This window comes from Prosopis cineraria, unplaced genomic scaffold (assembly GCF_029017545.1).
Source record: "Prosopis cineraria cultivar Desert tree isolate PC_DT_omini unplaced genomic scaffold, ASM2901754v1 PC7, whole genome shotgun sequence".
NCBI lineage: Eukaryota > Viridiplantae > Streptophyta > Magnoliopsida > Fabales > Fabaceae > Prosopis > Prosopis cineraria.
In genome coordinates, this window is record NW_026555338.1 from 37,413,315 (window position 1) to 37,538,651 (window position 125,337).

At 33.6% G+C, this 125,337-nt stretch overlaps 10 protein-coding genes, 3 long non-coding RNA genes and 1 other non-coding gene across 22 annotated transcripts; 4 read left to right on the top strand and 10 right to left on the bottom strand.

Moving 5' to 3' along the window:
* Positions 1-2,944: 2,944 nt before the first annotated feature.
* On the bottom strand, positions 2,945-4,237 carry LOC129315045 (uncharacterized). Its single transcript, XR_008594365.1, has 2 exons — positions 3,805-4,237; positions 2,945-3,476 (listed from the first exon to the last, which is right to left on the bottom strand). It is a non-coding gene; the product is annotated as an uncharacterized LOC129315045 (long non-coding RNA).
* A 14,430-nt stretch (positions 4,238-18,667) lies between these two features.
* Positions 18,668-24,694, top strand: LOC129315683 (ABC transporter F family member 1). 2 transcript variants are annotated; one of them, XM_054959589.1, is made up of 6 exons: positions 18,668-18,951; positions 19,046-19,289; positions 20,353-20,426; positions 20,520-20,730; positions 20,866-21,100; positions 23,282-24,694. In XM_054959589.1, the coding sequence occupies exons 2-6, from the start codon at positions 19,071-19,073 to the stop codon at positions 24,337-24,339; spliced, it is 1,797 nt and encodes a 598-aa protein (XP_054815564.1). In that variant the 5' UTR covers positions 18,668-18,951; positions 19,046-19,070; the 3' UTR covers positions 24,340-24,694. The 2 variants fall into 2 exon arrangements, with proteins under 2 accessions (XP_054815564.1, XP_054815563.1); XM_054959588.1 differs by having other exon boundaries at positions 18,669-18,951; positions 19,064-19,289.
* A 747-nt stretch (positions 24,695-25,441) lies between these two features.
* Positions 25,442-26,628, bottom strand: LOC129314885 (protein SMALL AUXIN UP-REGULATED RNA 16-like). Its single transcript, XM_054958370.1, has one exon. It carries the CDS (start codon positions 26,391-26,393, stop codon positions 25,992-25,994), a length of 402 nt encoding a protein of 133 aa, XP_054814345.1. The 5' UTR covers positions 26,394-26,628; the 3' UTR covers positions 25,442-25,991.
* TRNAG-GCC (transfer RNA glycine (anticodon GCC)) lies at positions 25,475-25,545 on the top strand. The gene has a single exon. It is a non-coding gene; the product is annotated as a tRNA-Gly (tRNA).
* Positions 26,629-29,818: 3,190 nt separating the features above from the next.
* LOC129315684 (ABC transporter G family member 3-like) lies at positions 29,819-37,169 on the bottom strand. 4 transcript variants are annotated; one of them, XM_054959594.1, is made up of 12 exons: positions 36,984-37,169; positions 35,476-36,121; positions 35,294-35,373; positions 34,234-34,520; positions 33,383-33,554; positions 33,096-33,209; positions 32,698-32,826; positions 31,593-31,784; positions 31,371-31,457; positions 30,516-30,788; positions 30,248-30,355; positions 29,819-30,134 (listed from the first exon to the last, which is right to left on the bottom strand). In XM_054959594.1, exons 2-12 carry the CDS (start codon positions 35,945-35,947, stop codon positions 29,877-29,879), a joined length of 2,172 nt encoding a protein of 723 aa, XP_054815569.1. In that variant the 5' UTR covers positions 35,948-36,121; positions 36,984-37,169; the 3' UTR covers positions 29,819-29,876. The 4 variants fall into 4 exon arrangements, with proteins under 4 accessions (XP_054815569.1, XP_054815568.1, XP_054815567.1 ...); XM_054959593.1 differs by having other exon boundaries at positions 36,887-37,037; XM_054959592.1 differs by lacking the exon at positions 36,984-37,169 and adding an exon at positions 36,833-36,970.
* Positions 37,170-40,428: 3,259 nt separating this feature from the next.
* On the bottom strand, positions 40,429-48,017 carry LOC129316138 (uncharacterized). The gene is made up of 3 exons (XR_008594693.1): positions 47,813-48,017; positions 47,668-47,715; positions 40,429-41,983 (listed from the first exon to the last, which is right to left on the bottom strand). It is a non-coding gene; the product is annotated as an uncharacterized LOC129316138 (long non-coding RNA).
* A 1,065-nt stretch (positions 48,018-49,082) lies between these two features.
* LOC129315382 (high affinity nitrate transporter 2.4-like) lies at positions 49,083-51,439 on the bottom strand. Its single transcript, XM_054959025.1, has 3 exons — positions 50,567-51,439; positions 50,114-50,229; positions 49,083-50,019 (listed from the first exon to the last, which is right to left on the bottom strand). Exons 1-3 carry the CDS (start codon positions 51,374-51,376, stop codon positions 49,350-49,352), a joined length of 1,596 nt encoding a protein of 531 aa, XP_054815000.1. The 5' UTR covers positions 51,377-51,439; the 3' UTR covers positions 49,083-49,349.
* A 4,544-nt stretch (positions 51,440-55,983) lies between these two features.
* Positions 55,984-58,958, bottom strand: LOC129315009 (SNF1-related protein kinase regulatory subunit beta-3-like). Of its 2 annotated transcripts, XM_054958499.1 has the most exons (4): positions 58,805-58,919; positions 58,629-58,693; positions 56,737-56,832; positions 55,984-56,664 (listed from the first exon to the last, which is right to left on the bottom strand). In XM_054958499.1, the coding sequence occupies exons 3-4, from the start codon at positions 56,761-56,763 to the stop codon at positions 56,338-56,340; spliced, it is 354 nt and encodes a 117-aa protein (XP_054814474.1). In that variant the 5' UTR covers positions 56,764-56,832; positions 58,629-58,693; positions 58,805-58,919; the 3' UTR covers positions 55,984-56,337. The 2 variants fall into 2 exon arrangements, with proteins under 2 accessions (XP_054814474.1, XP_054814473.1); XM_054958498.1 differs by lacking the exon at positions 58,629-58,693 and having other exon boundaries at positions 58,805-58,958.
* Positions 58,959-71,347: 12,389 nt separating this feature from the next.
* LOC129316266 (uncharacterized) lies at positions 71,348-76,069 on the top strand. 2 transcript variants are annotated; one of them, XR_008594716.1, is made up of 5 exons: positions 71,348-72,400; positions 72,509-72,623; positions 72,710-72,790; positions 75,203-75,326; positions 75,412-76,069. It is a non-coding gene; the product is annotated as an uncharacterized LOC129316266 (long non-coding RNA). The 2 variants fall into 2 exon arrangements; XR_008594715.1 differs by having other exon boundaries at positions 72,509-72,790.
* A 1,054-nt stretch (positions 76,070-77,123) lies between these two features.
* LOC129315347 (P-loop NTPase domain-containing protein LPA1 homolog 1) lies at positions 77,124-82,371 on the bottom strand. Of its 3 annotated transcripts, none has more exons than XM_054958983.1 (8): positions 81,947-82,371; positions 81,581-81,729; positions 80,380-80,711; positions 79,484-79,565; positions 78,923-79,348; positions 78,049-78,786; positions 77,786-77,896; positions 77,124-77,671 (listed from the first exon to the last, which is right to left on the bottom strand). In XM_054958983.1, the coding sequence occupies exons 2-8, from the start codon at positions 81,725-81,727 to the stop codon at positions 77,261-77,263; spliced, it is 2,247 nt and encodes a 748-aa protein (XP_054814958.1). In that variant the 5' UTR covers positions 81,728-81,729; positions 81,947-82,371; the 3' UTR covers positions 77,124-77,260. The 3 variants fall into 3 exon arrangements, with proteins under 3 accessions (XP_054814958.1, XP_054814959.1, XP_054814957.1); XM_054958984.1 differs by lacking the exon at positions 81,947-82,371 and adding an exon at positions 81,831-81,884 and having other exon boundaries at positions 77,124-77,629; XM_054958982.1 differs by lacking the exon at positions 81,947-82,371 and adding an exon at positions 81,831-81,884.
* A 7,080-nt stretch (positions 82,372-89,451) lies between these two features.
* LOC129315916 (ruBisCO large subunit-binding protein subunit alpha) lies at positions 89,452-93,382 on the bottom strand. The gene is made up of 8 exons (XM_054960072.1): positions 93,218-93,382; positions 92,616-92,799; positions 92,187-92,308; positions 91,844-92,051; positions 91,605-91,750; positions 91,190-91,496; positions 90,247-90,698; positions 89,452-89,935 (listed from the first exon to the last, which is right to left on the bottom strand). Exons 1-8 carry the CDS (start codon positions 93,269-93,271, stop codon positions 89,648-89,650), a joined length of 1,761 nt encoding a protein of 586 aa, XP_054816047.1. The 5' UTR covers positions 93,272-93,382; the 3' UTR covers positions 89,452-89,647.
* A 2,704-nt stretch (positions 93,383-96,086) lies between these two features.
* Positions 96,087-96,578, top strand: LOC129316812 (transcription factor TCP21-like). The gene has a single exon (XM_054961182.1). It carries the CDS (start codon positions 96,087-96,089, stop codon positions 96,576-96,578), a length of 492 nt encoding a protein of 163 aa, XP_054817157.1.
* A 6,653-nt stretch (positions 96,579-103,231) lies between these two features.
* On the bottom strand, positions 103,232-106,639 carry LOC129316813 (OVARIAN TUMOR DOMAIN-containing deubiquitinating enzyme 9-like). Its single transcript, XM_054961183.1, has 9 exons — positions 106,621-106,639; positions 106,390-106,526; positions 105,843-105,938; positions 105,669-105,752; positions 105,117-105,178; positions 104,973-105,027; positions 104,356-104,452; positions 103,898-103,962; positions 103,232-103,309 (listed from the first exon to the last, which is right to left on the bottom strand). The coding sequence occupies exons 1-9, from the start codon at positions 106,637-106,639 to the stop codon at positions 103,232-103,234; spliced, it is 693 nt and encodes a 230-aa protein (XP_054817158.1).
* A 4,986-nt stretch (positions 106,640-111,625) lies between these two features.
* Positions 111,626-116,621, bottom strand: LOC129315918 (ATPase GET3B-like). The gene is made up of 11 exons (XM_054960074.1): positions 116,422-116,621; positions 115,530-115,741; positions 115,357-115,419; positions 115,139-115,249; positions 114,531-114,605; positions 114,384-114,452; positions 114,244-114,309; positions 114,073-114,138; positions 113,901-113,999; positions 112,890-113,021; positions 111,626-112,314 (listed from the first exon to the last, which is right to left on the bottom strand). The coding sequence occupies exons 1-11, from the start codon at positions 116,537-116,539 to the stop codon at positions 112,177-112,179; spliced, it is 1,149 nt and encodes a 382-aa protein (XP_054816049.1). The 5' UTR covers positions 116,540-116,621; the 3' UTR covers positions 111,626-112,176.
* Between the last annotated feature and the right edge of the window lie 8,716 nt (positions 116,622-125,337).

Consider the following 125,337-nt stretch of genomic DNA (forward strand, 5'->3'; position numbering starts at 1 on the left):
TCAAAATCAATTATATTAATCAATTATTTTTATAATCAATTGTACCTAATTGAAATTCAAACATGCTCTTAGTTGAGCTCCACCCTGATTGTTTAAAATAGGGTATCTCTAATGCATGCTGCTTTTCAAGTATCTGTTATCACTTGAAGTTCTCATAATGCATTTAGAGGTCCTAATATCAGGTATCATATCCTCCATGTCAAAAAGATGCTCGCACCATAGGGTCCATGGCTCCCAACAAACACAACCAAAAATGTTCAACCATGGAACCTTATTGCAGCAAAATTTCACAGGAGAAGTTTTAAAATTCCATCTCAACCAACCAATACTCAGAAAGCTCAAAGCAAAGCACTTCCTGAATGAGATAAAAATGGATTTGGTAGATGTGAGAGTGGAGAGGATTTGAGTTTTGGGCATTTATTCTTTTATTTTAAAAATATTGTTAATTCACTGAAAAAATAATTATCATTTAAATAATAATAATTAGTTATCTTAATTTTTAGTATTAATGGATATTGAACTATTCGTATAATTTTTGTTTGATATGTCGAATTTTATATTGCATATTTGTATCACACATCAAATTTTATGTTATTTAAAATTTTTGTTATATAATTGTTAATCATTTCTAATATATATTACATTTGTATAATAAAAATTAAAAAATAAATATCAATATTCTTGTTTTGACAACAATACATTCAAAAGAACTAACTTTTAATTATATGAATGAAATCTAAATAACTTTTAATTTACTAAATTAATTTTTTAAAAAAAACTGAATACAAATTTTATTGCAATAACTAGCTTTTACTAAATTGATTAATAAAAAATCAGTCGGTCCCTAAATTCACAAGATGCACAAACTTGAATTTGAGAGCAACGAGCGAAAATTTTTAAAGCAAACTTATGTGTGTGGGTGTTATTTTATATATATAATTTAATAATATTAATCAGGCAAAAAATTTCATTATTTAATATAATAAAATAAATTTTTTTTTGCAAATATAGTTCATGTTATAGAATCAAATTAAATAAGCAGCTTAATATTTATTATATTTTATATTGTGACCTATTTGTTATATTTATCAATAATATATCATTGTATATTAATAATAAATTTTCTGTATATTAATGTGAATTGGCTATATTTTTAAATTTTTAAAAATTTAGTTTATATTTTTTGGGTATAATTTTTTTTTTTGCAAGTGAGCCAATTTATCCTAAAATAAAATTATGTTGTTACCTCGCATCCTACAGTATATTTCACAACTTTCATTTTGGTATTTTGATGTTTAACAAACGTCATCTCAGTTTTAATCTGAAGATATAAGAGGGGGCAAATTTTACGTGCTTTACTGGTAATTTTAGTTAAAACTTTGCAAGTTAAGCATTTCTAGATGAGAAAGTAACATAGTTGATTTAAGTAAAAACGTAAAATACAGAAAATTGAGTGCGGGGATCAGGCCTCTATCAGCTGTAAGTCGTTTAGTTTGCCGAAACTTGAACAAAATCAGAATCCAAAACAAAATATCATGATAAGGAGCAAATTAAAGGGGAGAAAATACATGGTACATATATTCTGCTTAAACTCTCGCTCCACATGCAATTGAAACTCCGATTTTTTTTTTTTTTCTCGCCTTTGTATATTAAGCTAATTTGCAATAGAACACTTCTGCTGAGTTTTTTTCAAAATATACAGCAAAAACATAATTTTTAATCTTTATACTTTACCCATATTTTACTATAAGTCCCTATATTTTTTTTCCGTGTTCTAAGTTTCTACACTTTTATTTTTTTTATATTTTAAATTCTTACACTTTGTTCATTTAAGAACTTAAAATACCAAAAAATGAAAGCATATAAACTTAGAATACACAAAAAAAAATGCAAGGACTTATAATAAAACACGAACAAAATACAGAGATCAAAACTATGCTTTTTCAAATATTTATTTTAATTTTTTTCATTTATTATTTTAAAGACAAGAAAACCGAACAGTGTTAGATTGTTTCTGATCCTATTTTTCATTTTGGAGGAAAAAAGAAAAGAAAAAAAGTATATTCATTAATGGCAAGAGTCATAATTTTGGTGACAAGGGCAAGGTGAAGCGTAAGATGAAAATGTTTCTCTAAAATTGTTTTTGAATTGGTAATACTAATCATGTTTCTTCATTTATTATAAAAATAATTATGAAAGCTAAATTACAGGATAACATTTAAAAATAAAAAATGATAACAAAATCAAACATGCTAACATTATATTTTTTTTTAATTTATTGACTTTCTAGAAAATAATTGACCAACGTACTCTAAATAGGGATCGATAATAATCCCTCAATTTAAAATATAAGCATTTCTCTCAGCTCATTTTAGTTCAAAATAAAAACAATTTAGTACATGAAATTTTTCTATTTTAGTCATTGTACGATTTATTAACATAGATATTTATATAAAGTTATCATTTACTTATTATGAAGTGCATTAGTAGTTGGGACAAAAGGTTAAAAAAAAAGAGATAACAATATGTATTTTTATGAGAATGAGAACTATTATTAATAAGTAAATTTAAAAAAAAAAACTGTTTATATTTCAGATTAGATGGAATATATACACACACATATATATATATATATTATAACTTACGAAAAAACCTCAGCAGTCAAATATCTCTCCCTGGCAGCCATGTCATTTTCATTTTTTATTCATGATGAAGTTAAGAGTAAAGTAGGGCGAAGAATCGGCTTCTAAATTTTTCTAAAATAAGCTGAGTGGATGAGGTCTTGATCAGATATGCATATATTTTTCATCTACTCACGTATTGTATTCATGAGACGCTGTCATTTATCCAACGTGATTTGCAAAAGTCCCAAAACCCAATGCTGCGATTAATGTCGTCTCTCGTTGTTTTGGAACTTGAAATCATTTTCAGTGTTCAAAGTCAATGAACCTTAAGGATACTGTATTTCTTTGCCTGCAAAGACTGACCCTCTGTGTGTGTGTTATTATCATAGTAGTGTTAGCATTGATTCCTTCTTCCTTTATGGGGGATCGAAAAGAAGAAAGATGCAGATTCAAAAGCCGCCTCAGAGAAAAGACACTACTCGATCTTCTGGATTGCCAGCAATCCGTTACCACTAGCCAGCTAGCTTGGAAAACAAAACAACTGGAAGAGGAATCCCATGGTTTCATTTCCATCTCTATTTTTTTTATGAAAATACATACGAGCTAGGGATGCTGCCACTTTTCATAAAACATTCTCCAATAGAGGACCATCTAGTTGCTAAAACATGGTACTCAGCGTCGCTTCATGAGTATGCCACAGATCGCAACTCGAAAGGAAGACAACTCAATCAATTTGCAGCACTATGAATTTCGGACACGATGGCTCCATCTCTGGGATCAGGTCGTAGTAATCTCATCTTGCCGAGGGCCTGAAACCCATCAGATATCCCAACGATCACAATTCACAATCTTCTGCAGGCATAAATTTCCTCAGAATCTACCCTTCGCCCTTGTTCAGAGAGAAGTACACTAGCAGTTATATGCTTCATCAAAACTTCAGACAAATATATAACACAAACTTCTCCAGATCCATATTTGGATCTGGATCTGCATTTACACATCGTGATCTATAGAAATAGCAAAGAATACAGATCATTTTACCCGTGGCCGAAGGGACGTGAATGTTAACTCACGAGTTCGAATCGCTAGTCACAGGCAGAAAACAAACAACGTAACCGCATATACAATATAAATTGCAGTAAGCAGAAATAAATGAGAGGAAGAGTGAGAACTTAAGAACCTGAAGGGGGCAATCAGCTGGAAGCAAGTGAATTATCCGAATGAAGAGGGCCGTACGTGTCTGGAGTTTCCGGCCTCGGCCAACAATTTAAAGAAAGAAAAGAAAAGCATCCACGGTTTATTTTTATATATGAGTTCGTAGCGGAGCTGGAGAGAGAAAAGTGATGTATAGAAGAAGCCAAGATGGCATTCACCTGCAGATGCACCTGCACCTCGCGCTCTGGTCTCTCCCAAAGTCCTACCTTTGGTCACGCAAGGGAAAGGTCAGAATTGCAGATGGAAAGAGAACCAGAAGTGATGAAGTGCAGGTGCAAATGCAGACAAAGGCAGCATGTCGGCAGAGGAATCCAGTGCTTACGGGAGGCGGACAAAGGCAGTATCGGCAGGCAAGCATGGTTGCTGATAGGAAGAACCTTGGGAGCTGAGATCCAAGAGAGGAGGGGGCTGTGTTTGAGAAGGCAGGAGCAATAGATATAAGAGTTATTTATAGGGTAGGTGCACGAGTTTTTCCCAGCTCTCACTCGAATTCGAAGAGAGTCTGGACCACTTCATGTGTATAGGCACCTTTTATCTTTCTTTTTTTTTTACCAATTAGGTACGTTTTATCTTAAAAGCATATTATGTGTTGGGACATTCCTAGTAATTATGGAGCATATAGGGTTGAGAATTGGATGGGAGAGGCCAGTATTGCTAAACATTGGAGTGGGAGCGGATAAGGATTTCCAGATCTCCGTGATTTTTTTTTTTTTTTAAATTTCCTTTCCCCTTTTCTCATGTCAAAAGCCAGAAAGAGCTAAGTATCCTCATGTCTGCCACACGAATCAGCTGGTCTAAGGCCACGTGACAGAACCCTGCCAAGCACGTGGGATTAGATGTTCCCGCTAATGGAAGGCCGCCACGTGGCCCGTGAATTGAATCTTCACTTGAAAAGACAACGCAACGCTGTCCGTGTGGTTTTCTGGTAATCGAGGGAAATTAAGGGAGGGCCCGTGTACGTATGATTTAGTCGCCGTCGACGAGAGAGGTGACAAAGATACGTATATAAAAGCTGGCCTGTCGATGGGCCTCCCCAATCCTCCACTTCCTTCACTCCTAACCCCAGCTCAAGCCACAGCCTCATGCACGAGCTCCTGTTTAAGCCATCAACTCAACTTGCGGTGTGATATTGTTTCGATGGTAACCGGTCAAGCTCGATAAATTTACGACGCCAATCACATAAAGTTGCCTGTAATAATCGAACTCGTAACATGGCTTCTCTAAGTCTTATCAATAATAGTTGAGTCAATATCAACTCTCAAGCATCATCAATTATTAATTTTCTTATCCCAAGTATATGGTTGAGCCTATTATATATGTGTGCGCGCATTATATTGTGACGAGATCATTTATTTTCAACGTACGAAATTCTTGATGTATAGAGCATCTAGCTCTGGATAAATGAACAGGGGAACATTATTGTTAATCATCACTTAATTGGTTCCGACAAACAGAGGCTGAGTGCCTGGTGGGGGATAAACGAAATGCACAATTGACAGAGACGGTGCTGATGGCATTGAATTTGTTCTCATTTACCTTTCCTGCTTTGATCACTTCTTACAAATAAAATTAAAGTCAAGCACCCTTTTGGCCTTTTCGTATCAAATGACGATAAAAGGAACGCAAAGGGCGAAGTGAGCATGGTTAAGATTTAGCGTGTGTTTAGATTAACAAAGTTGCTTTTGAGGTTAAGATTTAACTAAGATTAACAAATTAAAATTAAAATTATGTAAAAAGTCTGTGACTATAATATAATTTATATTTAGATATATTTTCCTTAAAAATCAGTTGAATGAACTAAAAATTATTTAAATGATTTAATTCAACAGTCAATTAAGGTGTATGATGGCAAAAATGGACATGAATTTTACTGTCTATAATTTTATGATTAATTTGGTATTTTTAGGGGGGGAAACCATAAATTTTTAATTACATTTTTCAAAAAAGGCAGACTTAAAAATATCTAAAATAAATTAATTGTTTAAAAATCATAATTTTTAAAAAGAGTACGAGTGAAATGATAAATTATAGTTTATATATAATTGAAATTTAAGAAATAGTCTAATTTGATCTTCTAAAAAATATTAAACTTTAAATTAAAATTTTCATAAAAATAGTATATATAAAATTAAGTATTATTTATAAATTATAAAAATTTTAAATGAATTAATAAGTTGTAAAAATATTAAATTAATAAATGTTAAGCATGTTTCTGATTTAAGGAGGATTTGGAGCTGACCGAAGGATAGCTATGCAAATGGCGTACGTGGCTCGAGCATGGCTCAAAGAAGAAATAAGGTTATTGTTATGGATAATCACACAAGAAGATTGGTCTTCATTTTTAGGAGCTGTGGCTGGATTGTTGTTGCTTTCTTACGTTGCGAGAAAAATGGAAGCAACTAAGAAGAAAGACCTGGCAAGAAAATAGACCGCGACCAGTGAAGAGGACAACAGAAGGAAGATTCGGTGAGCACTGGCTCACTCCCGGTCGTTAAGACTCAGGATAACAGGAAAGCGCCTTTGTACTGGTTCACTCACAGTGGTTCATTGGACTGTAGCCACCGCACCCACAGTCCCACACCATTCGATTAGTTCTCCTACTCCACAGATGGCAACGGCTTGCAACTTCCTCGACATAGAGGCTAGATGAGTGTTGAGTGGGCTAGGAAGAAGAGAGAAACTTTCTCAACACAGCTAGTGAAAGATTAGGTGGTGACAATGATGTCAAGTGTAATGTCCTTCCCGACATTACCAAATATATAGAACACAAGACACAAGACATTATTATGATAATCAGAATTAAATTAAATTTTTTATATAAGGTTATCATAATATAAGGGTTTAGATAAAAGTTAAGAATTGGAATTCCAAAAAAAATCATTTTTGAAAAGCCGTTTGAATTTAGACTATAGTTCAAAACAAATTATACAAAATAATGTAAGCCTAAAAATCCATAACAACCAGAAGAAAAGCTAATGGAATAGTCTAGAAAAATTCCATATTTTTGCTTCTTTCACCACCACACAAGTCTCACCTGCCACAACGGATGGCACAAAGGGACTACGTCCCTCTCTGTACATTATGCCACAGCGTGCCTACCATGTGTTGCAGCACGCGCCTACTACCATGATAACAAATAACAAATACCTGTCATGACAGCACTCTTGGACTAATTTTTAAAGGTCATCGTTTCATCATTCGACATCAGATTTGAGCAATTCAAGTATTTACATGTAGCTTTTAGAGTCACTAGCTATTGGCACTAGTCTCACACCCAGATACTAAACCAATTGAAAGTTAAACACCCAAATATAAAATGATCTATTTTCTTTTTAAAGCAACAATTAAGGTGTCCAAACTCACATACTAAGTTCTAATAACCATAAAACTACTTAAACAAATTCAAATAAATCACAAACAATCTTATTAAACAATTAAACTACAGTAATAACACTCTAGACACAAGTTGGCCATCTAAACCTTAAATTTAGCATAATACAAGAGAGTACAACAATTTAACATATACAGCTTATTGGCCATTCAAATACCGACCTCTCACAACCATCACATCACAATTACAACATTTCAGGTCAAGATACCCACCGTTTATAATAGAATTTATGCAAGTGACAATATAATGGCTTTATGATCTAAGTTGCTATAAAAATAATTAATTCATTGCAAAACTAAAAGAAAGAGAGGAAACTCTATAATTATAGATCCCTCAATGCTTAATAACACCTTCCTTCCACCTATTAGAGTCTTCTCCAATAAAATGTAATCATAGGATGAGTTGAGAACTAAATAGTTAAATAATCTAAACAAATTACTCATGTGTAGAACAGTTAGTGAGCATGTGAAGTGACATTGAAATATATCAATATATTATAGAAATCTATTCCCCAAGTGAATCCTTATGAACAGTAACTCAGGGTAATATTGGCATTTTAAAGACATGCAAAATATGGCTCCTTCACGTGTCTTGAAGAATATAAAGGAGGTTAGGGGCTTTTTTGGTTTTTCATAGTTTAATGCTAGTGGACAAAAAGTTATTTCATAATCCTTAGAAAGGAGCACCCCTTTATCTGATGGTTACTCATAATTACCCCCTGGACAAAGGAAGAATCATTATTAAAGCTGTTTCCTACTTTTTGACTAAATGACCATGCTTTTGCTTCCTTCCTTCAAAAAAAAATTACATTTATCGATTTCCAAGACTGGTGACAATTAAAGCTGTCAACACCGCTTATTCAATCGAAGCAAAATGTCCCTTTCTCTCAAAAACCCTACCGAGATGGAATGGACTCCATTGTCTGTGCCTTACATCGTCGTTCACTCATATTCTTTAGAAATAGCTCTCGGTAAATTTCCCACTTTCCTTCCATGCTAGCACGCTATTCTCTTCAAACCCACCGGTTATACTCCAAATTGTTTATCTTAGAAGCCAGTCTGTCTGCTTCTCCTGGATCTTTACCTTCATTCGCCCATATCATCTCCACCGTCAGGTTTTTCAACCATCTTTGTAGTTTTTTTATTCCATAGTATGGCTTCATCTAACCCCATGGATTCAGACGCACACCATTATGATATGCTCAATAGTCTTGATCTCACCAAGATCAGTTGGCATATACTTGTGAAGGTAGACCATATTTATCCTTGCGTTGGTGATGAAGTTTATGAGCTTGATCTCGGTTACCCTAAGCATGCACGGTCCATCAACCTTATGGTATTCGATGCATAGGTATTTTTACTTTAACCGTTTATATTTTTATTCTCATAGATCCATTATACATTTAACTTTTCTTTCTTTCCTTAAAATATCTTAAGGGTATTCGAATAGAAGTATTGATTAAGGGCCCTGAGATGTTGGCTTGGTTTAGGAACCGGTTTAAAGTTGATAAAACTTATAACATCACAAACCTATAAGTGAACAGGGGAGGTCAACCTGTTCATAGGAAGTATCACATTTCATTCATACCCTAATCAAAAACTTTAAATCATTACACAATCCATAAACTTAGATTTATAAACTTAATTTAACTCCCTAAGAACTTAATTGAGGTATTAAGTTCAATCACAACCCAAGAAAAACAAAAATCAAATGCCACCTTGCCCCAAACATTTAGAAATTCACATCAAGGGGAAAGGAGAGGTATAGGAAGCTTATTCAAAGATAAATCTTACTCCAAATACTTTCAAATTGCTCCTAATATCAAGCCTTAGCACGCACCAGTCCTTCCTCCATCGCTTCTCTTATTTTCTTTCTTTTCTTTCCTCTAAAATCAAATGCAATCTCATGTTTGATAAAACTAGATTTTTGTCTATCCACCACGACGCACAACGTGTCTGCTATAGTTGATGCCATAAATTAGCCTAGCATAATTTTTAGCCCCTTTCTATGCCTCGGTTTGCTTGAACTTCAGCTTAGCCATCTTCTAAGGCTATCTAATGATCTAAAAACTATATTAGTCATCTAAAATATCATTAATTCATAATTCTCTTATTTTGACAAATTTAACCTTCTAAATACTTAAAATTTCAAAATTTAAAATTTAGGATGTTACATCGAGCACAATCTTTGGTCATATTTGCAGTGAGGGATCAAACAACATCAACATGGTAGGTGAGCACATTTATAAAGGCAGAGACTTTGAAGGCAAAAGAGGAGAGATCAACTTCTCATAAATAAAGAGACATTATAACAGAAAAGGCTTTTTACAGCTGTTAAAAAATACTTTTTACATTAGTTTATATAGGAATGTTATTCTAAGGGGTGTCTACATTGGTTGTAAAACTGATGTAGAAAAGTATTTTCCTTACTTGGTTGTCAAAAAGGCTAGGCAGACAATAACCTAGAGTCACTAATATAAATTTCAAACATAAATGTAATGTATGTCCTTGAGTTAGAAATAAGTTATATTCTACCACATAAAAATAGAAAGAGGCTACACAAGATACAATCTAGTGCTAAGCCTTTGGATGAGATAAACATCTCAATAACTAAAAAATCATAATTTTTAACATATACATGCATAAGCATCAAGAGCATGTAATGAAGGTAAATTATAACATTAAATCATAATAAAAAATTTAAGTATGCGTGATAAACTGATTTCCCACGTTATCTTCTCCTCATTCCTTCTAACTGAGTCCATAGGCTATAATTCATAATAGCACAAATTCGTGTGACCAGATTAGCCCAAGTTCTCTAGTGTTAAAGGGGTAACCCAGCCAAAGGTCTGCTTTTTAACTTAGATCATGAACTCCCTTACTAAACTAATTTCCCACAGGGTGTCATAATTATTATCAGTAACACATACCCACTCCCAGAGTGAGTATTATTAGATATGCCAGAATCACACTAAACTCCCATCAGAGCTAGAATCGGTAATTCAGGCAGGCCGGCTTAGGAATAAAAGTAGATAATTAAATTCACATGGTAAGAATTCCATTAGAGCTTGATAGTTTGCTTAGGTTTATTATATTTATTGTCCTACTGGTTTAAAAAGGAACTCGAACATAGCTAGTTATTAACTTGTTCAATGAGAAGGCTAGTTTAAGGAGAATGACACCCCATAGCGTGAGAGATGGGAGAAACCATGACCTATTAGTGAGTTGATAAACCTTAGTCGAGTAGCCTCCCATGTATGTTTTGGCTTGGGTAGTCTCAATTTATCAATGGTCTTATTATGTTATAGCCTACAATTTCATGATAAAGGCATAAAAAAGATATAAGAAAGGTGTGATCATGCATATAGTGATAAAAGGGCACATGGTTATATATATTGTATGAAAATTATGAGATTAGTCTTATATCCATATGAAAATGTGTTAATAAGTCATTATCTTCTGAATACATGCCAATGTGAATGAGAATTGTGATTTAGTATTTTCTTGATCATGCTAAATGAATTGAGAATAATATCCTTACTAATTACATTTAAATTGATTAACATGTAGTAGTATGAGTTAGAGGGACCTTAGTAATTAAGTGATTGTACCCATCCCACTATCTTTAATACAACAGGAACTACCTCAAGGGGACAAGACAAAGTAAAACAGCCTGAGGCATAGGATTAATATCCTATTAGTAGGCCTCCTTTTCTTTTTGAGTATTAATGTGTATACTTCAACATGAAAATTTCAGCTAGGGATAATTCATGTTGTGACTTACTTGCACTATATATTTTGTTAAACTATATAGTGTATTTTGGCCTCTAGAGTGTATATGTATTGATTGTGAGATCTAGAGCAAAGTAAAATACTAGTCCAAGTAAGGGTTTAGTAAGATACTTGATTGATGATGATTAATTGTTGAAATGTTAGATTAGAGCTCCCATTCTGTTTTTGAGATTAAGGGGTTGAACAATGAAATGTATTTCATAAGTATTGTTAGTGATGTGATGTATTGCACAGGTCCATCTTAGTCCATTAAATATGGTTTAGGTGGTGTTTGTAGCTTTTGATTTATGGTAAGAGTGTTAACCTTTAAAATTTCATATTATTTTATCATATTTTCCTTAGATTTGAATCCATTTTAGCTCAATTGTATATATTTTTATTGATCAAATTAGGAAAATATGTATTTTGCTTTAGGTTTGCATTCTTAGCTTTAATTTTAATATTTTTTGCCTAACTTTGTGTTATTTTGGTTTAATATTTGATTAGATACATTTTTAGAGCTTTATTGATATTTAAAGAAGGCTTTTGGATGAAGAAATTAAGCGTAAAAAAGATAAATTTAATTAAGTGCAAAAATAGTTTAAAACTTCCAAAATTGTCATAAAGTCGCAACTTTAATTTGCAAATTTCACCACTGTCAGAAAAATGCTACGTTTTATTTATCAGAAATTTGTTAGCTAGGACATATATATGCTGAGAGCTCAATCCAGAAACATTTTTCAAACTTTGAACAACCATTTGGAGCTTTATGTGTTAGGGTTTAGGCATTGAAGGAGTTGGGTCCAAGAGAATGGAGGTTTGAATACATTTGAAGCTCGTTTTCTTCAGTTTTTCTATTTCTCTTCTCTTTCCTCTCTTATATTCTAATATAGACCCAAATATTTCATGTATTTATATCTTTTGGATGATTATAGGTAGCTAAACACTTTGTTCTAGAGTTATTTAGAACCCTTGTATTGAATTAACACTATGTTCCTCCTCTCTTTTTGTGATTAATGATATATATATATATATTTATTTATTTTACTCTTTCCTTGATGATTTTAAGTGATTGACCACTATTTAGATATTGGGTTTACTTAATTGATACTTGAGAGGGTTAGTTTGAGTATAGAATTTGGGTAAAATAGTGTAAGAACTTGATAATTGCATGTTGAATGGATGGTTTTGCTAGTAAGATAGAGATATACTTGCTAGTCTTGCATAGCCACATTAGAATTAGAGCTAAAAATTGAGTTTTATTAATTGTAACAAGAGATTGCACAATTAATTTAACTAAAAACTTATTCATAACTTGAGAGAGCTTGTTTAAATATTTTTAAAACCTGAGGTTAGTACTTATTTTTTATTAAAAGCATTTATCGAAAGAGGTAATTTTGGTGTTATGAGATACAAGGAGGATAAATAATCCTATATCCAAATTTGTGCTTGAAGTATGTGAATCAATTTATTTTCTTTATTTTCTAGTATTAATTTAGTTTGCAAAATCATGTTCACCTAATTATATTTGGCTCAACTTAGTTGAACTCACTTAGTCTTTTACTTGATTGTCATTTTTAAACAAATTCTTGAGAGAATGATACTTTATTCATCTTATATTACTTATTACGATCCGTGCATTTGCGGTGAGCAAGAAAGAGTTTTAGGCACTTAAGGCTTGTGTAATTGTGAAAAAAGTAAATTTTAAAATGAGCATTTAACTTTTGACTGAAAAATAATTTGAGTGTGAAACCAAAGTCATTAGCTAGAGCTAGAAGAAATCTCTCTATAAATATCTAGATCGCTTCAATCAAATGTCAAATGAAGAAATGTGATGCATTTAAAGTTCACCCAGTTGTTGTCAAATGACAACAACATTTGTTGTAAAAAACTGTGCAATATGCCATGGTACATGGCATAGAGGCTCACAAGTCACGGCATAGATGTGACAAGCCATGGCGCATGCCTCATTTTCTGCACTAATTCACTGTTTTTTAATTCCACGCAAATGCATCAATTCTTTTAAGATCCCATACTTCTGCATATAAATTTAACTCTACTTTTCAATTGTAAAGATCTTTTGGGATATTTTAAATATTAAAAACCTGGGATCCCATTTGTGAAATTTAATAAATTGATAATTACCATGATGTTTAGAACTTGGGAAGAATTAGTAAAGGTGACTTTACTCGTCTAATTTGGAGATTTTACATGTATGATTCTCACGAGCATATATGCTTACCCTTATGGAGAAAAGAAAGTTGCTCACACTCATGTGGGGAAAATTCACTCATTAATAAAGATTAAACTCTTCGAGTCTTGAATTTGCTTACTCATATAGAGAAAATCAAGCTGTTCACACTGCCTTGAGTCATTTGGAGCTCCATTTTACTTTGTTTGGATTGTTGTGATTGAAGCTTCATCTCTTCTTAGAAAACTCCCAAATAGCTGGCGGACATCTTCTTTAAAAGTGAACAAGTCAGGTCATTAAAAAGGAAGCAGAGACCATCTGAGTCATTTGTCTCATCAAAATTTGCTATGTTATCAGTGTTAAGAACTTCCATGCCACACTTCCTTTGCCAATACAAACCTAATTCTTTCAGATCAGACAACAGTAAATATTAAATACAATTGTCTAGAAAGTTTTGTGTTAAGCTCTTAAACTAACATATTACTTGTGTGTCAAATGGAGTAAGTTTTATGTCAAACAAAGAAATTCAATCTATCTAATAAACTTTATTGATAAAAAAAATACCTAATAAACTTTGGTGTCCCTTAAAAATTTTCTTGCATTTTATATTAAATTAAAGATGTAATCAAATAAATCTTTCATATGTCTAATATAGCAACTTCATTATTATTATTCAAGGTCTTGAATATATCTTTATTTAAAATTCATCATGCAATTATTTTTCTAAATTTTAGTTTAATATCAAATTTTAAAAAATTCCGCTCACATTTGTATGTTTTCAAAATTGTGCAACACATGACATTCAAACTAGATAGTGTTATTGACATTTTTCAAATGTACTCATTTAGTAAGTTTTATTAATAAAATTTGTCTAATACTCTCTCCGTTAAAAAATATAAGACATTTTTAATAAAATTTTACCTTCAATAAAATAGTTATCTACTTTCAAATTAACTCTATCTTTCTATATTCATCTCTTTCAAACACCTTATAATAAATACAAAATCATTATTAATAGGGTTATTTTTTTTTAAAAAAAAGGCAATGATTATATCTCGAAAGATTAAAAATACTTTATATTTTTGAACAAAGAGAGTATATGACAACACTTAAAATTAAATTAAAGAAATTTATTCCACAACTTTACATATTTTAAGTTATAAATGAATAAAATATGAAATTGATACAATTGCATATATATCTACAAAATATTAAAAGACAGGCTAACACTCTTCTTGACCAACATTCATGTTGAGATCATTCTTTCCATTATAAATTCATTGTTCAATTGTTATAATAAAATTACACTTAAAATAAGTTAATTAATTTAAAAAAGTAAAACAATTTTGTAAATTTTCTTGAATAGTACTTAGGTCATCGTTTTGTGAATACATATCATAATGTTGTTTGTGAATAATGTTGTAACTCGTTTATATTTTTAAAAGATCATTTCAAATAAATTAACCTTCTTCAATAAGTTGTTAAGATATTTATTTGTTTAATTTTTTCAATTACAAGTTCGTGCAACGCACGGGATTTAATTTAATTAAAAAATGAGCATTCAGTTTCATTGATCATCACCTTGATGAACATTATGGTGCTTATTGAGGGTAATGAGATTTAAACTATTTAGATTTAAAATTTTGTTTTATATTTTTATTGTATATTTATTAAAATAAAAATTTATATTAATTATGAAAATTTTAATAATTCTATTTTATATTTGGATAGTCTAGTTTAATATGGATAATTCAAGTTTAATATTAATATTTTTATAATTTTCATAAATTGATGTGCAAATTTATTCTTTGTTTATTCCGTTACTTGGTATCTTGAAAAACTTGATAGTATTATTAACTCCCACCTAGATTAATCTAAACTCTCGCTGTGTAGGATCGTTATTACTAATGGTGATCTCATGAGCGTCTTGAGAATTTTGTTAACATATTTATTTAATACAATTGCTCATTCTAGGACTCATACTTGAGACCATATGATAAGTTGATTTAACTTCTTTGACTAGGTGAACCAATCGCCCCTCGATATATACAAATTTATTTTAAACAATCTAGATTTTAAAAGTTTAGCTTGCAATTAAAAAAAAAATTCTTTAAGCACCAGTTTGGAGATTATCTTTATTTGTAATATTCTGTTCACCAAATAAAAATGTACAAATGTTATAAAATTGTTAATATTAAATATGGATTATATCAGTCAAAAAAAGGATTATTGATAATATATCTGGATAGTCAATTAATTAATAAAATTCTTTAATCTTAAACTGGATTAAATCTGCTCTGTCTAATGTTTAGATTAACGATGATGAACGAATTTACCAAATTATTTTATTAATTTTTATTTAAATAAATATAAAATAAGACTTTAAATTTAGATAGTCCAAATCTTATCATCCTAATAAGTATCATGATATAGCGATTAAAGCTATCAATAAGGGCCGAGCTTATCGGGCCAATCCTTTTAAATTTGAAAATAGCTAGGGCTTAGTTGCTACTTTAGGGTGGAAATTAAAATGGTAGTTTAGGTTTAAAAGGACCAATTCTTTTAAGCCATTTTATTATTTTTAAAAAATTCAATATGAAAAAAAAATAAAAGACTAAGTATGTAACTAAAAGAAATGAAAACTCTAGACTCATTCTTCTCTTCCTCATTCATTTATCAAGATTTAGTTGATGATACTTGTAAAATCTAATTTTTATTGGTGTTGATTTTGGTATTACTATTTGCTATTAAATTTGAATGTTTAAGTTTTACATATTTATTGTGGCATGAAATGATTTAAATTTATTTTCCTAAATTTAATTTGATGTGTAATAACTTTTTTAAGATTAAAAATTTTTTTAAGTTTTTATATTAAAAGAAGGAGGGTTGAAGCCCACAAGACTGAGTTAAGATTGGGCGTTAGAAAATGAAGCCCTTAAATATAATTGGACTCTTTAGATCTTTAGGACTGGCCTTTGGTCCTTAGCTGCTCTATTGGTGATGGGCACTCAGAATTGAACGCCCTTGAATATTTTGAGATGAAAAATTGAATGCTTGCTCCATTTTGTGAATTTTATTAGCTAAGAGGTTTAAAAGTGACAGGATCCTAATTGAGGGCATAACATAATGAGAGATGGTAAATGAGGAGAAAACATCATCTAATTTGTCCAACATACCCAGCTGGTAAGGTCAAGTTCGAGCAGTGCCTAAGGGAGTTTAAACCCGCGTGAATCATAGCAGCCAAAAAAAGGGCTTGTAGACCAGCCTGCTGTTTATTTTATTTCATTGAGGTCATTTCACTAATTTGCTTTTTCCTGATCCTCTCCATCTTCATGTGTCTAAATGCATCATCATTTCCGATGAATCCCTACTCGTAAGACTCTACTAAGGTTACTAATGATACCTGGTACCTATGACGAGTTTCAGTTTTTTTTGTTCTTTTTAATTATTCTCTCTCTTTTTATTTATTATTTGAAATTTTAAACATGCCAGCCTATAGGTTTGCCAAGTTCGAGCCTATTTGAGTCTAGAAACGACACATTTAGCTTGGCAAAGTAAATTACAAGTAGAGCCGAGAAGACGAGCTAAGCCCATCGGGTTAGCCCATTTAAGCCCGTATAATAGTAGGGCTGGGCTTGCAAATATGGCTCCGAAATGATAAATTGAGCTTAAACGGGCTGGCCCTGCAGGGCTGAGGACTAGCCTGTTTAAATCCGTATGTATATATTTGTTTTAATTAATTCTCATGGCTTTCACTCTTTTTAGACTTAAAAAAAAATAAACTAAATCTTACTCCACATCACACGTCAGCCCGTATCTATTAATGATGGAAGGCAAACAAAAAAGGAAAAATAGTAATGAAGAATCACTGATCAAAACTTATATTAGTCAAGGATCACTTGTTGTTAAAATTTGAATAAATACTTGTGGATTTGGGTTAGCTTTTATCAATAAATATTCATTTAGATTTTAATAATAACTCATTTTAAATTAACAACAATTCATTATAGCTTGTTTTCTATTAAAGTTTTGACAACAACTGGTCCTTAATTGATATAAATTTCATATAAAAATCCTTAGTTGCCATTTTCCAAAAAAAAACATACAACCTTAAATCCCTTAATTCATCTAGATTTATGATAATGATTCATTTAGTTCAACATTTATTCTTCTTTCTTCAATATGCTTCTCGCCTTTTTGCCACTGCAAGTTGTTCTTACTCTTCAGCAAGTCATTGCATCGCCATCCCCGTCCCTGTCATTGCAACTCACAAGTTATCCTTGCTTCTGTTTTTGCTCACTCTTCAGTTGTCCTTATTGCTCACTCCGATAGTGCTCCCTCCCAAGAGCCAAGTCTCAACAATGCTCGACTAGTTAACGCTCGTTGTCATTGATATCCTAAAGTCCTCTCGTCAGTTATCATGCTTGTGCATTCGTGTCTTATGAGCTAAGCTCTATTTGAGGCACATATTATGCTCGTGCTCTTTGTTTTTCTCAGTCTCCTAGTCCTATATCTCAGTCCCTCAATCTCATCTAATCTTGATTGGGTGTTTGTTAGCTTAGCCGATCCATTACTTATTGCTTTATTATCATTTCATTTGTGTTTTTCGTTTATTTAAATGTTATTTAGTTAGTTTTTTTTGGTAGCTTTCTTGATAAGATATTATATTAGAATGAATTAATTTTTTGTTTGATTAAACAATTTAAAAAAACAATAAAAATAACTAAAGGGCCTAGAGCCAGCAGGGCTAGCCTTGAACCCATTATGTCTAGGGTCGGGCTTTGCATATTATAGTCTTATGGGAAACTTGAGTTTAAATGAGCTGGTTCTTTTAAACCTAAACCCGTTAAGGGTTGGCCTTATAAGGTCAGGCTGGTTCTTTTTTTTAACTCTAATTACAAGAAATGAATTGATCTATAACTAGGTTTGTACTCCCAAGTGCTGCCCGAGGTGACTATTAAAGCTTGGATTGCAGCCGTATGTGGGTGGGATGAAGTTATTTGCCACGTCACTCAAATATTTGTTCCATTCCGTTTACCCCTTTTCTATTTTAATTTTGGGGTGAGGAAGGTAAATCACGATAATGAGTTAAAAGCTAATTAATTAAAGATCGAACCAGAGGATTCTGCCTCTTGAAAATGATGTCAAGGGTCAAGGGAGCACCCTTTGTGCCCTTTTTTTTTTGTTGGCAAAAAGAAAAAAAGAAAAAAGAAATCACGTGCAGGAGTTTTTTGTTCATGATGTACATTCACCAAAAAAAAAAAAGAAGACTATTTTTAAAAGATCATATTTTTGGTCTGTACTATCTGAGGCGGTTTAATTGGGTTGTTAACCTTCTTTTGTGTGGACCTATTTGTTTGGGCCTAAACCCATTTGGAAAGGAACGACGTCGTCGCTTGCAATGATTACGAAGCTCTTGTTGCCATTGCGGTGGCTGGTGCATGATATTAGGTCTGATTTTTTAGCCACCCCCCTCTTGAGTCTTGTTCTATCGGAGAGAGATTCACTCGCCTGGCCTGAGACCGAGAGTCGCAGTTTCACTCGGATACGCAATCATAGTTTCCCAAATCGGACTTCGCTAGCGCCGGGACACGTGTAACCCCTCCCCTCTATATATTTTTATCTTCCGGGCCTCCATCTTACGAGGTCCTTCTTCTCCATTCCGAGCTTACAGACCCGCTGCCTCCAAACCCTAGATCTAACTTTATTTTGTTTCTCATCTAGTCACCGATCTCATCTTTCGCTCCTCGCTTTTCTAAGGTGCCTGATTTTAAACCGACTGATTTTGTTTTTGTTTTTATAATTATAATTATAACTACAACTACAATTATTTTTTGCTGTATGGTTCACGGAGTGGGTCTGCTACTCACAGGTTAAGGATGGTGTCGGACGCGAGTAAGAAGAAGGCAGCGCAAAAGAAGGCTGCCGCTGCTGCTAAGAGAGGAGGGAAGGCCGCCGCCGCCGCCTCATCAAAAGGGGCGGCATCGGAGGCTCAGAAGGCTGCCGATAAGCTTGCCAATGGAGTTGGTGAAATCCAGATATCCGATCGTACGTGCACGGGCGTCCTCTGTTCTCATCCTCTTTCGAGGGATATTCGGGTGAGTTGTTTTTTGTTATTATCGAGAATGATTTAATAGAAGATGCTGCTTCACGCTTTGTGTCCTTCCAGATGAGTTCTTTAGTTATATAGAGAAGGACGTTTGATTGAGTGATTGGTTAGCGGGCATGTCACCCTAAGGGCAAGATTATGAACCTTTATGCATGTTGAGGAAAGAAAAACTACTGCGATTGTTAATGTTTGCTAGTAACGCAAGATATATTCTTTTGAATTGATTAATTAATAAGATGGATTATATACCTGGTGAAAGAGCAAAGCGGGGCACAATTTAAAGCGCTGAGAAAGTAAATAAACACATTAAAGTGAAGGAAGATAAACTTACTCAGTCAATCCAATAATGGAAGATATAGGGGCCATATTTTGCAATATTAATATCATGATTCATCTTTGGTCGAAAAAGAAAAAATATTATGATTCGTCCGTGACATTTGATTTCCTTGTCCATGCTGGTGAGTTGTAAGTATAACTGGGAAGGAAGCGTCCATTTAGGTTCCACAATTTCTTCATCTTGATAGTGCAGGCTTTCTGAATTGTTCTTCACATTCCCAATCTAGCAACTCTTATTTTTTTAGCTTATTTTTTCTAGCTTGGGTGCACCTAGCTGAGCTTCTGGGTCTGTAGCCTGGTCATTCTACCATGTTGCAATCTAAGAGGCACTGAGACGGTACGGCATGTGTTTATATATATATATATATATGTATCTACATATATTATATGAACAAATTAGCACCTGAAAATTTAAACAACATAAAGGAAAGTAGTGTCTTATGCAGACATTTCTAATGTAAAATCCAATGTCGATAACAGATTATAATGAAAACATTAAACAAATCAAAACTAGGGTTTCAATTGAAATTGAAAGTCAGTTGTCATCTTTATTCTCAATTGCTTGCCTTTTTCCCCTGCAATGGAGGTAGGTGTTAGGTGTGAGATTAAAGAAATGATCTGTACCCTGCTGCATTAATCATAGCTAATTGTTTTCAATTGTTAATGCTGTAATGATTGGCCTCATATTGATGCACTTGTATGTTTCATACTGACAGATAGAGTCTCTATCGGTTACTTTTCATGGACATGATCTCATAGTTGATTCTGAATTGGAGCTAAATTATGGAAGGTTTGTCCTTGTCACTGATCTATCTTGAATCAGAATGTTATCATCTATGCATGTAATTGTTATTGATGATCATGATTTGTTATAACTTTTCAGACGCTATGGTCTACTTGGATTGAATGGTTGTGGAAAATCTACTCTCCTTACAGCATTAGGTTGCCGGGAGCTTCCAATTCCTGATCACATGGATATTTATCACCTTACTAGAGAAATTGAAGCTTCTGACATGTCTGCATTGGCAGCTGTTATAAGCTGTGATGAGGAAAGGTTGAGATTGGAGAAAGAAGCTGAAGTTTTGGCAGCACAGGTGGGTGGCTGGCAGAAAGCTGTGATAAACTTCTAAATTTCCAACCTCTTTGCATGCTTCTTTCCTTGTTAATTTTTTTTTTGGGGGCTTTGGATTCATGCCAACTTATTAATGATTTTTTTTTTAATTCTCTAGGAAGATGGAGGTGGTGAAAGTCTTGAACGTGTTTATGAACGGTTGGAAGCTATTGATGCATCAACTGCAGAAAAGCGTGCTGCTGAAATTTTACATGGCCTTGGTTTTAACAAGCAGATGCAAGCAAAGAAGACACGTGATTTTTCTGGTGGTTGGAGAATGAGGATTGCTTTAGCACGAGCTCTATTTATGAACCCAACCATTCTTTTACTTGATGAACCAACTAATCATCTAGGTATGCTTGTGCTCCATTTATTTTTAACTAATTGGGTGTTGTTAACGTGGGATGTGCGATGCATCAATTGAGCATGTGATGCTTATCTATGTTGACATTGTTTGTTTTAAATTAAACATTCTTTGGGTTAAATGGCATTTTTACCTCTATACTTTCCTTTGAGGAGTGTTGGGCACCCTGTACTAATAAGTGTGGCATTTTGTCCCCAAACCATTTTTCGGAGGAGCAAAAATCTCTTTCTGTCAATGGATCACTAATTGAGAGGGATTCTTGCTCTTTTAAAAAATGGTTTAGGGGGGAAAATGCCTCATTTATTAGTTTAGGGTGCCTAGTACTCTTTGAAGGAAAATATGGGGATAAAAATGCACTTTAACCCACATTCTTTTCATGCTTTAGTAGAGTCAATTATGTCTCTATCAAATGAAAGGCATTATCATTATTGGTTGGATGGGTATAGTTTCTCTTTACATGTATGGTGTAAATATATCAGTTCTCTGAATGCCGTTGAGGCCATTATTTTGTATTTTGAATTTCTTTATGAACTTGTACTATCTTCTGGGTTTTATCATCTGACTGCGAGTTGTTCTTTCAATCATTGTCTTGATATGTATGTCGTGTTCATTTCTTTCTATGCACCTGAAATGAAACAGCTAATTATACTGAAACTTGGGTAATTAGGCCGGCTACTTGCTGTGCTTTTGAATTGAAACTTTATACTTGTTTGTCTTGCTGTATATTGAATTTATTTCGTTTAACGCACCTGAAAAGAAATAACTAATTATACTGCAACTTGGTTAATTTGGCCTTCTGGTTGCTTTATTTTCAAATTGATTGTGTTTAGTTTTTAATTTATCAAAAGTCCATTTGTTGAAAATTTATTTGGCAAAAGTTAGTTTAGTGGAAGTCAATTGTTGTAACAAAATTTATGTTGGGATTTATTTTTTCAAAAGTTAATTTGATAAATTGAAAGTTGTTTGAGTTATGATAATAAAATGTACTTTTAAATATGCAATTACTAAAAAAGACATTAATTTATCATAATTTATAATTGTTGTTATACAAATGTATTATATTTGAAATGTGATAAAAATTTTAAATAACATAAACTTGGATAGGGTTAATGGGCATCCTATATCCTAAAATATTGCGCTAATAACATCTTGGACCTTGAACTCTAAAAATGTGCAAAAGCTCCCCTTAACTTTCAAATTTTGAGCGCTTAAAGCCTTGCTGTTAAGTTGGAGACAATGACTGTTATTTTTGTAGTTGTGGCGTCTAGTTGTACATTGATGCAGCATTTATTTTGACTCTTAAAAATAGCGGCAGCTTTTTTCAACTTAATGGCGGGGTTTCAAGTGCTCAAGATTTAGAAATTGAGGGGAGTTTTTGCACCCCCTCAAGAGTTTAGGAACTAGGATGCTATTTGAACAATAGTTTAAGGTTTAGGATTTAGGATGCTCATTAATCCAATTTGATATTTTAAATAATAAAAATAAAAAAAATATAAAGTTTGACATTTTGAAAAAATTATATAATAGATAGTTCAACATATATTAATATTTAAAATTAACATTATTTAAAAGATATATATGATAATTTTTTTTATTTAAAAAATGTTTAACCAATTGGACAAACCTTTGTTGGTTAATAACAAAATTTGATATATTAATTAATAACAATACAAAATATAAAATTTGATGTATTAGACAAAAATTAGATAAATAGTTGAATGTAGATCAACACTGAAAATTAACTAAGATTAATTATTTAATCTATAATGCTAAAAACTTGATCTCTAATAATAGTTATTATTGTTTAAATGATAATTATATTTTTAATAAATTAACAATAGTTTTTAATGGAAGAATAATAGATTAAAGGGGTAGCCCGGTCAAACAATATCCCACTTTTCAAATCTTTTCTCAAGTTACTTTTTCAAATCCACATCCAAATCACTTTAGGAAGTACTTTTCAAAAACACATTTATCTGCGCATCTAGTGCTCAAATAACATGCCCCATGTCAGATGCTAGGAATTGCTTCCTGGATGTGAAATGTGGTGTGCCCAAACATGCCCTGAATCTTTATATTTGTTCAGTATGTTTCTAGCTGGTATCAATATTTCTGTCATTTTTTGTGCCTTTGTCTCAGGAATGACTTTGTAGTTATGATTTGTTTGCAGATCTGGAAGCATGTGTATGGCTGGAGGAAAATTTGAAGAAGTTTGATCGCATCCTGGTGGTTGTTTCACACTCTCAAGATTTTCTCAATGGCGTCTGCACAAACATCATCCACATGCAAAACAGAAAGCTGAAGCTCTACACTGGTAACTATGATCAATATGTTCAGACACGTGCTGAATTGGAAGAAAACCAGATGAAGCAGTACAAGTGGGAACAGGAGCAGATTGCTTCAATGAAGGAATATATTGCTCGATTTGGGCATGGATCTGCCAAGCTAGCTCGCCAAGCACAGAGTAAAGAGAAAACGCTGGCAAAAATGGAACGAGGTGGACTTACTGAGAAGGTTGTCAAAGACAAAGTTTTGGTATTCCGCTTTGCTGATGTGGGAAAGCTTCCCCCACCTGTGCTTCAGTTTGTCGAGGTGACTTTTGGTTACACCCCAGATAATCTCATCTACAAAAATCTTGACTTTGGGGTGGACTTAGACTCTAGGATTGCGCTTGTTGGGCCCAATGGAGCTGGGAAGAGTACACTGCTGAAGCTAATGACTGGGGATCTGGCTCCTATTGATGGCATGGTTCGACGACATAACCATCTTCGCATAGCACAATTTCACCAGCACTTGGCTGAAAAGCTAGACATGGAACTGTCTGCTCTCCAGTTTATGATCAAAGAGTACCCTGGAAATGAGGAAGAGAAAATGAGGGCAGCTATTGGGAAGTTTGGACTGTCAGGTAAAGCTCAGGTGATGCCTATGAAGAATTTATCAGACGGCCAGAGGAGCAGGGTAATTTTTGCTTGGTTAGCTTGGAGGCAGCCTCACTTGCTGCTTCTGGATGAACCGACTAACCATTTGGATATTGAGACAATTGACTCTTTGGCTGAGGCATTGAATGAATGGGATGGTGGGATGGTGCTTGTTAGCCATGATTTTAGGCTCATAAATCAGGTGGCCCATGAGATATGGGTGTGTGCAGATCAAGCTGTGACCAGATGGGAGGGTGACATTATGGACTTCAAGGAGCATCTAAGGTCAAAGGCAGGTCTATCTGATTGAAGCAGATACTGGGACTCCAGATCGGTAGCGGATATATTGGTTTCAGTGCTTATATCACTAATAGTGGATGTTGCCGCTTGAGTTGGATTTTTGTCGGGTGATGAAAGTCGAGTTAAATGGCAGAATTGGTTCATACGTCTTGGTCATTCTTAAAAACCGGGATGGATGCCCTCACCCGCGAATTAGATTGGTGCTATTTTCATTTTTCAGTTCTGGTTGTTCTTAATTAAATAGCTTTGGTTATTGACCAAATTTATGGATCACGGGGTTGTCATTCATTATGATAATTAATATGCCTGTCTGAATCTTGTACGCGGCTTAGAATATTAGTTAAATAAATGTTTTGCCGAGAGTATAGAGGTATTAGTTATTGCTCTTTCTTGATGTGTAGGTCATGAACACCTCAGTTCATGACGGTATGTCCGGTGAAAGGAACAATTATCAACAGTACTTGCTCATGTGGCAGCTCGTGTGTGGACCTAAAATAACCTGGAGCTGTCTCTGGCGATGACAATAAGCTCTAGAATGTACGCATGAATTAATGTGCCGAAGTTCTGCGTTGTGGAAGGGAGGTTGGTTTTATATTAGGATGTGCTTTGAGTGGATTTAGTTCTCGCAATATCCTAGAGAAACATTTATTTAATTACTATTGGTTTTACGTTAGTCACTATAATAAAATTATACAAGTTCAGTGCGCACGCTTTAGAATGATCGGTGCGAAGCACAACTAAGTTATATATTACGAGATATTCTTGCATTTGTATAATTTCTAATAAGATTGTGTTATCTTAAATTCATTTAATTTCATTCGTTATTTTTTATCTATGTCATTTTAAATTATTTTTTTCTCTCCTTTCATTAATGATAAGGATGAAGAGAGAAAAGTTAAAGAAATTAAAAATACATTTATTCCAAAAAAAATTATTAAAAGTAATAGTATATAAGATTTTATTTGATTAAATTAAAATAATTTTACTAGACAGGGTATGAGGCTGGTCGATGCAAGAATTATGGCTTTCTGTCGTAAAATCGTAGCTGGTAGAGTGAAAGATTGGATTGTATCGAAGGTGGGAGTTTAAGGGTGGAGGCCTTGATATCAAGCTCAATAATTTACAAGATAATCAATGGTACCGCAGCACCAGTGGTCTAGTGGTAGAATAGTACCCTGCCACGGTACAGACCCGGGTTCGATTCCCGGCTGGTGCAGGCCTTTTCCCTTTTATTACAGAATACAAGGTTATACCCTATCCAGACAAAATACTTCCCGCTAGTCGGTGAACGTTTATGCCGTGATACGACGGGAGACGTCAAAGAATATACAGCATTCTCAAGTTAAAACAATACTTTACTGCAATGAAGGTTCATTTTTGTTCATAAAAACAGTAAAGTCATTTTTTCACCAACTTCTCGGCACATTATAAGTACGTTGTGAGTGCAAAAGAAAACAAAGGACGTGTTTATGACAAATTGCACTTGCACCTGGTTTGGCAAAGGACGGGGTGATTTTTTTTCCCAATAACGGCGAGTCTGCAGGGTAATCAGAGAGCTGAAACAAAGGTACTGTGATGTTAAGTACATATTTAGCAACAGAAAGTAGATTAGATTAAATTGGAAGGACATAACATGATCAGGAGTGGGTTTGAACCATGTGTTTACAGGAATTTCCAGCTAACTGCATCACTTTCAGTGTGTCCCTCCAATATCCTCTCAAGCTCTTTCGGACTGCAAGGAATGGTTAGCGCACCTTCTTGACCAAACCCGTACTCTTCCGCCGCTTCCTGCAATAGCCTCAAGAAAGATGGGTGCGTTAAACAGCTCAGTGGCACCACGAATCTCCTCGGCTGCTCTCCGTCCTCCGCAATCACAGCAAAATGTCCTTCTTTCACATCTTCTGGGACATAGCATGACTCATTACCCTCTTCTTCATCGTATGTGTCTCGATATGAACTCGATTTCATACCCGGTAACAACTTCTTTTGGAGCTTCTCAACCACAACCTTGAGCTTCACAATCCCACCTTTCTTTTTGCTGCTTCTGCTTCTGAGTTTGGCCATGATGTACTGGTACTTTCTGCTGCTATAAATGTATATATCAGCAGGTGTTCGTGCTTCTGAGTTTTAGACTGGTTAGGTTATGCATTTATAGCGGTGATCAAAGAGTGACAGGGAAAATATGTGAGAGAAGGGAAGAGAGGACAACGTGGGAATGAGAGCGAAGGGAGACCAGTGCATGTGGGTGAGTGTCATCGAACTTTCAATTTACCATGAAATGTCTCTGTTCTCTGCCATAGTCATGTCTACCTCACGCTGTTAACTCTACCTCTCCGCGGTTACTCTTCCCGTTTATTTCCCTTTCTTTCTTTAACCAATAACCAATCGCCTTCTTTCAAATTATTCACCGTTTTCACAAAGTATTGATCTTTTTTTCTAATGCTTCCCTTTATGTTCATTCCGTGCACATGCATCATAATTCATACGATGTACTATGAGTCGATGACTACCCAATACACCCGCTTTCAATTTCCGTAGACATTTTAGTGTACGTATGCTCTGTTCATGTGCTCCGTGTTGCTCGAAATTAATAAGGCCACTATTTCTTTGGGAGCCGTGCTGTGATTTTGGACTTACGGGCAGTGCTACTTAATATTCGCTCCCAGCAAAACGTGAAGGAGCAATTACTAGGGGGGAAATGAGACCTTGCGGTTCATAAATATAAAAGTACAGTACTTTCAAACATCGAAGTGGCGTTCACCAACCTCAAATTTATTTTCTTTAAACCAGTACCAATGTCAGTTAACTGTTGTTCCACTCTTGAATTATTCCACATCCTGTGCCAGCCACTGTACATGACATGATTTTGAGCCATGATTTGCTAAAAAAATATGAGCAGCCTTTTTTAAAGTTAATTTCAAGTAACACGCTGCTGTTTGGCACTGTATCATGATAATCTTCGTGAAATAGTTCAAAATGTCACAAAGTTTGTCCTTGCACATGATTATGCTGAAAATATCGCCGTCCAAATATCCATGACCTGTTGGCCATGTATTTCGATGATCTGAGTCCGATAATGTATTATTTTGACTTGGTAAAAAGGAAAACAAGTTGTGTACTCCATATAGTAAGACTTGAGACGCTAATCAAGGGCTCTTGTAAACACTTGTCTTGCTAGCAAACGTTTGCACTTGGGCCGCGTAGATCCTTACATTGAAAAGCTCATATTGTTGGGGGTACTTTGAATCATCCTTCAATTTGAAACGATAGAGAAGAGAGCGGCTGCCGTGAAATTGACTTGTAAGTATTATCTAGTTTGTCCCCTTCACTCTTAGAAAGGCATCACCCACAAAAATGTTCAAGTTTGAAACCGAAGTTCAGCAGATGACGGTGGAAGATAATAACGCAGCCCTGACATATCCTATCAACTATGCCTCTCTAAGCTTCCGAGCACAATAAAAGACATGCCAAAACGTACAAATCTTGTTGACAGGCCTAAAGGGGGGGGGGGGATTATTGAAGGCTACAAAAAAGTGACACATTTTTTTTTGGCCAATAAAAAAGTGACACATTTACATCGTTTTTCAATATATTGTTTTATTTTTATGTCTTCTATGCTTTCTTTTGGAAGAAGAAAGCCCTGTGCGTGAGTCTTACTGTCTTGCGTTTGAATTGAGTATCAAGTTTGTAGATATTTACTCGGATGAGAGAGAGAGAGAGAGAGAGAGAGAACCAAAGGGGGGGGGACTTTGCAAATGTCCCGCACAATGATTCCTTGCAAATGTCCCGCACAATGATTCCTCAGGCTAAGTAGAGAAAACATGAATAATAAAAAGAAAGTGCAATGGGGACGCCCTAAACCATTGGACTGTTCGATGTTTATTCATGTTTTTCTGGGTATAATTAACAGGTGCAAGTTGTCAATCAGTTTGCTCTTGTGTTATTGTCATGCAGTTATCGACGGGGTTCCCAATTTATTGAAGAGATGCAAAGTCCAAGCTCAATTTTAATACAGATTCAGAGCAAATTGAGCAATACAAGCCGGGAAGGACGTGTACAAGGAACATTATCCATTGTCTTCTTCTTGCCATATCAATCATGTTTCTAATTGGCCAATGAAATTGCAACTATTCAAATCCAGGGGCAAAGATATTTACAAACATGATTTGACAAGGCTATCTTGTTACTTGTCGTCACTCGTCGCAGCGCATGCACATAATTAGCTTCTTGTAAAGCTCACAGTCGAGGTTAATCAGCGTGCGATTTGTGAACTTCGTCACTAAAAAAAAAATAAAACGCTACTCGAAAAAGCCGAAGTCTGATTCAGTGATCAGGTATTTGGATGATTTGCTGGAGGTGTGCAGAACTTTGAAAACAGAGAGAAGCAGCTCTCAAATGGAAAAGAAATCTCCCTATTCTAGGATCCTTGAGACCTTCAAATCTTATTTATACTAGTCTTAGTATTAAGTTCGTCCAAACAAAACTTTAAATCTAAAAGGGAAGGTAACTGAAATTTAAAGGATTATTACGGGGGGGTCACATGTTTATATATTATTAGAAGGTTTCAAACAAAAAGTTGTGGAACACGGATGCATAGTTATGGAGGTAACGAATGGCAAAAAATGAACGGGCAGGAAAATTACTTCTCCGTTTTTGTATTAAGTTGGACCTCCCTCTTTGTACATGGAAAAAGATCATTATTAATAAAATGAGAGGGGAAAAAAGACCTGGGGAAACACTTGTTTGAAATGAATGTTAAGTGTTCCCTTGGTCGGGACAATGCAGCACTGAACGGAAACCTGGTGTGGGAGCAAGTGTCGTGGCCAGCGCTGGAGAGATGAGTGAAAAAGTGTATAAAAGCGAAGGCAGGATTGAGACTTTGTGAAGGGAGAGGATAAGTACCAAAGAAGGCAAGACGGGGGCTGGAACGGATGGAGTTGATTCCGCTTTTCCAACATGCGGGCCTTCAAAGATCATTTTTCTTCATCCCCCTCTCTTTACTAGTCATGTCATCACTCGTCAGTCTTAATCACAATCCTCACTCAACACCCAACCAAAAAAATAAAAGTGACTTGGTTTCCAAATATCTTATCCCCACCCCGTTGCAGCCTCCAGCTCATCCATTGAGTCATCATATGCCATGCATGCTAAGTTCTTTTGATGATTTAAACCAGAATATACTAATCACAGGGTGCAAGGAGTAATAAGCCCGTTGCTGCTCGATCTGCCCTTGTTTGAAGCTAATAGGATTTTAGTTATAACTCCCATATTTGTATGTTCTGATTGAGCTACTTTGCTTTTAGAATCCAAGTTCAAAAGGGCCGAGTCAAACGATTGTAACCAACAATAAGCGTCCTCGCCAGCCATTGCTTGGTAAATCAAATACTGACCAAGAATCTTGCTCTCAGGACACAGGCAAATGAGTAGCTTCGTGTTTTCACTTCACTATTCCAAGATAAGTTCATGAAACTAGTGTTGACAGGCAAAGCTAGATGAAGAGGAATTATATAATGTAAAAAAACGGAACATGCTTTACAGCACTATAACTCATCTTGTGTCTGTTGTATCCCGATTACATGGAAAACTTTTAAGGAGGGATGTTTTTCTCCCTACGCAAAAACGTAATAAAACAAACACGAAAATACGATAACCAACTGCCATGATAAACAAAACCAGTAAATTCTCCCACTTGGAGTTATTGTCGGGGGAGATGTTATACGCACTTTGGAGAGCTTGAAACCCAGATATGCTCCTTACCTGCCCAACTGCAAAAAACATCCCCAGGTACTCATTCTCCAATAGACCCTGCAACATCAAGACAAGTAATAGCTTCCATAAGGACCTACTGGGAAAAAAATTCACTTTCTGTCTAGAACTTTCTTTGCCAAAAGCCATGATCACAGATACGGGCAACTTGCCTGAATAGAGTACGTGTGAAAGGCTATATAGGATATTGGATACATCCACACTGGTCCAGGCAAAGCATTTCGAATTCTAAAATAGCCAGCAGACAGCACCATGACCACCTGAAACAATATACATATGCATTGACATTTTGTAGAAGGCAGGTCAATAATTCTTTTGTAATAAAGGGAACAGAATTAAATATCGGTTACCAATTCAATGACATAAAAATTTGTTATTACTTTAAAGATAAAATAACGTTTCATGGGAAATGGTGCTCACGTGTATGCACAGCAGGGTCAAAACACTCCAGAAGGCATCTTGCCATAGAGAAGCAATGACTAGCACAAGTCCTTCATTCACTAACAGACACATGAAGAAATTCAGCACAAAATACATCAACAAGCTGAACTCATCTCGCAGCCCTATTAGGAAATAGAATACGAGGCTTGATGAAATAGAGATGAGAAACAGGAAAGGGATGCTGGAGAGGAGTTGCCCCAGTAAAAATGGTAATGCACCAGAGTGCTGGTTTGATTCTTCACAGGCATATACCTGCGCAGAACAACAAATACCTAGATCAATCAACTTTAGAACTCGATAAAGCAATGCCCCCAATCCTTGAGGGGGGGGGGGGACTACTTCCGCTACTAATACTACAACAAATGATGTGATGCTGATAAAATAATTAAAGCAAGAACAACGCATTTCCCTACCACTGGAATAACATTTGTTTTACCAAGTTCTTGTTTTGCTATACCCAGCAGAAAAAAGCCACCAACACCAGCACTCAATTATTCTTACAAGAATCACAGTGCAAATTTCCATGACCATAGAATTGCTATAATTTCACGACCCACAGAACCAATTTGTTGCATATGCATTCCAAAAATTGGAACTCTTCTCTGCCTTGCACAGCAAGTTAGCAAAACTACCAAATCATTTCAGGATCCAGCGTATGCTTAATGTCTATATCTTTACACATCACAAGAAAGAAAGGAACCACACTGCAGAATTATTCTTAAAGCAAAAAGCAACAGATGGCAAGACTAGAGTTCATTTTATTCAATATAAAACGTGTAAAAGCAAAACTCAAATTGCTGCAAAGTTTGACAGGAATGGTAGCAATAGAACTACCTTGATTTCTTTCAGAAGTGCAGGCACGCCAGCGATGCTTAGAAGGGAGCCAAATGATACAAATACAAAAATTGCTGCAACCCTAGTCTGCAATATACAATATATAAAATATAATTCATACAGTTTATAAGTGTATAAAGTATTAAAGACATAAAAAAATGCCAACACAAAACACAAGAAATAGCAATTAAGAGTGACCCTGATTGTAATGCTGAGACTAACCGCAACTGAGGACAGAGAATGGCCCAAACCAGAAAACACAGTCCCAACACAGAGTGTGAGAAGCATATAAAGAATAAGTCGAAGCCAATAATATTTCAACTCCCTTGACATGACTAATAATGATCTCCATGTCAAAACAGCAATTCGAGTAGCATGATTAGCTTTGCCTTTGCTTTTGAGAGCTGGACCTTCCTGAGAAACCAAGAATGTTTTGAGACATAAATAAGAACAAAGTTCACAATAGTAGCCCTTGAATTCAGCAGTGCAGGATATAGTCTGGTATGATAAAGAGAGTATAACGAGAAGTATAAATCCTATACATCAAGAAGACAAATCAAGCTCGTCATTTGATCTACAAGATGAAGTCCTCTGTCAGCATAAATCCCTTTACACTTGTTTGTAAATATAACATAGTTAATTACCCCAACCTGTAGCATATGCAGAGTGTCCCTAAGTGAAAACTTGAATATAACTTATGCCCCTCCATCTTAACAGAGGAAGCTCCTCTTCTCACCCTTTTGTTCCACCAATAGTATTTTTGAATTCTATTCTATCACCGCATCTCCTAAATAGCCTACTTTTACCCTCTCGAATGGGCCTTCTATGCTTGATTCAGATTCCACCCAAAATTTTATTAATCCACAACTAAATTTGTCAAAATGATCACTGTAAAGAATCGATCAAAAAACATTGCAACAGAGAGAGAGAGCTGAATTTGAAATATCCAAGTGAAAATATAACACTAAAGAAGGCGAGAATCAGGAATGAAACTCCAAATCAATGCTAACAAAGATTCACTCCAAACAAAGCAGATTGCACATACTTAGAACTAATGCAACACCAAAATGAAAATTGTTATCTGTAACTATATATAAAGCAACTTTTAAGGAACATAATTCATTCACTTGATAGCCACATTCATTAAATAGTTCAGAAATCAAGCATCATTCAATCAGTCCTGCATCTCCACAGAGCACAAACATGACAAAGCCACAGTCAAAAAGGTAAAATGAATAAACGTACACATCAATGAAATCCGATAAATATTGCTCAGCTGATAGCCTTAAAAACTTAATTATAATTATCAAAAAAATACCACCACTACCTTCTCAGTAAGTTTCAAAGTCATAGTTTCAACAGCAGCTGCATCTGCAGATGATTTATAAGTTGCTTCAAGTGTACGTATAGCAACAGCAGTGTCCATGTTTACAGAAGAAAAATCACCATTGTCATCCTGTTACCACAATACCATTAATTAATAAACAAATCAATCCCCTCCACCTTCCCCTTAGCCAACAGTCATCATAGTCGCAACAATGTTGTGATAGGTAAAAAATCTTTTAGCTAAAAATCACAATCTCATGAGCATTAGTCAATTCATCTATAAAATTTTCTTCTTAAATAATTACTATATCATTATCTTCTTGTAACATCAATCAAACATAAAACAAAGAAAAATGCATACTGGAAAATAATGTTGGCCCAAAAACAAGAAACAATTACCTGGAAGTTTTTGCACATTGCAATTATCCTGTCAAAATCTGTATTAATTGCACGGAGAAAGTGATCAGAAGGACTTTGCATGATAGGGCAAGGAAATCCGGCATTTGAGAAGTGCTTCATCAGTATAAAATTGCAGCAGTCAGTGATACAATAAGTAAACTATTCGTCGGCACAGCAGGTAAAAGAAAAAAGAAATTTTTTTTAAGAATCTTGTACACGTGAAAGTAGAAAACATTTTTCATAATCATATTTTATTTGCAAAAGCATAAAAGTAAAAGGCAAATTACCTGCAGACAAGCCAATGTCTCTCCAAAGAACAGTGTATTTCCATTTGAAAGTAGACAGATTCGATCAAAAAGGCCAAAGACTTCTGTGCTACTCTGATAGATGGTGAAAATAAGAGTATAACCAGTGCTTGCAAGTTTCTTCAATGTAACCATCATCAGAAGTGCTGAGACACTGCGGAAAATTAAACAAATTATTAGAAAGATGTTAGAAAGTGCCAGGCCTGGTTCATTTATGGGCAAAGTTTATTCCAGGAGGAGGAGGAATATGGGTCCAATACTTGTTACTGATTCTGGTGACTCAATTAAAAAGCTGAGTTGGCATCTGATAGGGCTGGATAGGAGGTTTTCAATGGTTGTGTGGAGCAGTAGGAGAGTAAGGAAGAATGGAAGATACTGTTTTAGGCATGGAGAAGACCCGACCTCTTGAAAGTCTCAGGAAATCTCTTCTTTCTGTCACTATTTTGTTTTTTGTTGCTTAATTACTGTTTCAAACCTGGCTTAGCTGTTTATTGGTGCAGTTTTGTCTTTTTTTGATCTTTCATTCACTGAGAGCTGTAACACCATTACACCAATACATATTTTTGGCATTAATAACATGATTTCCAGGTCCCATCAGAAAGTCGTGAGCCATCAGGTATTTGCTGGGATACAAAAGACGGTTTGGCAAAATATGCACCTTACAAAATTGAATACAATCAATGCATTGGTAATATTGGCTCACTTAAAAATGTAGCAGCAATATAAGGCTACTAATAAAATTGTGAGACAAAAATATCGAGTTGTTGAAGAATACCAGGCAGACGTAGATCAAAGTGAATTTTTAGATAAAAACAGTGATCAGAAATAGGGACCTGTCTAGATGATAAAGGGGCTCATCTATAAATAAGATATGTGGTTTCATGACCAGCTCCCTGGCAATGCTAATACGCTTCCTCTCCCCACTAGCAAGGCCCTTCATGTAGCAATGTCCACCAATAAGTTTATTAGCATAATCACCCAAAGACATTGCATGAATGGCATCCTCTACCACATTCTTTTTCTGACAAAAGAAACCAGGAAGTTGAAGCAGGGCTGAATAGTATAGAAATTCTCGCACAGTGAGGGCCCCAATTAGAGTAGTTACTCTCTCCACATAACCCTGTAAATGAAGAGGCAAACTTCAGGCGAAAAATCCCCCTAATGACGCAACCAAAAAATACCAGCTATTTAGAAGTTAGTAGAGAACAAGCTATGGAGTACATATGTCTAGAATCGTGTAATCACCCAAGCATCCCACAATAAAAAGACTAAATTTAGTAGCTTAGATGAGATGCTTGTAAACTTCCATGGTTAAAATAGCCTATAGAATACTAACTTGCTCAATCATGTCAGAAGTGTAGGTTTGAAATCCACAAGAACTATGCTGCCATGAACTACAGGCTTACATGAAAAAATGTGCCAAGATGTTAACACAGTGCCAATTCACTTGCGGAGAAAAAACAGTTACAAATAAAAGCACATTACTCACTATGACACTTCTTCAAATATGACTAATCAGAAGGTCACTAAGCCTACCACAACTAGGAGGCAAAGACAATGTTTCAGAAGGCTATTTTGATAAAGAGAGGTCAACAACCATCATTTAAATTTTTCCATGTGCCCTAGTAGTTCATATGGCATATGCACAATGATATGACACAAACAGGAATAGCTGATTTGGGAAAGACTGGAATGTTAAAAGATAGTTTTAAATTTACACATTCATGCATCAATGAAGTTTCACACTTTATTATCAACATGTCACATAAAAGCATGATTTACAGTGAGTAATAGGTTACTACTCACACATACTATTAGGCTAAATTAAATAATATAGACTAAAACAAAATGGAAAAAATAAATATCTAATAGCCATTGTGATAGTGAACTCGCATATGATCCATAAGGCATGTCTGATTTTACTCCATTCACAAATACTTCACCATAAATCCTAGCCGAAGGATGCAATCTTCCTGACAAAGAAAAAAAAATTCAATTAAATTTTGATTATTCAAATATACACAGGAAAAAAATGATTTAATGCAATTAATCATGACAGAAGCATGCTTCAAAACCTGCAATAGCCCGTAATAGTGTAGATTTCCCTGATTTAGCGGGACCCATGATTACCGTCATTGTCCCAGGTGAGGCATAGCCAGTTGAACTCTTAACAACCTTATCAGAGTACTTCCTTTTTCCCTTTATTGCAACAGTCAAGTCCTTCCACACAATGGAAGCTCCTGCAGCTTTTCGTGGAACTGCTGGACCCCCTGGTAGATATGGGGATGGCAAGGACTCACTGTTGAACTTTGAAAGAGAAGGGGAAGCCGGTGTCATAGCAACATTAATAGAATCACCTCCTTCTTCGACCCTAACATCAGTATCAGTATCATCCCACTCAGGTGAATCCTCAAACGAGATTGGTTGTCTGAGTGAACCAGGTTTACGCAGGTAGAAGAAGTTACTTGATGGAACCCTACTTGCTGGGCTACTCACTGATGAAGATGAAGATCTATAATGATCCGATTGAGATTGTATTTCTTCCATTATGTTCAATGCCAATACATCAAATGTTAGACATCATTTTGTATGTAGCAGGATACTTTCTGTCAGCTTAGTAAAGTTACAGCTATGGCGTCAAACAAAAAGGATTTATATGTCTCATAATGTCACATCAGAATTTTCATCCAGCAGATAATTCTTGTCTCAAAAGTGAAAAGCCTGCAATGCAGAACACCCAACAAAATTAAAATCGGGCAATGTTTGGCCGAATCAATGTTCTCAAGTTCTCTCATTTGTGATGAATTAGATAAAAACACTGACTCAGATATTCCATCATCGAGACAAGAAACTGAAGGACAAACAGATTGAGAAAATAGCTCGTTCTAACAATTAAAGCAGTGAAGGGGAAAAAATAAAGGATTTCATGAACTCGTAACCATATAATAGTTTTACTACTCATCCAGAGTCAACGTAATGAAATGAAAATGGAAAAAGACACAGAATTGGATGTTCAGTCAGAACCTAAAGAGAATAAAAGAATAGGATCTCTGCAGAAGCTCAATAACAAGAAGGGGCAGGAAGGGATGGTGGGGAGAACACATAAAATCCAGCAGAGAATGCACGCATGCCCTTTTTCTCCGTTAGCACAAGACGTGTAATCGATTGACATTTAAGGGGCAACAAAGTAGCCGAAAGATCAACCCTTGTATTATGAATAAGCCAATGGATAAGAAACAGAAGATACAAGGCGATGCTCTTGACTAGTTCTAATAGACCTCTCAGATGGAATGAAATCTTATTTCACCACAACGAAAAACAGAAACGAATCTTGAACACACTGACCAAGGAGAGGAAAGAAACAAGAAACAACATGAAGGTTTCTCAGTTAAGCTAAGCTGAGGAATGAAATAAAATGCAGAAAGCTTTCACCTGAATGAAGCTTCAAGCTTATAGAAATGAATGGGAAAGGCAGCAAGGGCCAACCTGGATCTAGTCAAGAAGAGAGCAGAGAAAGTGAAAAAGCTTCGGGAGAAGTGTCTAAGTGAAGGGAGCGACGGAGAGAGGAAGGAGAAATGGATACTTGTAATGAGCGGGTGACTCGACCCGCCTGTTTCGGGTACATTTTTCTTCAAGCTTTTCTTTTCCTGGCTTTTTGCCCTCTTGGAAAGACGAAGTGTAATGATATTGGCTTGCAGCGCCACCGCTTCAGTTGCAGCCCACAGTGGACCCGAAATTGATGACATCCCCATCTTCAGCTAATGACGATTCCATAATTATTAAGAGGCGTTATTCAAAAGAGTCAATACCGAGCCTTAGATCAGTCCGTTTTCTTGTTTTGCTTCTTTTGGCAACGCATGAATTTATGAAGTGTTTCGGGGGTACATGATTCAAGGAGACACCAGGTTGCCCAAAATGATGTGCCATGTGGAGCACTCGAGTCCTTTTGCTGCTCATTCCAATGCAAATGATGGTCCCTGTGGCCAACAAAATCGCTTCTTGCCTTCGACCCTTCGTCATGTCCTCTCATTTTATTGGACATTCCATGATCATCATTGTTGAAAGTTAAATTGTTAACTGTAAATCAAATACAAAGTAATCCTTCTTTTTTTTTTTTGAGACATCTGTCCTTCTATTTCAACTTATATGACAAATGCCAGTACAGCACAATAATAACAAGTTCTAAATTTACTTTTTCAAAATAAAAGTATAAAATTAAAAAAAAAATCCTTACAATATCATTTCAATTCTTTTTTATTTAAAAGATAATATTATAAAAATATCATTGATAAAATTTAAAGTCTTGTTTGATGCTTAGAATTGGGCTCATTGGAAACATGAACGGAATTGAACTTTCCATGCTTTAGCATGCATCAATCTAGATTCCTCGTGGAATCCAATTCTGCCAAAAAAGCCATAACCTAGTTTCATCATTCTCTTGATGGAATAGTGCTAATTCCATGGAATTATCGTGACTACCTCCCCTTCATTGCCTACAAGTCCCACTGGTAACCCTCTTGCCTTCTTCCTATCATTGGGTGACTCCAATAATAATGCCAACGCTGATGATTACTCTTCGTTTTACTTGCAAAGAGCTCTCAGTGCTACAGCGTTATCTCCCTTCTGATGCTGCCGTTATTGGAAGGGATCTATGGCTCCAGCTTCGGGACTGGCACTATTGGCATCTACAAGTTGTCCAGTCTCACTCTGGTCACCTGTTGCACCATTTGACTGAAGTTCATCGGGTCCACTGTTATGAATATCATCTGCGACCTCTTTGACGTGCGTGACTTTCACTTCAAGCTCATCGTATCAGGGTTGACAAGGTTTAGGAATGCGAAAACTTTATTCGAGGAGGAACTGGAGAGGGATTTATGGAGAGCTGTAGTGAGAGCTTCCTGGTCGCAAGCAGATGTCTACCAACACTGCCTTGCAAATCATACATGCAGCAGAGGTGGTCGTGGATGTGGTTGAAAGCAAAAGATTGGGATGAGTTAAAAAAATAGAAAAGAAAAGAAAGGGGTACTTTGGCCCTTTCCTATTTTAAGTAAATATGCTTATTAATATCTTATCAAGATTTCGTCATTATATTGAACATACTTTTAAAACTTAATTTTATTTAAATTTTTATTTAAATTTTAATTTCACCAAAAAATCTTATATCATGCTTGATGGGCCTTGTTGTTTTCAAATTATTTTATATTTTGAGATAATAATTTTTTTAAAATTATTTTATAATTTGAGATGTATTGAGTATTTATTTAATGAATTTCAATAAATGATTATATTTTCATTTTACCAGAATGCAAACATTTCACGTTTAAATATGTATCAGAAAGCGCAGGAGCGGCGCAGATGTTCATCCATGGTAATCATGATTTTGAGAGACAAGGCTTGTTTCGCAAGTAAAGGGGATGTCCATCTTCTGGCTGTTCAATTGTTAATTATTATCGTTTATCAGTCATTCTTTGTAAAAAAAAAAAAATTAAGAACGGGGAAAAGGCCCAAAACAAACAGACACTCAAAAGGCAATCTCTCTTGAGCCAGACGCGCCTATTTATCAGTCGTTCCAATGCTTAGCAGTTCCTTGTCATAAGATACAAATGCCACCTCTTACAGTCTTAAATGTAAAGCTTAGTTAACTAATTTATGGAGATTAATAAAATTGGTTAAATTGATTATTTATTATAATGTGAAATTTGTGTATCATTTTTTCTAAAATCCTCCTGTTTTAACTAGGACATTAATTATTAAATGTGAGATATAAAAAATCTTCACAATTCAATATACTTACTTGAATAATTAGTTGGGCTGCTTATTGAATTCATATGCATGACCATCAACTGATTTGCATGTTCTTGGCTAACTGATTTGGATTATCGCTACCAAAAAGGGATTGGGATTTTCAGGCCCCTTTAATCGGCCCAACTGAAAAAAATAAAATGAAAGAATACATGATGGTCCCTAATCAATGTCCTGTATCCCTGGTCTCTTTTCCCTTTTCACTTTATTTATTTTTTTTAATTATCATACGAGACAATTCGAACACGTCCTATTTGATCGATACCTGTATTGACTAAGCACGTCTTGTATATTTAAATAAAAAAATCAGGTTATTGAGAATTACTCTATGATTGGTGTTGTCTTGTGTATCAACTTAAAAGTATGAACGTCAAAAAATTAAAAACAAAACAAAAAAGAATTAGAGAGCCGTGTCAAGAGAGATGAATATAGTAAGTCTTGAATGCTAAATAACAGTAGTAGGTGAAAGATGAGCTATCCATGCACCTCAAAACAAAAGTAGTTAAATTCAGATATTATACGACTTGAATTCATATAAAAACCCTTCATTTAGATAAACAGTATTGATTGCTTGTTTTTTGCTCTCTTTAAGTGATCACGATATATACTAGTTATTGTGACAGATCAGGGGATTACAAGCATATAACGTAATGCTTTCACAATCCGCCTGCTCCTTCCATGCCGGTGGCTCAAAACAATCAAAATACACATATCATCCCCCTTTGTGAATCTCTGGCTAATGTCTCATGCATTAGTTGCCGCATCAGAATCAGGAATCCTTCAAAACTGTGATCGGCGATACATGATATATATATCTATCACCCAAAAAAAAAGTCACACCGGATACTTTTGAGTTTCTCAACCATGCATATACAAAGAAGTAAAGTGTCACTTATGCAGCAAGAGATGCTGACAAGTCAAGGTTTCTTGGAATGCATTCCGGAGCAGCCGCCGGAGCTTAGCGTGTTGTAGTTGACGAATCTGCTGGGAGCAGAGTTATGCCTGAACCCTTTTGGCAAGCAATCCTTCACCTGTCTGCTCTGGAAGACTCTGTCTTTGGGATCCAACCTCGGCATCAAATAAGTCTGGGCTTCTGGTGATGAAACCAGTGGTCTTGTAACAGTACTGGGAGCACTCGGGGGAATGATTCGTCCTCCCACGGCTACGTGTAGAGAATTGAGAGAAAGGAGAAGACAGAGGACCAGAAGGGAAAAACACGTAGCAGACATTTAGATTAGCTGATGCGTTCTGCACTACGGTGTGGGAGTGTATGACCGCAGGGAAGATAGTTTTATAAGAGGCTTTCATGCGAGAATGTGAAGTGCCTTCATTAATAGGCTCGTGAATGGATGCTGAAGGCAGATACGCACAGCTAATTGCTAGTACGTCATTACTTAGGGGCTGTGGTGGTGGTGAGTTATTGGTGAGGTGGGTGCTCTACTTTTTGTCGGAGCTCCAGGTGAGGAAACTCGTGAGTTCTTGTTATTGCACTCTTTCAAATCTATCCCTGGTTCATGATTCATCCCACATGAAAAAAAAGGGGGGGGTAAATGATACACTCGAAGACGAGCCTCCTTTCTTTCCAAATGTAACCAATCTGGGGAACCAGTTCATTTAAAGAACATTGAAAAGTAAATCAAATCTAGTTGAGTTTCTTACATCTCCCCCCGTGGCCGGTCATCAGTCATGTGAATGATTAAAAATAAAGCGAGAGATTTATCAGGACCATACCATACTCCGAAAGAATAGCATTGATCTCGTTAAATCATTGGTTGAAAATAGAAAATAAGCCTCATGAATGATCGATGCTATAATTCGGGGTGTTAGCTTTGCTTCCCATCCACAAGCTTGATCTTCTTAATTAAGCCTCCATTTAATAGCAACCCACCCACAAGGTTGTCATGTCATAATTGGGACGGAAAACTCAGAGATGGATTGATATTACATACTGATATGGGATTCAATGTTAGAGTAGGAAGGCATTGTAGTGGGATGGATTAAGTTTGGTGTGAAATTGAAAACAGGCGGAGGGCAAGCTTCGGGTGTGACAAGTGAGGGTCATAAGTAGGGAAAACTAAAAAGGAAATAAGAATTGAGATTGTTTGTTGGAAAGAGGATTGGAGAAAAGAAAAGGCAGAGAGGGAACATTTATGAAACGGGAGATGCAATAAATAAGAACACCGAAGGGACGGGTGAGAGAAGAGAGATGGGGTTTGCATGTGAGGGAGTGAGATTAAATTTGATGATTAAAGAGAGGGGCGCTCCTTAATGCCATTGATGAGGAATGAGAAATTTAGAAAGAAACCGCACAAGCATTACAGGATTTACTTTCTTCACGTGAAATCCCGTCCCGTGTGTATGTGGACCAATCATACCCCCCCAATTTCCTCCCATCTCTTTTCAAAATCTCTGCTTTCTGGGCCTCACTTGGCCCAATGGCCCCTATACCCCAAAAATATACTACACACCCTGCCCATTCCCCTCACATTCGCTCTCGGGATCTTGTTTTCCAAGAAAAAAACCAAGTCTCTCATCAATAAAATTTATGCCACTTGACAATACCAATATACACGTAATATAATTTTGGCAAAAACAATCTTTCAATCCCCGTGTTTTACAAAACTTTTTAATTAGTCCCTATCGTTGTCTCTGTCAGCTCCGTTTGTCCTTCGAATTTCACACACCAGCAACCCATCCTTATATGCATACCACTTGGAAGGAAAGTGTTTTCTGTGGCTGACGTTTAATTCTTACATCGAATAAAATAAGATGCCGCACATGCTACGCCCAAGAAAAAAATGTATAACAAATAAAAAAGATTGCGTTAAACTAGCAAAAGTGGACGAGCAAGTTAGCAGGGTTCGAACCTTAAATGTGAAGGAATGATCTCAAAGAAGATCAATGAAAAAGGGACATAGTGAAGAAAGCTTTATATATATACTTTGAGGACCGGCTTCTTAAGTCTGCAACTAGAGGGACCTGTGTTTTTCCTTTCCTTTTGTTCCCCCCCCCCCCCCTGTAAATTTAGAACAGTTACCTTTATTGATGCCATTGTATCAGTATGTTCTTTAAAATTACCGATGTATCGCAGGCAGTTATAAATGTCACCATTTTGTTCCTTTTATGCAATTTTATAATCTATCAGATAAATTTTAATAAATCATACTCAATTCCATATAAACTCTGATTCTTATATCTTTCGAACGGTAATTTTAAAAGCGTTAAACTGATTATAAATTGCAAATCCATATGATAGTACAGAATTCAATTGTCATGTCAATATCTTCGTTATTTCGATCCACATATTGAGCTTATGTTTAGAATATTTTAGCTATGAGTTAAAATTTTAAAAAATTGAAAGAAGAAAATAAATTGTTTTAAAGATTTAAAAAAACATAATAAAATTTGAATGAAAGTATTGATGGGACATCCCCTGCTCATCCCCTGCTCAGCTATGTGATGAGCGCACAGCACTCATCAAGTAAACGGTGCCTTGTTTTGAGTGATGTAGGGAAACCAAACCACGCTCTTCTTCCTTATTTTGATTTTGCTCAAGGACTTAGCCCAAAAAAAATCAGAAAAAGAAAAATAAAAATGGAAGGAAATAGTCATTGGGACTTTTTTCGTGAGACCTACCTGTATGACTTATGGACTTGTATTTTTTTTTTTCCCAATAAGTTCATTGATCCAAAAACTACAGCCCCACGTGTATCTTCATCTTTCAATTGTATATAATATAAATAAGAAATAAAAGTATCTTAATATGAATAAAATTATATAATATTGTTGTTTAAATTTAAACTTATATAGGAATTACACAAATTAGATTTTGACTCATTATTTTAATTCAGGAGAAAATGAAATTTGTAGCTCCTTAGTATATTTGCAGCAGTTATTCCTTTGATTCCTTAAATTTATTTTTTTGTCATTCTTTTACATTTTTTAAATAATCAAATAAGAGAAAATAAAAACATCAAATAACTTACAAAAAATGAATAGTTCTCATTTAATCACAAATGCATGTCAAATTATTAATATATTTTATACATTGGTTTAATTTAAGGGTCAGTTTATATTTTATAACTTAGAAGACCAACATTATAATTTAAAAAAACAAAATATTATATTAATAGAAAATTAAACTCGAGGAACAAAAGTAAATTTAAGAAGCTAAAAATTTTATTATTATTTAAATTTATGTGGGTATAAACAATCTTCACATAATGAATTTTTCTTTACTCTTTACGGACTATAATATATGACATTTTTTAAAAATTTTATTTGATACAAAATATAGAACATTAGGTAATTTTTATAATTATTTTTCTAACTATATCCCTTATTTTATGTATTATTCTTTTTGAAAAAATAATATATTAAAATTTTAATTACTATTATCAAATTAATTATATAGGCTATTTAATGAGGGTAAAATTAAAAAATATAAATATATTTAAGAAATTAAGATTTTAACTAATATTCTTTTAAAACCATGTATTAGTTATTAATGTTCTATATTTTAATTCAGAGAGAGTATTTTTTTAACATGTATGGGAAACAAATTATAAAATATTTTGCATGGCAATAAAGTAAATTGTTCTTTACATTCTCAATAGGGAAAATGAGAAAAAATCTCTATTTTATTTTATTTTTTTTGCAAATTGTTCTTTATTTTTTAAAATGTATGGGAAACAAGTTGTTCTTTTATTGCCCATTTATATCATATATAATTGAAAGATGAAAGATACATATGGGCTGTAATTTTTGGTTCAGTAAACTTATTTAATCGAAAAAAACAAAATACAAGTTTATAAGTTACACTAATCGGTCCCATGAAAATAGTTCCGATGGCCAATCCTTCCAATTTTCTATTTTATCCTTGAACGAAATCTAAATGATGGAGATGTGGGTTGTTTTCCCTCCATCATCCAAAACAAGGCGCCGTTTACTTGATGAGTACCGTGCTGTCACACCCCTAAAACAGAGAGTGACCGGCATAAGATGTGAATTGTATTATACACCCCTTAAGCCTCAAATTAAGTAAAATTTCACTTTTCAAAAATATAATTATATTTTTATTGAAATTATGATATCTTTAACAATGATTGTTTTAATAAAAGTTTTAATATTTATAAAAATTTCGGCAGAACCTTCTTTATAAATAAGATTTTCCAAAATCTCTATAACAGAAATTATTATAGTATGCGTTCAACGGTTGAAACTATGTTTCCCAGATATAAACAGTCAACATAATAGAACAAAAATCAGGATCCTAACTATAGTTAACGTGGAGCTCCTAAAGCATAAATTTTTTTTTATAAAACATCTAATTGAATGTTTACCTTAAAAGAGAAGGGATTTACAAAAATAAATATTTATCCAGCATAGTTGCAGGCCCTTAAAGGTCGGCAAAAAGTCTAGCATCAATTAATAAATCTGAGATCAAAATAATTTCAGTGAATAGCATCCCCAAAAAAAAATTTAACAGAACAAAATAATAAACTTACTATTATGTGAAATAATTGAAAGGAAATTAATTCAGATTAATAACTCACAATATCTAGAAATATCAATTATAATAATAAAACATGAATACGTTAAAATTTCTCGAATCTGATATGTTAAAGGAGGATAATTTCCTCATAATTGAGTAAAAGTAGCAAACTTACTAACTGCAAATATTGAAAATTCAATTATACTAGCTGAAAACAATCAATATAATATAATCATGAATTTGAAGATTAAGAAGTTCCATATAACTTCAAAGTACTAAACCACCAAATTGATAATAACAAAACAGTTCAACTCTTTGTGCTGGTAAAAAAAATTAAATAAATAAATAAATAAAAGTACCTTTATTAAATAAAACCAATGAAGCATTTATTCATAAATCAATTAAAAGCTAATATTTTTAAGGACTTTTGCAGAACAAGTATCAAACGTGGACACACAGTCCATGAGGGTAAAATAACCAAACGCGGCTTATGCCACAAAAACAAACGTGGACACACCAGTCCGCGAGGGTAAGTAACCAAACGCGGCTCAAGGCCACGAAACAAACGTGAACACACAATCCACGAGGATAAGTAACCAAACGCGGCTCAAGGCCATGAAACAAACGCAGTGCGAGGCTCGCGAATAACAAACGTGAGAACATAGCTCACGAAAACCAAACTAGCTAGTCATTAACTAAGGCGCACCAAGGGCTAACGGAACTGCCGTTAGCAACAGTGTTCTGCTTAAAGTCCTCGTGAAATCACTTTTCAAACATGCGAGAATAATCATTTTTGAAATACACTTTGTGTTCTCAATATCAAACTCGCATGAATCATTTCAAATCTCAGAGTTTGCCAAAACATTGTTTCATAGCAAATGTATAAGCTTGTACTAGTTGAGTAACCAAAAATTTCAAGAGTAAAATAAACAAAGATACCTCCATCAATCTTGAAAATATATTTCATAAAGAAAATACATGCATATACCATAATTTAATTAACTTTTACCATCATTCTAAAATTTTCAGAACCAAAATGATTTCATTAACAAAGTACGTAATAATCATCGTAGTTGTTAAAATGATTTATATGAAAATGTAATATTTTCAAAAACAGACTGCTTTAATTGAAAAATGATGGGGTGCTATTCACTTACCTATTAAATTCCAAACCCAATGATTTCCTTCCTCAATTCTTATCAAGAGTAGGGGTGTTCATAGGACGGGACAGGATCGGGACACCCCCGTCCCGTGTCCCGTCCTGAAAAAAAGATCGGACTGAATTTTGGTCCCGTATCCCGTCCCGTCCCGAAAGTCATCCCGTCTCATTAAGAGTCGAGACGGGATCGGGACAAGATCGAGATGTCTCACCGTCCCGATAAATGGAATAATGTCGAAAAATGATATGGATAATAACGTTCATTAAAATTTTAAATGATATAATTTATTAAGTTTAAAATCAAAACAACACAAGCACATAAACAACAATAATTTAAAATCAATTATTGAATTATATTAATCACAACTACATATTATAATAACAAATACAAGTGATCTTTATGCTATAAGATTAGCAACAACAGGTAAGTCAAACACAACATCAAATCATTGTTCTTCTACTTTAGTGAAAATGTACTAAGATAATTACTCTTCTAAAAATAAGCAAGAAATATGTTATAAATAAAAGTTATTAAATAGATAGAAATAAGAATAAATTACATTAATATAATTAATATATTATAAAGAAAGATATTGCCATATTTACTCCATACCATTAAAATTATCAATATAAAAAAATTTTAGTTTTAAATAAGAATTGCAAGTATTAAAAATATAATTGATATACTTAATATAAGTATAAATTATATTAATATAATTAATATATTTAAAATAAAAAATAATATATATAATATTCAAGATGGGACGGGACGTCCCGATGGTAATCCCGCGTCCCGTCCCGTCCCGAACCTCTTTTCTGTCCCGTCCTGATTATTTTCGGGTCGGGACAAGACCCGTCCCAATATGATCGGGACGATACCGGGCCAATCGGGACAGATCCAGACTGAACACCTCTAATCAAGAGACTCATCTTCCACATATCCTATATGAATAAATGAAACCTCAATTTGCTTCCTATAGTTATATAAACTTTGTTCCATTACCAACACAATCCCAACCACTTAGAAGTATTCAAGATTTCAAAAACCAAAATTTATATCTTAATGGTCTCCAAACATCATCACTTACCATCAAGTTACCTCATATCATACCAATCATAACTTCTATTTAAATAAGATATGATTTTTCTTATACCTTGTGTCAAACACCTTGGGTGCAAAATTTCCAAACACCTACAATTAAATTTATCATGCTTATTTTGCCCATTTCTCAAATATCTTAAATTTATTCTCAAGATCGAATGATAAACACCTCTTTTTCGTATGAATTTATAAAATACTCAACATAAATCTTCTAAAAGTTCAGCTAACCATAATATAACTCAAGAATCAAACTTCTTACAATGCTCAAATTAAAACTCACATAAATAAAATTTTGAATCGGTCATGCCGCTCATCCTACTACATAGAATTTCAAAAAAGTCTAAATCTAGCAAAACTATTCAAACAAGCATCTTACCGAACACCTTATAAACACCAATCTCAATCTCATGCCTAAGCCCTTCCCTTCCAACTTCATCCCACCAAATCCTCAAAATCAATCAATCCAAATAAAATTACTTTATCATAAAATTCAGACCCACATATACCATCATAAACCTATAAGATATTCTTCGAACTCAACTTTGAATTTTCATTTTTTTCATTTTTCATTTTTTATATATATTTTTTTTCTACACAGCACGGCCGAAGGCAGAACCAAAAGAAAAATTTAAAATTTCATCTCTATCACTTCACCCAATCACACGCACAAAATTTATCCAAGGAAAAGAAAAGAAATCAAAGCTCCTCACCTCATATAAACCCAAACGCACGAACAGGGAGAGGAAGAAAAACCGAGCCTGCACAGAGGAGGAAAGGAGATCGTCGTTGAGTGTAGAGAAGAGATGAACAGATCGGTGACTGATAAAACAAGCAAAAGAAAGCAAACCATCTCACACTCATCCATACAGTCACCGACAGCGTAGAAGAACGAGCTTCGACGAGCTAGAACAGAGGAGAAGAAAGGAACAGAAGCCACGAGTTGCTGGATCAATACCGGACAAAACAGCGACAAACATACACACGCCGGCGAAGTTGTAATCGGAAGGATGAAGGAGAAGGTGAAGCAGAAGAACCGAGCATTAGAGCTTCTCTCTCTCTCTCTCTCAGTCGTGAGTCTGGAAAAATCAAAGGAGCAGAGGAGAATATATCAGATTTGAGAGAGGGGCAAATTGGTAATTTCGCAGAGGAAAAAGGCAAAAATAATAGAATATATCAGATTTGAGAGAGGGGCAAATTGGTAATTTCGCAGAGGAAAAAGGCAAAAATAATTCTCCTTCTGGCTTCCAGCAAATTCAAACTTGGACCTATCAGAGGAATACTTGCACAGCCACCACAACACCAACTTTCCTTGTTGACATATTTGTTTCAATAATTACTATATTTACAATTAATACACATTATTACATATTTTAATTTTAAATATTTTTTTTAGGTTATTACACGTGCGCTCATCGCACAACTGAGCAAGGAAACTGAACCCGACATTTTTGCCATAGCCGTGATTGTTGAATGTGGATGTTGAAAATATGTTCCCACCTTTTGACGTGAAGCAAGTGATAGTATTAACGACGTTTATACAATTTGCTCATAAACTTGAAAATGCCAGCACTCACCATTTTCAAATGGTTCAAATTTAATTTCAACGGAATAAAATCCTTAAAAAACTGATTAACCGGGTTCAAACTTTAGTTCATCCACGCGAGTTTTGTCTGCTTCTGAAGAAAGAACTGTCACTTTCCATGATGGTTGCTACTTGCCAAGCTGATTCTGAAAGCAGGAAAAAAAAAAAAATCCACGACGGTCGCTGAAGTGCCATCTATGCAACTTGGTTGACATGCACAGTAAAACTAAATAATACTATTCCCCGTCCATTGCTTCTCCAGAAGTATCTGTTTCGTCATCATTCTTTGATTGTATATGTGACTTCGTATATTCTATGTTTCGTGGAAAGAGACAACTTCTACGCATGCAGACACACTCCTCAATAATTTACGCCCTATATTAAAATATTCGGATTCCATCCTCTATATAATATTTCTCCTCATCGAGATCCACTCGATATACCAGCAGAAGCCAACTGCCCCCTATAAATAAACCTGCATCTATCCCATCTAGTTGACAAAACAAACAAGCATACTCTATATAGAACAAAATTACAACAAGGTTCACTTAAATATACGAAACATCCAGTATTAATATTTGTTATTTACACATACTTCCTCATTATTTTGGGGGGCGGGTTATTTTAAAGCTGCCCGTTCAGCCTTGAACTCACTTCTCTTAAAATGAAACCACCTCATCAAGTATATGAAAGTGGAACTGGCAGGGTGAAGGGGGAGAAATAAACAGAAACATATATATGACGATATATATATATATAAAAGAGGAGTGCTGACTCCACGACTCAAGCTCTTATTAACTCAAGGTGCAGTTAAACATGATGGGTCGGAGTTGTGTTGGGCGGCGTTGGGGCGGAGGCGACACGCTTGCCTCTCTCAGAACGGCTGTTCTCTGCGAACTTGAGACTCTGCTGGTGCAACCCCTTTTGTCTCTCTTCTTCGTTCCATTCAGATGCATAATAGTGCTCCTCTGTGGACTTATCCATGTCTTTAGAAGGAGGAAGGAACATGCTGCCCCACTGAGGGAAGTGAATGAGACTCACCGGAAGAGTGCACGCCACTATCATGACGCCCATCCAGGACAGACCCGCAGAGGTGGAGAGTCTGGAGGTTGAGAAGAAAATCAACTGGGTTAGCCCCGACCCGAAGTTTCCGCCTGCCCCCGTTAGACCAGATATGATGCCCAGGGAGCGCCTTGAGATGAAAGGGATGATGCCGAAAGTTGCACCGCAAGCAGCTTGAGCTCCGAGGGAGAATAATATCATGGCTACGATGGCGACGGGAAGAGAATTGGCACGTCCCAGCCAAATGCAGAAAGCACCTCCTAGAGTTTGAAGGATCCAGAGGGCCCAGAGCCTTCCTCTCATCCCAAATAAACGAGCAGCAAGATCGGAAGCATACCCGCCGAAAGGACGAGCAACAAAGTTAGCCATTCCGAATGAAGCAGCAATGATTCCAGCGGTGTGCAGCTTCAGATTGAACCTGTACTTCCATGTGCATTTGTTAATTGTTACGTGTATGGATGGGTAAAACTATCTGAAATTATTTAGAACATTATAGAGTTGAGCTTGCTGACCTATCATAGAAATATTCTGCAATGACATTGTCAGTGGTTAATTCAACTCCCATAGAGTATCCGTAGAGTAGGGCAAAAATCCAAGTCCTGTAATTCGTTATCGCATACCACAACACCTGGACACGCACAAATCGAAAGCCAATTCAACATTTTTCACAGACCGTGCATTATCTTTTAAGGAGAAGAAGTACATGCACCTCATCTACAGGCAGTCTCTAAATCCAAGGGAAAACCAGATTCATACTACTCATTAATGTTTTTCTGTCAAGAGGGAAAAAGCCCAGGAAGTACATGCTTCATTGACTTGCAAATTACAAAAATTTCAAAGTGGAATCTTATATTTTCAAAATTCAAAGACTAAATAGTTGATATCTTGAAACATAAATATCTTTTCAAGGGGGTGTGCAGTGTGTGTTCAAATTGAGGAGTTGAGAGATATATAGATGTGGTTACCTTGGAGAACTTGTCTTTAGCGACATCACCCTTCTTCTGCAAAGCACCAAGGTTGCCATCAGGCAGGTCTTGGCCAAGGGTCAAGACGAGGATTCCCATGATGACATGCATCCAACCTGGGACAAAAAAGGCAATTCTCCAGGCAACAAAGGGAGTAGATCCTGCTCTCTTGATCAATTCATACACCAATGGCATTAAAAGCTGAGTGGCCCCACCTCCCATGTTGCCCCACCCAGCTGCCGTCCCGTTCGCAAGCCCTATTATCTTACTGTTAAACATAGTGCTCATCCAGTACTGACACGACACAAAAGTGGCCAACGAAAACCCTATCATGAACCGTATCGCTATGTAACCAGCAGCATCTTTCACGAACGACATGCAGAACACTGTTGGTGCGGTAAGCATTATGAGAAAGGCGCAGCCATAACGGGGACCTAAGAGGTCGCAAACTGCACCCATCATAAGCCTAGAGAAGATGCTGCCGGAGACGGAGGCGACTCCCGCATTCCCAATGTCGTATTTGGTGAGATTAAGGTTGTCACGGATTATGGGAACCAGAGGAGCTGCTGCGAAGGTTGAGACGAAGCAGGTGAAGAAGGAAATCCAGGACAGGTGGAAGGTTCTCATGTGGGGATTGGCAAAAGAGAAGAGCTTGAAGACTTTAGCTTTGTGCTCAGAATCAACAGGGAGAGCGAATTTGGCAGTGTGGTCTGAAGGGACCATCGGGGAAGAAACAGAGGACACGAAGGTCTGTTCTCTGCCGGTGACCCCATGCATGGAGCTTCCTGGAAATCCCTCACTCTCAGCCATTGGGAAAGGAAGAGAGGGATGGATCAAAGTGAGAAGGAACGAAGTGGCCTTGAAATGAATGAACGGGTGTTAGAGTTGTGAAGGGGAGGGAAGGAGGGGTTGGTATATATAGGAGCGAAGGCGTTGACAATGTAAGAGGGTGATGGGAGCCAATGGGAACCCCAACAGGTGAGAGAAGGGATTTCAATATAATTTAAGAGATTCCATTTCGCCGCATCTAACAGGGAGGAGACTCGTCGAGCATCCCAAAGGATCACTTCAACCGGATTCACAGAACCTTCAAACTCGAACATACTTTATTTTTGTGTTCTTGCTATACTATTCTCTTTGATTCTATTTACAAAGAGAGAGAAGGATTTTTTTAACTCTTTCATTAAATGTTGGAGAAAAAAAATATGTGATTAAAGTATGTATATTTAATAAGGATAACGTCAAAAACTTATTAAATTTTAAAATAAAATTAATAAATTTTAATGTTTTCTTTAGTAAAATGAATTTTAATGTTTTCTTTAATACTAATAAAACATGTTGAAAATAATTTATAAATAATATTAGATGAGTTTATAGTATCCATGGAAGTATCAGTCTGTCTCTCCATGGGCACGCAACTTGTATCTCAGCTTAATATCCGTGTTATTAATTAACAGTTCATTTAATTTCAGCAACCTAACTGACATGATGATTTTGGATCACTTGAAGCTCGTAATAGTCACCACCACCATGCATGGTGATACCCGTTGACACGTTTTGCTCTCGCAAGAATTATATATATTTGTGAGGCAACAGAAGCCAAACTGTCTATTAGTGTCGTGTTTTAGACTGGGTGGCACTGAACCAGTGAAGCAATGCGAGGATACGATAATGTATGGGCACTTCTGTTCCATAATTTCAGATGCCATTTATATTTAGGGAAAATGACGCAGGCTTTGAAGTGAGGATCCATAATTCATATATACATATATGCACACATATATTGTCCAGATATGACATGTAGGTCGTGCTACCGCTAACCGCCACTCAGCAGCCAACACTCGGAGTGCATGGAGAATAGACATATACTATATTAACATAATATGATAAGATGTAGCCATTTGCAAGTCAAACCAACAGGTTTTGATTGCCTTTTATTCCGCCATTTCAAATTATCTTATAAGAATTTTTTTATCTCAAAATATAAAATAATTTGTAAAAATTAAAATTTATTAATAACACTTTTTTAATATTACCCTTTAATTGAAGAAGGAATTAAAATAATATTGTAGCATAATGATTAAGTATGAAGGGATATTTTTAAAAATTTATAGTTTTCTTTTGAGAAATTAAGTTTGTAAAATATTATCATTGTGTTTTATTAATATAGATAATCTTGTTTCAAATTATCTTATAATTTGAAATGAAGGGACTAATATTTTATATCATTAAACTCAAAATGTTTTTAATTAATTTGTTGATTATTAATCTTTGAAATTATAAAGGTTCATTTTGGATATTATATTAATTAGTGAAAAAAAACTATGTAAAGTATAATCAATACTTTTAAATTTTTCTGATTTGTATGTATGGATGGCTATAGAATAATATTTTTTTTTAGAATATCGTTTTGAAAAAAATCTGTGTCAATCATGCAAGCAGTTGACCCAAAAGCAATAAAAGGAAATGACTCTTCGGGACCACCACACCCAATTAATTTTATTTCAGGACCAAAATATTTTAATTTTAAAAATAATAAAGTCAATAGTAAATTGTAAAAGAGTATTGTCAAATCCCTTCAATTATATTATCAGGTAAACAATAATTTTCAATCAATTAGAGCATAACTTGTAAAATTTTGACATATTAATATTAAATTTAGCTAGGTGGTATAAAGTTTATAAATGTAGGCACTATTTTTTAAACATCGTATTCTTATTATCTTCGATGGATGTTAAAATTTGAAACATCATTTAAGAAAATTTCAAACTTTGTGTCAAATTTCAGGAGACTGAATACTTGGTTTGATCGATACATATATCGTATATGAATTTTACCGATCTTCCGAAATTTACCAAAATAATAATTTTTAGGGAGAAGGATATTTAAGCAATGTAATCATTAATATTATTAAGAAAATTATTAAGGAGCTTTTGGCCCTTTATTAAAATTAAAAAATGTAGTGCTGAATCATAATGAACACCGTGGATTGGTTTCAAGGGGTCAACCTCCCAAAAAACAAATTCGAATAATGAGGCCATAGACTTGTGCATTCCCTTAAACTCGTAATCAGGGAAAATAGCATTCAAGAATTTTTGTGTCAAATTTAGATTACACAAGGATTAAACAATTTGATATTTGCTCTATAGTCCTCTAGCCCTTATTTCATATTAATTTAGTAAATAAAATGATGAAATTGCTCCTCAAGTTAAACAAAGAAATCCTCACTACCATTTGCAGTCAAACCACTGCTAGGCGCTAGCGATGAGGTTATCAAGGCCCCTACAAATAATTTTTTAGGTGGCCAAGAGAGGATTTGATCTCATGACTTTTGACCACCTAAAAAGTTTAGTAGTCATTAGGCCACCAATCTTTTTAATTATATATAAAAAGAAAAATATAAGTAATAAACCAAGCTTTTAATCACTTCTATATTAAAACATAACAGTAATTTATTAATTTCTGAACGAAACTTGTTATTTTATAAACGTTATTTGTTAATTTGACATTTGTAATTATAAATTGAAAGCTTTATAACTTCACGCATTTTACTTATTAAAAGTCTAAAAGTATTGTTGATAATCATAAATAGGTTATTGTCAAAGCTCAAACGGATACTTATTAATGAATGACTAACATATATAAGCAAGTCATTTCTATCAATTTTTCTAACTTATTAAAATCAAAATAGATTATTGTTAATTTTGAATGAATTATTATAAAAATTTAAATGTACACTTGTTAATGAATGACTAACACATATAATTAAGTATATCTTATCCATTTTCCTAACTTATTAAAGCTTGAATGAATTGTTGTTAATTTAAAATGAATTATTATCAAAACTCAAATAGATACTTATAGTTAATAATTAAAAGCACAGGTCTAATAGACTGTTGCTTTTCTAACTTGTTAAATCTCAAATGGACTGTTGTTAATTTAAAATAAGTTATTATTAGAATCAAAATAGATACTTATTGATAAAAGACTAACACATATAATTATGTCAATCTATATATTTTTCTAGTTTGTTAAAACCCGAATAAACTATTGTTAATTTAGAATGTATTGTTGTCAACATCTGAATAGATATTTGTTGATAAAAAAAATTAACCTATACAATTATGTTTATCCTATACCTTTTAATTTAAGGACAATTCTATTATTTTGCTTAAGAAATTAATATGAAAGAAGGATCAAAAAACTGCAAAGCAAATATCAAATTATTTAATCTTTATGTGATATAAATTTGACATAAACATCCTTGAATGTTATTTTCCCTCGTCGATAGTATAAGAAACCGCACATATAAACGCAGGCTGTCTCTGTCGTTTGGAAATAACCGAACCTTGCAGAAGTCCATGGCGCCAGAAACCCTTTCTATAATATACCCAAAGTACTCAACCTAGCCCTTCATGACCTCTTAGAGTTGCTTCCTCTTTTTCTGCTCAATTATTTTGCATTCACAAGTACATACACAAACAGTACTTCTGACTATTTCATGCTCTATTGTGATTGCGTTGACTGAGAAATACAATAATTGAAGTCCCCGGGCCCCCGGGGGGGGGGTAAAAAACATCTGCAGAGCAAGGGTCCCACTGCATATTCAAAATCAAAACCTCAGAAGTTGTGGCTAAAATTGGTTGCCTCCCCGGACCGACACTGTTGGGTCAACTTTTAGCGCTTATCTATGGATACGGCCATTGCATATTATAAGCACTCTTCATTCTACAGTGTATACAATTCATCCGAGTCCATAGATAACTCCACTTCCCCTTGCATGATAAGGCGCTGGAGCAACCACAGTTGGAGGTATACAACTCATTCGTGGTCTTTGCTGGAGGCCCCGACGGCCATTACCACACATATATGCATGTCAACCAACATATCTGTTGCTCTTGGTCTATTTAATATAAATATTTTATTTAAAAATACGTGCATTTTGTTCCTTTAATTGTTCATTTTCCGCATACATTTAATAATTAACAATAACAATAATAATAATAATATAGACGATCCTTAGACATTCAGCTGGGTATTGTACATTAATCAATAGCGCTTTGGATTATGCCAGGGAGAAGGCTACAATCCACACTCTTTCACGTCATGTTTGTGCTTCGTACTAATCAACAACTTCAAAGAATCACATTAGCTTATGGGATCAATTATATATATATATATATATATATATATCATATTCACATTCAGAGATTTGATTATGTTTTCCCCAAATTAAACACGCGCGGGCGCGCGCGAGCAAGCAACAGCACCATTCCGAATTATTCTCACTTGGTGCCGCTCACCTGAAAGCCTGTTTCTGCCGTGGCTTGGTTTGACCAATAGTTACAACGTAGCACGAATCTTACTCAGCAATGACAAATAGATAACCAAAAACACCATTATGATGAGTCAGCAAGTCGAGAATAATGCTATTTATATAATGCCAATCATCCTTTATTCCGCATTTTCCAGCTGAACAAGTAGTAGGAAAGATCATGAACAGAGTATTAAAAATAGATAGCCTTATCCGGGAGAAACAGTGAAAAAGAGGGAGCGAAAGAAAGGAATAAGCTCAAACCATTGCCATAAAACACTAAACAGAATAAACAAATATGGAATACCCTGACGTGATCGGAAGTACTTCAACTGCCATGGGGCACTAATATTTTCCTGCTAACTGAGATATCTAGTCTATAATATCTAATTTCAATGCAGAAGCATTACTAACGAACAAGGCTGGAGGGTAATAATCAGTAATCACTATAAGCACATCAAATGCTTGTACTCCCCCTTGTTTGGACTGGTTTGTAAAGAACAACTGTAACATATTTAGAACGGAAGCGATGAGTAAATCCCAATGCCACCATGGATCTTGGGGCTTCACTGTTCTCAATGTAAAGATGATTCAGGATCACATTCTGGGGTAATGGTAGTGTTCCTGCAGTGTCTCTGCTAGCAGGATAGCTGAGTAAAGTGTGCTGCAAATGGGGAGGGACCATAGGTGGATCACGAGTTTCATCATCATTACCAGGGTATGCGTTTGTATAGCTCGAATCAGGTGATTTTGGAACTTCAAATCCCGCCACAGTTGCTTCACCCTGCGGGCAGGTTATGCCTTAGACCTACTAATGAGAGGTCGTTGCTGTAATTATCAGGAATGAATCACTTACATGGTCATCAGTCAACGAATTGTTCATCTTGCAAGAGGAACCAAACACTAGTAGCGTGAATACATCAATTGAAACCCAGCTAAGATTCTGAGAAGCCTGAAAAATACCAATGTTTCCTTCATAAGCAAGCAAAATGAACTTAGAGCACATGTTCCTATGATAAGATATCAATATAAACCTACTCTTCAATGTTTAATCTAGTTTACATGCATAGGGATCATTTCCAAAAGCTATATCCCAAGATAATTGCAATGTATTCTGAGAACCCATAACAATAACAAGAAAGCAAGGCCGACCACAATTAAAAATAGTTGAATGCACAATAAATTGCAGCACGTGTTACATAATGGTGATCAAGTGCTAGGCGAGCACTACTGGTTTCCCACTCCCTCTATCCATAACTTAAAAATCTCCATCTAAGATATATCTAAAGCCCCGAATTCAGACATCAGATGTAAATACAATAAATTCTTTTCTAGTAAACCACCTAAAGCCGATTAACTAAAAGCTTAAGCATATACCAGGATACCAAAAGAATCATTCTCATCTTAAAAACTACAACTTTTTCCTCCTTTTACACCAAGTAGACCATTTTGTTAGCTTCACAAAACTTGATTGGCAAATAAACAATCAATCTATTAGAAATTTCTTAATTTATAATTCCTTAGGATTCTTAGTTCTAGGATAGTTACCACATATTACAACAACACAACAAAATGGCTAAAATCATCAGAAGGAAAAAATGCATGTCATAATGTATATACGATTTTTCCATGCACTTCTCTCTCTTCAGTCAACCTAAGTCCCACTGTCCCAGCTCATTTTCTTTCCTCATCAGTCATCAAACATCACTGCTACTGACACCTGAGCAGCAAACCAACTTAAGGAAACCACCCCGCCCCAAGAAGGGAAAAGAAATATGACAATGGATACATAGAAGAAAGCCCCCAGACCAATGGGAATCAATTTAAGAAAGATGGGCCACATGAACTGACATTTTCCCAATAAAGTAAAGGATTGAAACAGAATAAATCAGGATTTCGTGGGTTAGGATCAAATCAATCAACCAGTGAGTCAGCCAACACTTGGGGATTCATTGATTCAACTGAGGACATCAAAAGCTGCAGTCTATGACTGAAATCCCCAGCAAGTTCCATTTTGCTAAATGTGATCCGCAAACAGTTTTAACTTCCAAACTCATATTTCAAGATAATTCTTTTACAAGCGTAATGAAGGATTCATTGTTGTTAAGGGCATGATAAAGTTTATAATAAAAATCTAAATATTATGGAAAGGTATAGGCAAATAGAAGCATACAACTCATTAGTTGAAAAAGTCTTGGGTCTTTTGATGAAAGTAATGGTATAAAAAATATGAAAATATGGGATTGGAATTAGGGGAAATAAGTAAAGTATAAAGTAAGAATCTTAATACCATATCTCATATCTCATCTGACAAGAAATAAGACAATTAGGGGGAAAGATAAGCAGGAAAAAGAAAGATAACCAAGGATAGATCCAGCCGAACAAAACAACATAGAGCCCGTCGAAGGACTCAATTATGTCCATAGACTCCAGACTTCCACAAACTAGCACAAGTGCGTGCGCAACTCCAATCCCCAATCAAATTGAGAACGCAATCAAATTCAGACGGGCTGCTGAATTCTCCAGTTTGAGAATCAAAATAGAAAGTAGAATGCACATGATAAAATTTCTTGGTAGAGAAACAAAAGCATATACGCAAGCAAGCTAAAAAATTTGAGCAACAGAGAGCGAGTAACACAAGTGACAAATTGGGAATATGAAGGGATGTTATTCTACTTGATACAATATCATTCACAAGTATAAACAAAATTCCATATATGTTTAAAACATGATTCAAAAGTGAATGACCTTGCAAGAGTCAGGTTCGAACGAATAAGCCGCAAGAATCAGATAGTGGAGGAATTTTATGAAACCTAAGGTTTATCACCAAAAAAAAAAAAAAAGAAGTACAAGCAATAGTCAAAGAGTTGATTAATGGAGAGAAAGATATCAACAATCAGCGACCAATCAATCAAAAAGCAAACCCGCAATGGCGCACGGGAGTTGCAGAAACAACGCCGGGAAGCTGGGGAAGAAGCCGGAACGATGGCCTCCCACAAAAAATAAGAACAAGCTGGACGACGAAAAGGCAGTTTCCAGAACATGACCTTCGACTTCGGGTTCCCCGACCCCATCAGTTTTCAATTCGGCCCAATAAGGCCCACAATTTTAAGCATCAACCACTAAAGACTCCGAAACCAGAACCAATTTGCACCAGCCACGAAAGCCTGCACTCTAGTCAACTTCAATAAAATCATTAACTTTTTTTTTTTTTAATCTTGTTCGGCTTTTGCAATGTAATTTGCGTAACGTTGTTAACTACTAGTATAGCAGCAATGGTGAAAAATTTTTAGTTTTTTATTTTTATATAATTGAGGGAATGTGGGATTCATAACCAAAAAAGTGGATATTGGACCCCTAATAAAAATATGGATGATGAATGCGAGAGCTATAATAAAATATTGGGTGTGGTAACGCACGATGAAATTATAAATTTTATTTATACAAATTATAAAAAGTTAGGCGTGCAAATGTGAAAAAAATGATATGAAATTTAAATTTTACAAGTAATAACAAACTCCAGGCAGAAAAATTTGTTGGGTGTCTTTTTAATATATACAAAATAATAAATTGAAAAAAAATAGGGAGAATGGCAGTGAGGGTTTCCCGAGGAAAAAAATAACAGTGAGGGCCAAACACAACTAAAGGTTTATTTATTTATTGGTATAGGTTCATCGATTCATATGTAAAAAGTTATAATAAATTTATAATTTGTAATAAAATTATAAATTTAACTAGCACGTATTGTTAGAAAAAAAAAATCAGGTGTGCAAGCAGTGATACAAATGGTTTTTATACCATGTATTTAGTTTGTATTTATAACATGTATGATAAAAACTATATCACAAAATAAATTTTTATTTATATTTTTAGCATTCACAAAAAAAAATGCAGATGTGAGTCTCATGGTGAAAAAAATGAATCATGGATGGAGGAACTACAGTTAAAAAAAAAGTGCGGAAGCCGTAATAAAATTATAAATTTAATCTATATACAACTCAGTAAAAAAGGTTAGTGTGCAATAATGGGCGGAAGATTTTTGTTGTTTGATTAGCGCTGTATTTTGTTCATGGGAACGTTGGATTTATGCAGCTGAGCTTTTGCTTAGAATTACTATAGCTTGATCATGGATCAGTGGATGATAATTCCTACCTTTAGTGTTAGTGTCATGTTTGCTAAGTCAATTGTATTCTTACTTGTCCTAGCTAGAATGTGAGGAATCTAAATGGGGTTTTACCATTGTCTTTCAAAGGAGTATAGGAACAGAAAAATTAGACTAAACATTCAACTAAATCATGCTGTAGCGAGTGCTTGGTCATTGAATAACTTGATCTACTTGCATTGTAAGATAGGAAGTAATGTACTTACCAACTCCACATAGTCATATAAGACATGTGCTTAGTTAAACACGATTAGGTAATCACCTTGTGAATTAGGGTGAACAGGGGTCAACCCCCAATTCCTTAATTAAACTATGTAATCTTGTTAAGTTGTGTTTTTATCAGCAAGTAAAGAGAGAGGAGAAGTGATATTGCTTAGCCTTATCTTGACAGATGAACTAGAAGTTCAAGAGAGAAAGAGAGATCTTTGAGATTAAATTTGAAAAATGGCTTACTCTGCTTCCTTCAAAAATTCTCCCAATAGAGAATCACAGCCAAAGAAGCATGGACACCAATCTTGAACGCGGATGTGGCGTGTCCATTTTTTTTTTTGTCGATAAGGTCAGTATGGGTAGGTACGGGTAGACACGGGTGGGTACAGGTATCCACTTTTCTTTTCTATAAGCTTGGGTAGACAAGAATGTTATGAGACAAGATTCCTCCACAGTGGTATGTGTGATTATTCTCCTGTGATAAATATCACGAGGAGAGCCTCCCCAAGTTCGATCCTCGAACCTCTCCTACTTAATAAGTTGAAATTGAACCTGATACCACTGAGCTAACTTGGCATTTTTTATGGGGAATCTTCCAGTCCTAAAAGGTTCCTCCATCATGTCCAAGCTATAGTTGATCACACTATTAAAATGTTTACTCTTTTTCATGTGCTGATGTAATCAGTGGCGGAGCCATATACATGTGATGGGGGCAAACTCACCCCCTCACATGGAGAAAATTACATATAAGGTGTGTGAAATTTACAATCTTACACCTTTGATTCAAGAATTTTCAACCATCTAGACTTAAGAAAAAATATTTGGGTTCAATTTTTTTCAAATATATGATATTTCAACTCATTTTCCATAAATTCAAACTAAAAGATTTAAACTCATTGGACATATTATTAAAAAAATGGATCAATCAAGAGTTGTTTTGTTTAATAATAAAATCCAACCAAAGCAAATTAAGCCATATTTTTGAATGATAGTTTTCTTTTCTTTCAAACATAAACTTTGTATCAACCTTCTCCATACATTTTTGCCCAACAAATCATCAATATATTTTTCCATATAAAAGTATGCATAATTTTACTTATATTACTATACTTTTTGCCTAAAGTAATTATTTTTTTTAAATTATCATATGTTTTTTAAATTATTAATTTTTAAATTGAATTGTGTTGCATCTCCTAACTTCATGTCATAGCTTTGCAGTGGGATGTATTAGTGCGTGTTTGGATGACATTGTAATTTAGGTTTGGATGGCATAAACCTAAATTGGAAGGTGAAAAGTTCAAATAATCCTATTTGAATGAGGAAAAAATTTTAAGGTAGATAACCCATGTGTTGACAATTACAATCTTATTACTAGGGATTCTTGATGCAAACACCAATTGCAAGAGTTAATCTTGCATCGGACAACTTATTCTCAGAGATTGAAGTATTTCTTTTAATTTCTCTTATAATAATCTTAGTTTTTCTTATTTTTAATATTATTAGAAATGGTTTGTATAACCATAACTTTTTTGACACTTTTTACATTCAACCCACTCAATTAAAGGAGGGTATAGAGTGAAAGGTGGTGCTCTTTATTGGGCTTTGCTTTTTTGTACAGTTTACATTGTTTATAATTGAGCTTTATTTTCATTCAAAAATGAGGGAAAAATCTAAACCAAGGCTACTTTTTCCCTAAAGCTAGAAATTGTAGCTTTTGAGGTTGGGTTGATGGCCAACGTTTGGCCATGTTAAAAATCATAACAAAAATGTCATGATATGACGTTATAATTTTATAATGTTCTGCATATGTTTTATTTTTATTTTTTAATTTAAATATTTTATTTTCTAAAAAATTATATATCATTTTCATTTTAAATTTATAGATTTATTTTTACTTTTGATAATTGAATATTATCATTTAATTATACCATGTTAAAAATTAATATTTTTTACTTATTAAAGTTTTTTATATTTGTAATTTTCTTTTTAATTAAAAATGTAATTTTAATTAATATTCTTTCTTGAAAACATTAAATTAGTCACAATAATATACAACAAAACTCATATCTATTTTTGTTATAATACGTTTCAATTACTTTTTAATTAAATCATTTAAATAAATTTTAATTTATCGAACTAACTTTTAAAAAGATATATTAAAATATAATTTACTTTATAGTCACCAACTTTTTTTTCTAACCTCAATTTACTCAATTTAATTAAATCTTAACTTTAATTATAAATTTTTTAATCCAAACACAAACACTTAATGTTTTCAGTTTAGCTCTGTTGTAATTCTTTCTTGTTCCGGCTTGCACAGTTTTTCTGGGACTTTTTGGCTCCTCATGTTGAGTTAATGAAATTCCCATTTACTGGAAAAGAAAGAGACGGGGGTGCAAATCTTTTAAAACACATACACACACGGAGGAAGCGTCACTTTTGAAGTTTTATTCCGTCATGTGCTTACGTCATGACTTAGCCCGCAACAAATGAGACTAAAGGGGCCACGTAGCGTGGATCTACTCAATTCACGCGCTCGACTGCGACCCCATCAGATTCTCTCCTCTCCTTGACCTTGCTTACGCATCCCGACCGGCAATCGCGTTCAAAGTGGTATACCCCGTCCAGTTCAAAATCTACAGACAATATGCAACTTTATGTAGGTTTTGTATTACACGTAGTTTTATCAATGTAAATCACTGGCAAGAGAGGATTAAGAACCAGGAATGGTATATGTGTATGTATATATATATATATGTATGTATGTATGTATATAGTTTTTATAGTTTGTTTTTGCTTTCTTGTTAGCATATAATGGACATATTTTTCAAAATATATGTAGACTGGTGGGACTTGAAAACAAGAGGCCATTAGTACATTTTACTTGTCCCCACACACACACATATTCAATAAAAGCATAATTTAAATAAAGAAGTGTAAATGTATAATTACCTGCCTTTTATCTCGGAAATCAATTACTTAGTCTATGTAATTTTTATCTGGGTATAACTCAATTTTTAAATTTAATTTGGTACAACTTAATCTTTAAAATTTTAAACATGTGATAAATTTATTTTGATATTTTATGGGATTCAATTACAATTTAATCCTCAGATGACTGGATATTTATAAAAGTACATGGCCCAATCTATTAAACACTGGAAGACTAGATTATTAATGTTTCTATGTTATGCTCAATCCACTTGTTAATATAAGACAAATTTTAAAAACTTTTTTTGGTATATGATATTAGACAAATTTAAAGTAAATATTTTTTTTCAATTTTATCTCTCGTTTTAACTTATATACAATAATTTATTATGATTATTAATTATAAAGATTAAAATTTAAAAATATATATTTTAAAATAATTTTAGTAATAGAATTGTATTTGTCAACAAGCGTGAAGTTGGTTTCTTTACCTTATATCAATATGGGGAAGTACTTTATAAAAAAAAAGTACTTATTTTTTTATACTAAATTTTATTGTTCACATGATGAAAAAATCATAGAAAAAGGGAAGGTGTCAAGTGTCAACCTGTCCAGGGAGTGTCACATGGGGGTAGTGGGGAAGGGGCCGTGTAATTTACTAATTCAAAATTTAACCAAATATCATCATAATAACATAATTTAAACTAATAAAAATAATTATTATGGTGTAAAAAATCTAAAACTAATTGTTAAATTTATTTTTTAAAAGAAAATTATAATAGAAAAGAATTAATCTAAATTTCAGTGAGTTACCATGTTTATAAAAAAAATCAAATAAACAAGTACTCTCTCTGTTAAAAATATAAGGCACTTTTAATCAAATTTCACCCCTCAATAAAGTTATTATTTACTTTCAAACTAATTCTATCTTTTTATATTTACCCATATTAAACACCCTACAATAAATATAAATTCATTATTAATAGGAATATTTTTGAAAAAAAAGACGATGATTATACTTCAAAAGACTAAAAATACTTTACATTTTTTAATATTTAATTTTTTAAAAAATTTCTTACATTTTTTAACAGAGAAAGTACTTAAAAACTAATCTTGATAAAAAAATTAAACATTTAAACTAATTAAAAAGTATTACCAATCAGTAACGAAACTAGGAACACATATATGGAGGGCCAAAATTGAAAATCGCCTAAAATATTCAAATATTTATTTTTCAATAAAAATCTCAGCACAAATGTTCAATAATAAAATATTTACTTCAGATAAATAATAAAATAATCGTGAGCTTCTAAAGTTTTATAATATTCCCCCTTACTTTACTGTATATATGCACAAACTGCCAATTACACACAAATAACACTTTATGCATACATATTTTATCATCATTACTCAATTATCAGCATAACAATTTACAAATCACCATTTACAATAGTCATATACAACATATGATCATACGTGAGACAATAGCCCTCCATTGCTCCGTCCAATCTTATACAATTGATTGGAATTATAGACTTATCCATAATTTAACCCATACCACGTGCTAAGCTAATTAAAGTAGATCTAAAACTCAAGCTATATTTGGTCAAAGGTATAGAATCCAAGCCCCAAACAATAACTTTCCTTCTTAAAGAACACAACGAGGAGGTGTTATTGTCCCACGTTTTTCATTTACAAACCTGACTAGGTAAGTATTGAAGAATGAAGCCCTCTTATGTCATTATCCCACATCCTCCTTTACAAACTTGGCTAGGTAAATATTAGGGAATAAGGCTTTGAAAAAAGGCCAATCACTATAGACAAAGTAGAGGCAAACCACTTGATCACAATCATGTATATATATTGTCATCATCGTCGTCATCTCCTCCACCTACCACTAGTGCCTGACATGCATATGTAACAATCACAATGCATACATGAAAACAAACTTTAAAGGAAAGAAAAAATATTATTTTGAGTTCCTGTACTTTACTCACGTTTTACTATAAGTTCTTACACTTTTTTTGAATATTTTAGGTCCCTACACTTTTATTTTTTGATATTTTAAAACTCTAAATAAACAAAGTGTAGGGATCTTGAAGGGGTTTAGAATATTGAAAAATAAAAATATAGGAACTCAAAATACTTAAAAAAAGTGTCGGGACTTGTAGCAAAATACGAGCAAAGTATAGGAATTTAAAGTTATATTTTTCCTAAAAGAAATATATAACCTCACATATTCATGAGAATAAGTCACAACCATGCTTAGCATGATTAAAGTAACTCATTAAATTTCAAAGTTAGATCCTTTACCATTTCTCAATAATTTATCACATAATCTATATACATGCATGACACACAATTAGATCATACTTGTATAAATTACTACAGAAAACAAAGTTGACACACACATGAAAAAAGCCCAAGTTACTTATTTTTCTTAAGCCTACAAAAATTTAAGCAATGAGAGTTTACAGAAGTCACACGCATGCACAAAAATATTAATACATAAGTTAAAATTGTTAAAAGATTATTTTAAAACTATTCTACTGTTATTTTAAAATTACTCTAGGATCTTGAAATCACTCTGGAGAATCCAAAATCCTATTTTAAATTGATATCCTTTTGTATAAAAATATTTTTCTATATTTATAACTAATGAATTTTTTATAACTCAATATCATTGATTTAAAATATCTATTTATCTTAAATCTTTACTCTTAAGTCTCAAATCTTAGTCTACAATTCTTCAAATTTCATAAAAGAATTTATAGACAGATATTAAACCTTCTAAAACCTCAAAATAAATTTACATCTATGTGTGTGTATATACATACATACATATATATATTCAGACTAACTATCAATCAATAAAAAATATCCAAAAATTCTAAACATTTCATCTCCTAAATTTTTCTACCATTAAGAATTTAAAAGCTAAGAGGATAGCCAAATAAAATCCAAGTCTTGAATCTCTCTGCCCCACACGCTCCTTACCGTCTCTCTTGCTCTCAGCGGCAGCGTGGTTGGAGGAAAAAATAATGGAAGAATGATAAAGAAATTTTAAAATGATCAATTAATTTAAGTTAGATCTAAAGTATCAAATTTTAAAAATATAAAACTCAATCTCTTTAATTTACAACTACATTATGATGAATTTATAACTTATTTTTTAAATTTTAATATAGTTGAAGAATAAAAAAATTATTTTTTATATTAAAATTTGGAATACAAGTTACAAATTCATCACAATATAATTACAAAATTAAAAGATAAAGTTGTAAATTCTTAAAATTTAACACTTGAGACCTAATTTAAATTAATTGATTCTTTTAAAAATTTTTTGTCATTCTTCCAAAAATAATTTGTGGCTTTGCTGTGTTCGTGTTAGGCATAGGTTAATAGAAATTCTTTTGCACTAGATCTATTTAAAAATTTCTCATTAGACATGGCCACTAAACATAAATGAATGATGAATCCAATGAATAGTTTTGAGACAAAAGAATACCATAAAATTCAAGTTAGGTAAATAAAAGTTATTAAAATAGTAATTTAAAAGTAATTTTCTCCATGAAATAGTAATAGAAAATGTGTTTATTAAAAGCTAAATAAAAGTTGATGAGGATGAAGTTGAAATTGTTAATGTAAAATTATAGTTATCATTGCATAATTAAATTGATATTATAGTCAGTTCTGATGTCAGTATCTAAACTGAAGTTATTAATTATTAAGTTGAAGCTGATAAAATAAAATCTATGCTTGTTATGGCATAACTAAATTAACAATTACACTTTCAATAATAACCAACTTTACAATCATTATTAGCAGCTTTAGTTTAAGTTCCAAAAAAAATCACGTTAACTAAGTTTTAGTGACTTCAAGATAATTATCTAATTTTATGGTATTCTTTTGTCTCAGCACTATTCATTGTATTCATTATGTCTAATGAAAATTTTTTAAATGAATCCCTTACACCACGTCATCGATAATACATTCAATAAAGTTGCATAACTCAATAAAAAAATCTCATGTGTCATTATTTTTAATGATTTTATTTTTATAATAAAATACCTATTTAATTTATTGTCTTTTTTCTCCTTATTACTATTAATATTATAATAAATTTTTATTTAATATTATATTTTTATTAGATAGATCGTGAATGACATGGTACACTGGTTGATCAAAAAAAATTTCATATCTAATTTGTTTTCAATTCCTTATATTGCATTATAGCTTGAACTCACGTAGTTACTTGTATCTCACCCTGCACGACCATTTACCACTACTAGCTAGCGTCATTTATTAACTCATCTTGAAATTTTCGTTAATACAATTTTAACATAAATCTAGACACGTCAAAATCAATCTATTTTTGATAATGGTCATAAATGTATTGAAAGGCTTTAAATGTGTAATTAAATTGTGAAAGCCCTGAAAATATGAAAATAATCCTCATATTTTCTTGCCAGGACGAGGATGAAAGCTGAAGTTGAATGTGGATTATTGGTTAAAAAAAGAAAGGGGGGGGGGTGTTGGGGGATGGAGCGTGATGTGACGATGGGGAATGCGGACGAAAACAGCGATGGTGGGAGTGGATGGTGCAAAAGCGAAGACATCCGGATCACATTGTACGGACTGGGCCACCCTCACCTCAATCAATCCATCCTCGAAATTAATCAAATTTCAAATCTTTGGATCTCATGCTTTTGAATTTACCATCCCATCTTAACCGCCTAGGCTCATGTGACTTCGTATCAATGTTTAATGTTTAAGTTAATTTAACATGACTGTATTAATTCACGGATGGCAAGAACGCAAACGTGTTACCCGTGTTCTCTAGCTAGCGTTTGCACCGATATATTTAAATTTAAATTTTAGATTCTCATATATTAATAATTTTTTGTTTGAATACTGTAAAAAAATTTCAAAGTCAAAAAGAGATGAGCTGAAATTGAATTTATAAACATAGAAGATTGAAAGTAACAATCTTATGTTTATCTTTTAATTAGTAAGAGATGAGGACAAAAGGTGAAAGGAGAGGCAAGAGTGACAGAGACAGAAAAATGTGAAGAAAAAAAGTAAATCGGAGTAGATGAAATTTCAAATAAAACTATAATCCAAAGAGAATTTGACATTATAAAAAAATTATAATAAAAAATAAAAAAGTTGCTTTAGGTTATCTAAATCCAAATCTCCAGGCATTCAAGGGTAAATGCTGTCCCAATTATACAAATTTGATCCTTCATAACAACCAAACTGTGGCTGAGGAGGGGCTAGTTTAGGGTTAATTTGAGGCGGCTGTTATGGATTTTTTTAAAAAATTATAACTAGATATCACATAAAAAAATTAATTATTATAAAATTCGTTGATAATTAAATTAAACTGTATTGACAATTAACTGTATTATTAATGTAATTTAATTTAATTATTAATAAATTTTAAAATAATTAATTTTTTATATAAAACTTTAATATAATTTTCCTTAAATTTTTTCCTCCAAACGTGAGGGAGCGATATCAATTGAAGACACTTCTTCCTGAGTACGGGAGGGGGAGTGTGTGTAAAATCCCCCAACATAATTACATTTTAAAAGTTTTTTATTTTTTATAGAATGTAGTAGTACATCATGTTGTGATTAACTAAATGCACCAACAATAATACATGTTCCATAAACTCTGCTAGAAATAATAACAAATGAAGCAACCTTATTCAAAACTTTAAAATTACAATTTTCCCCCGAAAACTTCTCTTTAAACTGTGAACAACAACCTTGATGATAGTTCCGGATTATAAATACAACTAAGAAGTCATTAATATATATATATATAAAAGGAAAATACAAGGACAAAGTCAAAAAGTTAAAATAATAACAGGAAAACAAAGGGATCGAAAAATAGCAAGGTTGTGTTCTTGAGAAGGCCAGATCCCTTAATGTTGCCATGGTGGTAAATTCAACATCATCATGACGTCACCCTTTTTATCATGATTAAATCGTTTAAAAATCAATTGGCAAGGTTGGGCACTAGTGGTTACCAGTATTCCTGTCAGTTTTATTTCGGTACGCAGAGATGCCTTCTTGTAAGATCATGGGGATATATTTGTACTCAGCATTTTTTTTTTTAATGTAAGACTACAAGAAAACCATACAAAAAGACTATAACCTAATTATATTTAAAGCCACATGGCTTTTATAGTAGGGGGATAAGTTATTGAAGATATAAATTAAATATCAAAATTTTCACTTGACATCTTATGTGCCAATACATCAACACATTTATTAGTTTTTTTTTTGTAGACTTGGTCAAAACTCAAAAATGACCTTCTAATTTCTGATGGTAAGATATATGATCTTCTTAATAATCACAGAGTGAGGATGGCTTTTATTATAGTTACAATCAATAAATGATAAAGCCTTCATAAAATCAAAATAAATATTAATTTTGGATAATTTTTCATTTTATAAAGATTGAAGCTTTCCAATATTTTCAAAAGCTCTATTATTGTGCTGTGGTAATAATCAAAATATTTAAAATTTTTTTTAATCCAATTACTCTTATCATTTTTGATGATTCTTCCATGAGCAATAACATCATTAGTACTAATTGAATTATTAATATCGAGCCTAATTCATCTAGGTTTAAGAGGGTTTCACTTTGTTTTATATATATCCACTATATCTTTTGCTTAAATAATTAGTCTTGGATTGAAGATTTAAATCATTAATTATTTATTGAGTGTAGAATAAGGCAATGTTGCTTTTTAGGACATCATCTTCAGAGTAGATATTCTTGTACATGGCTTTTCATAGATTTCAGCATACTTAGGTAAAAATTCCCTGCGGGGACGCTCTTTCTTGTTCTCAAATTACTTGTTTTGTTTTTTCCGACTTGCACATAGTATTTCATAGATTCATCGGGACACTACTTTCAGGTCATACCTGAAACAGTGCAAATAGTGCCGGTCAAAAGATTTATTAAAATAGCGCGTGATGACTTGATCAAAACGTAGGGCCATTATTCATTTGCAACTTGATTTTTCAAGGAGACGTTTTAATTATCTTCTGAAAGTTTTTTGGGATGTAAATAGAATTTCAGCATTCACGGTGATAAATGTTTTTAAAAACCCTTATTGAAATACTTAAAAATATGTGTGATTTAGGGTTATAAGTTGCAAACCTATTTACATAACAGTCCTCACTTCACTCTATCAAAGGTCTTTTTAAATTAGGCTCTAACACTCCTCACAAAGTTCACGACAGCTTTACTTAAGGTAATACTTAAGTTATTCTTCATCATACTAAAGAAGTCTTTTAAAGCTTTTTTATATTGAACTTCCAACTCAACCACCTTAAAAAAGTTATAGTTAAGTTTTATGTCATTGAATCAACAATTGGATCAATTTCTGCCAAAGCATGATTTTATTCAATAGACCAACCGATGAAAAAGTATAAATATATTTCATAAATTTTGTTTATATGTTATCCTGTGTGAAATAATGAACACAGGTGTGGTGTGGTCCTCTAATTTGGAGGGTTATGCGTGCATTCTTGGCTATGGAATCGTACGTGTGCAGTTATAACTTCTGTCCCTGTGGCGCTGTCACTTCACCGATGAACTTTCAAAGAAAACAATAATAATAATAATAGTAATAAATAAAAACTAGGGTTTGAGGGAAATTAGGAAGTGTCATAAATAAAACACTTGGTACAGTACGTATATGTACAGCTAAGCTTCAACCAATGGGCATAAGGAGAAAGCAAGAATGGGAATGAGGCGGCCAGAAATTTTTTGTGAGAACGCGTGAGCCACGTTATTTGAGGTACATCTAATTAAAATATATTAAATTATTTAAATAAAATTTTATGTAATATCATTTTAATTGATTTTATTTTTTAATACAATATATATTTATTTGGAAAAAAAATAATTTTTTCTATTATCTTTAATGTTAAAATTAATTTACAGTATTTAGTAACATCTGATATATTTTTATTAAATAAATCACAAATAATATATAGCAATTGGTCTGACTAAGAATTTGTGTGAGGCGGCCAGAGAGGCGAATTTTTTTCCACCAATGAAGCAACTCGTTGGCCTCCCGTCAATATATATACGCCTTCCCTCATCAGCTACTGTTACCACTCCAATTTCCAATTTCCAAGTGGCTCCCTTCTCTTCCAACCTTTTCCTCCACCTCGGGGTTTCAACTTAGATCTCAGGCGTTTTCTGTATTCTCCCTGTATTTATTTGCATCTTTCTTCATCCTCCAGGTTCTCCTTCCTTTCACCCACTCTTCAATCACGTATCCACTTCATAACTCGGATTCCTCTCAAGTGCAAGTTTATATAAATGTCCTCACGATCTGTCCGAGCTCAGTCATATTCTCCTTTCTTTGCCGGCGTGGCTTTTCATTTTTTTCCCGCTCCTTAGGTTTGATTCTTTCCCGACCTTCTCCGCAGAAAGAACTGTTCTTTAATCCAAAGGAAAGTGTTTATCTCGCGCACCCAAACTCTTCAAGTTTCCAAGGGAATCTAGCAATCACTTAGGTCCCTTTCATATCTTCATCGATCTTTCGTGTTGCTGCAAGGGTTCGTCCTTGTTATCTTGAAGACTTTTTTTTTTTTAATTTTTTTAAATGATTTTCCCCTTTTGTTTCGTTCGAGGGGTTGAGGTCTCCCGTGGTAGCTGGATTCCTTCCGGATCACAGGGCCTAGCGCGTGTACCAAACATGTTTGAACCCCTGGCAATAGGCCACATATACAATAAGCTCCACCAGCTCATGATCTTGCTACTAATATAAAAAAAAAGTTGCACATAAATCGATAATCAATTGCCCCTTATTTCTCCGTTCCATCTGGAGTTCCTCTTTCTAACTAGTCTCCCAGTTAGCTAAAGAGCTTGTTAACTATTTCCTGATGCTATATTCTTTTGGATGGAGAGAAGTAACAGTTGCATGGAGGGCCTGTCAGTCGTTGTTTGCGGATGTAGCATCATCAAGATTCACAAGCAAAGTGCGATCTATACTCTCTGTGAGTGTCAAAGCCATGGTCCTTTGGGAGTGAGAATCTTGATGATGCTGCATCGGCCATAAACGGCTTTAAGGTAAATTACAGGTACTATTGATTAAAAGGGAAAAGAGAAAAGGTCGGGAGGGGCACACATAATTCAGACCTTCAAAAGATAGTGTCTGCTCCACACAATTAAATATCGACAGGTGACTCTTCCTACTTTCCTTTCTGTCGCTGTCAGGTGTGGGATTTAATTATTCTTACTTCCAATTTATAACTAATACCATTTTTAATGTTAATGGTGGCGCATCAAGGGGTTGGGTGGCCCGGCCTTGCTTCTCGTGCTTGTATGGCTCCTTATGGCCCTCGCCAGCAATCCTAGGTTATCTGAGGCAAGCTCTTTTGCAGGCTCAGTTAAGTGGCTATGAGGTGATATCTTGCGTGCTGATGACTTCACAGATCTGTCATATAAATTTCATTTATTTTTTTATAGAAACACGTGTAGTGTCTTTCAGGCCGTTCAGGCGCGGAGAATTCCCTAATTTAGGGGGATTTAGAAATTGAAGAGGGAGAGAGAATTCAGATCTGTACTTGAGGTGAGTACCAATCTTTACGATTATTTTTATCTTTTTGATGAGCAGAGATGGCTACGGTTGATGATTTTCATTTAAATTTTATCTTTATTAGTAGATCATGGTACATGATGGATTGTCATCTTTTTGAGTTTTGATTCCGATTCTTTGTGCCAATAACAGTTTTCTTGGGGTTTTTGGGAATATTGTCCTCGTCGCATCTGAAAATATATCATATAATTATTATATAGTAGATGTAAAATATTTCTGTCAATTAAGTGAACGCACGGGTCATTCTTCCTAATGGTTTTGCTTCCGGAATTAAGAAGAACATTGTAAATTGAAGCTGCAATTGGGAATATGGAGATGATAAATCACGGACACTTTCTTAAATGGATTTGTTCGATCCACGATCATATCGCAGCTTTGGGTTCGACATATATGCAATGATGATGATGATGATGATGATGATGATGCATGCTCTTGTTGGGTGGAGGACCAGTACAGCTAGATGGAGATCATAGTTGGATGCTACAGTGATGGATCCACAAAAATTTATCAGAAGAAAAAATATTTATACTAAATATACGTATTAATATTTCTTAAGAAAATATAATTATAAATATTAATTAAAGTAATATATAAATAAATAATATGAAAAGTTTAAAAATATGTATTAATTTCATTTGTATCATAAAGTTATTTTTAAATATATAATTTTTACTTTTCTTATGGGGCAATTGCCCCTTGCTTGCTTCAATGGGTACGTCCTGTGGGAGCATTTGAATATACTCTATCAAACGTATGGATGAGACATTTCAGTGCTTGTATATTATTGTTTAGCTTTTGAATTTATATATGCATAATTACATATATTCTGCTAAAAATAAAAATAAATATATAGGTCTTTTCAAGCATTATACGTATGACTCTCTGTGTTCAGTCTGTTCATAGTCATGGAAATCTGGGTGCCCCCATCACTCTCTAGCTTGCCTCGGTTCGCATATTCTTGTGCGCTTTGAAGACGGTTGTGCCTCCAATTTATACATGCTTCCTCCATATTTTTTTTTTGTAAGAATTGATCCCATTGATAAATTATGGTATGATTTTTTAAGTAATATTTAAAAGGTAATTTTAATTATCTTTCATGGGAGAGAAAAATTAATATGATATTACTTTTTGAATTTGTTATATAGGGATATATTTAAAATTTTATACACTTTTATTCTTTATATATATATATATATTTTTTTTTTGCATTGATATTGATGAGGTTGATAGAAATAACTTATAAAAAGAATTTATACACCCAAAAGTTGAAAAAGTAAAAACAGAAGAATATATATTATGTATATATCAAGGCTCGCCGACTATCCCCAGATCTCTTCAATCATGAATAGAGAAATATTACAAGATTTTCCTTCGAGTGGCATCTATATACAATTCATCATAGTGGTTCTTCGTGATCGATATTTAAGCCCAGCAAGAGCTAGTTATTATGTTAATTTGGAGCAATATCTTTTCGTGTTTAGGTAATGACCCAAGAGTGATATTATTTAAGGAGTGGGCATATTTAATGTAGTAATTGGTCTGACTCGAGTGCATGGTCACAGGGAGCATCTGGCTCAGTCTTTGGATGCGGGTCTTTTAAATTGATCAGTAATTTCTTCTGATTTTGTCCAGTACTCTGGTAATGCTATCGCACAGGCGCACACATTATTGTGGTTCCTGACCTTTAAGTTGCACGTGAGCAATTCAATGATTCGAGAATACATACATGTACATTTCCTCATCGTGGTAAAGTCAGTACGTATGTATGATGAAACTTCTTTCAGGACTTAACATACATACACAATTGTTAATGAATTAACTGGCTAAATAGCCAACGAGAGCTCATTATATATGCAATGTATTAAGTTGTTGATGTGTATGTGTATTGAATTTGTAGAGCTTTTATAGTTATAAGTACTTCTGCATGTAATTGATGCAATATAATTAATTAATCGTAGATAAGATAACCATTGTTTTACAGCTACACACAAGCACATGATGTACCTTTCATATAACAATATGATGTTATTCGTTCACAAGACATATCTTCCCATTAGTGATGATGAGATCCCTTCCTTTCCTTCTTCGCACAGCCTATCCGTACATTTTATGTATAAAAGCTGCAATGCAGAGCGCATTTACTCATTCACCGGCATTGTAGTAATCATTCCATACAATTCTTTAAGTGCTCATCGATCAGTATTAGTAATTTGGAAGGTGATTAATGCTAAGACATGCATTGGATAAATATGTAAAATTTTGACCATCGGCTGCTCGGCCCCGTGTCGTTTTATTTGATCACGAGATTTTTGACCAGCGGTTGTTGAAAACCCATACTCGTAGTTTTCAAAGACAAGGGATTAATATTTCGTCTTGATGTTGCAGAGGTAGCCAGGTAGGTAGGTAGCAGCTTGATAAAAAGCATCGGAGGTTTTGCATCAAAATGGACGCGTTCACATGCCTCGATTATCTACATGTCGCGCCGCGATCCATCATCCAGTATTGTCCGGTGAGAACTAGATTGTAAAAAGATGATGGACCATAAACGGGATATCATCATTAGTCCGCGTAATTGTATTTTGCTTTCCATGCAGGCCTAAAATTTCATGATTGAGATAACAAGATAACGATTATCGTTGGTGAGAAAGGGAAGGTTTGTGATCGATTCTATTGATGATGTCAGTGAGAAGGATCGTTTAACCATTTAATTCTATTTTCCTTGGTATGGGATTTGGCCAATTGTGTTTGAATATCTTTGAGAAGGAAACAAAGCAGTTCACCATAATGTCAACCTCGATCAGACAGACGCAGCGCACAAGTTGAATAATATTGACGGGGCTGGAGATGTGGAGTTAATGAAGGCGATAAGACTTATTAAGAAGAAAATGAGAGAGCACGGATGCAAGCAAGAGGGAGGGGGATGGGACAGAGTTTGGGTTTTGGTCCCCAGTGGCAGGGTGAGTGACTGAGTGGGGTGTACATGTGGCAGGCATGCAACTCAAGGACAATCGTGGGCCCCACTCACTTCATCTTTCCAGACAACACAATCCATCCCAATAATTATTCCTCCCTGCTTTTCCAATCCTTCTTGGTTCCTTTTCGTTACAGACCATCACTTGGAGTGCTAATTCTTTCAAAGATGTTCCTTCGTGTTTTCATGGACTGAATATGTTTAAAGGACCATAATCCTTTCACATTCAGACCGACACCCACCAGTTGATTTCTTTTCCAATTTTTCATGAGACTTTCAAATTCCTCCGCTTTAATTAATTTCATCCGTATATGCACCTTAAATATTATCTCCAAAAAGGAAAAAAAACATTAGTCAGAATTTAAGGAAAATTTGATAGATTAAATTAAAACTTTTGAACTTTAAGAATTAAATTGGAATTAATATCAATTATAAAAAAAAAACCCCATGATTTTTTATAGAAAATTTATCGCTTCTACTAAAATGGTGTTATGTCAAAGCCTCAAAGGGGCAAAAAAGCAAATGCCACTCCCCATTACAAACACAATCTCTCAATTATATGTAGCAGTGATACCATCTCTATTCTCTCCTGTCTGCCCGTTCTCTCGATCACATTTCTTGAGTACTTCTTGATCGCAGGCTCTTTCTCATCTTAAGCATTCCGTGCTCCTTTCGTGCAGGCTTCTCGACGAAATATAATATTACCAGTTCAGTTATTGTTGGTTTTTTGTCCTTTCTTTAAAAATCAATTGTTTGAAAATACTCTCTCGGATCTTATTTTATAAGACACTTTTTAAAAGTAATTTTTAATAAAAAATATATAATATTTTTTGATAATTAAACTATTTTTTTGATTTTACCTTTTTTATTAGGATAAAGGTATTAATGTAGTTATATTATGATTTAAAGCTAAGGGTAAAAATGAGAGTATATCTCATCTTTTTATGATATAAAAAAATTCATTTTTTTAAAATACGTAAAATGGTTAAAAATAACCTATAACATATATAGATTGAAGAGAGTAACTTTTAAACACAATCAATTTACTAACTGGGACAGAACTTATTTCAATTTTTGAAAAAGGATTGCAAAGACGCTTCGAAAATTGTCATATGCATAGTGGAACGATGCTAGTCACAATCAGTGTCAGTCCAAATAACCTTGTATTATTGGATCATTGCTTTCAAAGCTTAAATTAGAAGAATCAGGTTTGATTCTCTAAATTCTGATCACCATAATATAATACAGTTAATAAAATTTTATCAGCCCAAAAATGTCGGCAACTTTGTATATAAATTATATAGTATGGAGGAAAAAGCACCGAAACAGCCAAAAGAGAACGGAATTGTTGGGGGAGGGGAACCCCTTACTATTATTATATACATGCAGGAGTTGGGAACGACACTGCTATTATTAGTTTAATGGTCCAACGGGGCAGAAAAGAACTTAATTTTAAAAGAAAAACTGTACAGCTACCTTTGAGGAGCACCAGAAAGAATGGGATCAATGACAGAGGATCCGCGCTTTCCAAATGCTGGGATACTGAGAGAACGTTTTCTCAGCTTGACTTGGCCGGAACCTGGAGTAGGCACATTCTTCTCACTCTTCTCCGTGAGCAGAGAATGACAAGAACACATGGGCTCCAGCATTGGCTCGCTTCTAGTTCTAAGGAAGAGATCCAGGTTCTCATGATCACAATATTTACTCCCCAAAACTGTTGTCAGCTTCCTCTCAGAATCCTCTTCCTCGTCTGACTGGTACCCATTTTCTTGCACGTCTTGCATTGCCAGATCGTCATAGTCTTCATCAGACATATTAGATTCCTCATCCACCGAGCCTACCTGTTCCCGCGAGAATGAAATTTTTGTTACAATAGAAGAGGCCTGAAATAGCATTCCTATAAAATTATTTATCATTTGGAAACTTTGCTTTAAAATTTAAGATCAGCAGTCTAGCTCTAAGGTAAATTTATGTGAATAATGAAATAAGAACCCTACCTCCTCATCGACTCTTTCATCCCTACCATCACTCAAATCCTCGTCACTGCCAACCTCGGGTGGATCATCAATCTCTTCATCACTACCATGCACTGAATGCTCCTCCTTGAGCTGAAATAGAAGAAATCCAATTTTAAACTATTAGGCAAAGCCGAATAATTATTATAAACCCAAGTTCAGAGCTTTTCCCTATTCTCTTGACAGCTAACAAGTTAATTTTCATATTTAACTAAGGAATTTATTGACAGGCTGTTCAAGTTTACCTCCTTTGCAGGTCCATCAGAAAACCTGGGTGAGCTGCAGCCAGATGAAAGATATCTACTCCCTGTTTCAGTCCCATCAGCCCTTGACTCATCAACACTTCCAGCACGACTAGTACCGCCATCACTGGGCCATGCACTGATCCCATACAGACCAAACTGAAGATTTACAGGTTCTGCCTTGCTAATCTGTAATGGTCCATACATTGGATTTCCTATTCCATTCCACGATCCATGGCCCCTTGCAGGCATTCCATTATGGTCAACTGAATTAACAGGCCAAGCCTTTGCCACAGATCCATCAGTATTAACAAGAGCCATCAGATGCCGTGAAGAGCCTTTTCTCTGTATCAGTTGGAACATTCCTTTAGAGCTCAAAGAATTGGCTGCACACTGATTCCTATATTCCTCATCAACAACAGTCACAGTACATGTGATGGGATCATATAGTTTTTCACCAGCCTCACGCCTACGGAGACAGCTGAAGACAGTAGCATGGATGGCTGCTACACTCTTATCAACATTTGTATTATTTATTTTTGGAATAAAATACTTGTCAGCACGCTTACAGAGATAATCCTGGATTGTTCTAATGTTGCGAATATATTTCACATATTTGTTTTTAGCTGGGTCCAGTGTCATATATTTTGCTCGTACAGCAAATCGTTCCAAGTGCTTGTCTTCATTTGCAATATATATCATGAATGGTATGATCGAAGGATGCTTCTTCATTAGCCCCATCTGTATGAGGAACAAGTAATTATCATTTCAAGAGAACATATTGTACATATGACTAACCCAAAAAAAAAAAAAGGAAAAACGTAGAAAGGAAGAGAGAGAGAAAGAAAAATATCAAAGAACTCAGATTTTGACATACGATAAAGTTGAGGCTCAAGTGAACACCCTCGACAACAACTGATTCTTTTCGTTCTTCCCAGCCAGTGATTAGTCTATCAAGACTGTCAATCACCATCTCACTCTGTGCCTTGTATCCTTCAACAGCCATTTGTTTTCGACTTAGCAATTCAGTGATACCAGAGGCCCCCTCTAATTTCTGTGCATCATATATTCTAGAGCTATGACCCACTGTTATTTCATCCTTTTGAATTGATCGTGACACAACAGCTAGCTTTTTGGCTTTCCTTCTGGCCTTTGCTTCTGCAACTGCTACAGGATCCAAGCACTCTCCTGCATGATAGGTAGAAGCCCATAACAAGGGGTTTTCCTTCTCATCAGCAAAACTTCTCATCATGTGCCTGATAGAGTCAGTTGATATGACTGTTGTGATTCCCAACCTGCAACCCTGAATAGAAGTTTAAATGGTTCTCATTAAAATTTATATATGTTCTACCAGTTAATAATCCTAGTCATCACAAATGTATTCCATCACTATATATTCATAATTGCAAAATAACTGCTATTTTCTTTGCAAATATACCAGCAATGCTGACAAGGTGGATTTGCCACAGCCACTAGTGCCACACAACAACACTGTTACTGATTCCTTCCGTTCCCTAATTCTGCCATCAGAGAAAATATTTATTAAAAAAGGGAAATTGTACTTCATGTCGGAAAATAACCACCTCGAAGTCAATTATCGGCAAATAGCATTAAGGGAGTTAAGTCTCTCGCTCTCTATTGATTTTTGGCATGCTAAACAGAACCAAAATTGAAGCGGGAAATCTTGACCAAAAAACAAAAAAACAAAAACAAAACAAAACAAAACAAAACAAAATGTAAGGGGAATTATTGTAACCGTGTAAACTAGAATCCAAGTCTAATAATTTAGAATTGGGAGAATTAAAGAGTTCCTTGAAAGTCTATTAACCGGATTTCGAACAAATCGAACAAGCAGTATTCTGACTACAGGAATAGAAAATTCAGAGATAGCAACAACTTAAAGAAGATACCACAGGAGGCAGAGCATATCTTAGAGGCATCACAGTTAATCAATTTGATCTTGGCGAGAATCAACTTTAAATCTCGCATATATTGCTGGTTATGTCACATTTAATGGTTAGAATTCAGACCTGGCTTAAAGCAAAAAGATATTTAAAGAAATCAGGAGATCAACATCTTGTATTCAAGAATCTGATGAAGCCATCCCATTATATAGCATTTACTTTGACATGGTGGGAATGGACCAAAATCATAATGTGCTAGCGCCAATATAAGTTATAATTTTGTTCTCTTAAAAAATGTAACTATGTGCATTAACTTTGAAGAATGGCTTTATCATAATCACACCAGCCGCGCACCCCACTTCAGCCATTTTATTCCTGTCCAAGTATATATCTTATACGGTGCTCCGTATAAAATAAAACAATCCCATACCTGCATGCTAGAACCAAGTCTGCTCTCTGGTTGGGACCCACGTACTTATACTCAGTCAAAGCATCGCAAACAATATCCAAAAAATTTTCCCTTCGAACAAATGCAGTTGTGCGCTTTTTATACAACTCAAATGGCACTCTCTTGGTTTTCTCATCTTTCCCTGAATATAATTGGTTCATACCATATGGTTTACCAAGATCAGTATCAGCACGATGACCATCTGCTTTCTCAAAATTTTCCTTTAGAGCATGCAGATCTGATGTGACCATTCCATCAGGCGTCATAGATACAGAACTCTCACTCCTTATGATTTCAAAAACCCTTTGGCTGATCTGGTAAGACGAAAGCATATTCAAGTTTAATAAATAAGAGCCAGTTCACGCCGTCAAATGACAATTAACCACAATACATCACTACATCAGCTAATCTATAAAAAAACCTTCCATGAAAGATGAGTTTCTTTAATTACTAAATTAAAGTGAAGCAATAATAGGAAAAACAATAATAGGAAAAAATAAATAAACAGCAGTTGTGGAGCAACTCAAATATAGAGACTCAAGTTTTTTTTTTTTTAACCAACGAGACTCAAGTTTTATTGAAGAGTGCACTTCAACTGGGTCATCATCAACCATTAATAAAGGAAAGAAGATATAGTGATATTTTAGACACATTAAACCTTCCAATGCTGAAGTAAAAGTATCAGACTTCCTTCTCGCCTTGGGCAACGGGAGAACAAGCACACAGGAAAATAAAATAAAATAAAATAAAATAAACACGAACAGGCCGTTGAAGTGAATAATAGTTAGGCAGCGTAAGACAGAAAAGTGTACGGGCTTCATTCAGTCAGCCAAAAACATAGAACCACCGACCAAACCCATCCATCTCGTAACAGAACGAAATAGTTCCAATAATTTTAGTTAAATTTTCACTACACGACACTAGTCTCAGAAAATTGATATTAAAAAAAACAAAGAAAAGAAATCCAGATCGACCAATGTAGATGGAGCACAAACCTTCCACCAATTGAGGGAGACATGAAAGCACAATAAACAAAAATTGTTCACGAGAAATGAGATGGACAAGGAACAGTATCAGTTTTGACGATCGAATAAATTTGAAACGGACAACAGAATCAAAATATAGATGGGTGAGCTGAACTATCAAAATGAACAAATTTATATGTCACATATAATGTGCATACCTTAAAAGCATGTCGCGCTTTACATCCCATGAGCTGCAGAGTACTCTGGAGAACAGGTCGTGAATACCTGAACGACTCCCTATCATTATCTTTCTCAGCAACGTCGTCTACCACCACAATGAACACTATTTTTCCCACCTCAGCCATCCCTACACAATGATATGGCAGAATGAATCAGAAAAAGGAAAGCGCGCATGCAAAGAATGATAGTGATACCAAAATCAACAGTAAGCAAAAGACAGGGACTGACAAAGGAAAACGACATTGACGCTAAGTGGACCCATAATAAACACGTTTAATAATAGATAAACCGGGGACAAATGACAGAGAAGAAAAGAAAAGGAGACGCGGGCATGGAGACTTAACGGCAATGTGAAGCTTGGGACAATGAGAGAGGCTTGGGAGAATGAAAAGGGAATAGGGTAGGTTCTAGAAAGCGGGAGTATGGGGCAATGTGAAAAGGCGAGGCTTGAGAATGCAGAGAGATCGGCTCGTGGGCGTCGAGAATTCTGAAATCTGAGCGACTGAGAGTTGGGTTCCACGCATCCACGCGAACGATGCTCCACGAGTCGCTCTGGTTTTGATGATGCGCCACCGCTTTCTCGCTCCAGAATCGAAATGACCGATTTCGCCTTCGGGCTCGGCGCGATTTTCATCTTCCACCTCCGGGACACGCTTCTTTTATGGCGGGAGAATCTGGCGGTGGGCCCCGACTTCGCCAAGGAGATCAAGGCGGGGTAGGTTCTGTAATTTCACTCTCCAGGTGGGGCCCAGTCGGGCCTTTCATCCTCCTAATTCCCCTGCCATTTTTAATTATCATTTATAATCATAATCCCAAACGGATTCCTACCATCAACGAAATTGATGGTATGTCTCGTTTTGTGTAAGTTAAAATTGTGATTTGGGTAAAACTTGATTTTAGGCAAAGTTGAGGTTGCCCCAAAAAAAAAAAAAAACAGGCACATGTTTCTTCTTTCTTAATTGTGATTTTCAGTTAAATGGGGTTTGTAAAAAAATTATGCCATTTGGTAACCACTTTTAGCATGACATGATTTGGGCTTTGAGATCGTGCTCTTCAACCTCCCTGCATTTTTCCAAACACCGTTGATTTTTTTTTTTTTTTGGGTCAAGGATGAACATATTAATTTATTCTTTAATCACTATGGTGCACATGTGCCACATGTGCATTGGATTCAAGACAATACTAATATCATTTAAAAAAAAATACAGTATATGATGTAGAATGTATTAATAAAACAAATCATAAAAAAACATAATTATAAATGAAAAAATCAAACATAAATCTACTTGTAGCTTTTTGGATAGTTAACACCACATATATAAACTATATAACCATCTCCTTTTTCAATATTTTAAGACATTTTTAACAAATTATATAATAAATGAATTAATTAATTTTTGTTAAAATCACAATTTTTTTTATATTTTTTAAAAGGATGTCTCAACTAAAAAAATTCATTCACTACACCATTAATAAAAAATCTCGTTAATAGCATATCGAAAAGTCTAAATTATTTTATATTTTTTTAACATCTTGTCATAAAAAATTGTTTCATATTTTTTAAACGAGGGGGTAACTTTCTTTGCTTTTACTGCTCATCACAGTTACTCAGTTAGTTGATTTATTTCCTGATACTGATAAAAATACTTCCAATTTTATATTTTTGCTAGTATAAATAGTCACAAATTATTATGAACATAAACAACGTGTTTCTTAAAATTTAACTTTTTTTTTTTATTGACGGGTAGATATTGACAAATAAAATAAAATACTTAATATTTATTAATAAATATAATATATATTTTTAATTGATAATCGATAATTAAAAATGCATTGAAGTATTGTCTAAGATAATTGACTTTGATTTTGAAAATATAGTACATATACAAAAATATATATATATATATATATTTTTTTTTCTACCTCTGTGAATTGAAATAATGATGCTTCAAAGCTTAATCACGCGCATCAGCACGCAACTGTTTTTATTACGGTAATAATATTGGAATACGTTGATTCAAATATTTTTACTTTTCAATTCACGAGTGTCTAAAATCTTAACCCCTATGGAGAGTCCACCCTCACACGAGACGAGATTGTGCTGCCTGCACTCAGATTTGAGAAAGTGAGAAGAGGGGAACTGAAGGGAAGGTGGAGAGAATAATTTTGGCTGGCGACAGAAGAATTTCTTCACCGGATGCACGTCTCATTTCTGCTCTATTCAATTAGAATATTTCAATTTATTTAATTAAATAAAATATTAAATAATTTATTTTAATTGATTCTATTCTAATAATAAAATATTTGTTTAATTTTTTTAATTGTTTATTATCATTAATATCAAAATCAATTTATATATAGTGATATTTAAATGTTATATTTTTATTAGATAAAATACAAATAATATGTGTCAATTTAGCACTGATAATTCAAACCAAACTCAACTGATCAATCCAAACTCATTTAAAAAAAGTTAAGATTAAACTTGATAATATAAACTTTTTTAAAAAAATAAAACACTTTAACTTCAATACAAATAAGCTGAGCATCAAAATTATTATTTATATATATATATATTTAATAATTCAAGTTAAGTTTAAACGGTAAGTCCAAATTCATTTGAAAAAAAAATAAAGATGAGTTTAATAATATGAAATTTTTAAAAAATTAGCATATTTTAAGACTGATCTCCGTTGATGCACGTGTTGATTAAGGCCGAGCAATTGCAACACGTGGAATGCGGGTCCTACCTGCACTAATTTGCAGGGATGATGGAAGGACCTTTTTTTTTTTTTTTTTCCTTGGGCCAGAAAGAACGTTCCTTATTGAATGATACTTCCATGTTCAACTCACGTCCCCACCCAACATGCATTGTTATAATTATAAAACAGGAATACAAAAAGTATACATCTCTCCATTAAAAAAAGAAAGAAAGAAAGAAACAGAAAAGAAAGAAATACACAAATATATCCTAAATTTAAATTGTAGCCAAAAAAAAGAACATCATATATTATGATTCGCCTTATTTAATACGCTTTTGCCGCCCGAGCCTGGAAGCGGCCCTCCCTATGCTCAGTGCTCAGAGCGACGGTACGGACTACACGGGGAGATAATTTCAAAAGCAAAAACTATCCACGTCCTATTGTTATTGATAGAAAAATATAATCAAATAAACAAAAAAAAAAGGAGTATATTGAGTTCTTCCCCCATTAAAATTTTTTGCTTGTAAAAACATTAAAAGAGATTTTAGTCCCCTTGCTTCATGTTTTATTTTCACTTTGGCCCTTTCATTGATTAGCTTGGATTCGTTGCTGCTGCCGCCGTTGTTATAATATTGGTGGCACGCCGCACACAGACAAACATGTTAAGGAACCAAAAAGAGGGAAACATAAAGAAAAGATGATGCCCAGTTATATTATTTGAAATGGGAAAAGGGGCAAAGAGAAGAATATATACTTTGATCATGTTTGACGGTCAAGAACTTCCTCCCCCTTTTGCGTGATGATTAAGGAAAAGAAATTGTAGGTAGCTATGAACGATGGTGAAGCTGATTACATGGCAAGTATATCTAAAGACACATAAATGATGAGATATATGGATTAACAAACAGCAAAGGCTTTTTTGAGTTTGATCTACCTGGCTCTCTTTCCTTTTCATTTTCTCAGCCGTCCATTTTGTTTTTTCCTTTTTAATTTTACTCTGTTATTTTAGTTCTCCACAATAAACAAATGTGTACTAGAGGCTCATATATCAGCACTCTTCTTCGCTTTCTTTCTCTAAAGAAGAGTGTTTTAGCTTTTGTGTGAATCGTCCCTTGGAGTTGTTGAGCCAAGATTTTGAAATTAACAACATATGACACCAAGTGTGGGGGGTAAATGCTTAAAAGCAACTCTTCGAAGTTCAAGGCGAGAAATGTGGAATGCTCTTCCTTCAATACATCGTTAGTGTTTGGCTTTAGCTGTAATAAAGGTTAATTTATAAAAGCCACGTTTTGTGTTGGAGGGAATTATGCTTCGTAATCAAAATCAAGATTGAAGTTGTTTAAAGATAAAGACCTTAAATTTCTGAATTTATCTTGCAGAGTCAAAATCATTTTTTGGAAACGAAAGAAGTGTAATAACTAACATGCCCGTGAGTCATAGAATTTACCATTAATACTCACGTATAGGAAATTTTTAGAGCGCAAAAGTCTAAATTTCCTATGTATATGAAACTAAACAATATAAAATATTTGTTTTTATAGGCATTTTAGTCATCACACATTGTTGTCAAACTTTTGGTAAATGACCTTGGTCTCACAAAATAATTACATAATTTTTTACTGTTTCTATAAATAAGTTGTCCTTAAAATAATTCTTCCTTTGTTTTTCTAGGAGTCTAAATCGCCACGAGCCTTCTTAATCCATCTATTTCGTATAATCTAGATCCGTAAATATGCGATCGTCAGGCTGGGTTGGGCGCAAGAGTCAGGCTGCTGAATTGTTGGTTAATCCATTAGTCGACTGATACGGCCCACGGGTTGCAAGATTTAATGAAGGAAAAATGACGATGAACAACCACTAGATACAATTAATTATACTGTAAGATCGGATGATTCTGATATTAATATATAAGATCAAAAGACCTGAATGTAATTAAAATTTATGATGAAAAGATAAAGCTACCCTCATATGCATGTATATACTCTTTCAACAACTCTCTATTAAAATAAAAAAAGATCTCATTTTTAATTTAACATCAATTATTATTTTTATTAAGAACTTTAAAAAAGTAATTTGGTAGTCAAGACGAACGAGAATTGTGATGCAGTAAATATATTCTATTTTTATTTTAATAATAATTAATTTTTTATTAATAATTTTAAAAAATTAACTTGATGGTGCAGATAAATAAGTACTATAATTTAGTAAATAAGACTCATTCAAGGAAAAAAAAAATTTCATTTTCACTATAACAATAATCAATTTCTTTATTAATAACTACAAAATATTAATTTGATAGAAGAATTGTTGTAATATAGTGAACAAATCTCTATTAAAAAAATATCATTTTTATTTTAACAATAATCTATTTCCCTATCACAACAAAAATACATTGGGGATAATTTTTTTTAATAACAAATTTTAATTATGTTTAGGTCTTTTGATCTTATAGAATAATGTCACAATCATTTAGTTGACCTATTAGTCAATTGACACGGCTTCACAAACTACTGGATTTTATAACCATAGGTCAGAAAAAATTAAAACAGAATTGTCGAAACACATTAAAAATATAAATTATTTTAAAATTTATTTTTTGGTACATATTAAAATATATAAAAGTTCCAAATGCATTGCGGAAGCTCTAATGGGCTATTGAACCAAAATACATAGCGATAAAATTGTATTAATATGTTATTATAAAAATGTATTATGCGAAAATACTTTTTACAAAATTAGATATTTTTTGACGAAAATAAAATTTTGATGCTAAATAGTCACAATAAACCATGTTTCAATTTTACTTAAAAATATAATTTTATAAAATTTCTTATATATAATAAATTAAAAATAAAAATAAAAGGTTAGCGTGGAGTACGGCTTTTACAAGATATGAAGGTGAAGATTTGCTACTCATTTCTAGAAATATCTTCTAAGAGTAAAATATATTTTTAATTCAATAATTTTATATAAAGTTTTAATTTATAATTTAATTTTATAAAGTATCTTTTTACTCTTTTAACCCTAACATCATTAGTTTTAAATAATTATTTTTTATGTCAATCATTGTTATTTTAAAAAAATTAAACTTAATATATTAACATTTAAGAATATTTTGTTAATATTTAAAAATTTAATATAAAAATTTATTGAGATAAAACTAACAATGTTAGAGTTAAATGACTAAAAAAATATTTTATAAAATTAAGAGACTAAAATGAAATGTTTTGTAAAGTTAAAAAATTAAATATATTCTTTAGCATATCTTTATCTTGTTTATTTTAATTGACAAATAACTTCAATTCAATTGAGGGCAGTTTTGAAAAACTGTAATGAATTTTTACATTCGATTAATCCCATCTAATTTCCTCTTCCTTCATAATCTTATAAAAAAAATAAATTTAAGGTTAAAATATATAAAATCTCTTTAAACTTTAAAGCAGTTATATATAATTTTCGTCACTTTTTAAAATTTAAAATTAATTGCCTAATATTTAATTTTATTTTTCAAAGTCCCTTGTTAATTACATTATTTTTTTTATAAAGGTTAAAATTTCATTCAACTAAAAAATGTTATTAAAAAAATAGTGTATTGTAAAACTATAGCTAATCACTTTCTTTCTTTTTGTTTTTGAATAATTCACGTATTGATAGTTAAAAAAAAAAATTATCATTGAACAAAATTTTAAATATTTATTTTTGTATTAGTTTTATACATTTTTTTTTGGTTATCAATGATGCATAGTTATCTTATATTAAGGGATAAATTAATCTAACCTAATAATATTTAAAATTTTAAATATTTTAACTACTCTCTCTATTTAAAAATATAAGACATTTTTAACATAATCTTACCCCCAATAAAGTAATTACTTACTTTCAAACTAACCCTATCTTTTTATATTTATCCTTATTAAATACCCTATAATAAATATAAAGTCATTTATCAATAAAAACATTTAAAAAAATACAATGATTACACCTTGAAAGATTAAACATCCAACTTTTTAAAAAATGCCTTACATTTTTAATAGAGGGAGTATGTGAATTACGTTAATCTAAACTAAAAATATAAATAAATTTATCCTTTAACATAATAAAACTATGCACTATTGATAACAAAAAAATTGATAAAGCTAATATAAATGTAAAAATTTAAAATTTTATACAATAATAATAACATTTTTTTTCTATCAATCCTTTAACTATCTAAAAAAAATGTAAGAAATTAATTGTAAATAACTCTACAATACAATATTATTATTTAATAACTTTTTTGTGGTTAAATGATATTTTAATCTTGGTAAAAATAATAATGTAATCAACAGGTTTTGGAAAACAAAATTAAAAGTTAAGAAAATTAATTTAAAATTTTTAAAAATGATAAGAATTATATGCCACTAGTTTAAAGTTAAGAGAAGTTTTTATATATTTTAACACCAATTTAAACGTCTCAATTAAAATTGAGAATATAAATTAAATTATATAAATTGACTTGAATAACTTGTCATAGAGTCAAGTTAAAAAAAATTAACCTAAATAAAAATAAATTTTTTTAAGTTGAATTATACAACTCATAAATCATATAAATTAAATTGATTCATTTGATTCATATTATTTTTTAAAAAATTTAAAAAAATTATAAATCATATTAAGAATGACTTACTTGTACCAATTTATATATTTTATACAAATATTATAAATTAACATTTTAATATATTTAAAATCAATTATAGAAAAATATTAATTAAAACTTATTATTTAAATATATTTTTTAAAAAATTCATAAAAATAATAAAAAATAAAAAATAAGTTGGCCAGTTAAACCTTTGGCCCGCCAACCCTAAGACTAAATTGAGTGGGAATTTTTTTAAACCCATATAAAAAGAGTGAACCTCCACCCACAGATATACCACACCTATCCCTTCTCACCCTTCCACCATCTCATCGGTATATCCATCATGCTGTCTGCTTTGTATGCAGATGATAGAGAATTCTTCACACGGACAACTAAACGCACTGATGAGTTGTAGCTTCTAGCCTTCTAGGCTCCAGTGTGTTATTTGGTGTTGTTTTTCCATTCTGTATATAATGTAGTCATTCATCTCCTTCCATTTCAAGATAATCTGAATGGTAAAATAACGGGATCTCAGAAAAAATATTAAAATTATTCTCACTCACAAGAAAGATATCTCAGTCACACTACAAATACAGAAGATAAACCGTGGATTCAGGTAGTCCCGATTACAGCAAAAATGTCAGAATTTGCGAAGAAATGAGAAAGTCAACACTCGTTCTCTTTCAATTCTCTACGCAAAACTGTGATCTGATCAAGTGACCGGCTTATATGGTAAGACCCTGCGGTGGAGCAGCCGCTGGTGCCTTGGGCTTAGGCTTTTCCACCACGATGGCCTGAGTGGTCAACACCATTCCAGCAACTGAAGCAGAATTCTGCAAAGCACACCTCGTCACCTTGGCAGGGTCTATCACTCCAGCCTCCACCAAATTCTCGTATTTGTCCGTCATCGCATTGTAACCAACCTCCCACTCGCCCGACTTTATTTTCTCCACAACCACTTCACCTTCGATTCCCGCATTTTGAGCAATCAATGCTGCAGGTGCTACCAGTGCCTACATTTCAAAGGAATACCATAACTGCATCACCCCCTTTCCACCATATGTAGCATGAAAATCTCGATCTCATAAATATCAGATCCAATTTTTGGCCCCTCGCCTAAAAAATTTCATGCTTCCCTATGCTGTTGACTTTTAATATTTTTCATTTGAAAAGGGAAATAGCCATCTTATTTATATTTTTCTCAAGTAATCAGATCAAACAGTGGCCAGAACCAGATTAAACAAAACACGGAAAGATAACAAGGTCATCAGATACGATACTACCATCAAAAGAAGGACAAATAAGTTGGCAATAGCATTCTTACCTTTTGAACAATGTCTGCTCCTAGCCTCTCATCTGCATCTTCAAGCTTGTCCTTGATCGCTGGGACAAGTCCAGAGAGATGAACCAATGCAGTGCCTCCACCAGGAACAATGCCTTCTTCAATGGCAGCAAACGTTGCATTCTTGGCATCCTCAATACGAAGCTTACGGTCCTCAAGTTCAGACTCCGTAGCAGCACCAACCTTGACGACTGCAACTCCGCCAGATAATTTGGCAATCCTCTCAGCCAATTTCTCCGAGTCATAAACTGAGTCTGTCTCTGCCAACTCCTTCTTTAATTGTGCAACCCTTGCTTGCAACTCATCTTTTGATGCAGCATCAGCTATGAGCGTGGTAGAGTCCTTGGTGATGGTCACTTTCCGAGCTAAGCCAAGTTGCTCAATTGAGGCATTCTCAACAAGCAGGCCCAAGTCACTGGCTTGGAACTCAGCACCTGATTGTTAACCCAAGGTAACCAGCCACAGTAAAACATTAAGGGGGAATTTCACAACCAACTTAGAAAGATACTTTGAAATACACATACCCACAGGTGCATGCCTCGCAAAGGACACGTCATCCATTTAAACTAGGCAATCTACCATTTCAACATTACATTCAACAGAGCTTAAGGTCTACCAAGCAATGTTAAAGTTGATTTTGCAACTATCCCAAATATAGTGATTTAGCTAACCCAAGCCTACGATCAATGGAGTAAAGTAATCCTATCAGTGACCCTCTAGACGTCCCAATTCAAATGGTCACAGGACCCATATGTTTTAAGCAAAAGCTTGTAGGAAACAAAGGATCTAAATTTCAGAACAGATTAAAACTACATTTAACACATACATTTTCATACTCAGCATGCAAATTCAATATCCAACCAAACACTTAAAAAAAAAATAAGAAAGAAAGAAAGAAAAAGAGAAGGAAAGAAATTTCACAAACCTGTCAAAATAGCAAGGTCCTGAAGGAGAGCCTTTCTCCGCTCACCAAACCCAGGAGCTTTGATGGCAGCAACATTAAGGATGCCTCGAAGTTTATTCACCACAAGAGTAGCCAAAGCCTCACCAGTGACATCTTCGGCAATAATAAGTAAGGGAGCTCTCAATTGAGTGGTTTTCTCTAACAGAGGAATAATGTCTTTTATTGCTGAAATCTTCTGATCTGTAATCAAGACTCTTGCATTCTCAAATTCAACAATTAATTTCTCAGGGTTTGTGACAAATTGTGGGGAGATGTAACCTCGATCAATCTGAAGGTCACAAGGAAGAAAACAAGATGCAAGGAAATATAATTAGATTGAAAGTTGAAGAACATGCAATTCGCCCAATATATGTGACCAGCAAGTGAAAAGTCATACCTCTGTTCCTTCTTCAACTTCAACCGTTGTCTCAAATGAAGATGATGACTCAATGGACAAAACACCATCAGGTCCAACTTTATCAATTGCATCGGCAATCATTGTTCCAATAAGCTCATCATTTCCAGCAGAAATACAAGCAACGGCTGCCAAAATACATGAAAATTACCATGGCAATCCAGAAATCAAAACACATGAAAGAAAATGACAAAAGCTCCTGATGAATGACAGAATAATACCCTTGATATCATCTCGTCCTTTGACAGCCCTGGCCTTTTTCTCTAACTCCACTACCAAACCCTGCACAGTTTTATCAATTCCCCTTTTGAGTGACACAGGATTAGCACCGGAGGTCACACTAAGAAGTCCCAGCTTGATTATTTCTCGAGCAAGAACTGATGCTGTTGTTGTCCCATCACCAGCAGAGTCATTGGTTTTACTTGCAACCTTCATTGTACAGTTTCACAACATGAGAATGAAAACCTAGGAGCACTTTGCAGTAAGCTCAGAAGGAAATCTTACATTCTTTGAGTGTCAACGTTGAGGGAGGTTGGAGACTCAAAAGAAACAGAGATAACGTACCTCTCTAATCAGAGCAGCACCAGCATTTTCCATGGCATCAGCTAGCTCTATAGCTCGGGCAATAGTAACTCCATCATTAACTACTCTAGGACTTCCAAACTCATCTAACACAACATTCCTCCCTGTGATATTTACATTAAGGAAAGAAAGAATTATTCTTCCTTCAAAAATATAGTTGAACTGATCAATACATGCATAGGTACTACGTCATTGAGGAAAAAACACATTTGTTTAAGCTCCAGTGAACATCGCAGGAAACATGATGAAGAAAACAGGAAGGAGGAGGAGGAGGATGAATACAAAAAAAAAAAAAATGTGGTAAGATCAGAGTTCTCTCCAGAAATCAACATGAAAAGGGAACAATCTTTCCATGGATCCTAATTATGTTTCTATTCGCAATAAAGAAGCATCAAAAGAACAAAATCTTACCTCTGGGCCCGAGAGTAAGTCCCACAGCATCTGCTAGCTTATCAATGCCAGCCTGCATAGCTGCACGGGAATTCTGGTCAAAGGCAATCTCCTTAGCATTTGCTCTCACCACAAACCGATTACCGAATTGCCTGTAATTTATCCTCCCATTCGGTTGCTGCTGGTTGACTCTCCTATTCAAACTCTGCACTCAAAGTTTCACAAAATGATTAGGCTCTACAGGAAGAAGAAAATACAGAGTGTGATACAAAGAATTTGAACTCCAAGTGGAAATTTACACACGCGTGCACGGTTCAAAAATCTTCCTCGCAGACGCGTGAAAATTCATGCCAGTAACGAAAGTTAAAGCTGTGTTTTCCTTTCAGAAATTATACTTTAACTGACACAAAATAAGAAGAATAATTTATTGACTCAAGTCCTCAGGACACCACATCAACAGACCGGAACTAGCCAGTTCAGCACGCAAGACTACGGAATAAAACAAAAACGCACGAATTATCATGAAATCCCGTGAAAAAGAAAAACAAAGATGCGAATATGCATGAATAATTCTTTAATTCCCCATAAGCAACGAGAAATGAAATGGAGATAGAGGAAGGAACCTGCTTGGGAGAGCGAAGAATAGAGGCCGAGGAGATAGCGTTTGCCGAGGCCATTTCCCTCTGGTGACGACCTTCAGGGAGCTTGCAGATAAGGTTACTACGACAACAGGAACGGCATAAGAGTTAGGGTTTAGCTATATGGCGTCGGACTAGCTTCCAGAAGTTTCCATTTCCTACCAGAACCGCCGAGACTTGATTGACAGGGCCCTTGTCGGTTCTGCAAAGTTGGGGCTCGCTGGGCCCATTGGAAACAGCAGCGATTAAACATGGGAATGGGATTGATTATAAGCTTATAACCAAATAATCTAAGATGGGGATTGAATATTCAAGTGAAGCAAAACATGTAAAAATTGCCAATAAATGTTAGATTTAGTTAGGGAGCACTTAGCTCATATTTCATCAGGGCGCGAGATTAAATCATGTTGCCGCTTCAGGTTAAAAAAAAAAAATCAAATAGATGAGTAATTTATAAATACGCTTTAATTCTATTCTACTAAGCTATCAAAATATGTTTCCTTCCTTTTTTTTTTTTTTGTTTGGGGCCAGAAATCAAAATATGTTTCACGTTATAAGGAATTGCACTATCTACATGCGGCTTGTTTTGAATTCTAAGCAGCTTCATTCATTCAAGAAATTTAAAGTTAACATTTGCCTCTAGATCGGATGGAAAATACGCGTCGGATGTGATGTGAGAGAAAAACCAGGCCTGATGAGTGTACGAACCCACGATTTTCTTTCCCCACCTCTTTTACTTTTACCAAAACCCAGCATAATTCAGGACATGTGGAATGGGCCGGATGTTTTGGAAAATGGGCCTTTAATGAGATATGGGTGGGTCGTAAACGAGTCCGTGGGGATGAAAAAATGAGATATAGAGGTCCGTACAAGGCTCTACTCAAAGGTGTGTGAAAAGTTTCTCTTTTTTGGTCTTCAAAAAAAAAAAAAAAACAGAAAGAGAGGTCGTTCACTTTTTTATACTTGAAAAAATATCTTTAAAAAATTTTTTTTTAATTAAACTCGATAATAGTTAAATCCAACTTAATTAGATAAGTATGTAAAAAAATCTTTTTTATTGGTTAGATGTGATTGAATGTGATCAGATTATGATTAATTTATGATTTTTAGTTAACTGTAATTTTTTATTCTATTTAAGTTAATCAATTGTATTTATTTTAATTATCATAAAATAATTTGATATTGATTAGAATATCTCAATTTTTATAAATCACGATAAAGGAATAAAAATGACACAACTCGCAGCGTTTTCAATCTCTTTTTCGCTTGTTGCATACCATTCTACAATTTAATCTATCTTAACATGCTTATTTCTTTTATTCTTCCATCTCCCTCATATTTTCCCTTGCTTTTGAGTGCTCTTTTTTAGAAGAGGGAGTGGTGACCTGTCTCCTCTGTAAAAGAGTGATACTTGTTCATTGCCTTGCTAGTCAGCCATCTATCTACTCATCACATCATTCATAGGTCTCACAAGGGGTGGGATGTCATTGAGACAATAATTTTTTTTTTTCATAGCTTCCTTGTTTCAATTGGATGGAATATCATAGCAACTTTTTATAGAAGAAGTTAATTAAATTGTCTATTCAAATTTTTTCTTATCTTTCATTTCGTTCTTTATTCTAGAATATCACTAAGTGCAAGATGTTTGGAAGACACTATAAATTTGATTAGGACATATTACATGATATTTTTACGTGATAGTGACGGAGCCACATGTATTTTAGTGGGCATATGAATGAGAAAAATTACTTACATAAGAATGGGAGTATAGGTATTTATATTCTGCACCTCATCTTTTTTATGGTTTGCATTTTAAATCATTTCATATTATTTTTTAACTCAAATTCAAAATTAATTTTTTTAACTCAAAAGCCTAATAAATTTTAGCCCACAATTTTAATATACTCAAATAGTAATATTATTTTATAAAAAATTAACATTTATTAAATCTTTAAGAAAAAAAATAATCTCACTCATATTGTTTGAAATCTTAAAATAAATTTGTGAAAAAAATTAATTGAAATTGAAAGATACATTATTTATCCATTAGTTTATCTTCTCTTAAAATTAGCAATGGTGTTATCCATTGTTACAGCAACAGTTGAAAGAGTCTTTTCTATTATAAAATTTATAAAAATTTGGTTACGCAATTGAATGAGAAATTCATGGATAAATAATTATTTCAAGACTTATATTGAAAAATATATATTTGAAAGCATTGACAATAAATTGATTGTTTAACGATTCCAGAATATAAAATCATGTGGAGAAAATTTATAAAGTATATAATTATTAAATAATTTTTTATTATTTTTTTAAATTAAGAATATGTAAATAATTCTGATCCAAAATCATGGCTTCGCCACTGTTACGTGGCACATGGAAGGGACAGCTAACGATCTATGGAAGGTGACAATAATCACAGAACTCAAGGGATAAACCAAGAAAGCTGATAAAGGAAAGTATGATCAGACCACATTAATGCATTATTTGTCTTCCACCACCTCCATCATCAGCACAGTATAAGCATTTCTGCCACCGTCCTATTTAAGTGCACTGGGTCTCTGAGTCTCTGATGCGCCATCATTTTTGATTCTGGCCTTGGTGCGCGGGATGTTCTGGCATCTTACTTCACAGTGGGCGTTACACGATCAAAAAAGGGAAAAGAAAAAAAAAAAAAACCACTAATGAATTGGAACTCAGGTAGTATTATAATGTAACCTCACATTCTTTCCTTGAAAATCAATCTAGAAGAGAAATAAATCACAACGAGTGAGCTCATATATTAATCCATTTCCTGGTTTTGAACATCCATCCAAATTCAGGTCCCCAAAAATAACCATCACAGTTAACGATGAGTTCAGAGGAAATCAGATTGAACGAGGTTCTCTCCGATCCTCAAGCTCCAGGGAACCCAATTGCTGAATCCATCAAAACCAAAATACCAATGGGTTGCAGAGGCAGCAACAAGAAGGATCGTAGTCGCTCCAAAGTTGAGGGGCGTGACCGTCGTGTCCGTTTGCCGAAATTATGCGCTGCTCGCGTCTTCCAGCTTACACGCGAGCTGGGAAACAAGAATCACGGACAGACCATTGAGTGGCTCTTGCGTCAGGCGGAGCCGTCCATTATCACCGCCACTGGTGGTGGCGGCGTCTCATCGTCCACATCCACATTGGCTTCGTCGGACTCGGTTGCTGCTGAACCACACAGCGAGGGCAAAGCTGCTGGGGAAGGGACAGATTTCGTCGCGGAAGGTGAAGAGCAAGCTCTGCCACCGCTGGAGTTAGATTTCTGGACAGGCTTAGACATGGAGTTTTATGGTAATGAGATTTCAATGCTCCATTAATTCAGAGGTGGGCAATGGAGAGGAAATTATGAGGCAGACGAGATTTTGATCTGAAAATTATATTGGCAAAGTAGACCTTAGGTTTCAGTTGAGATGTTTTTGTTATTCTGTCGTCACTCGTCAGCTACTCAGTCTTTCCCCCCCCCCCCTTTTTTTTGGCTTTCCTTTTATTTTTTGTTTTTTTTTAATTTTTTTTTTGCAATATTCTATACCCAGTAGTTTTCAATGTTTTTAAAATTGAATCAAATATTAAACCAAAAAGCCCAACAACTTACGGTTCGTATGATTAAATTAGATTAGATTAATAGTCAAACCAATGACAAAATAATTAAATAAAAAATTATATATATGATAATAATTTAAATATAAAATTATTATTTAACTTAAAAATAAAATCAAATATTTTAAGTTTATCATGAGTTAACAAGCCATATGATATAACAAAACATCATATGATTAAAAAAATTGATCATTTTCTAAAAAAATTGATAAAAAATATATAAAAAAAGAAAAAAGGGTTTTTTTTAACAGGCTAGTTTTCAAAAAATTGAACCCGATTCTTGAATCAATTTTGGTTCCTAGTCCGAATGTCAGTTCAAACAACCAAATCTTACCCAACTCCTCAAATAGTTTTTTTCAGCTTGACCTAATTGTTAGCCTAACTGGTTGACGGTTCGACTATTCAATTCGATTTGATTTTTTTTAATCATTGATATTTTCAAATGGGTTACTTGTTCTTGTTGGATGGAGACAATGGAAAAAAAGAGGTTGTAATGAGGATGACAAAAAAGCAATTGATTTATCTTTAATGATCATGGAAGTAAAGGAAAAAACTTACCCACCTCTTCCCCCAAAAGGATGCATTTGATTGAAAGTTTTTGAAAGAAAAGGGAGGGGAGTTGCTCTCCTTACCTTGTTTAGTTAGTATATAATAAAAGGAGAGCAGGGAAGCCTTTTATTTAGTTAAAAAATTAGAGCCCCTCCCTCCAATTTGGGGTTTTTTTTTGGAGGAAAGAGGAGAGAGAAAATAATTAAGATTAATTTAAATATTTATTTTAAAAATTTCAAACTATCTTTAAAAGTAAAAAATTATATATTATCTTTCTCTTTCTCTTTATAATAAAATAAATTTTATCACCCTACAAAAATTAATATATAATTTTTAATGTATAAAATTTTAATATTTTTTCATTAAACTCACTAATAAAATATAATATTAATGTATTTGTTATTCAAAATTTTTGTTATTAATATAAGTGCATATTCTTAAAATAAAAACTTAATAAATTATAATATAATAGTTTTTTAATAATAAATCAAAGCAAAAAATAAAAATATAGTTAAATTTAACAAAAATAAAATTGTTAACTTATTTTTAGTTCCCTTCCCCTCCCCTCCTAAAACTAAATAAAGGTTTATTAAAACCCTCCCCTCCCCTCTTTTAAAATCCATCCCCTTCCTTTCTCTCCCCTCTTCCTTACTTTTAAACTAAACACACTTTAAAAGTTAACGAGTGCTACTACCTACTTGCCATTCTGCTGCTTACAAGTGGGAAGTGTGAAAAGGCTAGGGTTCATCTAAAGAAATGAGAAATTGTGTATCTACGATACTATTAAACATGAAAAAATATAAATGAATGGTGAATAATTGAATATTGATGTTAAAATGTAAGTAAAATATGTATATCAACAAATAAAGTTAAAATTTTATTTAAAACAAATACAATTCTATAAAGATAAGACTCAGTTAATTTTTTTTTAGATTAAGATACAATTTTACCCTTAAATTATTTTCAAAAAAATAATATTACTCCTAAACTATTTATCATAGCAATTTCTTCTCTAAATTAATTAAATTGGAGTAATATTGCCCTCACTATTTAAAAATCTTAAATATTCATTAACTATAACTAGTGGGACTCATTTTTCATTATCTCTCTCTAGTTAACAGGCATTTATGATTTTTTAATGATAAGGGTAACATTGCTTCGATTTAATTAATTGGAGGAGACATTGTTACAATGATTAGTTTAGGAGCAACATTGCTCATTTAAAAATAATTTAAGAATAACATTACATCTTAGCCCTTTTTTTTATTACTAGAGATTGAGTTTAATAGGTTGAATACTTAACTTTAGATTAAATCAAATCAAATTCTTTGTTATGCTATATGCGTATATCACAACTAGTTCCATAAGTGGCAATGTTTTTTGAGAGAATTACGTTAAAATCTCACACAAGAAAATTCATTATGGTAAGGTCCATTAACAATTGACATAAGGCCATTTACAACACGTTTTGTTTTATATTGCCTTATGTCAGTTGTTAATGAATTTTGCAGTAATTAATTTCTTTATATGAGATATATATGTAATTATCCCATGTTTTTTATTCCTTTCTTGATTGATTTGGCTCAAAGATCAAGCTCATCACTTTTAATTATGAGAACTTCAAAATTCAATAATGACAATTTAAAGCCGGGAGAGTTTCTAATTAAATGGCATTAGTTCAAATTTGGTATTTTGGTATTTACACATATAGTGTGTGCATTAAAAGTACTGCACAAAGATGGTGAGTGGGTGATGGTTACGGCTTAATGGATGGAAGAAAAATTTTTGACGATATATAGGCATTCTTGGTTTTTCATATATTCCTTCTCAGCCATTCCATCGATAATGCAATGGAATGCTCATTCCCCATGCGGATGAAAATCACTGCTATCATTGGATTTGGAATGCAATGGCCTAACTCCATAAACACATAGTTATAGGATTGAGCAAGCCATAAGGTCTCAACTGTTGCATCAGTACTTCTTATCTATTTTAGTTTAGAGGGCTACTCTATTTGTTAGATATGGACTGGCATGCAAAAATTCTTAGTCAATATATTGACCAAACACATTAGCATTATTGTATTCACTTGCTACCATGTTCACCTATATATGTATTTGTCTATTTAAAATATAAGCACCGATGATTCAACATATGCCTCAAAATATATAAATAAGGAAAAACCATTAACAACTCACCTACTGTAAATTACTGCCCCTCTCATTACCTTAGTATATGAAGAGCAAAGTATCACAATCTTTGTTCAGAAAGAGAAGAAACCATAAGGTTACAATGCTTTTGGAGACGTTCAGGATGATGGAGAGATTTTCAAAAGAATTCAAGATGTTCAAAAAGAATCTAGATGTTCTAGAACAATCTAGAATTATCTAGAGAAATCTAAAAAGATCTAAAGGATTTTAGAGACTTATGAAGGAATGTGGATATACCTAAAATATTTTAGGATATTCTAGGATGTTCTAGAATATTCCACACATATCTTGAAGGTTAACTTCTAGAAACATCTTTATAAATATATAGATATTTATTATAGATATTTCTATGAAACACTCTAGATGATGAATGTAAATCATAGGATTAGATTGATCTCCACCGTCCATTAAGGAGATGAAAATTTTTTAGAGAAAGGGAGAAGCCTATAAATACCCCCACAACCCCTTATTTGTAAACAATAAGGAAAGTAATCAAAGTTCTAAGCTCTCAAGTTCTCTCATCCAAGCTCTCTTCTCTCTTATATTTAAGTTTCCTAATTTCTTTGCCTACATTTTGAGGGTTCGACCGATTTAACAAAGATCAAGAGGTTGATCACGTTAAGGCTGGCACAGTTCAAGGATTGGGAAGTTTCAAGGCCGTGACAAAGTAGTATCAGGGCCAAACCCGAGTTTGCCCAGTTGGTAGGCCCCTCTGGTGGGCCACCTGTGACAGAGATGTCACGGATTGGCTGATGGAGCTGTCAGGTCTCATATCGAAGGGACTTGAGAAGGGGCTTGGCTGGTGCGCTGCATACTCTAATAGGTTAATCTTTTAGGGAGAGAGTAATGGCCCCGTGAGAAAAATATGGAAGAAATGGTGGATAGCTAGAGAAAGTTGAGGGTGATATGAGTATGTTGGAGAACCACACTCTCAAAGAACTTAAAAGGGTAAATAATAGTGTGGATGCTTTGCAAAACAATGAGGATCAACGCAAGGAGGCAATGAGATCCTTAGAGGTAAAGGTTATAGACGTTATCACTACAATGCAATAACAACTCAACACTCTTAAGACTTCCTTAGAGGCAAAAGGAAGGAATCTACTATTGGATGAAAATAGTAGAATAAGGAAAATGAGGATGGATCTTCCCAAACCAAGGAAATTTAAAGGTGTACGATATGTCTAAGAAGTTGAGAACTTCTTATGGCAAATGGATTACTATACCAACACCTTAGGAATAACAGATGATCAAACTAAGGTATACACTGTTGCTTACTTCCTTACAGATAATGCCATGCTATGATGGCGAAGGAAGCATGCAGATATGGATAAGGAGCTTTGCACAATCAATACTTAAGAGGATTTCAAGAAAGAGTTAAAAAAACAATTCTATCCGAAGAACGTGGTCTATGTAGCTCGTAAGAAGTTAAGAGAGCTTAAACATAAGACCACTATCTTGGACTATGTGCAGGAATTCACCTCTTTAACTCTTCAGATTCCAAATCTGAGTAGTGAAGAAGGTCTCTTCTACTTCGTTGATGGTCTTCAAAATTAGGCTAAGCATGAGTTGTAGCGACGATGTGTCAAGACCATCGATGAAGCCATAGTGGTCGCTGAGAGTCTCTCAGAATTTCAGAGGGAAAGAGATGAGTCTCCTAAGAATAGATTTCCTAACCCTAATCTCGAGAATGGCAGGGAAGGAAGTGGTAAAGGAACAAATCTTAAAAGGAAAGTGATGAATAAGGGAGACAATAGGAATGGATCCCAAATAAAGCAGAAAGAGAATAGGGAACTTCACTGCTTTGTATGTCAAGGCCCTCATAGGATGAAGGATTGCCAAAATTGGGGTCATTATTTGCTTTGGTACAAAGGCAAGAAGTGCAAGAAGGGGAGGAAAATCTTAAGATAGGATCAATTTAACTCCTTAACACTTCTAAAACCCAACCTTCACAAAACAATGGGTTGATGCATGTGAAGGCTAAGTTAACAGGAAAGCCAGTTAGCAACATGGTGGATATTAGGGCAGACCACAACTTTATTTCTCCAGAAGAGGCCAAGATGATAGGTCTCAAACTTGAAAAAGGGGGAGGTTTATTAAAAGTTTCCAATTCTCCTCCTTAACCCTTAGTTGGCATTGCTCGAGAGGTCGAGTTATGTCTTAGGGATTGGCATGGAAAGGTAGATTTCTCAATTGCTCATATGGACAACAAAAAAGTGATGCTTGGTTTGGAGTTTATGCAAAAGGTAAAAGCCTTTATCATGCCATATCATAATATATTCTACATCCTTGAAGGAGGAGTTGCTTGCACAGTACCCACTTCAAGGGGTGGATTTGCACAGTTATCAACCATGCAAATATTAAAGGAAGATAGCATACCAAGAAGGCCAGGAATGATCTCATCTTATGGAGAGATGAATCATTAGAGAACTAAGAAGAGGAAGAATCTCTGTAAGAGAAATCCTAGTACATGAATCGAGTCAGTGATGAGGGCATCACTGGATTAGGTGGGGAAAAATGTCACAATCTCTGTTTAGAAAGAGAAGAAACCATAAGGCTACAGTGCTTTTGGAGATGTCCAGGACGATGGGGAGATTTTTAAGAGAATTCAGGGTGTTCATGAAGAATCTAGTATGTTCTAGAATGTTCTAGAAGCATCTAGAATAGTCTAAAATTATCTAGAAAGATCTAGAAGGTTTTAAAAACTCATAAAAGAACGTGGATATATGTAGAATATTTTAGGATATTTTAGAATGTTCTAGAACGTTCCACACATATCTTGAAGGTTAATTTTTAGAAACATCTTTGTAAATATCTAGATATTTATTATAGAAATTTCTATGGAACACTCTTAATGATGAATGTAAATTATAGAATTAAATTGATCTCAATCGTTCATTAAGGAGGTGGGAATTTTTTAGAGAAAGGAGGAGGCCTATAAATACCACCACAACTCCTAATTTGTAAACAACAAGGAAAGTAATTAAAGTTCTAAACTCTCAAGTTCTCTCACCAAGCTCTCTTCTCTTTTGTGTTCAAGTTTTCTAATTTCTTTGCCTACATTCTGAGGGTTCGGTTGACTTAATAGAGAACAAGAGGTTGATCACATTAAGGCCGACATGGTTCAAGGATTGGGAAGTTCCAAAGCCGTGACAAAAGTTATACTTGAATTTAAAATGAGGGCAGTGGGAAGCGTGCAATAAAATTGAATGCCAAGAAAGGCAATGACTAACAATTAACATCATCTCCAAACTCATGATTAAATAAAACTGAGCAACAGTATCAAACTACTAAATTCAACATCGTGCATGTAATGCTACTTTTGCAAATATAAAAGATAATTCAATTCAAAGATGTTTTAAGTTTAGATATCAAAACAATCTGTGCATTAAATTGATTAAAAAAAATTGATAGATTGTGAACTAGCTAGCAAGTAAGCAACCCCGCCAACGTCAATATAATTGCCTAAGAGTGCATAATGTGCTAAGGATGCGTATTCGATTCCAGTTAATTCAAGGGCAGTCGCATAGTAAGCCCACAACCAAAAGCAAGCGGTTTGACAACAAGGAGAAGAAATGTAAAACAACTCACATATCAGCATGCGGACCTACAAACATCTAGATTTGGTCGGCTATCAACATCTTAAACCAAGCACCATTTGCGGTAGACACTAAAAGATTCTCATAACAAAGTATCTGTAATACAATAGATAATTCACGGAGAAAAGACTCACAAAACTTGATGAGAATTTCCGATCGACCATTAGTATAGAATAATTTAATTAATTCTCGAAGCTCACAAGGTCCTAAAAATAAAACTAATATCTTGGTAAATCAATTCTTGAAGAAGTTTAGCAAGAATATCATATTTTCTGTCATGTGAAATTTTAAGGCAAAGAAAAAAATAACTCTTCAATTTCATTATTTGTCATGTGATTTCCACGATATATTTCTTGATTCCAATCTTCCAAACTGCAAATTGTCAAAAGAAGCCACCATTCTCATTGGTCCTTCGTTGTCTAATACAAGGTATTTGTTATCAAGGTTCTCGTAGTGTTTCTTTTCCTCTTCCAATTTTTGCTTATTCACTTTCATTTTTAAAATTTAAAATATTATCCTTAGCCGATACATATTTGTTTTCCCTCTTAACACCATTTCCCCCAAGTACACAAGAACCGGTCACTGGCAGAAAATCAATTCTACATGAATTACATCTCATAATAACTTGATCAATTTAAATAGCTAAGGGAGCGTATGCAGAACAAAAGTTGAAAGGACACATGCCTGCCAACCTCCTTCAGGATATATTGAATTGTAGTGTACCTCAGCCCAGAAGTTCAGAAAAATAACTACATAATGCTTAGAATAATAAACAAACAAGAAAAGCCACCACTCGTGAAGCAAAATAAGTTTGTTTTATTTCCAAAGGGGAAAATAAGGGAAATAATTAGTAGTCTCCAAAGTAAGAGCTAGTCAACCTGTAATCACAATATTCTTATTTGGAAAGTTAGTCTTTAAGCCATATTTAGGCTTACGACTAGAAATAAAAAATGGTTACAACAAAGAAATATACTTTATGTTTTAAGGAAATATAATATAGTATTAATCGAAGTGAATTACACATAATCAATAAAATGTCATTAGGAGCCCATTAAAGATGAAGCATGACTATACTTCATTTAGATCTTTCAAAATTAGTAAAATGTCATTGGGAGTCCATTAAAGGTGGAACATGACGATACCTTGTTTGGATCCCTCAAAATTAGGAAGAGTTTCAATGCAGCAAGTGCTCTTGAATGATGTTATGACAAATATCTTTACTCTATACAGCAATGTATGCTAAAAGGAATTAGAGAACGTAATGATCATATCAAGATAACAATTGACATGCTGCACGATTAGGTGGTCTTAGTAGATCATTTCAATTTCAATTCTAATGAATCTATGTTAACATTAAATAGGATCTACTTATATAGTACTCCCTCCATCCCAAATTATAAAATAAATTTGAAGGTATTTTGTCGCCCCAAAATATAAGACAATTTAAAAAAAACAAGGTTTTATTAATGATGTTTGTCTAATATTATCCTTTAAGTGGAAGGAGAATTGAAACGATTGCAGATTTGAAGTTATATTACATGAAGGGAATTTTTGAAAATTTTACATGTCTTGTTTTGAAAAAGTAAGTTTGTAAAGCGCTGTTATTAAATTTTATTGGTATGAGTAATCTTGTGAAAAATTATTTTATAATTTGGGACAAATTTATGATAGAAAATAACCAGCCAGAAGCTGTAAAAGCATGCATAAAGATCATGCATCATAACCTTAAAAGACTTATAGACAAGGTGCTGAGACATACAGTATCTGCAGCAACCTGCAAAGTAACATGATCTCCCCATTCACTGTTCTTGATCCTATCAGTAAGATAATTAAAGTAAGGAACAAATATTTCAAGAAAGAAACTCAAAAATAAGCAAGGATGCAAGAAGAAAAGTACTTAGACATCTTCTCTAAATAGTCTTCATAATCTATGGGAACATATCCCACGTCTGTCTCTGGATATAACTTCAATTGATCCATGAAAATATATCCCATTAAAATTACATAGACAAGAATAACTTCACATCAACTATTATCATGAAATCAAACCAATCCATTGTATGGACAATGATATAAAGGTTTAACAAAATAGATGCAAGCCCGATTCACACACAGATTTGTGGTGCTCAGAAGTTCGATAAATTTGATCTGATAGCGCGCAAAATTGAAAGGGGGAAAAACATCTCATGTGATATCAATTAAACTACATAACACAAAGATCACTACAAAAGTTTAAAGTCAAAGCAATATGTGAATATATCACCATGTGCGAATTATTAACATCATAGTTGATTCAATACTCATGACATACACATAAACACAAGTTTTTTGTTGTCTTATTATGATTCCACATGTGGACCATCTAATTGTTAAAAAGCTTCTGATTTTTGAAGTAATAACAAGAAGATGAACATGATTCTAAGAGATGGCAATGCTATGAAAGAAAAGAGCAAACCTGACAGTTTCCATCTCTGATAGACTCAACTAACTTGTACATCTGCAATCTATGAATGAGAAAAGTATTCTTAGCATTTTTGGTCTAGCATGACAAATTTAAGCAAAACTAAATCATAATTATGTTAAAAGTTCCTAAAAAAATTAGAAAGAAGGTGGAAGAACCACCAGCAACCATGCAAACTAATAAGCAATATCTGTCTAGTAGCCTTTGATGATCTAACGTCGCTTCATCAACTGAAGGTATTTTTCCATTGGTGCTAGGAACATGCTGCATGAAGGATTACAAATGTAGGAACAATAGAAGACTTGGAAAACATATCACATCCAACACCCCTTTCTTCTTTCTTCCTTTTTTCTCCAATCAAGACACAAGTTTTTCAAATATTCAAAGTTAAGACTAGCACAAAATAGCAGAAGTGAGAATCAAGATTTTAGCCTAGTAACCAATGATAAGAGAAAATGTTGGCCAAATAGCATCATGAAACTGACAGAAGGCAGCCTATATGCAGCCATAAAAACTTAAAGCTTTGGAAATTAGCATCGTTAATTACAGATGACATATTAAAATTGTCTTTTGTCACCCAAACATGTGATTTGATGTTAATTAATGAAGGTATAAATAAGAAAAAAATGTAAAGCCTTCCCCAGAAATGCATTAATGGAACTTGAGAAGCAACACTTACTGGAATTGGTATCATCTAATTCAATCTCTTCCCCACTTCTCTGTCAGCATATTCATCCATCTGCTCCAATGAATACAACCATTCTTCACCACAATAATATGAATTCTTTTTTGAGCTAGAACATAAACTAGAAGGTCCATCATCCTCCCCTTCTTCTTGATTACTCTCCTGTCCTACAATTTTTGCATAAACTAAAAACAACATAATAGAGTGATGTAGAAAACTTAGCATCTTAAGAAGACATTAAATAAGGAATATTGAACATACCATGGTCACAGTTACCCATAGGATGGCTATGCCAGTCTTTTGGAAAAGTAGATAGCTATAGATTTTCCTCCCATTGATCTGGAGGTGTGGAAGCTTCTATAACTGCAAGTTGTGATAGTTGTTGCTGAATAGCACGTGCCATTAGCTCGTCATTTTCTATGTAGCTAAATTTTAGTTTCATAGTCGTTTTCATTAAAATAATGCCCACGATAGCAACTAACATTTTCTAGAGTAACAGCGCCACAATAGCCACATGTAGAATATGGGCCTGTATCAAAAAGCTACAGGCCCTATTGAACAACATCAGGATCTTGCTCAAATGAAATCATCTCTCCAACAATAGCATCCTAACTCAGAATTTTTTTGCTAGAAACAACCTTGTTTGATTCCAACAGATTGTTGATTCACATAACTTGGCCAATTTTACAATACATATGCAAAGAAAATCACTTCATAGAGTCATTTCAACAGCCTACATTCCTGCAGAATGATAATAAACAGAATCATTTCATGGATTAAAGACCAAGAGTGTCCTATATTTTGCTTGTAAACATATAAGAGATCTGCCGAGAATAAGAAGCCCAAATGCAGGTCTAAATTTTAAAGTGCTGAGTTAAAATGAAATACTTTATAGCCTTCTTGAAATCCTTGTTCACACATTTAGAAATTGTCAAAATGAACTCTTATTCCCATAGGAGGAGGTTATATGGGGCGCCTTTTTTAAACCAAAGAGAAATGAAAACTTGTTAAAGGGCAAAAAGTGAATCCTTACTTAGTTCGGCCATAATACGGCACTAGAAAACAATGAACAAGAAGCGAGAACAGTAACTAAAGAGACTTTAAAGTTTAGACCCATAAAAATCTCCCTCAATGGCCACACCATCCACGTAATCTTATCCATGTATAAACAAAGATACGAGTAGTCGAGTATGCTCTTGACTTTATAACAATATAACATGAAATTGAATTTTATTGACTGGAAAAAGGATGAGCTGTGAATTTCAAAAAATCAGTATAGCATTCTAACATGGGTGGTGACACGGTAAAAGCTTGAGGTAGAAAACAGAGAAAGGTGATGTTCAGGACACCAGACATTAAAATCCAATATAATTTTCTAGGAAGAAGCCATACGAGTTCCTTCAAATGCATACGATAATAAGGCCCAATGATAAAAGAACAAAGAAAAAAAATCATCGGACAACCGGGAACAACGTTTCTAGCAGGCGTTTCCTAGGATGGCGATGAAGATTTGAAGGAGAATAAAGATGCAGAGTGCCATTAAAGACTCTTGAAATTTCCGATGCCTCACCGTATAGCTTTTATCCATTACGCGCACTGATTCAGTAGCCAACCAGCGCATCTCACAATAGTAAACAGTTGCTTAATCTGAACAAACTTGAAGCAAAGAACAATGAATTCTCTGTGCGAAGATATCGAGAAGAGAATAAAGAAATCAGCGGCAAGGATGCAAAGCTTCCTACACATTTGGATCAAATTGAAGAATATGCAGATCATGTTGCATTCGTCCAAACGCGAGAACGAAACAAGTTCTAATCCGAAAAGAGCCATAAACGAAAGTTGCTCGAATTTTAGAAGTATAAAAAGATTATGATATTGATAATTAAATATATATATATATATATATATATGTGTGTGTGTGTGTGTGTGTGTGTGTGTGTGTGTAAAAATATTAAATAGTGAAAATGGGGCGCGGACAGCGAATTGAGGAAGAGGAAGTGGAGAGGGAGTATTGTTTCAAGGGAAGGGCTCCAGGAAAGTCCATGATGGAAAAGGGACAAATATCATGAGGTTTGTTCAGTGTTTCAAAGAGCGAATCTTTGAAGGGCAGGGAGAATGTGACTGAATGACTGATGATGTGAGAGAGAATTTAATCCTCTCCCTCTCCTTCTTTTTTGTTTAAAAAACAAAAAGAAAAATATCATTTAAAGATTATATTTAATATTAAACAATAATTACAAAATTATAAAATGTCACTATACAAACCATTGACCGGTTTAAAAATAATTTTATATAGAAAAAATTATAGTGCTTCCATTTTTTAATTGAGAGGCAATCATTCATTAAGTAGTAATTACACATTCACATTTAAGGACATTCACTAATTGATAAGAGTTTGATTAGAAGAAGAGACAAATGTAAATTATAGTTTAACAAATAATCATTTATTAATTAGCAAGTATTTATTAATATTTAACAAGAAGTTATTCATTGATTGACAAGTTCAAGAATATAAAATAGTTTAGTTGTGGGAAAGAACAAGTGTGGATTGTATTTCAATTAGTAGCCACGTATTAATTAACGAGTACTCATTCTCATTTAATAAGAAACTATTTATTAATTCACAAATTAAAAAATTTCAAAGAACTTAGTTGTAGTTGTAGGAAGGGATAAGTACAAATTATGTTTTAACAAATAATTATTCATTAATTAACAAATATTTATTTACATTTAATAAAAATAATTTGCTAATAAAAAAAAGAAAAAGAATAGTAGAGGTATTATAGTTTTTTCCCATCTAAAATTATTTTCAATAAATCCCTTAATCCTATAGTGATATTTTAAAAAAATTTTTGTCATTGTTTGGTGTTATATTGCCTTAGCAGTCCTTGAACAATATGTTCCTTTTAAAAAAATGGGTATGGACAAGGTTGCACACAGGGTTAAAAGAACAAGATTTCAATCTAACCTCAAGTCTAGTCTCTTTTATGAAAAAAAAAACTAGGTTAGACAACTATAATCAGGTTTGGTTTAAACTTAATTTGAAATTGAATAAAACTAAACTTGGTTCATAGAATTGAAATATCAATTTTAGTAATCCAATATCTCACTTTGTTTTTTATTTTTTTACCTTTTTTCCTGTGAGAGATAACAATTTATTTTAACTTGATAAACTCAATTAAAATAAAAAAAATACTTATAATCATTTAAAATTTATCACAAACATTAAGAGCTAATCATAATAAATTCATTACAATCTCCAACAAAAACAAAAAGCATTTCAATTACAATCCACATGACTCAAATTCAAAACATTCAACAAATTGTTGATAAAAACAAACAATCCAAATTTTAAGGGGTAAGAATGCATTTTTACTTCTGAATTATTTTCTAAGAAATACCTGGTACCTAAACTATTTAATATAGCATTTTTGCTCTTAAAAAAATTAGAACGTAATATTTTCAACTTTAACATTAAATATTCACAAACGTTCATTAGATAGTTAAACTACCTTCTTTCTAATCATATTAATGGTCAGCATCTATTATTTAATGTCAAAGTATAAAATGCTATATTTTAATTACTTTAGAGACAAAAATGTTACACCAAATAATTTAGGATGTTGGATACTTTTTAAAAAAATACTTTAAAAATAAAAATGCATTTTCACCCAATTTTAGAACAAGCAGGAGGAAATAAACTATAAATAATACTCTGAAAATACAAAACCAGTCTGGAGCATTAAAAAAAAAAAACTGCAGTTTGCAACACATATTTGGACAAATTTTTGTAATTTTGCTATGAACTCCAAAATAGAGCCTAACATGACCTAGTTAGATTTTTTTTTTTTTTTACCTTTTTTGGGGCTAGTTGGAAGTAGGACTTGGTCGCTCGAATCTTAAACTAGCTTAGACATTTTTTTTATTTTCCTAATCGAACTCTGTTTAAAATATCATGTAAATTTGGATACATTTTTTAAATAAATATGTTTAAAAGGAGTTTATCTTGCTTATGGCCTAGGAATGCAAAGATTTCCCTGCACACACACTAATTAAAATTCATTTACGATAAATCCGTATAACATACTTTTTCTATCCATTTGATCTATGAAAAAATTACAATATCGCCGGTATAATTTGTCCCAAGGGATGTCCAATTATTCAACTCCTCGTAGTACCTCATCCATCAATGACCATATGTCTCCCAATTCTCAAACATATTTAAAGGCAAGGGAGCGCAAGGTATATCCTTACTCTCAACTCTTTTTATTTATCACAATGTAAATCCATATGTATGACTAAGATGTTTTGTTGGCCATCCAATATAGGGTCAGTTTGGATATGTATATCCGGAATTAATTTTGAGTCAAAAATCATAATTTTGGAAATCTTATCCAAACATTCACAATTCTTCCAAACTCCATTTGGCATAAGTTATTTTTTTCCCATTTGAAAATCCATTCTTATTATTTGAGCATTTTCCACTCCTCCCATCTTTATAATGCTTTTGAAATATTATCCAAACATTTTCAATTATCAAAATCAATTTAAAAAATATTATTTAAATATCATCACGTTTTGTTAATCAATTTTTGCCACTTGAAATTCAAAACTCTTAGATTGCTACTGTACTATACAATCCACAACTTGTAGATTGCCACGATTAAACTGGACAGTCGAAATTTTGAAACGACACCAGTGTTGGCTGAAGTAAATCGTTGTCGATAGTGTTTAGCGTTTATGCATGAATGCGTAACTTGTGTGACACTGGTAGACAATGAATCCTTGATGAATACTTTTAATACCGCAAATTATAAAATCTGACATCCATGGGCAACAAAGGGAGACTCCAGCGTGGGAAGCGCAATCTTACGGAATGGGTAGGATCGAAAAGTTTAGGCCATTAGCAAATTTGGGGTGGTCTTTTTAGATTCATGCTTCCCACTAGGCGCTTGAAAAATTGACTAGTACGAGGCTTGAGGGTTTAGTAGATGTCACTTTCACAGATCCTCTTTATATCTATCCATCTGTCTCAGAAAGACTAGCCACAAACTATAATGAATTACAGATCCTCTTCAAAAAGTCGAGCGATGGAGTTTCTTAGCAGCTAATTCAATTTCTCCCCCATTTTTGGCCGAGGAAATACTAACCATAATTTTCAAGTTATTGGCAAGAAAACATTTTCAAAGATACTTATAATCAAGTTCAATTAATCACTAGTTAAATGAATCCTCGTCTGGTTTAAAAATTCCTCTTCTGGGCCTCCTGAAATCAAATATATACATTGTCCTTCAATAATCAAATAATTTTGAAAAACAGAAGAACCATACATTAATTATATTCTACCTTTTATGACGAATAATCAATTCATATTACTTGCCATTTTTTGACACAATCTGCTACAGGAACTGTATAGTGCGTTAAAACCCATTTGACATGCAGACTTTATCGCTCGCTCTGTAGTTAGAATCTGTAATCGTTGAAGTCTCAGCCATAAACGTTTGATTCCTCAGTCTCAGCTTTGTTTCAATGTTTCATACCACTTTTATCCCAGCAGAGATTCCAGAGATGAGAAAGAAACATGAGATTCTGTCTCGCTCCTTGAATGGATGTCAAGGAATTTGCCATAGATCACCACAGCTGTTCAGCCAGTGTCTCTACGAACAGCATCATATGCTACTCCTTGCTATGCATCCATAAGGAGCCAAAAGGATAAGAAATACAGATACTCTCAAACCAAGCACGCAGGGATCAAAGCGAGGAAAGACAGGCCTATCTATATTTTAGCTCGCGTTCCGCATATCTAAAATGTTTGTTTTATCTCCAGAGCATATCACCCAAGTATTTGAGAGCCGGGACACCCCTTATCTCCATATCCACTAATGGTACCTGGTATAATCTCAAACCAACAAGTTCTGAATCATTACGAATACGATCAATAGCACGCATTTGATCCTGCACGGACAGAAAAACCAACGGAGCGTTACAATTTTATTTAGCATCTAGCTTTTTAATATCTTGGTTGTTGTCAAGAGATTATCGTTATAGTCACTAAGAGAGAATAATTCTTTGGAAAACTTTCAACACATTTAGATTATAAATCTACAGAATTCTATGATTTAAAACTTGAGCCGTGCCACAGTTTTCCACCTGTACCCACATAAACTTCATATTAAACATGATAGACTGTTATTCTTAGTGCCTAAAGAACCCAAAAGAGTCATGGGACTCAGTTTATGTATCCTGCCTTAAGTTCCTCTGATATATGCTTTCATCTGTCGCTGCTTAGGGTCTTGTTCCCCAGCTGGGACGAAAAACCTTTAATGTCCTATTAAACCTGGTAAATTCCATATAACAATCTCCACAAAGTTTTCACCAAAACTCTAAGCCAGTGATAAAATAATTTTTTACACAGTATACAAATTTATCACTTAAGTATTCTGATCTGTTATAGAATAAATAATCCAAACTTGTCTTGTACGTGCTTGACCACAAATTCAAATACAGAAAAATGATTGATCTTTGATTACCTTCCTTTTTATTGAACAAAACTTGCAATCCGATGAAGAAGGCAAGACCTGATTAATGATAAGCCTTTGAACTGGAACTCTTTCCTTCTTCAAGGATGCGTGTAACCTTGAGGATTCACTAATTGCCATAACCTTGAAGAGAAATAATCACAATGAGATTGTAGCAGAAATTGAAGATAAAAATGAGCAAACAGCAAAGTTTGAAAAGAAATAGTAAACTAGTAAAGTGAATAATAAACTGGCATCGAGAAGTATTATACAATTATTTTTTAGGATAAGAAAGCAAGTCATAATTAATGGTGTTTTTGAGGAATTATATATAAAGAGCCCACAACGATTCTGACAGAAGATTCAAAAGAAGTGTGCAGGACTAGAGGTCGGAAGAGTCTTAGCTCATGAATCATGATGTTCAACCAGGAGTCAAGGATAGTATCTAAATCTACCAAATGGGCTTCAACCAAAATTGTAATGTAAGGAATTTAATTTGTGAACGCATAAACTATTACAAGGCATAATAAGTTAATGAAGTTGGCATATTGTATGCAATATGTTTGTCGCCTTTGAAATGACGGTTTTTTTTTTTGGGTAGACTTTGACATGACAAGTGTCTTTTGCAAATATTTCTAAATTATCATACCAAGAACCAGACTCCTTAAATCATTTATTGGGGAACAAATGATTCTGACATTGACGACATTTTAAGATTCAAGTTTGTTTATTATTTAAGAATCTATAATTAACAACTTAAAAGGAATCTGATGATTTCTCAGTACTAAAGTTGCAAAAGTATGATAAATATTTGAGACACAATCTACTAGAAACCAAATTTGGTCAACCAAGGGAAAATCAGTTCAAACTATTTTGACATTAGCAATATATTATATTTCAAGTGTTTTTGTTGTAGTTGGCATGTCAGTTCCTGGATAGGCTTAGTGAAATAAGGCTTCTTCTAGTTGTTGGCATTTCAGTTCCTGCCGCCAGTAATCTTGCAAAGAAGAAGGTCAGCATTACCGTAGGAATTGTTACTATTATGAATTCAGTAGTGTCTGGATCCTGGAAAAGGTCCCGTACTTTTGCCGTCCTCTCCTTGAGTTTCTCTAGTTTGTCTGACTGCATGTGCAAATTCAGAATGCTTATATTCCAACAAGGGAAAGAGGCCTTTTAAAAATACTTTTAAGCTTACAGCATCAATTCCAGCTTCTTCTTTTCCAAACAAAGATTTGAAGGCTGTAGACAATTTTTTCTTCAACTGGATAACATAGTTAGTATCATTATCAAAATTAGTAAAATCATTTATAAATAAGCAAGCTATGGAACAGTAAACATAAAAAGTTTTCAAGTTCATGATCCATACCTTCACTACTTTGCCAATAGATCCATCCAGGAAGTCAGGTAATGACAGTAGCCTAAGTGTATGACCCTATTAACCAAAGAAATAATTATGAATATTCATTTTCTCCAAATATCATACAAAGACTGATAAGTGTTACAGACCGTAGGTGCTGTGTCAAAAACAATCCGTGTGAACTTATCATATTCTGATGACTCAAGGAAATGCATCACCTGGATTAAAGTAGCATAAGCAAGAAACATCAGTGCATTTTCTTCTAAATAATTGGTCTTTAAAAATGAATGAGATACCTTGGACATTGCTACGATTTCATCTGTTCCAGGTGGAAGAGTATGCAGCAGCTCTTCCAGTTTCAGGTCCCCTAGCTATAACAATTTCATTAGCCAATAAATTAATAATATTATATTAATATATAACAAAGCAGATTACAACAGCAAGGGAGTCAAATAGATTCGAAAGGCACTCTAGGTTGCTATGTCACGTCAATAGAGACAATGCAGATTCCACTACTAGACTCGAGGAAGATTTTTGAAGCTCCTGAATCTAACTACAATTCTTAAGCAAATTCAAGTGGAATCTTTAGCTGTAATTAAGAGAGATGAACTGAAGGTAAAAGTACGTAGACGTCATTAATCTAAGAATCCAAAATAATTAGTTGGATATTTGATCATTATTGTTGCTGTTGTTATTATTTTCTAAATGCATAAATATAGCAAGCTATAAGCCTCATGTTTATAATTAAATATTACAAGCTTCAGGTTTTGAAAGTTAAAGCATAAATGTACTAGGAAGAGATTGGGTCTAAACCATGGCTCAGAATTCAGAAACAACAATATCATAGAGCTTGAATAATTTGAGAATGAAAGCATACTCATAACACTCTGATAGCAGATACAACCTGTTTAGCAATCATTCCAAGTCCCATACTCTCCATTAAATTCTTTAGACCTCCATTATCAACATTTTGACTGGCCGCATGGAACTCTTCCATAGATTTCTCAGGGTTTATCTGTCACGCATGAAAGGTTAAAAATGGAGCATGTGCTCTATGAAGTTCTGCAATAGACCAATCAAAGCAATACCATTTGGAGGAGAAGAATTTCAATCACTGAATACCTCGAGTGCATATAATGGTGAATCCACTCCTTCAACTGGAACAAGCCTGCCACCAGTCAAATCCTAATGGAAAGGTAGCGTTATATCTATAAAGTTCTGTCAAGATTATACAGTACACTACAATAAATTCTAATACTATTTGCTCCATAACATATATGAAACAATTTAAGTACCTGGCCAAAAGAGTCGCTTAAGGAGTGAGCAGGGTCAGTTGAAACCACGATAGTAGGATGTCCATGATTCGTGAATTTGACGGCAAGGGAGGCAGCACAGGTTGTTTTACCAACACCCCCCTTCCCCCCAAGCATGTAATACTTACGCTGGTTTCCAGTCATCATGTCATCAAATCCATGAACAACTTCTGTAGCAGTTCCCAGAAATCTCACTGCAGGAAGGAATTGAATTCATTTGAATGTCGGCTCCTACTCAAAATATATATATAAATGAAAGATGAATGGACCCCTTTCAAAAGTAAAAGAATGTCTTATGCTGCGAAATCCAGCTTCCTTCAAACTACGTATCTCCCTCATGCCTCGTTTAGAAATTGCTATCAATTCTATGATAAAACATACAAGCAAATTCAAGGCCTTCTGCGTCAAATCTAAGGAACCCATCTTTGCAATGCAGTGGCTGCAGTGTTTTTCGATTCTATTACAGATATTAATAAGCTGGTTAGTGCAAAGTGCAATTGCAAACCATTACCATTCAGGGCGGAATTTCTCATTTTCTAATGCTATCATGCGAAGGATTGCAAATTAGACAACAGATAGTAAACTGTTTGCCGGGAAGAAACTACGTTATATTGAAATTTGCTATGCCGAGATCAATGCTTTGAGTCAAGTCCCTTTAAAGTTTTAAGTGTAGTTTTCTTATGCTCTTTCTTAATTTTGGCCAACTTGTGTTCCGATTCTACATTTTCCCCTCCAACCATTTCCTTTACGTCTTCGTATGATTTTGATTATCAACTCATGCGATCAAAGTATCATACGAAGCAGAACAGGTCAGGAAACAATCAATAAACTAAGCTTCCTTATGATGATAGGAGGGCGAGACGGAAAGAAGTACCTCGAGGCGAAGTGATGAATGGCACTCCTTGTAACGAGGACGACGCAGGGTAAAAGCTTCGGCAGTGAAGAAGAAATTGCTTTTGGGTCCTCGATATATGACGAAGTAAAGCTGCCATTGCCGAGCAGTTTCCAGACGGCGTAAAGGATGGCACTCCACAAGGGAACGAGAAGTGGCCAGGGACAGCTTCGAACTAGAGTATATCAGTTCGCACTAGAAAAACCGGAAAAACAGGGAAATTACACCATATATAGGCGTTTTTTATTGAATCGCATGTACTAATAAAAATTTATTATTTCCTTGAAATTATATTAAATTATAAAAATTTAAAAAAATTAATCTTTTAATTCTTCAACTTTTAATTCACTTGTAACTAAATTCCTCAACTATGACTCGCTTATAACTTAATCCCTCAACTTTTAAATTACTTACAAATTAATCCCTTAACTTTTGTTAATTTTTTTCATGTTAGCTTATATCTCACATCGATGAGTAAGAGGAGGGTATTTTAAAATAATATATGAACATTTTTTTATTCCTCTTATTTGATAAGAATTTTTTAAAAAAATTAAAAAATAAGGACCAAATTATAGGTAAATCAAAAGTTGAAGGATTGAATCACAGTGAGTTATAATTGAAGGACTGAGTTTCAGCGAGTCATAGTTAAGGGATTGAGTTATAAGTGAGTTAAAAGTTAAAAGATTAAAAAATTAAGTTTTCTTAAAAAAAATTAATTTGATTTATGATAATGTTAATTAATATTATGGTGTTGGTGACTACTATCACACTCTAAAATTTACACTTATTTTTTAAAATTTATATAATATCTTAAATAATTTTATTTATTAATACATACGATGGTAAAAAAAATTTATCATAATAATAAAGAATAAAACTTACTTTTTAAAATATTACCTTAATAAATATTTTATTTATTAAGGTAAAAAAACTTTAGATAATATTTTTAAAACTCTATTGTGATACAAAATAGGTTATTATAGTAATTAAGAGTTATATCTATATATATAAAAGTAAAAACACAAGTAACATCTAATGACAACACATGTCCTTAATTATAATATTTATTTATTTTTAATTTTTTAAAATAGATAAAAATTTTAAAAATAGATAAAACTACCTCACCCTCAAATATCTCCCAATTATCGTGTGTGTGTGTGTGTGTGTGAGCAGCATCTTGGAGATGACAAGTTTCCCTTGTGCAATTTTATTTATTTTTTTAACCTTTTAAACATAAATAAAAATACCTTTCCCAAATATCTCTATATTATCCCAACTCCTCATTGATTAATTTATTTATAATCTCAAAATTTATAACTTTAAAATAATAATAAAAATATTTATACCTTCCTTGTCTTGAAAAATCCCTCCATCATCCAAACTTTACAACTTCTTACTCATAATTATAAATTTTAATTTTAAAATTTCCATTTCAAGAATTATTGAAAATTTGAGATTTTAATTTTAAACACTTGTTGAAATTACAACTAGATTTATATTTAAATTACAAATATTAGTAAAACTACAAGCAGCATCCTCTCAATAACATGTGTTTTTAATGTAATTTTGCTTTATTTTATTTTTAATTCTTAAATATAAATAAAACTATCTCATCTTTTAGTATCTCTACATTATGTCAGCTTCTCATTTATTTATTTATTTAAAATTTTTACCTTCTAACATAAAAAAAATAACAAAATTATGTATATCCTCCTTATCTCCAAAAAAAAAAATCTATCCATTATCCAAACATACCAACTTCTTGCCCATAATTTTAAATTTTAATTTTAAAAATTTTGATTTTTAAATTTTTTGTGAAATTTTAATTTATATTTTAAAATTTCATGTGATTACTCATAATTTAAAATTTAATTTTCAAAAATATTAGTATAATTTTAATTTTGATTCTACTCATAATTTAAAATAAATATAAAACTACCTCACCCTTAAAAATCTCTACGTTATCTCAACTTGTCAAGCCACATTTGCTTTAAATTTTGAAGTTGAATTTAAATTTTTTAATTAACACTAACATGTCTAATGTGGGTAGTGTAGTTATATGGGATAAGGTGGTTGTAGAATGAGATATTAAATGGTGTTTATGATAGGGGACGCGGAAGCAGAATCGTGCTAGTATAAGGACAGAACCATGACAAAATAAAAACACAAGAACAAAAAGAAAAGGACGAAACTTATGATGAAAATAAATAAAGATATGAAATAAACAATGGGGTAATGATCAAGGAGAAGATCCTCTAGAGCACCTGCCTCTAGGAACCTCAACCTTCGAAGACACCACAAGAGTTAATCACGCTCTTGATCATATCTATTTCTCACTCGGGATGCCACTACAAAGCACTAAGGCTCACAAGAGTTATAAACTCTAAAAATGAATAATTTTCATTCAACTTCTCTTTCTTGTTTACAAGAGGTAGCATGCCTAATTTATATAGACTCATAAAAAAGAATATTTTCTAAAATTAAAACCCTAATTTCCTAATACTAAAAGGAGAAATAATATAAAACAATGATAAAATATTCAGTCACATAATTTAGGAGATGTGATCCTAAAATTATGGGATTATAAAATTTAGAAATTAATACTATAATTAATTCTAACTTTTGACTAGACTCAAAATAGGAAATCAAATCAAAGGATCATTAAAATAGGAAATAATTTAGGAGACAATTAAGGAATCATAAAGAATTTAAAATCACTCCACCCTTGACTTCTTCACTAGGGTTTCATGCCTCATTGCTTGCAAAAGACTCGACTTGTAGTCTTCCTTGCATTGGGCTAAGGTCTGCATCTCTTGAGCTTGACTCTTCATGAATTTGAATCTTAAGTACATTATACATGTATAGATACTCTCCTTTTGGCTTGAAAGGAGTTCTCCAATGCTCTTCAAGCTCCTAAACTTCTAGCACAAGACTGAACAAGGCTTGCTTCATGGCTTTAGTTTTGGGCTCTTATCATTGGATCTCCAATATGCTGTAATGGGTCTTTAGGTACATTGGATTAGAAGTATTAGGCTCCTTTCATGTCACCATGATTATGATTACCATTCTCAAGCTTCGTCGCCATTAATGCTATGTCATCCGTGCCATGGGGTCCATCATTCCCTCCCAGTTGGAAAGGATTCGTCCTCGAATCTACAGAATCATATAAAGATAAATCAGAAACATTACATGTGAAACTAACATTGCCATAAGAGCTAGGCAAATCAATCTTATAAGCATTATCATTAATTCTTTCCAAAACTTAGAAAGGTCCATCTCCTCGAGCTTGAAGTTTAAACTTCCTTTGATTAGGAAATATCTCTTTCCTTAAAAATAACCAAACCCAATCTTTGGGATCAAAAATCACATGTCTCCTGCCTTTATTAGCTTGCTTGGTATATTGCTCATTCTTTTGCTTTATATTTGCTTTAACCTTAGCATGTAAGTCCTGCACAAACTTAGCTTTAAGATGATTCATATGATCAGTCAAAGATTTACTATAAATAAGAATATCATCAAAGTAAACCATAACAAACTTGCCTATAGACTTTCTAAAAACATGATTCATTAATGTCATAAAAGTACTAGGAGCATTAGTCAAACCAAAAGGCATAACTAACTATTCATATAATCCAAATTTAGTTGTAAAGGCAGTTTTTCATTTATCACCCTCTTTCATATGAATTTGATGATAACCACTTATAAGATCAATTTTAGAAAAGATAGAAGCACCATGCAATTCATCAAGCATATCATCAAGTCTAGGGATAGAGTAACGATACTTTATAGTGATTTTGTTGATTGCTCTACAATCAACACACATCCTCCAAGATTCGTCTTTTTTTGCACCAAGATAACAAGGACAGTACAAGGGCTAAGGCTTTCACACACAAAGCCTTTCATCATCAATTCTTCTACTTGGCACTGGATCTCCTTAGTCTCTTCAGGGTTAGCCCTATAAGCAGGCTTGTTTAGAATAGTAGCTCCGGCCAAGAAATCTATCCTATGCTCAATTCCTCTTAAAGGAAATTATTCAAGCTCTTGGGGACAGACTTCAACTTCTCAAAAAGCCTTTATCCTCAAAATGATAGACAGACAGAATAGATTAACACTCTGTTAGAGCTCTACCTTCGATATTATGTAAATGCTTATCAATGAGATTAGGCCAAGTTTCTTAATGTGGCTTAATTCTCCTATAACTTATAGCAAAGTGAGTCAACAAATAAGAGCCCTTTTGAAATAGTTATTGAATAATAACATCTAACCCCCATTATACTTTCCACTCCGTATAAGGGAGACAATCCAGTTGCATTCAAATTCATTAAAGAATGGCAAGAAGAAGCTGACATCAATCAAGTAAGCTTGGATAAAACCTCCCAAAAGATGAAGAAGTAGGGAAACAAGAAATAACATCCCACCAAATTTCAAGTTAGAGACTTGGTAATAATAAAGTTACTACTAAATCAATTCAAGTCTCTGTGCAAGGTGCATAAAGGATTAGTAAGGAGATATGAAGGCTCTTTTTTAATTGTCAAGCTTGTTAGAAAGGTCTCTCATGAGGTACAACTCCCTCCCAAGCTTAAGATTAATCCTGTCATTCATGTAAGTCTCTTAAAGAAATAACACATTCCTTCGAGGCAACTTCCGATGCATCTTATTCCTCCGTCCAACGTTCAATTGACATGAACTAGGTGTTTACGAGAAGCTCTTTCTAAGCTTTAACTAATGGCTTGGATTACACACTCAAATTGTTACTTATTCAAAATTTAGACATTCATTTTAAAACTTACAGTTTTTCATCAATTTTCACAACATTTAGTGTCTAAAACTCAATCCTCAGGCCAAAAGGCTTAAACAAATATTCGCCGTCAAGTGTTACTGCAAGCGTACGGGTTGTCACAAGTATAGAATATTTTAGAGTTATCGTTCCTACGAGGATTTTAGACAAATGAGGGTTGACGTTCACTATCGAGCTTTGAGATAGGTTGAGCCAAATAGAAAGTATTTCTTTTTATGTGAAAGTAATAAAAATCTGATTAAAATAATTTTAAAGCAATTAAAACTTGTTAAAACTTTAACTTTTGAAGATGAGGAACTAGGATTATCCCTCCCTTTTGTCTCTCATAGAACTTAAATTAATTCCTCTCTAATATATTTTTAATGAAAGTAAGTGTTATTCTTAAAATTCTAATTCACTTGAAGAAGCTTTTTCAAGTCAAAATCAAGTATATTTGAAAACACTAAAATTTTACAATCCCTTGAAAATAATTAGCGTGAACAAATTTTAAACACCAATATTAATGAGACTATAAAGGGTTGATAAAATATTTTTATTTTACCAACAAAACCATCCATTTATCTTTGTAAAATTTCAAGTCCAAAACTATTTTATCTAAGTTCTACACCTAAATTAGCTCTCTTAAGCACAACTCAAGTGAACAAAGAAATATAAATGGTAATCAAGCACTTAAAAGCATTAAGCATATGATAAAATAAACACATATATATCATTAACTACCAAAAGAGAGGAATATTCAAGTATTAATCTATACAAAGGGTTGAAATAATCCTAGAACAAGGGAACTAGCTACTCACGTTTAGAAAAGAGCCATAAATATTATAATATATAGCATCCATATCAAAAACAAAGAGAGCAAAGGGAAGAGAAGAAGAAAAATCGAAAAAAATCCACTTGAATCTCTTCAAATCTTTAATCCTTGGCCAAATCTCCTTCAAGAACCCCAAACCCTAACAGAGCAAACTTTCAAGAATCTCTCCAAGTCATGCTCCCCATTCTGCAGGTGCGTTTATGCTTTTTTTACCCTAATTTTTTTGTTCTGAAGCTCAAAATGCACAGCAGAATTAAAGCCATGCACTGCAGTGTGTTGACATTGCGCCATGGCGCATGGGGCAAAATGTGGATTTGTGCCATGGCGTGTTGATAGTGCACCACGGTGCACATGCATCTTCAGGACTCCGATCTCTGTGCCACATGCCGCGGCCCACTATGCATGCGCCACGACACATGACACAGAGTCTCTAATCTTTTGTTTTGACTTTTATTTTTTTGCTATTCTACTTCCATATACATCTTCAATCATTGTTTGGCTCTATTTCTTTAGAAATATCTAACAAAAATCACCTGAAATAATAAATAAGGTTATGAGATTTTTTAAAGTTTAAAATCAAAGTCAGCATCTTTGCAAAATTCTCAATAAACTTTATTTTCTATGTCAATTTGAAATGACACTCATTTTCCTATATTGAACCTAAAATATTCATAATTAATCTAATTTAGCACATAAAGTGTAGGAAAATGCACTGAATTAGCATTAATTTCAATAAGTTATCACACCTCCAAACTTAAATCTTTGCTCGTCCTCGAGTGAAACACTTAAAACAACTAAATGTACAGGTTAGACATCTAGCATGCACGTTAAATTTTTGTCCTTATCAGTTGTTCAAGCTAGTATTCTAAATAAGAGAGTAAAATATCAATGAATGCTTGATTCATAAAATTAAAGCTTTGGACTTGAAATTTTGCAAAGATATATGGATGGTTTTATTGGTAAAATAGAGATATTTTATTAACCCTTTATAGTCTCATTAAGATTGGTGTTTGAAATTTGTTTGCACTAATTATTTTCAAGGGATTGTAAAATTTTAGTGTTTTCAAATATACTTGATTTTGACTTGAGAAAGCTTCTTCAAGTGAATTAGAATTTTAAGACTAACACTTATTTTCATTAAAAATATATTAGAGAGGAATTAATTTAAGTTCTATGAAATATAAAAGGGAGGGATAATCCTAAAACAAGGGAACTAGCTACTCATGTTTAGAAAAGAGCCATAAATATTATAATATATAGCATCCATATCAAAAACAAAGAGAGAAAAGGGAAGAGAAGAAGAAAAACTGAAAGAAATCCACTTGAATCTCTTTAAATCTTCAATCCTTGGCTAAATCTCCTTCAAGAACCCCAAACCCTAGCAGAGCAAACCTCCAAGAATCTCTCCAAGTCGTGCTTCCTATTCTGTAGGCGCGTTTATGTTTTTTCTACCCTAATTTTTTCATTCTGAAGCTCAAAACGCGCAACAAAATTAAGGCCATATGTCGCGGCGTGTTGACATTATGCCGTGGCGCATGTGGTAAAATGTGGATTTGTGCCACAGCGTGTTGATAGTGCACTGCAGTGCATATGCATCTTCAGGACTCCGGTCTTTGTGCCACATGCCATGGCGCATTGTGCATGCACCGCAGCACATGACGCAGAGTCTCTAATATTTTGTTTTGATCATGATCCATTTGTAATAGGCCTCCTTATTTTGGGTAACTTATGTGTATGTCAATTTTGATTGCCAACTAGAATTGTTATTTTTGTTATTTGCTTGCATTAAGTGAAATGTAAATTGTAATGGTATTTTAGGTCCTAGAAAGAGAGTTGATTATTATGTGTTCTGATGATAGGGCTAAAATACTAATGCAAGTGAGGGTAGAGAATATTATGTGATGATCTGGAAAATCTTGATGAAAATTATGGTAAACTCTCCCTTCCTATATTTTTGAGTTTAAAGGGTTGAGTAGTAAAAATCTAATCTGGAAATATCCCTTATGCTATGGTGCATTACACAAGTTGGTTTTGATGAATTGTATGTGGTGATATTGTTGTTGGTGGCTTATGGCCTTTTGTATTTGGTTTGGACATTTGAAAATGTGAAATTTGTCACAATAGCATAAGTTTTGAAAAGGGAGTTCAATTCTTGTTTTAAAAAGAACTTGAGTCTAAGATCAATGCATTTAATTAGAGTCTGAAAAGAGCTTTCTATAGACTCCTAGTTCATATTAATTGAAAGTCAGATTGAGTTGTAGGGTGCATCTTAAGTTGGCCCTGAAGCTATTAAATTGACAGCAGAATTCACTGTCAAAATTCATGCAATTGTACCGTGACGTATGGTGTCATGAGCCGTGGCACACGTCATAGAGGCAAACACGTTGTGGCGCATGTTCAACGAGTCGCGATGCACGCCTTAAAATTTTTCAAAATTTTTTTGTTTCAAATTCTTGCACCAATGTGCTTACTTATGCAATGATCCCTTGCTTTCGCGTATTTGCAAACTTTGATTTGTCTTATTGCAAGATTTGAAATGATTTTAGTTTTATAAACTTGGGGTCCCCATTTTGTTAACCATGAGAATTCTGTATTTAATGAGTATTATTGTCTCATTTTCCTAATTACTTGAAATTTGGGTTTAATTATGGAATTAAAAGGAGGAGAATATTACAACAATGCATCTGAGTGAAAATTCTAAAATTTAGATTGATGTAGTATGTTTTATAGAAACAGCTTGTATAAAAAAATTATTTTTGAACTTAATAGTATATGTTTTACAAGATTTTTGTTTTTTGGCAATTAATGGACTGAATTAGAGAGCTAGGTGTGATGGTAATAAATAATATGTATGTTAACTTAGGTAATATTAGATTGGCTTCATTTTGAATCTTATCATAAAATTCTCCTCACTTAGCATGCTTGCACATTCAATATGATGATTCTCATTCATGTATGTTATGACAAGTATGCTTAACATTGCTGCGGCTTTGATGGACAAGAGAGAAGAGGAGCTTTAAGGCTATCAACTTCACTAAAAAGTTTCAAAACTGAAAAATGAGATGTAATAGCTTACAGGGATGAATTGTCCATGAAAAATCATTAATGAAATGTAATACTATGCATTAGATGGCAACTTCTATTTTACTTTGACATTTTGAGAGTTGGGATTAATAAATTGTAATTGCTGCAAAATTCATATAAAATATAAAAGTTTGTACTAATTTAGTGTTAATAAACTTATTCATAAATATATAGCTTGTATTTTTCTCCAATATTTTCCCATGCT

Excerpts from the sequence above, each read along its gene's own strand:
- LOC129315683 (XM_054959589.1), top strand. The coding sequence starts at position 19,071 with ATGGTGTCGGACGCGAGTAAGAAGAAGGCAGCGCAAAAGAAGGCTGCC. Across the intron at positions 20,427-20,519 it reads TTGGAGCTAAATTATGGAAG|ACGCTATGGTCTACTTGGAT; the intron begins GTTTGTCCTTGT and ends ATAACTTTTCAG. Across the intron at positions 21,101-23,281 it reads TGAACCAACTAATCATCTAG|ATCTGGAAGCATGTGTATGG; the intron begins GTATGCTTGTGC and ends ATTTGTTTGCAG.
- LOC129314885 (XM_054958370.1), bottom strand. The coding sequence starts at position 26,393 with ATGGCCAAACTCAGAAGCAGAAGCAGCAAAAAGAAAGGTGGGATTGTG.
- LOC129315684 (XM_054959594.1), bottom strand. The coding sequence starts at position 35,947 with ATGGAAGAAATACAATCTCAATCGGATCATTATAGATCTTCATCTTCA. Across the intron at positions 33,555-34,233 it reads CCCCTTTATCATCTAGACAG|TGTCTCAGCACTTCTGATGA; the intron begins GTCCCTATTTCT and ends AATTTTCCGCAG. Across the intron at positions 30,356-30,515 it reads TGACCCTGCTGTGCATACAC|GTGGTCATGGTGCTGTCTGC; the intron begins GTGAGCACCATT and ends ATATTGTTTCAG.
- LOC129315382 (XM_054959025.1), bottom strand. The coding sequence starts at position 51,376 with ATGGCTGAGAGTGAGGGATTTCCAGGAAGCTCCATGCATGGGGTCACC. Across the intron at positions 50,230-50,566 it reads CTAAAGACAAGTTCTCCAAG|GTGTTGTGGTATGCGATAAC; the intron begins GTAACCACATCT and ends GTGCGTGTCCAG. Across the intron at positions 50,020-50,113 it reads GCAGAATATTTCTATGATAG|GTTCAATCTGAAGCTGCACA; the intron begins GTCAGCAAGCTC and ends ATGGAAGTACAG.
- LOC129315009 (XM_054958498.1), bottom strand. The coding sequence starts at position 58,954 with ATGGGGTCGGGGAACCCGAAGTCGAAGGTCATGTTCTGGAAACTGCCT. Across the intron at positions 56,833-58,804 it reads ACTCCCGTGCGCCATTGCGG|GCTTCTCAGAATCTTAGCTG; the intron begins GTTTGCTTTTTG and ends GGTATTTTTCAG. Across the intron at positions 56,665-56,736 it reads ATTCGTTGACTGATGACCAT|GGTGAAGCAACTGTGGCGGG; the intron begins GTAAGTGATTCA and ends ACCTGCCCGCAG.
- LOC129315347 (XM_054958982.1), bottom strand. The coding sequence starts at position 81,864 with ATGGGTCCACTTAGCGTCAATGTCGTTTTCCTTT. Across the intron at positions 81,730-81,830 it reads CGTCAATGTCGTTTTCCTTT|GGATGGCTGAGGTGGGAAAA; the intron begins GTCAGTCCCTGT and ends ATCATTGTGTAG. Across the intron at positions 77,897-78,048 it reads CTGATGGACCTGCAAAGGAG|CTCAAGGAGGAGCATTCAGT; the intron begins GTAAACTTGAAC and ends CTTCTATTTCAG.
- LOC129315916 (XM_054960072.1), bottom strand. The coding sequence starts at position 93,271 with ATGGCCTCGGCAAACGCTATCTCCTCGGCCTCTATTCTTCGCTCTCCC. Across the intron at positions 92,309-92,615 it reads ACTTACTCTCGGGCCCAGAG|GGAGGAATGTTGTGTTAGAT; the intron begins GTAAGATTTTGT and ends TAAATATCACAG. Across the intron at positions 91,751-91,843 it reads AGGACGAGATGATATCAAGG|CCGTTGCTTGTATTTCTGCT; the intron begins GTATTATTCTGT and ends GTATTTTGGCAG.
- LOC129316812 (XM_054961182.1), top strand. The coding sequence starts at position 96,087 with ATGAGTTCAGAGGAAATCAGATTGAACGAGGTTCTCTCCGATCCTCAA.
- LOC129316813 (XM_054961183.1), bottom strand. Across the intron at positions 105,939-106,389 it reads ATGAATATGCTGACAGAGAA|CATGTTCCTAGCACCAATGG; the intron begins GTGGGGAAGAGA and ends TCCTTCATGCAG. Across the intron at positions 105,179-105,668 it reads TCAGAGATGGAAACTGTCAG|TTATATCCAGAGACAGACGT; the intron begins GTTTGCTCTTTT and ends GATCAATTGAAG.
- LOC129315918 (XM_054960074.1), bottom strand. The coding sequence starts at position 116,539 with ATGGCAGCTTTACTTCGTCATATATCGAGGACCCAAAAGCAATTTCTT. Across the intron at positions 114,453-114,530 it reads AAATCGTAGCAATGTCCAAG|GTGATGCATTTCCTTGAGTC; the intron begins GTATCTCATTCA and ends ACTTTAATCCAG. Across the intron at positions 112,315-112,889 it reads TTTGTTCAATAAAAAGGAAG|GATCAAATGCGTGCTATTGA; the intron begins GTAATCAAAGAT and ends CTGTCCGTGCAG.